Raw genomic sequence first — 144,179 nt, 5'->3', positions numbered from 1 at the left:
TTTGAAGGACCACAACCAGAGTTTTTCGCACAAGACTCCTATAAAAAACGTAAACTGATGTTAAATAACAACGTTTATGACGTCATACAGAAGCAAAGTGCGATGCACGCTGACGTAACTTGTAGAAATGAAAATAAATTTATTTTCAAAATGAATGAATGAAAACGTCCCATTTCAATTATGTTATTTTAAAGTATTTGAGTTTAAATTTATTGCGGTGACGACATTTACTCACCAATTCAGAACGACTGTTCAAAGACAAGGGTGTGGATCATAAAATATCATGGTCCTATCAATATCATATCATGGTCCACAGTTATTCTCGTCCTAATAGTGGGGGTGGTCGTACAATTGTGGTCTTTGTTTTGCTGAGGAGCTTGCATTTCTGAAGGCCGATTGTAACTACCTTCGGAACAATCGTTCTGAATTGGTGAGTAAATGTCGTCACCGCAATAAATTTAAACTCAAATACTTTAAAATAACATAATTGAAATGGGACGTTTTCATTCATTCATTTTGAACATACTTTAAATTTATTTATATGTTTGTTTATCACTGCCTTTGACTGCCGTGTTCCGCATATAGGCTACTTTATTTTCTTTGCCGTAATTTGTCACAACGCTACATTTGCAGGCTTTGCTCATCGCTCTTTCATCAATTCTAGTTTATATTTTATATTTGATGCGTAATTTACTTTACTGCCGGCTTGGTTTAGTTTTCATTCGGCATTTTTTCAATATTTACGCTTATGCTTTTTCAATTTTTTACGCTCATGTTTTGACATTATTGCGTCACTGTAATGTTGTTTAAAGCATTACTTGTAGGTTTTAACTGCCCTTTATCAGAACTGACGATGCACTGAATAAGTGCGAAATATATTTTCTGTAACATCTACTGACAACTGATCCCTGTTACCTTAGCAATTGAGGTTTTAGCTTACTGTAAATTTATTTTCATTTCTACAAGTTACGTCAGCGTGCATCGCATTTTGCTTATGTATGACGTCATAAACGTTGTTATCAGTTCACGTTTTTTTATAGGAGTCATGTGCGAAAACGCTGGTTGTGGACTTGTGGTCCTTCAACAACTCTGAGTTTTTTTGCATACAGTTTTAAGGTTATAATGTTAAATACCTTTTCAAGTAGACTACCGTATATTACCGATTTATTATTTTTGCAAATTTTTCATGATCTTCTGATGATCCTAAATAAGGGTAAAGCAGTTTGTCTATTGTTCAATAGATAAGATGGGCTATTCAACCACCGGGCTGACTAGTTTTGCACAGGCGTTTAACAGTTTGTTCGCACTTCTTTCGCCATTTTCATACTGACGCCAATAACGAAATGCCCTCTAATGGAGTGCAACATATTTCTTTCTTTGGCGACGCTTCAAGCATCCCATATCAAGGAGCTGGACATTTATTGGAATGTCGCCAGCTTCTTCACGAAGTAGAGTTACTAACAAATAAAATGGAGTGTTTGGACGGGCCTTCTTGTTTATTTTGTGATGCCATCCTTCAACGTCGTTGTTTGTACGAAAAGGAAGGCCGTAGACGCTCCAATTTTCTTTTTTCCTCACACAATTTTCCATCCAAGTTGATTGCATATAGTTTGTCAGCTCATACAGAGAAGCGGAGGCATATGCTTCTTGCTCCAAAGCTTCGAACATTTGTCCAATATGAAGGGAAGGAAGATAGCATAACGCCATTAGCTTTTTGATAAAATTTCTTATGTCGACATTATTGTGATAGGATGTCGATAATTCCAAAGATTGCACGTGTCTGTAAATGGCTTGGGTAAAATGAAACGAACAACCTCTAATTTCAACAGCAGGGAAAACGTTTGTGATCGCCTTCCACACAGCCGCTTCGAAATTCAAGATCACGCGTGTAACTGGAGGCGGTGTGACGAAGCCGGTCTCAAGCACGGTCTAGCACAGTTATTGAGTTGAAAGAAATTTGGCACGGTTGCAACACCTTCAGAAAAATTTAAGATATAAAGGGAAAATAAAAAAAGAAAATGTTACAAAACAAAAAACAACATGTATTTAGGCTATAGCTTTATTAGCCCACATAGCTTTAGCTGATATATTTAAGATTTGTATGGACAGTTGCTATGAAGATCGGCCATGGTGCGTTATCAAGAGTGCTGATGGTCGTGAGGGGAACACGCCTTGATGCGTTTAGCTTAGCTCATAGCAAAGAAGAGCAAGGCAGGCAAAGAAAACCCCACAAAGAAATCCTATCACGGGCAAAGCCATTTCAAGCGCAACGCACCATAGGCCTTGCACGACTCACAAAATAGATAGGCTATAACTTGACGACATGAAAACAATGACAAAAACAAATAAAACAAACTAGCAAAAACAACATCATCATCTTGCGGAAATTCAATTATTCCCAGGGAAGTTATGTCTTGAAGATATCAAGCGTGCTTTGATGAAAGGTGCGTTGATAAAGCGATAATTTTAGACCCCAGTCAGCTAAACTCGTCACCTCCACACTGATCCAACGTTAGCAAACGTTGAATTACTGCAAAAACGACAGGCATCGCCAGCTGGGATGTAGTAGTGGCATGTCACAGTAATATGATAAATTTAGGTTACCGTATGTTTTACACGTTAAACCATAACAAAAGTGAAAAAAAAAATTCAATTTGGCATGTTAGAAAAATAGATAAACAATCAGACAATAGCATGACGATCCAGTCCAAGATATTGATATAAAACAACTGGTTGTACCAAATTAGTAGCTAACTTATAGCCTATGTCTAGCCCTCAGCTCATCCACCCGTCTATGAAGCTACATTCAAAAACTTTTTTTTTTCTTCAAGTAATCCTCCCCATTATAATCTGGCCTACTTGTTCCTCGACTGCTTAGAAAATAAGAGGCGAGAGTCGAAAAGCCCATCTTGATTAATAATTAACTCAGACTCATAACTTAGCTTGTAAATGGCTTGTCACACATTTAAGAAAACTAAACATGCACATGATCGAATAGATATATTAGCCTATGTTTTGCATTTATTCATTTTCAAAACTTACGTTTAACTTATTTGTTGTGAGTGACCTCATAAAGAAATCTACGTCCATGTAGCCTAGTAATTTTGGGTGTTCGAATTCTTGTTTTGATGATAGGAAAAAAATTGTAAAATAAATATTTTGAAATACCGCAACAATTGTTTTTTTCCTAAACACACCATTGGCACATTTATTCTATACAAAGTCGTTTTGAAAAAAATTACACAGTAGGTTACCGCGGTACCTACAAATGATTGCACTATCCAGCTTCTCCACGGGGAGCGATCGTCGCTGCTTGATTGTTCTGGCCAACTTCAGGATCAATGGAAAGACGAATAGACATGATGTAGCCTACTGTGGCTGTTTTAGCCTACTTTTTCAAACAATGTTCTATAGGCTACAATACGTTTGTGAATAACCAAAAAAAAAACGACATGCGTTTCTTTTTCTAGTCTAAATCAAAGAATATATGACATGATAATTAGGCTAGCCTATAGCTTTTTTAATCACAATTGTATTCGGATAGGCCTACTATTAGTTCGTTTCCACTATCTGACAGTTGAAATTAAAGGTCATGTCTTCATCTACCTTCTGCAGTGACTGTATTGTAGGCATAGAAGGCAATAGTTATTGATTTTCTTCATCGTGTGTCACACGGCCGTAGCCCAAAGGTTGTTAAATTGAAAGCTTAAGAGATGTTTCGGCCTCTTGTCGACTTCGAATTAAACTTTTTTTCACCCGCGGAATTAAACGTTTTTTCGGCCGCGGTGTTTGCCAGCTCAAGAGATGTTTCGGCCCCTTGCCGACTTCGAATAAAAAATTTTTTCGGCCGCGGTGTTTTGCCGCTGTTAATCTCGCACTTTCCACCAAAGTAGTCGATGTCTTGTAGGGCCGAAACGTCGGGACGAAAGATCTCAGGGACGAAACATCTGGCACCCGGGCCCGTGTACCAAAATATCTCAAAAATCACCATATTATCTTGAATCAAAGTTAAAATAGGCTGCGACAACATTAGTAAAATCATTTGTATTTGAAACAAAACAGGTTGGTTGCAATTGAATACTTGAAATCAAGAAGGGCCCAATTCCCACAAAGGTGTGTTTAAAATAAATGTGATTGTAGTTATTTTGTGATGGAATTTCAAGGGCCCACAGGTAATAGACTTTTGCGTTTCAGTAACAATGTGTTTTTTAGTTAAAGTTTACTGCGTGTAGCCTACCCAGATTGGAAAGTTTGAACATTGCGCGGGGGAGAAGAGTTTCAGGTGTTGCATTTGCGCGGCTGTCAACATCAAACGCTGGAAATTGCGCGGTTGTCAATATCAAACGCTGGAAATTGCGCGTTTGAAAATTATTTACAAAAACGTAAGGAAAATGCTTACTGAAACCTTAACTTTGCAATTGCAATGCTGTTCTGCCTCGTTGAGCTTCTTTTGGAAATAGCATAACAGCAGCAGCTTAATAACTGCGCTAAGCGTGCTCCTATAGAATCAAGGCGATCTTTATCGTCTTATAGGTATCGTCTTGTATATAATCCGCCTTCCTGGTTATTATGACGTCACAAAACGGACGCAACTATTATTGGGAGGGTGAAAAAAAGAAAGGTAAAAAGCGGCGGAATGGAGATGATAAGGCGGAATGGATATGGATTTTTTGACAATTTTACGATGTTTTTACAATAAAAACATTACACCAACGTCGAGTGTTCGATATAAGGCCCTAGGATGACTTAAAACTTTTCAATTTGCATCAATTCAACTAAAAAATTGTCTAATTAAAGTTTAACATCAAAGATATGAAACCTTTGCCACTATAGTCAGTAAAGATCAGTTGACTGGTAAAACGGGTCGTACCAGGGCAATTGATAGCACTTTAATTCAAGGACCTTTAGCGAGAATGCATATCAATACTCCTTACCTTACCGGAACTGTGGAAGACTTGTGCTTGGAAAGGTGTTTGTTTGACATTGATTTAGTAATTGGTAATGTGGATGAAGCAAGGGCACCTAGTGAACCTGATCCGGAGTGGGGTGTGTGCTGCCGCTGTTACGAGGGCACAGGCAAGGAAAATGGAAGATAATGTAAAGCCTCTAAGGATAGCTGAGGTACAGTCTAAATTAACCGTTACGAGGAATAAATTGGCTGAGATTCAAGAAAACGACCTGACAGTACAGTGGCGCCGCCAGACCTTCAACATTGGGAGGGGGGAGGGGCAAAATACTGACAGTGCAAGACAGTAGCATAATCAAAAATTTTGAAAGGGGGGTTGTTGACAGCCGGCGGGCGAAACCCGATGGCGTGTTTGCCGAAGGCGACACTTAGCGGCGGGGGGTCTGGGGGTCCTTCCCCAGAAAATTTTGTAAAATTACTTTCAGTTTGGTGCATTCTAAGAGCATTTTCAACAAAATTGTGGGTATGAATATTTCTGTAAAATGGTGCTGTCCGGTGGCATAGCAAAAGGATAAGATCATGTTTTCTTCGGCATTTTTCGGAAATAAAGCTAAAGTCTCTATGTTTTCTTGTTGCTAATTCCAGACTGAGATATTTGAATGTTTGGTATTGGCAAAACTCGCTCTTTTAATGCAGTTTGGTTTAAAATTAGGCAAACTTTGTTTTAGAGACATAGGTTGATTGCTTTTTTTTGCGAGATTATTGCAGTTTTATTATTTATTAATTTTCTCCTTGGTTGATTTCATTTCATCCTTGGTTGAATGAACAAAAGAATAAATTTAAAGTTCATTTTGAATTGAAAAGACATGCGTAATGTCTTCCAACCTTAGTTATATATTTTTTCATTATGTAACGTCTTGTAGGAATAAATTAAAAATCAGTAAGCCTATAATCACTCAAAATGAAAGTAATGGGACTACGAATCCTCATTAAACCAATCAATCAATCAATAATCTTGTTGCACTGAAGATGACAACCTTATATTTTACTGATCTCCGGAGCTGACGTAAACCTTAAGGCATAGATCTGTTAACTCAATTCAAAGCCTTTGAAAGTTGGGAGGGGGGCTGTCAATTCAACTTTTTTGTATCAACAGTTGTATTTCTAAAACCACTGAGGCTGCGACTACGAGATTGCTTGACTTTTCCTAACTTTTATTCACCTTTATTGAGCTTAAATATTGAGCGAATAAAGATTATAAATTGAAAGATATAAGGCATTTCTCAGCACATCCTCTGAAATATTTTCCCACCAGCTGGATGAAAGTAATTAATTTGGCCCATGTCTCGTTAATCCTAACTGTTTCACAGCGTGAAGGGCATTGGCTGTATGTAAAATAATGTAAAAAAAAATTAATCACAACATTACTATGCACGTTCTTCATTACTCTACCAAAAAATAATGTGTAAACTCATGCTACAAATTACACTCATAAGTGACCTCAACATTTCAACGTATAGGCCTATGACCAGTTCTAAAATTCACATAGTTTTAATTTTCGGATATGCTCAGCGTGAATAATTTTACAAAGTGAATCCAAAATTTTGAAACCGTGTGCAAGACTCCAGGAGCCCAACCTTCTGAGGGTTAAAAGTCATGTCGACTTATTCTTCATGCCCCCCTTATCGAAAATTGTTCTTTGTAGTACCGCTTTGAAGGTGGATTACGACTATGAACAAAAGAATAAATTTTAAACTTCATAGCCTATTTGTAATGAAAATAGGCCTACATCACGTAATGTCTTCCAACCTTATCACATTTTTTTCATTACGTAATATTTACCACCACCAAACCACTTTTGACGGTCGAATTTGTTAATTTATTATTCGGTAAAATGTTTAGATGATGTCACGTCATTACGCCGATTTGTAATTTCATTCATGACGTCGTATGGATGAAAAACTTTTACAAGTTTTATACTCTGCTGAGATTAAAGAAGAAACATAAATGATAAATATTGGAGAAGTTGAGTCTCCTTTACAACTTAAGAATCGAACAACTTAAAACTGCTGAAACAAAACGTTTTGTTTAAGTGAAAGAATCACTGCAAGCAACCAATGCCAAAATGCGCGCGGAAGAAGTCATGGGAGTGTGAGGTATCAAAAATTTAACAGGTTGTTATTTTTCTACATCAATATGTGACGTTAGTTAAAACTTTAAAAATTCTATATCTTTGCTTCTGTAGAAAATCTTTTTATCTACTGTAACTGTACAATTTAGTCATCAAGGTTTTCCATACTTTTTTTTAAAGAGAGAGCTTTTACCCTCCCCCCCTTTGCAACTTGAGTTGACTTACTTGAGGTTGGGATCCAAATATTAAAAAAATAATATTAGTATGTATTAATAAAAAAAAAATTAGAAAGATGATGCCCAAAACATTGGGGGGGGGAAGCTGCCCCGCCTGCCCCCCCTGCCGGCGCCACTGCCTGACACTGAAGAAATTTGTTAATATGAAAGACTCAATTAAAAGAGGAAGCAGGCGACGGCCATTTGGAGTTTGTTACAGATGCGGTAGACACGGACACTTCGCCAGGGAATGCGTTGCTGACGGCGGACATTCGGAAAACAGACGTTGCCGTGACAACCATTGCTACCGATGTGGGGAGATTGGACACATAGTTTGGAGCTGCCCTTTTGATGAAAAGGCTTGCTACAATTGTCACAAAGAAGGTCATCTCGCCAAGGACTGTCCGGAGAGAAAGTGTTTCCGATTTAAGAAGATGGGTCATCTCGCTCGCCGGTGCACTGAAGACATTGAGGACGTTTGAAACTTTCGCAGAAAACGTAATTATTGTTTTGAAAACCGCCGTCCTTGGTAATTCATGCAACGATGGACTAATGAGTCGTTGAAGATGATGAGAATAACTGATGAGAATTCTCATAAGTTATCTTATGAAAACTAGCGAAAGTTTTCTACAGAAGTTTCCTTATTTTCTACAGAAGCAAAGATATAGAATTTTTAAAGTTTTAACTAACGTCACATATTGATGTAGAAAAATAACAACCTGTTAAATTTTTGATACCTCACACTCCCATGACTTCTTCCGCGCGCATTTTGGCATTGGTTGCTTGCAGTGATTCTTTCACTTAAACAAAACGTTTTGTTTCAAGAAAGATAAACAAACACTGACTGGATAAATTCGAGTATACGCCCCATTCATCGGAATGGATTTCGGTGCCGGGAGCAATGTGGCGTATAATTTCAGCCAAGAGAGTAGCTCGGTCCCGGCGCGGCACCAGTGTGATGAAACAACAAAACACTGGAATTAAAACTCCTTTTAAACAGGGTGTTTATTGACATATCATAGTCCATTGTCTACAAATAACAAGTAGCCTAATAAGGACAACAAGATATTGACCAATTGTTATAGCTACTAACTGCGTTCGCTGGACTTAACCGCTATGCAATTACCGAGTAGGATTTTTACCTGAAAGAATTCGACCCAAAACTGTTGTCATAACTTAGAGTTTAGCAGGCTGAGTAACCTTTCTTTTCTTTCCGATCAAAGCCAGGCAATGTATAGTCTTGTTACTGAATCAAACAGGGGTGGCTTAGAGGCTACTGATGAATGATCGATTCGCCTTTACAATGCATTGTAAAAAAGCTTTTCCAGGCGATTAAGTTTGAACGACGATTGCCCGTTTTGTAGATGAGACATAAACTTGAAACTTTTCAGGTGCATAAAGCAAGACATATTGTTTTAGCTTGGAAAGAAATAGTAGTTTTATTGTAAAAATTAAATTGCTGAGAATTGGTACAAGTTGGTGAAGTTTAAGTTATCACAAAATAAAGATAGTAGCCTACTTGTTTTGGGTTTGTAACCAATTGATTCAGGTAGATGTAGGCCTACGATCGTGCTTTCCAACGATGGCAAAATTTCTAAAATCCGAGCAGTATGAGAAAGCTACAGCACATAGTGGCAAAGGTTTCATATTTTTGATGTTAAACTTTAATTAGATAATTTTTTAGTTGAGTTGATGCAAATTGATAAGCTTTAAGTTATCCTAGGGCCTTATATCGAACACTCGACGTTGGTGTAATGTTTTAATTGTAAAAAATTAGTCACTCGACGTTGGTGTAATGTTTTTATTGTGAAAAAATAGTAAAATTGTCAAAAAATCCATATTCATTCCGCCTTATCACCTCCATTCCGCCGCTTTTTACATTCCTTTTTTTCACCCTCCCAATAATAGTTGCGTCCGTTTTGTGATGTCATATTGACATAGAGAGCGGATTCTTTACGAGCAATGGAGCACCATTGTTGCCATTATTTAGTTGCAGTCTCGCGGCTGGCCGGAGCGATTTTGCGCGGTTGAGGTTGTGATTTTTAGTGAATTGCGCGGCTGAAACCGCGGCTGGAATTTGAAGTGCGCGGGGGATTTATCCCCCGCGCAGGCCAAACTTTCCAATGTGGTAGCCTACTTGTCCATTAAGAAGATAATTTAGGCCCGGTACCAATGAGATGCTGGGCCCTTATACCAAAACATCTCTAAAAACACCACATTATCTTAAAGAAAAGTTAAAATATGACAACATTAGTAAAATTACCTGTATTTGAAATAAAACAGGTTGGTTGCAATTGAATTACCGGTACTTGAAGTCAAGACGGGCCCAATTCCCACAAAGGTGTGTTTAAGATAAATGTGTTTTAATTATTTTGGTTGTTTATTTTTTCGTATTTTGTGGTAAAACTTTGGAATTGGCAAAGTTCTGTTGAAGTGAAACCACTTTATACACTGGTAGGATCACCATACTTTGTAAGCTACTGTTAAACCACGAAGTAGACAGCTCATTTTAAATTGATTGTCATAAATGGGAAAATTATGTAAGACATTTGCATAACTTTATTGCAATGCCTTGTCTAAATTTTGCAAAAGCATAGATTGAAACCTTTCTTTAGCATACCGGGTAAGGTGAAAGCGTTCATGTTTTGTAGGTTAGCTTCTCTTTAGCATAAACTTTAAGAGTGAGGTACGATTGATTTTGAAGTCTGCCAATAACTAAACAAGACACATAAAATACTTTTTGTAATACTGGACTAGCTGAAAGTTTGGTTGGTCTATTGATATCCCTTTTAACAATAAAGTATTTTTCTACATCTACTGGTATAACTTGCAAGGTAAAAGTCTTTTTTGAAGTGTCATAAGCTGCATTAAGGCTGTTGCATTTTTAGCTTAACGTTTTGGTTTTACAGGGTGTTTTGTTTTCTTAAGCTTAACTTCAAAGTGAATGTTACTGGTTTACATTTGGTAGTCTAGTTCTAGAATGGTGTAACATTGCTATGTACCAAGATTTCATTCAGCATTTCATAAAGAAGATGTCTTGTTTGAACTAGCGACATTCTTGCTTTGAACATTTCAGATTTATAAACAAAACTCTCAAAGAGGAATTCTTTGAAATGGCTGACCATGGAGGTTTGTCAGAACCAAGCAAACTTTGCTTTGCCATTATTGCCATTGAAGTACATTCGTTTACTATGATTACCAATGGTGCACCCGTGCTGCAAAAGTTTTGCAGATGTTCCAAACAAGGGAATGTTTTTCTCAAGCTCTTTGCATAGTTTTTTTTTAAAAGTTATGTTGAGCCAAATGTTAAACCTTGAATGTACCAGAAACCATGAAGCATTTAATGCAATCTTTACCCATGTCTTTAATTGCTGTGGTAAGAACCAGATAAAGTGACCAGCAGGCCACAAGCTGAAGAACAACCACCAAAAGTAAGGCAAACAATTCAAAAACTGACCTCAAAGGTCAGCAAGTAATAAGCGGACAGCGGACATTGAGTATATATAGTGTAATAATCAATTCACCTGCCTTTAGATGTAGGCCATAAAAATGTTTGTCTTATTTGTAGCCTATTCCATTTCTGCAGTCATATTTTGTTTACTGCTAAAAAATTGTAAACAGTAAACAAAATAGCATTTCTCATAGATTAATTAGCATTTCATTTTTAGCATTTACAATCCCGTAATTATAAATATCCCTGACTTTACAGAGGTAGCTATCGGCAAGTGTAACCAGCATACGTTTAGATACCAGTATAATAAGTATTTTATGACAGTTGCCAGGATTTTGTTTGTGATTTCAAATCGTTGCTGCTTTATATTTCATTTCTTTCATTCCAAGCAAAGATGAAGGTATAACCTGATAGACCTGTGTTTACTATAAATTATATTTCTGCTGTGTTCTGTACACTGCTGGGTTGATGGTTGTTTATGAAGTTATAAAAGTTTAACTAGGTAGTAGTTATTGTGCAGTAAGCATTACAACATTTCATTAAGCACCAGTAACCTATGAAGGCTTTCTAAGTACTGCAAAGTTGTCAGTGAGTAATGAAGCTGTTAGACCTTACCTAGAAACCTCTTAACTAGTGTTGCACTGTAAATATTGCTCCGTTTTGTTAAAGTTCATAGTAATTTTCTTATGTATGCTGTGATTCCTGTGAAGTAGTTGCAACATGTGATAAAGTTATTAAACTTCATCTACATAAGTCAGCATTCATTCCCATGCACCATTCCAATAACAGCTGTTTTTAGCATGACCAATGGTGTTTGCATATGAAAAAAATAATTACATGTAGTAAAGTTAATTCAACAGTTAGATTACAGCAACTGCTGCTCATAATAATTGTGCTTCTTAAATTCAACAACCACAATGTTCCAAAAATAAAGCAATTAATAAAAAAAATGTTTTAGTGAAATATAGCATGATCAACAACAGGTTTCTAATAATAGTGTATCTTGTGTGAGTAGTAGTGATGCAAGCCGCGCCGCGCCGCGTACGCGGCCGCTTTTGACTTTTTCGCCGCGTGCCGCGCCGCGCCGCGTGGAAGGTTGAAATGACAAAGCCGCGCCGCGCCGCTTGCCGCGTAAACTTTCAAGAAATTAATTTTTCGTAAACGTAAACTTTCAAGAAATTAAACTTTCGTAAACGTAAACTTTCAACTTAATCAGCTATGAAACTTCAAATTTAAATTGGAAACACGGATCAGTTATTTTTCCCTTCGGAAACCCTAAGATGGAAAGCTATGCAAATGCAAATTGCAAATGGCTTGCAGTTGACAGGGTTTTAGGGCTTGCTTGTCAGGGAAGCTGTACGAATGTTTTTGGTTAGTAGCCTAGCTGATAAGCTCAGTTACCAGGCTATAGGCCTAGCGCAACTACCGCATTATTTACTATATCAGTTAGCCCAGTGAGTTCAGGCTATAAGTTTTACTCTTGTGTGTGTAGTTCATATAGCCACTGGCATTATAATTGCATTATTGCTTACAAAAAGTGTTCAAAAGTCCTGATACTGGATCCAGGAACATTCTATTTGTCTTAGTTTGTATTATGTCTTAGAACTTAGATGCATTGCTGATAAGAGAATATGATCTGGTTAGCCTGGCCAATTAGTGCACAACTGTATTGGTACTAGGTTACCAGTTATATGCCATGGATGCTTTTTCCTACAATTGACTTTCTAAACAATAACTCGTTAAAATATTTTTTTTTAATTTTGTAATTTGCGGTGTGCGGTGCGGTGCAGTGTCAAAGTTCCAGATAAATTGCGGTGTGCGGTGCGGTGCGCGGATAGATGAGTCAGTTGCGGTGCGGTGTGCGGATAAAAATTTTGGGTTCGCTGCATCTCTAGTGAGTAGGCCTAGTTAATAAACCATGTACGCCATTCTGTGCTGTTATAAATTACCACTGTTCTGTTGTAAATTGAAAGTATATCACTAGATTGGTAACTACTGTTTTTATCATACTAAAGTTCCTGATTATGCACATTTGAGTTTTGAGTACACTTGAGTTTTCATGTTAGCATTTTGAATGGGTACTTGGGTAGCTTTTTGAAAGTATTGTAATGGTGAGTGGTTTAATCAATCAATCACTGGTTTATGTTTTTTCACAAAATATTACACCAAATGCAATGGTACATTACATAAAAGTGAGAGAGGAAGGAAGCGAAAGACCTTATGAGGTCACCAAGTCAGCCTCCACCCCAGTGATCCTATAAGGCAAAACATAATTACCACTTGGTGAAAGTGTTAAAATGTTGTTTGTTAAAAAGCATTTGTGAATTCACTTTATTTTTTGCACTTCTAAACTGTTTTGCTATGTTATGGCTATACATTTAAAAGTAATAGGTTAGTGAAATTTCAGATGCCAATTGTAATTTTTGGAAAAAATTGCTTTCAAATGTAACTAACCAATTTAAAATTCTCATAATTTTGTCAATTCTTGTCCGATATAAAAAATTGTATGAACTCAATGCGATAAGCATGTCAAATTTTTATGCTAACTTCTACTGTGTGATATATACTGATATAAGATCTGGGTTGAATGACCCCTACGCTTCATGACCGTTGCCAGTATGTTTAGAAATCGTTAACACTTTTGGATTTCATTGCAAGCAAAGGTGTAGCTATGACTTGATGGACCTGTGTTTGCTCTTATTTACATTTGTTTTGTTTTCTCAACTGGTGAGAAAGTCTAGTGAAGTGAACCACCTTTCCATATCAGTGCAGTTAACATACACACTATATTATCATTAAGTCTGCTTGCCGATAAGGGGCCCAAAATTATTTTGGCCCCTGGGCCCACCAAGGGCTTAACACAGCACTGTTCCAAGCGTATTGTGAATGTGATGGCTTACAGGCTTAGCATATACGGTATAAATCTTATTTTAACGAGGTCCACTGCACCAAAATCGCTCTTTTCAGAGGCATAGAGCTTTTGAAATAAAGTTTCTTCATCATCCGCGATGACATTCATTGATTTTTTGCTTTCTCTCTCTGTTCCCTCGTTTTCGATACTGCTCACGATATGAGTGATCACCATTTGGCGAACTTCTTCCGCTTGTATTTCAGGAAACCATTCCAACCAACGCGAAAGCGGGTAATTCGAATGAGTCGTGCTGGCCAGAATACATTGTGATACGAGATTTTCCATAAAAACAAAAAATGACGCATAGCGCTTGACGCTCAAAATCGGCAAAATAGTTGACGACGCTATCACTTTCGTCAACTAAAAAATAAACTGACGGCGCTAGCCTCAGCGTCAACAAAAAGTTGACGCCGTCGAATTGACGGCGTTAACGTATAACACTGGCTATAAGAGTTCTGAACATAAGTGGTAAGTTTCAAAATCTTAATTTAATAGGTCAATAAAAAGTCAACTTTTCCTTGTTCGTTCAATAAGGGAACGTTCAAATATTACGTAACGCTTTTTTTCCGAATTTTTGACCCCCCCCTCCCCCATGTAACGCCAACGTAACGCTTTTTTCAATCCCCCTCCCCCATGTAACGCTTTTTCACTACAAATTCAGCACAAAAAACTACCATTCCGTACTCGAAAGCGTTACGTAACGTTTTGCTTGAACCCCCTCCCCCCCGATGTGACGCTAACGTAACGCTTTGCATAAACCCCCCCTCCCCCTCGAAGGCGTTACGTAATATTTGAACGTTCCCTAAAGTCAATTTTATATAGCCTAATTGGCACAGCAGTGTTGAACAGAGTGTCATTTTTGAGACGCCGATTTCACTCCTACTCCATGAAACTAGACTCCAATCAGACTCCGAAGGCTTCATCAGTTTAAACTCCTAATTCACTTCCACGTCAAAAATCAAATGTTGAGTTAACCTGACAGGCCTAGGCCTACTAGCCAATACGTAGGCCTACATGCTAACACGAAATAGCTCAAGCAGGGGTGTTGACAGGATTTCTCAGGCCAGGTACCAATTTATTTTAGGGTCCCTTCATCGGCAATGTTGTGAGTATAAACGTTGTGTAGGCTACAAACTTTTATTGATGTGCTGTTAAAATGAGGATTACACATGCCGTTCAAAATAGAAAATTAAGAGGAATATCATTTAGGCCTATATAAGTTAAGTAGGCCTAAAGGACCTTCTGATGATTTCGGGCTTTGCCCGTCGGCCGTAAAAAAAAAACCTTTCAAAATTCCTGGCTACGCCACTGCTGCTGATCAGTGCCGGTCTTTGGGGTGTGCAAACCGTGCGATCGCACAGGGCCCGCAAATTACTCAGAAAATGCAGTAATTTTTGTCATTTCCAATGGAAAAAATTCGATTCACAAGCAACTTCATCAGCTTTATTTCCGAAAAATGTCAAAGAAAACATTATCTTATCCTTTTGCTATGCCACCGGACGGTAGCCACTTTAACAAGTCGAAATTGTGCCACTGCGAATGACTACAATGTAACCGCCAACCAATCAGAACATGCTATAAGAGGCCAGTGACGTTCGGTGGCTTAAACCGTTGGAAAAGCAACTTGGAAATATGCTGCAGCAAGGTAGTAGGCACGAAGGGCGTGTTGCCAAAGACAACATTTCCAGCGGGGGGTCTGGGGGGCCTCCCCCAGAAATTTTTGAAAAACACTTCCAATTTGGTGCGCTCTGAGAGCATTTCCAAGACAAATCAAAAATAAAAATCTGTCAAATTGTGCTTCGCCTATGTCGTGATCATACATCCATTTAATGTTTAGAAGTCATGAACAATCTTAATTTTAACGTTGCAGGACCAAAATCCTGTGTTAGACATGGAATAATAGTTGTCTAAATATTTAATTCGTCATGAATGTTCATTCTCAGATATTCAGTTAGGCCTACACTACAAAAACTAACACTTAGACCTAAACATTACAACCGCAAGCAATTTGTACAAAAAGCTGGATAAGTTTGCCTCCTGTGTATAGAAGCTTAGCGAACTAAATATTGCATTCGCACCTGAACGTTCATTGGCGAAGTAACGTTATATCAGGGATATCTACAACTACGGGATTGCTAACTCACGTTTAATGACTCAGCAATTTTGTCATAAGCGGGCCGACGGTATTTTTGAACTTTGAAGTGTTTCCACAATTCCTTTGCAAGTTTGCAGTGTGCTGACCAGAGAATTTATAACTCTGTGCTTATTAGATTGTCACTGCAGAATTAGTTTTGTTTTTTGGTTATGATTTAAGTAAAGGGAGTAAATGTAAAGCTTTGTAGTGTTTCTTTGCTTAGATTGGCTGGCTACTAAAATGGTGTGCTAGGCTAGGGGTTCAGCAGAAGCAATATATGCAAGTTAGGATATAAACTTTCCTGCTAACTAGTCAAAAATTTTAAAAACTTGAGTTTAGGCTATTTATAACTATATAGAAACATCTATTTTTGTAATCTGACAATGCAAATGGACTTTCCCCCTTGTCTTTTATGCGGCATTAAATGCCATTAACTTTTTGTATGGTACCGTACCGTAGCCTACTACTACAACAATCCTATGCCTGCCCTGCATGTACTAGTCGTAGGCTACTCTGCTAAGTTGATGGCAGGTTGCATCAGTACATGCTCATGCTATGGGGTTATTAGGCTTACCAGTACCAACATTGTTGCTGATTCTCACCAGCTACGGTACGTTGATAATCAAGTGGCTAGGCAAGTTTCACTGAAGGTGCTGACCTGATCACAAGTTTGATTCATGGCAGTAGGTATCACTTGTTTTTATGAATGAGCAGACAGGAAAGGCCAGTTCAGCTTCTGGATTAGGCCTAGTTAAACTAGACATCAAGAATTTTGTTTGGCAGTCACCAGTAAAGTGAAACTGTCACTTTACTAAAATTACCGGTAGCCAGTAAAAATATTTCATGACAGCCTACCTTAAAAATATTTACACTGCTTGTACCATTATCGATCCATGTATATTGCTTTCAGCTAAATTGCAGTGTTAAGTTTCTATCTGTATTTAATGTAAACTGAAAGATGGTGTATAAATGTTGTGTACCAGGTTGTAAAACTGGTTATAAAACGAATGACAGTAAAGAGAAAATTGCTTTATATAAGTTTCCTAAAGAACATGAGCTAAAACAGAAATGGATAAAAGTAATTCTGAGGAAAGATTGGATTGTCACAGAGTCATCCAGAGTATGTTCCCTGCATTTTCATGAGAATGACTTTGTAACGGATTCTTGTGATACAAGAATTGATCGAATGGAAGTACGGGGTTCAAGTACATTGCAAAGAAAGCGATTAAAATCTGTTGCAGTTCCTCATATTTTTTTGGCTTTACCCCAGTATCTGACAAAGGCAAGTTCTGTGCCTCGCAAAACTGCATCATCTGCATCTGCCAGGTTGAAAAAATAAAATTCTGTCATTGAACAACAAAATCAAAATCTGTTCCAACAAGAGGTGATCAAAAATTTTGCTTCATTTAAGACAAATATTCAGAATGAAGTATTACCAAGTGGTTATGTCGTTATTTTCAAAGAATCAAATATCCAGTTTCATTAAATTGCCATTTCTGAAGACTTCACATTTGCACCCAAACTTCTATCCTCTGTTGTTGTTACTGATGCTTTGGAAGTTCAAGCATATGTGTGTTCTGCAGTACTGCCTCGCATAGTTTATAAACATCTCTTCGCTTCTCAATGTTTAACAACCATTTCTGAGCTTACAAATTTACTGGCATTATGTAAATCACTATGCAGCAAGTCATTTGATAGTATAAGTCATACTCAGTTGTTGGAGTTAGCTGCATCATGTCTAGAGCAATGTGCATCCATAGATTTGACCATTTGCAATGAAAACACATGTGTGCCTTTATTAAAATTTATTGTAGAACAAATATCTTTACTCCAAGTACCAAAAAATGCTCGTCGCTATTCCACCAATACTATCACTACTGCATTTTTATGGCAACTGACCAGTTCATCCCTTTACAAAAACTACAAAATTTTTTTGTATTGCCTTGTCGAAGCCGTCTTCGTCAGCTTTCTACTGGAATGACTGTTGACTTTGCAAAACTGGATTTGGAATATTTAAGATTACGAACATCTGAATTATCTCAACGGGAACAAATTGTCGTTTTAATGATGGACGAAGTGTATACTGCTCAGCGTGTTGAATATACTAGTGGCTCTTTCATTGGTTTAACTGAAGAAGGTCAGCCTGCAAAAACTGTATTGACATTTATGGTCCAATCAATAAGTGGAAAGTACAAAGATGTTGTTTGTCTCATTCCTGTAGAAAAACTTGACACTAATTTGTTGAAGAGTTGGCTTGAACGTGTGATGCTTGCACTCAATGATATCTTTTTTGTAGTTGCTGTATCTGCAGACAATCATGTCTGTAACAGGTAAGATAACATTTTTCTAATTACATCATAGTACCGGTAGTTTGTTTGGATACTTACTGCGTAAGCTGTTCATATAATTGTTTAAATAAAATATTTTATTATGCTTTCATTCTCATATGCTCAATAGTCTCTTAGATCTCAATGAAATAAAAACTCAAATTTTTGCCTGTTGCTTTTGCAACTTTTTATAAACATTGTTTAAAAACAAAGTGACATCTATTGCTGTATATACCATTTTCACCACTTTAAGCTGTACTTTTTGTTTTATAGGAAATTGTTTGTTGATCTGTGTGGTGGAAAGCTTTCGCACAGCATGGAGCATCCATTGAGAAAAGAGGAAAAACTGTTTTTATTTTTTTATTTTACTCATAACCTGAAGAATATTTACAACAATTTTGTAAAAAGGAAAAGGATGCATCTCCCTTGTACTGGCCATGAGCACCTGCTTGGTCAGTCATGCATTGCAGAATTTCATCATTTGTCTCGCCTTTATGCTATGGAAGAAGACAAGGCGTTAAAGGTTGCTCACAAACTGAAGAAATCTTCATTTAATCCAAGCAGCATTTCACGGACATCTCCACTACATGCTCTCAGTGGGTGTTTGGTTAGTGTTCTTATAAATGCATTATTGTACAAATGTACAACTTGGTAGAAAATGCATTCAATGTAACTTCTTCAAAAACTTGAAGAACATGTAATCAAGTGCAAATTGTATAATAGGGTTGACCAGATATAGCATTTTAAGATCCTGAGACGTATTGGTAATTTTAAACGTTGATTGGTTAAAATATTTTTTCTTTTTTCCAAATGTAGTTCTTGCAATTTCTATCCGTCTCAAAATTCCATGGTCACACCTCCCATCTTCAGTTATTAAATGTCCAAGATAGGAAAAAGATTTTACTTTTTGTATAATTTCATTGTCAATTATAATTTGGAGTACTGGAGTGTCTGATGATTTTGAGATTATCATTGATTTGGTCTTTTTAGCGTTAATTTTCATATTAAATTCTTTACCAATTGGCAATTGAGTTAACATTGTCCACTATTTCTTGAAGATCTTCTTGTGATTCAGCCAACAGAACAGTATCATCAGCATAGCGTAAATTTGTTATGTTCAAGCTATAGCTATATAGCTGGTAATAAATTTTATGTATTCATGTGCAAGGTGTGTGTTTGTGTTCATGCCAATGCTTTACTAGTATTTTTGTGTGACTATTGACTAGTTATTTTTTGGCATGCAGGTGTTTTCAATGAATCAACTGTTCGTGGCTTGGAACATTACAGCACAGCTTGTTCAGCATTTTCAGAAACTGCTCGATATATCAATTTTGTCACCAACATTTGGAAAGTAATGTCTGTTAAAACTTGTTTTAAAGGTATGTACAGTCTATGGAGGTCAAAGAAACAAGCACTATAGTGCAGATAAGCTGAGCCTATGTATAACCCTACAAAATTTTGGTACTTTGTTCAGGAGAGAAGAAAAGAGATCCTATGTTCATTCCATTAAGCATCAGCCATGAGACAAATCATGTTGGGTTGCTTTTTTTGAAAGAAGCAACAAAAATTTTTGAAGAATGGCGTGTTTGTGGAACGGCTGGGCTTTCCAACGAGACATTCACAGCTTGCATTCAGTCCATGGGAGCAGTAGTTGAACTTGCCACCTACCTTCAAATCAATCATGGTTTTGATTATCTGCTTTCAGGCAAGGTTATGTCGGATCCTATTGAAGGCCGCTTTGGCTGGTATAGGCAGGTCAGTTTATATTATTCTGTACTAGTATTATTAGAGATCACTGTATGGTTTGCTAAGGATTCGCTGGTGTTGCTTTTAATGCGTTACATATATTGAGTTTCATTTTTTGTATACAGGTCAATGGCGGCAATTTCTTTATTTCCGTCAAGCAGCTGCTTTTGGCTGAAAAGAAAATACGTTGCTTAAGTTTGCTACAGCAGCAAACTCTGTTGGCAGCCTCAAGAATTTCTGACATTTTTTCTAATGATGACGATGGTAATGAAGTTAATGAAGAGCAAGTTTGGCTTCCAGACTTTTTTCTTGGTTTTTTTAGAGGATATGTCAGAATCGGATGCTGCTATTGCCTACTATGTCAGCGGATACAGTGCACGCAGCATTGTACGCCGCACAAAGTGCTGTGCTTGCAAGGAGTTGCTAATAAAGGGAGATGATGAGCCTGATTTGAAGAGCTCCATCCCAAATGAGCATAAGCATCTGTTTGAAATGGCTAACCGAGGAGGTTTATGTGAACCGTCTGAATTTTGCTTTGGAACAACTGTACTGGCTGCTCAGTGTTATCAGGCCATCATTAATGATCCTTCTATGATGAGAAAGTTTTTATCTTTAAACAGTCATCAGCGTGCCCTTGTTGATGCAATCAAAAAGATGCTATGCTCATCAAAGATTTTTGTTAGTTTACTAAATACAAAATGTTCTACTGGGCATTGTAATTTTGACTTAATTGTGCAATGTGCTTTTAATTGTTTTTCAAAAAATCAGCTTAAACGTTTTAACAGTCAACCAACTGTTGATACACCACAACCTAAACTGCTTCGAAAAATCAGAAAACTAACATCAAAAGCTTCTAGTAACAGCTAATTTTAAGTTGTAGGAAATATGCTTACCTATCTTCACATGTCATTTGTATTGAACTTGTATTTTTCATTTTTTTCACACTATATGTATAATGCGTATGATTGTCACCAGACTTCTATCCAGTATTATTTGTGCATAATGTTATAATTCATTGCGATTAAAGGTGGGAAGTACTTTTCCGATACCGCTACTGGTACCAACAATACATTTTGAGCCAAGTATGGAGTACTGAAGTACTTTTCAAAGCTGATTTCAGTCGATGCCGGTACTTTTTCGGCTCTTGCTTAGCTAGCATTATATCCACATTAGCGAGAATGCTTTCAGGTGCTTGGCTCATGAAAGTTGGAATTTACGCAATATTATCACACCTTTCAGGCTCCTCGGTTATCAGTAGTCTGCAGACGAGCTAGTCACTGTCAACGCTTATTTTGGCACTAATGTCTGTGTGTGCTTGGTTATTATACGTCTTTACTGTATTCGCTATTCCAACCACGCCACTGCTCTATTGTGTTTTAGGGTAGTAGTTTTATGCTTTATTTTGTGTAACTAAAAGAAAACTATCTGTTTTATTGCTTCATATCTACTGCACACGTTTTAATTTGAATTTATGACTCCTGTTACGATGCATACCTATTTTGTTTTCTCTTATTGCTTACCGTATTCATAATTAACGTTTGTGGTAGAGCTTTCTTTAGCCTGATGGCTACATGCCGACGCAAGTTGAATATTCCATAAATATACGGTTAGTTACATGGTACACTTTTGTACTTGTACATAGATGACTGAGTGCAGTGGCGTTGCCAAAGGGGGTTTAGGGGGTTACAACCCCCCCCCCTTTGGCACGCGTGTGACGTCACAAGAGCGAGTTTTGCCAATACCAAACATTCAAATATCTCAGCCAGGAATTAACAAGGAAAAACATAGAGACTTAGCTTTATTACCGAAAAATGCCCAAGAAAGCATGATCTTATCCTTTTGCTATGCCACTGGACAGCACCATTTTACAGGAATATTTATACCAACATTTTTGTTGAAAATGCTCTCAGAACGCACCAAATTCAAAGTAATTTTTCAAATTTTTCTGGGTGAGTTCCCCCAGACCCCCCGCCGCTGGGTGTCGCCTTTCGCGAAGACAACGTCGGGCTTCGCCCGCCGGCCGTCAACCCCCCCCCTTTCAAAATTCCTGGCTACGCCACTGACTGAGTGCCTCCTGATATCGTATCTTCACAATGTGGTGATTTTGACGTCGGCCCGCTCCTGTCATAGATATTTTCTAGTTAGCAATCCCGTAGTTGTAGATATCCCTGCGTTATATCAACGTTATGACTATGAAAGCTAGTAGGCTAAAGTACATGGCGAGGAGACATAAAAAAACAGCAGCAATCTTTTCGGCATTATGATGCTGTGCTGTGTAGCGTGACGAGAGACCATTCTGACGAGTTAGTCTAGCCGCTCTAGCGAATGTACGCATTGACGTCACTGGGAAAGCAACTTTAACCATAACACATCTGATTGGCTAAGCAGCTGGTGACGTTTTGCAAAACGGGTGAGGATTGGATAAAACGAAGGCGTTTTTAGACATTTTTGAACCTGGGGAAAGCAACTTTGATAGTTGCTTCCCTGAAGCCTCAGCAGTGGTTGTTTCTGACAGGAGTATTTGCGTTAATTGGCATTTATAGGCAAGACATGCAGTTTGGTGAGGACTTAGACTACTGACAAGCGTTACGAGTAATTCTAGTCACGAATACAGTAATTTTCAAGTTAAAATAAACGTGAAAAAAATAATAAGAAGTTAAACCTAGAATTCAGTCATTATATTTTGCATAGTTTTCGCTCAGGTAAGCACTGCTTTCCCTCACCGATCGTCACTGTAAGAGGCTACCGTCCAATTGTGACACTTCTAGCACTCATCCAGAGAGTTAATGCTTGTTTTGAACTTTATTTGGTAATTACAGAAGAAAAAGAGCAATAGCAGTGGTGGGAATCGAACCCGCGTCAAGGAAATGACTACTTTGTAACCCTAAGCCAACCAGCTGACAAAATATTCATCACTTAATTTGCTTTCTATCATCTTCTTTTCGCCATTTTTTCCGTCACTTAAACCGTAGCTTATGATTGGTTGGCGGTTTCATTCTAGTCAAGTTTAGTGGCAGAATTTCGACTTGTTAAAGTGGCTACCCCACCGGACAGCATCATTTTACAGTAGGCTAATATTCATGCCCAAATTTTTGTTGAACATGCTCTCAGAATGCATCAAATTCAAAGTAATTTTTCAAAATTTTCTGGGGGAGGTGTGCGCTCTCTTAGCTTCATGTGAAGGGGCAAAATCTTGTTGGAATGACAATTACGTTTTTTGAAGTGTTTCTTTGCCCAAGGCAACAATGAACCCTCAAGAATATCATTTCGGTAGTTTTCGTGGTTCAATTTCACTCCTTGGTCCACAAAAATCAATGGACTCATCCTTCCTGATTCGTTGACTGCGGCCCACACAATCACTGATGCCGCCCCTTGCCTCCGAGTGACCACCCGGGGTTCCAAGTCACCATCTTTTGACCAAACACGATCATTCTGACTGTTAAAATGATGCTGGACATCAAATTTCTTCTCATCGCTGAACACAAGGTTTGGCAGTGAGAGCGTGCTCGTGCTCCTCCTCCTTAAATGCGTGAGAGCAGAACTCTGGCCCTGGAGAGACGTTTCTCAATGGTATTGGCATTTATCTTCAAATCTTTCTTGAGAACTGTGAACATGGTTAGGCCACGTTCGCCCCCCTTTGCCAATTTTTGAATTGGATCTCTTGTAACGTTAGGGATCGTTCAAATATTACGTAACGCTATCGAGGGGGAGGGGGGTTATGAAAAGCGTTACGTTAGCGTCACATCGGGGAGGAGGGGGTTCAAGCAAAACGTTACGTAACGCTTACGAGTACGGTACGGTATAGTTTATTTGTGCTGGCTGGTATCGTCGTTTAGATACTAAATTAAGCTGAAATCATATCCAACAGCACCAACAAAATCTCTATCAAGTATCAACTACTGTAGGGGAAGGTGGGGATGGTTCGGACACTTTTTTGAAATTTGGCCGTAAAAATTATTTTAAACTTTTTTGAAGCTTAAATTTTATGTCAACTTATAGCTATGTCTTTCTTGAAAAAAGAGTGCACAGCATAGATTTCTCAACATTTGTTTTCTTATTAATTTTCCTAAAATGCTGACATTACTGAATTGTCCGAACCTACCCCAATGAGGGGGTAGGTTCGGACAATGTATGGGGCTATGTCGGACAAACCAAAATATGGTTGAAAATAGTCTTGAATAACATGTATTGTATCAATAATATTTACAAAGAAATCTTGCAATTGTTTCATGTTGAAGGGAATAACAAAATATCAAAAAAAATTACAGAAGGTCTATAGCCTAGGGGATACCCCGGGGCCCGGACACTTAGATATTTATGTCCGCGGTATCTCCATGGTCACGTGTAGCAAACAATGGCGGATTTCTACTAGTACAAAATGCTCTGCTAGAAAACTCTTTTGCTGTAAAGTACCTGCTACCGGTATCTACAACGTATATACTACACTAAAGGCAGGGATATCTATAACTACGGGATTGGAAACTCTTTTCTCTGCTATACATCAGTAAGGTCAACATAGGCCTATTACTATGACTACAGAAGAAGTATTAAAACAAAACACTGTTTGTATCTACTAAAGAATGTATAAAACTCAATTTCGCAATAACAATATAAAATGTACACTCACATCAAACCTTATTTGATGTATATATAAAAGTTTAAAACCACGAATCCAAAAAATAAATGAATGCAAAGAATCCAAATATTCCCTGTTGTTCTTTAGCATTTTGCGTATTGCAAACCGGATCAGAAGTAAAATAGGAGTGTTCAACAATCAGTGAAATGTGTTGTCGTAGACTTTTAGGATAAACTTATTCACACACCAACCCAGTACAAAATCAATAAGTTTAAGATGTCATAAGAACTAAAACTAATACTCGGTTTTGACCAGGGAGTCGAACCGAACCCGAACCGGATTTTTGTAAACCGGTTTTGGTGCGATTTTGTCTGAACCTTAACCGGAACTGAACCGAAAATTTGAGTTAGCTTAAACCCTAACCGAACCCGAACCGGTTGAAAAAGCGGTTCACTCCAACATTACGTCATTGTTCGCATTGTGGTAAGTGAAGTTGTACGTAGCATGTTGTTATCTTGGAGGCCACATTGTACGGATGAATTATAGCCTATTCCGTAACACACGATCCACTATCATCGATGCTTTGGAGAGGAATTTTTTGAGGTAAACAACTTCTGTTCTGTGACATCATAGACAATATAGTTTGATTGTAACTTGTGCAACAAACAACAAAGGCAAGTTAATTAATTGAGCAAAGCAGTGTTGAGATCAGTGTTGCCAACCTTGCGGTTTTCACGCCCAATTGGGCTAGTTAGTAGTTGGGCAATAGTAGGCCTAGGCCTAATTTTATCGGACCCGAACCGGAACTTATAAAACCGGTTTTCAGTTTCTTCGAACCTGAACCGGAACTGAACCAAATTTTGAAACAATCTTTGAACCAGAACCGGACCCGAACCGGACAAATCAAACGGTTCGACTCCCTGGTTTTGACATTATTTAGCAGCAAACGAAATACAACAGGATTGCACAAATGGAATGCAAACACATTAAACAAACAAGGCAAGTGCATACTTTTCAGTTTACGGCAGGTGCATTGATTGTTACACTTTTCCTTGTCTGTTGACTACTTGCTATTTTTAAAGGTCAACTTATGTGAACCTTTATCACAGCGACGCAAAGAACAGTGACCCTACTGGTGTATAAAAGTGTTTTCAGTTACACAGAGTTTCCAATCCCGTAGTTATAGATATCCCTGACTAAAGGTTAAAAGCTTTACTGCACAAACTTTTTTATAAAAGCTTACGACGTTCACTGAAAATATTACGTCTTTGAGAAAAAAATCTAAACTTCTAAATTTGAACAACTGAAGTTCTTAAAGCAGTCCTAACGCAGCTGGCAACTTTCACCAATGGTGAAAGTTGGCGTGCAAACTGCGTGGCGATGTAAAAATTAAACCGGAAGTTGCTTGTCCGGGGTATCCCCTTGTCCGAACCATCCCCACCTTTCCCTACTCTAATTCCCGTAATTCCATACAGGTTCTAAGTGCTTAAAACCTCGCATTGCGAAATTGCAAGGCAGCATTCTTATATCACAAAGCTTGCTTTGATGTCAGTGATAGAGATGCAGCGAACCCAAAATTTTTATCCGCACACCGCACCGCAACTGACTCATCTATCCGCGCACCGCACCGCACACCGCAATTTATCTGGAACTTTGACACTGCACCGCACCGCACACCGCAAATTACAAAATTAAAAAAAAATATTTTAACGAGTTATTGTTTAGAAAGTCAATTGTAGGAAAAAGCATCCATGGCATATAACTGGTAACCTAGTACCAATACAGTTGTGCACTAATTGGCCAGGCTAACCAGATCATATTCTCTTATCAGCAATGCATCTAAGTTCTAAGACATAATACAAACTAAGACAAATAGAATGTTCCTGGATCCAGTATCAGGACTTTTGAACACTTTTTGTAAGCAATAATGCAATTATAATGCCAGTGGCTATATGAACTACACACACAAGAGTAAAACTTATAGCCTGAACTCACTGGGCTAACTGATATAGTAAATAATGCGGTAGTTGCGCTAGGCCTATAGCCTGGTAACTGAGCTTATCAGCTAGGCTACTAACCAAAAACATTCGTACAGCTTCCCTGACAAGCAAGCCCTAAAACCCTGTCAACTGCAAGCCATTTGCAATTTGCATTTGCATAGCTTTCCATCTTAGGGTTTCCGAAGGGAAAAATAACTGATCCGTGTTTCCAATTTAAATTTGAAGTTTCATAGCTGATTCTTGAAAAGTTGAAAGTTTACGTTTACGAAAGTTTAATTTCTTGAAAGTTTACGTTTACGAAAAATTAATTTCTTGAAAGTTTACGCGGCAAGCGGCGCGGCGCGGCTTTGTCATTTCAACCTTCCACGCGGCGCGGCGCGGCACGCGGCGAAAAAGTCAAAAGCGGCCGCGTACGCGGCGCGGCGCGGCGCGGCTTGCATCACTAGTCAGTGAACAACATAAGGGTTGCCAGATGGCCTTTTTTTTAGGCCAAATTCAGAAAAATCTGGCCATAGAGAGTAGAGAATGTGTTAGCTGTGGACAGGGTGGTTCTATTGAGTTGAACTGGAATTCGGGACTATTGCCAAGTAGCCTAATTAGTGAAGTCTCTTAGCTTAGTCAGCAGTCAGTACATAGTACCAACAGCATAGTAAGGTGTAAGCAACTGATTCTTTAAAGTGTAAACCATCTAAAAACTTCATAGACCTGCTGATTATAGGGTATTAGTAATAATAATAGAAATAACCAATTTTAACAGAAACAGTTTTAGTTACATTTTAATCATTTTTTTTGAAAGGTTAAGGTATAGTACAGGGGTCACCAACCTTTTTTGCATGCGGGCCACTTTGGCACTGACTAAGGAGAGCTGTGGCGGGCCGCACTAATAAAATGTTAAGTAGGTTGACTCTTATGCTAGAAAAGAACGCATTTCGTACCCAGTAGCCTATGCAGCGTTACATGTTGTTCATATTTATGTTAGAATACCGCAGCAACAAAATTAATCGAGCAGCGCTACTGCCAGGCCAAGCTCCTTTTACAACACTTTTGACTTTTTTAACAATGCCTAATAAGCGAGGCCACTTGTTTTGCGCACTTATAGCGAGGCGAGCGGTTTCATCAGAATATTCATCGCCAAGCAAGAGTAGTGTTGTCACTTCGCTTCACAAAAGATATCTTGCAATAAACAATTTCAGTAAACAAGGAAATGTTTGACACATCGCAATACAGGCAACAATAGTGACCTGCAAACATATCAGCGAAAAATAGGTTCCCAATAACAAGGAAAAAGAAACCAGGCACCATGAAACAAACGCTTGTGGAAATCACAGAAAAATCCCAATTCTATCGTAATTCATGAACAGTCTTACCTCTAAAAAAGCAATGAGTTAGCTCAGTGCCGGATTAAGGGTCTGCTGGCCTGTAGGCACATTTTATAAGTGGCCCGAAAATCAGGGTTGCCAACTAAAAAATTAGAATTATCAGTGTTGCCAAATCAATGTCACAAAGATCGTTGTTGCAACTATAACACAGGGTATCGTGCAAAACCTTGGTCATATGCCTAACTAAATATGTAACACCTTCGCGCGTTTTTGCGATTGAAAACGCGTTAACTAGTTTTTGAAGGTCAATCTTATGGAGTAGATCGCTTTCAATACACAAAAGTGCCAGTGTACCAAGACGTTGTTGACACATTGTTGATCGTTTAATGTCTTTAATTCGTTTCAGTTGTGAAAACGAGCGTTACCCCCGAGCAATTCGTAACCATTAGAGACAAATACATTCTAAGTGCTACTTCAGTGTTCGGAAATGCATTACAAACACCAGTAGTGTGCAGCATTTTATGCATCTTCTGGGCACTTTCTGTTGCTGTTGTTTCATCGCGTCTTTGTTCTTTATAGTCTTTATACCAGCACATGAACTGACGAAATTCTGATGGGAAGTCGGAAGAAAGGTCCTTTGAATACACACCAACCAGACCAGCAATAGCAACATCGATGTCTTTAACAGACATGGAGTCGTACTCAGTCAAAACCCCAAACCTCTGCAGCACCATGGAATATGCATTAACACAACATAACGCCACGTTTGTTTCGTTGAGTCACCCAACGGAAATGCGAATTTTTAAAAACATCAAAAAGGAAGTGGCAACATGTTTCAATTCGTCTTTTTTAATGGAAGGCACTTTAACATGCAGATATCCAATCCATGGACTTCTGTCCAATCTAACCACGAACCAACGAGATGCTACGTTGTCTGTCCAATTGTGACTATTGGACGATTTTTGCAACCTTTAATTCATCTGGAAAAACAGAGCTATTAAGATAAATACTTATTAATTTAGAAAATAATTATTTTGAAAACATAACTAAATTTTTACTGATTTTAAAGTGGCCTGAATTTTTGACTGGCCTGTAGGCACGTGCCTACTTTGCCTAATGGTTAATCCGGCACTGAGTTGGCTTTTCATCCTTTTTGTGAGAGTCTATAAAACCGTCTTTTTTTTATTATAGACAACTGGCGCTTGCGGTGATCAGCGTGGCAAGAATTTGCTGTTGAAAAGGAGCGATCTTCCTGGCGTCAGCACTACCTGACTACTCACCAGGCCCGTAATTAGGGGGGGCGCAGGGGGGGCGAAGCCCCCCCTGCAAAAATGTTGACACCCCCTGGAAAAAATTATGTTAATTAGCTCTGTTCGCTGACTTTTCAGGTTTATACTCAATTTTCTTGTGTTATTTAATTGTAAACATTGTGTGTTTAAGGGTGTGGTAGAATGTTGTCTCTAAAACAAAGTTTGCCTAATTTTAAACGAAACTGCATTAAAAGAGCGAGTTTTGCCAATACCAAACATTCAAATATCTCGGCCAGGAATTAGCAACAAGAAAACATAGAGACTTAGCTTTATTACCGAAAAATGCCCTAGAAAACATGATCTTATCCTTTTGCTATGCCACCGGACAGCATCATTTTACAGGAATATTTATACCCACATGTTTGTTGAAAATGCTTTCAGAATGCACCAAATTCAAAATATTTTTTCAAAATTTTCTGGGGGAGGCCCCCAAAATTTTCTGGGGGAGGCCCCCCAGACCCCCCGCTGCTGGGTGTCGCCTTTGGCGAAGACGCCGTCGGCCTTTGCCCGTCGGCCGTCAACCCCCACCCCCTTTCAAAATTCCTGGTTACGCCACTGACTGGTTCTATGATAAACTAGTCTAATGTAAACGTTGTATTAGGCCTACGATTAATGTTCTTGCGTAAATATACCCACATTGTGTACAAACGTCGTTTTCGTACATGATACGGAAAGTAAAAGTTGGGCCCCCTCTAGAATACTTTTTGCCCCCCCTGCTGCTCCAAGCTAGTTACGGGCCTGCTACTCACTATAGAACAGCGAGCATTGACTGACAAAAGCAGGTTGCAGTAGGCTACTGCAGCTTGAAAAAAAAAACATTTTGCAGTAGGCTACCGGTAGGCCTACTAAGCTAAATATTTTCATAATACAATCAGAAAAAGTCTGTAAATTTATATGCAATATTTTGCTAATTTATTATAAATTGAGTTGGCACACCGACCTATTTTGCCAGCAAAAACTTGCATAAAGAGAACACTGCTCGTGAAACACAATAACGGTGAAACGCACACTAGTGTTTACATGACATTTGCAAACTTAAAATAAGCAACCCTATGCTCACAGATAATTTCGAAAACAGACGTTTTAATCAACCACCGGGACAGTGTGGCTGGACATCGCATTGGAATAACTTTAAGCACCCCCCACCTAGAACTATAATCTGATTGGTCGGTCGGTAGAATCGTATACAAAGCGAAAATATGCTTCCGGAAAGTATTTTTGCCTTCGTGCTCTTTAACTCCTCAAGAAAAGTATTTTTGGTTATACTTGTACGCTGATACCTTCCGCGGGCCGCAGCGATACAGCGTGACGGGCCGCATGCGGCCCGCCAGTTGGTGATCCCTGGTATAGTATATTCTTCAAGTATTGAAAATGAGTAAGTATACAGTAAGTAAGGCATAGGCCTACTGATAATGATTTAAAGTGATGCAAAGGAATTTATTCTCACACGAGTCAGTTCAATCATAAATAGCTAAAAATCGATTTCGATCAGCTAGTAGCTAGATCATCTTCAGTTAAGCTTATTCAAATAATTTCGTTGATTCTATTTGAATAAGCTTAACTGAAGATGATCTAGCTACTAGCTGATCGAAATCGATTTTTAGCTAGTTATGATTGTACTGACTCGTGTGAGAATAAATTCCTTTGCATTACAAGACATGTAACCGAGTCGTTCATATCAAGCATTGTTGTGGGTTTGACACCTGTCGGAAGATATTTCATTTTTTTGAAATAAAGTGATAATGGTTTCTAGTTTTTCTGCTACTACAATAATTGTTTATTAAACAGATTATGCAAACGAACCGGTCATTATGCTCTGACAGTGTTAAATTATTTTCTGTTATGCTTGATCGTTAAATGGCATTTACAAAAAATTATTTTACACAAGCGAGAGTAGCCTACTGCTCCAATATATTATAGAAACATTTTTGAAACATTGATGACCCCATTCGAAGATGCTTAGCTTTCCTTGCGGTTTCTTTTGCGCTTTTGTGATGTTTCTTTCAATACATAACCAAACAATGAAAGGTTTGGATCTAAACATTTTGGACGGTGGGCTACTAAACGTTTTCAGTAGGTACATAACGTTTTAATTCCAAAAAAAGAATATACGGTAGCTAAAATTTCATGTCTCAAACGTAAGCTTTAGGTGCATACAAACCAAGATATTTTATCAGCACGTGTTTCTACGTCATAACTTTGAAATAAACTGGCAAAACGGGCTTTGTAATGGAAAGGCGTCACGTGGGGGAGGGGGTTGACAAAAACGTTACGTTGGCGTCACATGGGGGAGGGGGGTCAAAAATTCGGAAAAACAGCGTTACGTAATATTTGAACGCTCCCTTAATTGATGACCCTGTATTTCTATTAAAATATAAGTCTCTCATTTTCGAAATCCAAACTTCTTTTCTTTCAGCTTATGCTTCTCTTTTTTCCTTGCCGATTCTAGTGTCTATCACGTGGTTTCTCCAGCGACCTGCAGGTTATAAATACGTTGCCGGCAATTAGGATTGCGAAACATGCTTGTCAAGTTACAAGTTACCTTTGACCAGACAAATCATCTCCGCTGTCACTTCGTAATTGTGTTGTGTGCATAAGCGAATGGATTGCATGTGCTGAACACGCAAATTTGTGATGTCAGATTTAAACAAACCTCTCATGCGCACGTTTTTAACGTCATATGACAGTGAGAAAACATTAATAGTGTGTGGTTTGGTCTTCTTAGAAATTCTTAACTGTGGGAATGCAAAGATAAGCAACCTGTTGGTTTTGCTGACGCTGCAAGACTGCTATTCACCTCATGATTGGTTGAGTAGAGCGACAGTACAAAGTTGCGGAAATCCAACATAAGAGTTTAACGCCTAGGCTATAGGCTATACATTTGAATGTCTTCTAAGATAAAAAGTAAACTAGGGTACTTGTTGAAAGGCTGTTAAATGTGGCGACAACAATAGAAATAAGCTTTGTGCAAAATTTCATTTCCTAATCTAGACAAGAAAAATGGCATGAAATTTTTACTGTCCAGTTCAGCACTTTATGACATCCGCAGTAGAACGTAACAGCATAGGGCTCTCAGTGAGTGTCTTTTGCAAGACTACTCAATGCATCGAGTTCATCATTTTTCAGTTCAAACTGTATTTTGCTACGCCTAGAAAAACTTCAAAAGCTCCCCGAATAACACAATTTATCATTTTTACAAACAACATCTGCAGACGTATGTAAAAAATGACGGATTTTTGTTGTCTGGGTCGCTTTCTCATACATTTATTTGCACCGAATCCTCTTCTTTAACTTACTAAGCAGAGCAGCTTCATCGAGAGATATGCTTTCCTGGCACCGGTAGTTAAACATTAAACTGGCAACGTGTACAGAGCGCTAATCAAAACCAATACATGGTCCCAATTTGTTTCGTATTATTCAGAATTTATGAATGCAAGACACCCCACAATACACCACATTGAAAGCTGGGCCAATATTGAACTTGAAAAAGATAGCTGATTCACGATAGGAAGATACAAGAGTTAAAATGAAAAATGTGGTATACACTAAATCAACACACCACCTCTATGGAATATAATCCCCCCGCTGCATGCTAGCATATTCAGTGGTAGCTTTATGAAAAACAAACAGTAATATTGCATACGGGAAAAATGTTACAATGATTTACTAGCAGCCAATAATAACAAACCGACAAAATTCGAATAAGACAATCACAATGAATTGCATGACAATGATTTGACACTTAGTGAAAAAAAAATAGGATTGAAAGCACTACACCACTGCAACGAATAGCTGCTGTGTGCTGTGTAGCTAGCTGTGTACTTACAATCACTGTTCAAAAAGGTTTGAGAACATAACAAGTTTTAGCAACTAGATGGACGCAAACGAGCGAAAATTGAAACAAACACAAAAGTGATCACAATTTATATTTTACAACCTGTTTCTGCAGAGTTGAAAAAATGCACTGCGCAGCAACCATTCGCAAATTAACTCTGATGCCTTTTCAAGTTGTGTTGAAGCCCATAAGCATCTATCTTTGTTAATCACAGAGGCATGAAAGGAATTTTGTTTAAGTTGAAAAACAATTTGTAATCATCCCTATAAGCAACACCCTAATCAGACTTCAGTCAACAAATCAGTCCTTCTCGACAATGATTCAACATCTGTGAACGTTAAAAAGGGATCGATTTGATGGCTGGGACAAGGAAACAAACCAAGTTAGGCTTGGTGATGTTGCTAGTTTTTACAATACATGGTTTCGTATCTGTGGCGACGTTGAAACAACGTAGGAAGAGCAACTTCACTTTTCACTTCAGTTGTTTTTATTTCTTGATAAGTTTAGTTTGGTAAGTTTTGCTTGGTAAGTTTTGCTTGATAAGATAGCAAAGATAACGAGTTTCCAGCCTGCAGCAGAATTAACGGTGACAAATCACCACAGGAATCTTGGCATGATGGACGACATAGTCACTCACTGATCCCAGTATGGTTCGACGTATAGCTCCCATGCCTCGAGTGCCCATGACTATCATGTCCGCCTTTAATTCGTCAGCCCGCTTAATGATCCCATGACCGGGATTGCTGCAAGCGGTTGTGTCAATGTACACATTGAACTTTTCAAGCTTGAAAAAAACATGTTGAAATTTACAATGGTGAAGGTGCAATTTCCAAATTCATGTGCCAAACTCAATAAAAAATACAAACTGTCTACCAAAGTTAAAACGAAATAAATAATACACTGCAAGATTATAAAATTAATGTGCGTTCTTCTGGTGACTATTTACTAGGTTACCTCGTGATGTTCAAGATGATAACTAGCTTTTGTATTTCCGACGTTTCGTCAGTCAGCACGACTGACTTTATCAAGGTGGCTAAAACAGGTTAACACAACCTGTTCAGTAACGATGGCACAACACAAAAACATACTGATAAAATGAATAGAGTAAAGCAGCAAGAATCAGAATTAAAACACGCCACAAGATACCTAGAGGTTAAACTAAATGCGGTGAATGCCTAAAACCAGTAGGCTACTTTCCAACAGTGTAAATTTATCTATCTATTGGGCCACTGTCAAGAAACGTTGAAAAGACATCAGACAAGACAGAAAACAATGGGATTAGCAATAACAATGGTAGAGAAGACGCACTGAGAATGGAAAAGGGACATCACGAGGTAACCTAGTAAATAGTCACCAGAAGAACGCAAATTAATTTTATTACCAAATGCCTGGTGAACAGTCTCTCTCTGTTTTTACACTGCAAGATTTTTACATAACCATATTTTCACCTAATAATATGCTAAAATGTGTTAATGGCTGGTGAAGTACATAAGGATTTGTTGAAGGGTTCGGATATTCAATGAGATTTAACAGTTTTATAAAAGATAATTTTTTCAAAGCCAAGAGGCAGTTTCAGAAATTGTTAGGCTCGTCATAAAAGTCCCATGTTCTTTGGTTTGTCATAGCATCCGCATATCCTATCGGTTGCTCTATCAGCCAGCTTCAGAGCTGCATAATGTCTACAGTGTCAACAGGCATTAGATGCTCAAACAAGCACTCTAACATGTTAAAGACAACTGTTAGAATGCTCATTGCTTTGGCAAATTGCTGGAGCACTTGGAACAGGTGAGGAAAAGAATAAGATATGAACACTGGAAGTTACTGCACATAGGTCTACCTATTTGTAGATCACACCTGACTATCTTTGCACTTATGAGTATATCGATGCTTCAAAGCTTCGCATTTTTTCTTGTGCTCTTCAACAATTCTATGAACTTCATCCTGCGGAAAAGCTCCAGCTCCTAATAAAGAAAAACAATAATTCACACACAAAATGTAGGGTTGAACTTTTTTGACACATATTTGAAACCAGCATGTTACCATTTGTTCTGTTCATTAAAAACTACTAACCAGCAAACATCATTGATGGAAAATCAGGTTGTTCAGCTTCATGACAAACACATACATCGTTGATTGGGACATGGAGATTATTTATATACCCTGGAAAGTAGAACTAAATTTAGTACTGATATAAAAAATTGATAAGCATTACATTTCATATATTAATCTTCATCATTAGAATTGCATATAAGCTATCAGTGACATCTCAGGAAAATATCAGAAATTATACCAAAGTAGTTCAGCCTATTGACTTTCAATTTACTGACTGTACTGTTAAAACATCGCTGTATTTATATATATATAGCAAGCAAAAAGAAATATTAGTAACTGCTGTGAAGACACTATTCTGGTCTGCCCCAATAGCTCAGTTAATTAAGCGCAAGACTTTACAAATAAAAGCGGTGCTGGTTCGACTCCGGAGTATGCGCTTGTGCAATGCATTTTTAAGGACTACTCTCCATCCATCGCCACCTAGTTGATGGAATAATTCATAGACAACAGCACTTCATCAATGAAAACCTTTATACTGTCAAACTCAGTGACCGGCCCAGTGTCAGTGGTTCAAAGCCTCTGCAAGTATGTGAAACCGCCAGAATTAAGCTCTGCAAGAAGCTTTCCCAGTTCGAAGATAAAGATTCAATCAATCATTCAATAATACTGTTTGCATCCAGAGGTGGGCACCCGCTACTTTTAAAGTAGCGCGCTATCCGCTACTTGGGCCAAAGTAGCGCACGCTACCGCTACCAATTTACAAAAGTAGCGCGCTACCCGCTACTCGGGCCAACGGAGCACGCGCTACCGCTACTTCTTCCGCTACTTTTGTCTAAAATGACACTAGGAAACACTCAAGTCCCTAGTGACGCAAAAATGACCTTGAAAACGATAATGTTATCATTCGTTTACGCTGTCATTTTAATGTCGTTATAGAAAACACATTCTAAGGGAAATTTATTGTTAGCCTACACTTAGCCTACGCATCTTTCAAAAACACGAGCATTTCAAAATGGCAGTCACTAAGTCCTGCCCGCTTTCGCTTAAGCACATCTTTTCCAACAGAGAAAAGTCTCTCCACCGCAGCACTGGAAGGAATGGGGGTGTTGTATTTAATGAACAGATGTTTTAACTCGGTAATATTCGAAAAGCTCAAGGACTTGTTTTTGTCCGAAAAAAAGGCGTCCACAATTGTTGCTTCCTTCTGCACCAACGTTTCATGGGATGGCGCAAACACTCCAAAAAATACATCCTTGGTCGGAGTCATGACTGGTGTTGGTGTCACTCTTCTCGGTATCAACCTGGCTTGATGTCTCCGCAACAGTCGAATTACATCTGTCTTGACTTTTTCTCGCAGTGCGTCAGCATCATCCATGGAAACGTAGTGCAGAAATTGTAGCCACGGGGGGGATGTCTTGAAGGAGGGATGAAGACATGATGCTATAACGCATTTCATGTTGTTGAAGCACTTGTTGAATCGTTTCTTTACCTCTTCAAGGACTTTCACTTTCAACTCCTCACAGATCACAAGATCACTGATCTCGGTCAACTTCTTCGGTCAAATTGTGATGGTTGGAAGCAAGACTCTGTAATATGCCTTGGACTCGCCCTGGAGAATGTTTATAGCCTGGCAGATAGGCTTCATCACACGAAGATATTCGCCGAAGAAGTTGACGTCAGCTAGAAAAGACTGAAACTTTGCAACCAAGCCGATTATATAGCTGCTTGACCACGCCAGTATTGCAAAAAAAAACAAGCATTTTTTTCAATTTAAATTAAAAAGTAACGGGTAGCGGGAGTGCGACTGAAAAAAAGTAGCACCTCTCCCGCTACCGCTACTTTGGAATAAAAATAGCGCCGCTACTGCAGCCGCTACTCCAACTAAAATGTAGCGCTGCTACCGCTACTTTTACCAAAAAAGTAGCGCCGCTACAAAAGTAGCGCGCTACTGCCCACCTCTGTTTGCATCATACATATAACATTGCCATATACAAATATGCCACCATGTCTGGGACAGGTAGCCTATATACGCAAAGCCATGCCACATTTTAAATGTTTACCACAAATTCTTGGTTCATCAGCAGAAAGTAGGCTAGGTATTTTACCATACATAATATCACCATAAAAATCTGACTTCACTTACAATCAAATGTTTTTTCAGAAACATCACTAGAGTCAATAGCAAGTAAAACTTTCATGTTGAGTTTTTGATTTAATTAAATAACACAATAAATTGTTCTTACTGTCTAAGAAACATAAAGTTTGTTCCAGTAAATCTGGTTGTAAAAAAGATTGGTTTTTACTTTTAACCCTTTGCAGTCCATCCCTGGGATGATAATCCCTGGGATCATCCCATCCCTGGGATGATAAACAAAATTATGTAATGCGATCCACCTACATCCCTGGGATGACTTTTGTATACAGCGGTTTTTACGGTGTCCGACGTTTTCTGCGTAAACAGTTCTTCGTAAAGCAATTCTTTGTAAGCAATTTTTCGTAAAACAATTCTTCGTAAAGTTAATTCTTTGTAAATCAATTCTTCCCAAAGCATTTATTTGTGCATGCAAGGGAGATTTGATGTATACGAAGAAATGCTTTACGAAAAATTCTTTTACGGATTTCATTTCACCAACAACTGTTTACGAAAAATTGTTTTACGAAGAATTGCTTACGAAGAATTGCTTTACGAAGAATTGTTTACGAAGAATTCGCCTATAACCAGTTTTTACAGGTCCACCTACATCCTACAAATGTTAAAAAATCTTTTATCGATTTTGGTACATTCATTAGGGTTATTCTCCTAACTTAGGTTAAATTGAAGTTAAGTTTGAACTGGAAATCAGCTAGTAAAACTGTGGTAGCCAGGAGCATTTCCTGCACTCAGCAATAATAAATTTTGCTTGTTATTGCATTTTATTACTACCTTACAGACGACAGTTGTAATTTAGCTGATTGGTTTTCACTGCAGTTTTGTAATACTTTTACAAACAGCTAAAGGATAAGGCAGACTATATTGCCTAGGTCAGGGATGGCGAACCACTGACCCGCGGGTCACGAAGTGACCCATCACAGATTTTCAGTGACCCACTTGTCTTTTTTAAAATAATCAAATTTAAACAAATATTTCAGCAAAGAATGAATGTTTCACTAAATATTTGTAATAAGGCCCCACCGTATTTTAATCTAGTACAGTACCGAATTGCCATATAGCAGTCTGACACAACTTAATTTGTGGTAATGTTTTACAGCGATTTGTTGAATTGTTGGAAGAAGTACAACTTTTTTTAACTGAAAAAAATCAAAAATATCCAGAGTTAAGCGAAAGTACGTGGTTGAATGATTTAGATTTTTTCGCTGATTTTACAATGCATTACAATAAGTTAATACTAAATTGCAAGGCTGCTGAAATATTCTATTATCCATGTTTGGGCACATTAAAGCATTTGAAAAGAAACTCGCTATTTTTTCTGTAGATCTTGAACAAGGTCAGCTGAAATATTTTCTTCAGTTGTTGAAGCACTTTACCAGCACCATTTTAACTTATGAACAAAAGCAAACTGCACTCAACAAGTATGTTTTACTGACGAAAGAGGCCAAAAACGTAATGTCAGAAAGGTTTACCCAGTTCCGAAAGCTAGATACTACATTGCAGTTCATTCTTTTCTCGCATGCAATTCAATTTGAAAATCTTGAATTATCAAACTTCAAATGGCTTCGTCTTTACAACTTGGAAATGGAAATGATAGAATTTTCAGAAAGTGCAGTTTGGAAAACAAAATTTGTAGACTTAAATCATCTCCTACAAAAAATTGAAATGAAAACGGATATGGATGGTTGTGACTTTCTTGCTGTTGAAAACCATACTGAAAATATAATTCTTACAGAGTGGAACTCCCAGCCAAATTCGTTTGAAGCTATGAAAAGATTTGCGGTAGCTCTCTTAACGTTGTTTGGTTCTTCATATTCGTGCGAATCTTTATTTTCGCACATGAATTTTATACAATCAAGCACACGGAATCGTCTCAGCTCAGATATGAGTGCTGCATGTGTGAAGCTAAAAACTACGGATTACCAACCAAGGATAATAAGACTTGCAGAGAAGATGCAGCAGCAAGTTTCGCATTAACATGTAATTAAATGTATGACCCACTTTTGCTTTTTCAAGGATTAAGGTCTCTTTTGTGACCCAGCACTAAAAAAGGTTCGCCATCCCTGGCCTAGGTAGAGCAACTAGCTCGCAATGGCAACATTATGCTTGTTGAAACCAGAATGCTTGCCTATCACAGATGCTAGCTGTAAGCTTCCTTCATGAAGCATTTTTCTAGTTGAATTATAGCTATGCAAACAGTGTTGAGATTTAGCGGTATACTGTGAGCCCGGTTAGCTTCCGATTTTTTTCTTTCAGCAAAAACAAATGTATCAATAATCTTTCAGAATTGTTTATAGTAAAATGGCTGCCAGAAGGTTTGGTACTAATGATGTGCTTGAAATGCTTGATTCTGAAGATGAAAATCATTCAAACATGGAAGAAGTTGATGAAGAGAGTGATTTTTCTTATTCAGATGTGGAAATGTATGATGATGAGAGCTTTGATCCAGATGAGGACTCAGACAGTGATGGATCTAACTCTGATGACGATGTTGTGGTTGACTGTAATGGATGGAGAGTATGGCATGATAATGATAGTGATTTTCCTCACCACCCATTTACAGCTACTGATGTGGGACCAAACTTATTGGAACAGATCCCAGAAACAGAATTGGAATATTTTCAGAATTTTATGTCTGATGAGATGTTTATGGAAATTTTGGTGGCAACAAACTAAAAGAACAATTTAAAAAAATTTTGACAAAAAAAATTCACAAATGTAATCTACACATATAAAAGTACCCAAAAATGCATTAAAAAAAATCGGACCTGTGGTGACCGAAACGGTGAAAAAAGAGGACCACAAAGGGTAAAAGTTTAAACCAATCTGAACTATTTTTTTTTTATTTGTCCTGGTAAAATTTAAAGAAAAAACATTAAGTTAGCATGCCTAGGCTTATAGACTAGCCTATTCATTTTCAGTCCTATGTCCATGTGCACACTTACGTATAGGGTAGCTTATAACAAAGTATGGACTTAACTTTGCGAATGAACATCTAGTAAATGTCATCAGTGCATAGCAAATTCTTCTGATCGAAATAAATTTAGAACCACTGTGCTAGACTAAAGACCACTTGTGTTTTCTTTCACATTCATCAATAGTTTTATTTTTAAATTTTAATACACAGTACCGTAAGTCGGGAAAAAAGCACTTGCGTTTCTCTACAGGTAGAAAACTAGTTGAAAAAAGAGAAAACTATCACACCGCCAACATCCATTAAATTTGCAACAATCTGCAAGACTGCAATCTGCAATCTGCATTTCTAAAATGTTTCGATTTGCAATTTTTGCACGTAGGAGGGTTGCCAGACTGCAGTTTGCTCACTACATCATTTCAACCGCCAAATTACATCAGTACATTACATCTAAAATTAGTAATTACACCAAACGCCTTAAATTTTCTTCTAAAAATACAGAATTGTTAGAAAATAACATTCAATTGTTCTTTCAATAAAGGCAGTGCAACAGCCAAAAGTTATGTCAAGGAGACTAGGACCTTAACTTTTTGAATTAAAAATTTTACTTATTCGACCCTCATACAAAGAAGAATTAAAGTTCTATAACATGTCATCTGATATGACAAGTCTGTAGCGGAAGTCGAGTAGTCCAAAGCATCCGCTCATACCGAGCTGTAAATTATTGCAGCAATATCCCGAGCACATCGGTGGTGGGGAGGATCCGAGAATAATGTCTGGATATCTACATGTAGCCTATGAGTTTATTGCAGAAAACAAATCTTCAAACCAGCATTAACTCAAAAGGTTGCAACCGAATAATGCTTACCGTAATATATGGGGTAACTTTGGCCTTTTGGGGTAACTTTGGTCCACATTTGAATTTTTTTATTTTTGCACAACTCCAATTTTGTTTTGCGACTTAGGCAATTATAATCTTTTGTTTCTGATTTTACATTACATTATAACGTATTTCTAGCTGTTAACTTTGTTTTTGCGATATCTGCTGCTGAAGAATTCCATCAGAAAATGGTTAGAAATTTGAAGCCAAATTTCTGAGCTTGTTTCCGACAATGGTTCACCAAATCAAACGTCGTATAAAACCGTTCAGGTCTACTGAATCTTAGCGTATTACGTCATGGAATTTTCCTAAATAATGAGCCAAGATTGCACCATCGTTCGTAAGACTTGTATCACACCTGTTGAGAATTGCTTCGCAATGTTTCACTATGACGTCACAGTAACTGCGTACGTGAGTTTGAGATATTGCAATCTATTCTGGTCATTTGTAAAATGGTTGCTTGAAAGTTAGTCGCATATTTAACTGTTTACTTAGCGCTTGCCAGCTGGACGAAAGTTCCGTCTTTATCTAAGTAGTTTGTTGTAGTGACAAGTTTTTAGTGGTGTACGGTGTTGCATCCCAATTTCGACAGCCAGGTGGCTAATTTTACAGAAATACAAATTTGAATAGACGGTTTCAAAAGAGTGTTTCTTTCGGTCATTACATGCAGACGAACGGATCCGGGAATCTTATGTTACAATTTTCCCACGAAGAGATTATGGTTTACCGCTGTGACCAGAGCTGTCTACTTTCACTTCTGCAGTGAAACTGAGTCAGTGTGGTAAGTTATTTTTTGCATTTTTCTCAACCGAAAAGAAGTGTTGTTGATAATATATAAGCAATATATGTTTCCGTTACATTAAAAAGCAATCTATTGGGTGGCCAAAAGTTCCCCCACTAAATCACATCATTTTGTGGTAACGTTGGCCAGTGGCCAAATATATGTTTGATGCAGTATATAGGATGTTTGTGTAAATTTAAAACCTTTTTCAACATATCGGTGTCAGAAGTGCTTCTCTTCTATTTTCAAGAATGGCGGTATATGGAACAAGGTAGGAGACAGCTCCGCAAAGAAGCGTCGGTTGGATGTTGAGCCAGGGACGAGCATTTTTGGGCCTGTTGACGAGCAGGACACAAGTGATTCTGATGCCGAGGAAGGCGGAATGGAGCCTCCAAACACAGATGAACGCCAGGATCTCCAGGACACAAATGGTTCTATTGCCGAAGCAGTAGGGGTGGAGCCTCCAAATGCGGATGAACGGCAGGATTTCGTTTCAGGGCAAGCCGAGGCCGACTACGATGATGAAACCACTGAGGAAGACTTATCCGATTCCGGATCTGACCCTGAGTGGGATCCCAGGAACCAACCCTCTCACTCCTGTAGGCTACCGGTACTAATATTTTCGAAGTGTTTGAGGATTAGAGTGTGTCAACCGGCCAGGCTGGTATCTTAACCTTTTACTGTGTCTTCAAATTGTAGCCTATTGTTTTTAAAAAATAAAAACACTTCCCGCTTCGTTATGTCGCACCGGTGTGATTATCGGAGACCTAGCAGTCTTTAAACACTTTTTTAAAACTTGGATGGTGGCCTTGCAATGTTACCCCGTTAAAGTAGGCTACAGCAGTTTTCTCCGATGTTAATAACAGTTGATGGGCTGATGGGTGATTTCATCAACCACAACTTGCAAAGATTCAAGTTATTGTACGTTTCAACGGTTTCAAGTTATTGTAATGACGGAAAGGCCTAGCAATTATTTAACATCTCCTCAGTTTACCGTAGGCTATTATGGCTAAATCTTAACAATCATTTCATCAAACTATTTTTGCGGATTAGCTTGCGGTATTGTTGAAGCTAATTATTGGGGAAGGTTAAATTTATGTAGCCTATCGCAACCGAGACGAGTTTTCTATAAGCCAGCAGTTGTTTTTTTTTTTTTTTATTATCTTTATCCTGCGTTGCGGGAAAGCGGACTTGAGCGCTATGCATCGGTGTAGGCTACGCCTTCCGACATACACCTGACCCACGCTGCAGCCGACGGCAATGTCTGTTTCCGGTTGTCTACTCTACTTATGACTTAAATTTGGTACTACCCATTACTCGAAATCGATCACTGGGTAGAGGCAATTATCGTAAAGTTTCTTGCCCAGAGAAACAACAGCAAGTGCGGGTGGCTGGAGTCGAACATGCAGGCTCTCGACTGCGAGCCCAACGCGCTAACCACTCGGCCACTGCTGCCGACAAAATTGGCAGTTGAGTGTTGTGAACTGAGCAAATGGCAGTTGAGCAAGTGACAACTGCAACTTGGCATGTCTCAATTCAGCAAATTAAGTTTAGTTTAGCAAGCGATGACCAAGCAAGTCCGAACCTAGTAAGTGAATCTCATTTTTCTGACTTTGACAGTAGGCTAGTTAATGTAGAGTGTAGACTATACTTGCTGAGTTGACGCATGTGGAGTGGTCTGATAGGCTAGCGCCAGTGATTCCCAAACTGTGTGCCGCGGCACACTAGTGTGCCGCCACAGATTCTCGAGTATGCCGCGAATCTTTTTGGAATTTTGGAAAAGAACTGTATAAATATTTAAAATAAGGCATGCAGACATGCTGTTCTTGACAATTTTCACCAAATCAAACGTCATATAAAAACCGTTATGGTCTACTTAACCTAGCTGGCATCTTACGTCATGGAAATTGCTAGAAAATGTCCAAATATTGCACCATCGTTCGTAAGATCTTATGAAATATTGCATCAGCCGCTTTGAACACCTGTTTGAATGACTTTATAATTGTCTTTCATTATTGCGTCACAGTAGCCTACTGCGTACGTGAGTTTGAGATATTGCAAATCATTCTGGTTATTCTTAAAATTGTTTGTTGGAAGTCAGTCGCATCGTTAACTGTTTGCTTGGTGCTTACTAGCTGGACAAATTTTCCGTCTTTTATCCAAGTAATCTGTTCTGAAGTGACAGTTTTTAGAGGCGTACCGTGTTACGTCGCATTTTCGACAGCCAGGTGGCTAATTTTACAGAAATACAATTTTGAATAGACGTTTCAAAGGAGCGTTTCTTTTTCGGTCATTACATGCAGACGAACGGATTCGGGAATCTTATGTTACAATTTTCCCACGAAGAGATTATGGTTTACCGCTGTGACCACATGCATATGCGACTTAACCCTATCTCAGTACGAGCTGTTTTCGTACTCGGAAAGTACGTCAAGGGCTATCTTAGCCCCGTACTAATTAATCGCTAATAACGGGAGCTATGAAAATCACAGAGCCAAAATATTTTACAAGATAGTAGCCATGCGTATTGTGAGCATAGAAATTAAATTTTTTTCAACAAATTTTAATGAAATAAAGTGTTTGAAATGAAAAAACGTCAGGAAGTCGGTTTTCATTCTAATTTCCAGAAAATAGCTTCAAAATTTACGTAAGTGCGCTGCGAGCGTTTTATAATTATTTTAGTGTGCCACAAGCTGAAAAGTTTGGGAACCACTGGAGCCTATGATAAGCCTGATGAAGACTAAATTTTCCTCATTTCGAATCTGACTTATTTTTAAAGTTGAATTAAATAGGCTACCGTAGCCTACGCAATACGCATGTCGCATGTAGCCTAGTGATGGGCCTAGTCAATGAAATATCTACTTTATTCTACGTTTTGCCAAATTGCTTTGCTTTCCTACAACATCTGAAAAGACAAGTTATTGGTGAGCATGCTGAAGTGTTGTGACAGCGCCGACTCCCAGGAAAGTTGAAAGAATAAATTAACACAACAACTTCTAAGTTAACAAACACACTAGGGCAGGGTTAGCCTATTCAACTAATATTAACAAAGGTCCAGTTTGACAAGTTGAATGTTTTTAACGGTCCGGTGAATAAGTTATTTCACACGCAACCACGAAAGTTAATCAGTGCCAGTACCGAACCATTTAAGTAAAATGCAACTTGATGTGGATTGTTGACAAAGTGGTGGGGGGTCTGGGAGACGAAGCCCCCCAGCTGCTAAGATAATCACAGAAAAGATTGCTTTCTCCCAATAGAAAACTGCTTAAAGAGGCGCTAAAACGTAGCAATAAGGTTATTCTTCCAGAAGCCGGTCCACCATCAATGCCCAGAAGGTCCGGATTCCGACCGCGGTCCGCTAGTTGAGTAGCCCTGCACTACGGTAATCGAGTTACGGTACCGACTTTCATTAGTTTGTATAGCCTATCTGTGCTATCCAAACTCAATCCACTAGCCAGTAGCGTAGCCAGAAATTTTGAAAGAGGAGAGTTTTGATGACCGGCGGGAGAAGCCCGACGGCGTGTTTGACAAAGGCGACACCTAGCGGTGGGGGATCTGGGGGTCCTCCCCCAGAAAATTTTGAAAAATTACTTTGAATTTGGTGCATTCTGAGAGCATTTTCAACAAAAATGTGGGTACAGTATAAATATTCCTGAAATGGGGCTGTCCGGTGGCATAGCGAAAGGATAAGATCATGTTTTCTTGGGCATTTTTTGGTAATAGAGCTAAGTTTCTATGTTTCTTGTTGCTAATTCCTGGCTGAGATATTTGAATGTTTGGTTCAGTTCAGTTGTTTTTATTTCTGACCATCATATCAAAATCAACACACGTCAACAAAGCAACATTTGCAAAACTCGCTCTTTTAATGCAGTTTCGTTTAATATTAGGCAAACTTTGTTTTAGAGACATAAAGACTGAAAGCATTATTCTCAATATCGTGACGTCACACGCGTGCCAAAGGGGGGTTTTAACCCCCAAACCCCCCCCCCTTTGGCTACGCCACTGCCACTAGCCTATACTCTGTTTCGTTTTTTTGATGTCTAGTTGGAACCCAAAGAGATTTTAAAAGGTTGATATAAAAAGTTGCAGCACTAGTAGTAGTTTCGTTATTGTCGCTGCTGAGTTCGGAGCATAAAATTTGACGATACGCTGTTGTAGGCTACGGCACCGAGAGTCGTTCCTAGTTTCTTGCAACTTAGCCCACTCTGAAACTTATCACAGGTAGGCTAGTTTATCAGTGCACCGGTAGCTTATGAGCCTACAGTTTTGAGATAAAAATTCAGTAGCATGGGAGTCAACTTGCCGCCCTAACAACTCTGTTGGTTATTTTCTCAACTTTAGGAACAAAGAAACGGCCAAACTAAGCGGCGCTGGTTCGACGCTCAGGGTGTGCGTTTGAGCAACGCGTTTTAAGGACAGTTTTCCATTTAGCTGCGCCTAGTGGGTGGAATAATTGGTGGAATAAAACACTTAAACAATCAGAAACTTCATTCTCTCAATCTCGGTGACCGGGCTCTGCGTCGTCAGTAATTCAAAACCTCGTAGGCTATGCAAAACTGCCAGGAATAAGCATGCAAACAAGCTTTCTCAATTCCAAAATAAAGATTCCCGCAGTTAATCAATCAGTTTAAAGGGGACCTGAAATGAAAAATGAAAATTTTTTTGTTAATTCTTTGGTGTTTGAGTATTATCTTTTTCGAAAATTTTTTTTGATAAACGTTTTTGTTTGGCAAATATAACGAAAAGAAAATCAGCCACCGGATGGCGCTATGTGCCGTATGACGTAGTTGGTTGTTCACTCAGTTGGTAGCTTCATACATTAACACTGGAAGCGTTGCACAAGTCGTAATCTTTAAAGATGTCTGAAATCAGAAAAGGATTTTTGTTTGAACCAAAAAGACAGCGCCTTGACAGAGATGACTGTGATTCGGATTCGAGCTCCGACAGTGCCAGCTCCGACAGCAGTCGGATGGAGAATTTGAAATGGTGTAGGTGTGGAAATTGTGCCATCATGCCAACAATGATGGAAAATGAATGTTGCCAGGAGATTGACGCCGTGGTAGCCAAAACGGACATAGCCCGCCAATGCATAAACCAGGTCGGCAGCTTTGAAAAGATGTGCCTGGATACAGAAATCTTAGAAGCAATTATGGCTGCACTAAAGGATGTGGTCGGCCAGGATCTCCGAGATTCAATCTCAAACAGGTCAGTTTAGATAGTTGTAAAATATTATCCAAACTTAGCAGTTTTAGAACCCAAATGGTGAACTTTGTTCTTAACTATGTGTTACACATAGCCTATCGTAATGTAAAAAATCAAGAGATCAGAGTTAGCCTACCACTGTACATGCACCCTTGCCTGGGTCTCAAATCCTAAGGTTTCCATTCTTACCCTATGTTCTAAAGTTCTAGCCTAGGGCTTTTCTACATTGTGATTTACTGATAATGTTGCAATGAAAAAAAAATGATGATTTTACACTTCTCGGTAAATCACATTTTCTTTTACAGGTTGTACAGATATGTTACTTATCGCAGCTTCAACTTCTGGATATATGGAAAATTGGGTTGAAAGAGACGTAAAGTAATTCCTGCCTGTGCAGTCCTTGCAATCCGCAACAGATTTCCTGAAGAAGATGGCCATTGGCCAGTACGAAGGATACAAAGAAGCCATTGATGACCACTTGCCTGATGATTTTTAATGAAAATGAAAGTTATCTTGCTGGTTATTGTATTATTAATAAAAATTCTTTTGTAAATACAGTTTCCACCTCTCCAGTGTTTTGCTTGGGACAGTATTTATATTCAAATTGTTAAAAGAAACTTCCAGCAACCTTTCGATATTCATCACAACTTTGCTATTCCACGGCTAACTTTGTTATTAATTGTGCTCAATTTAAGTCAATGGAGATTCTAAATAATTGTAGCCTATATCTCTTAAAAATTTGCATCCGGCCCTCAGAGAAAAAAGTTTGGTGACCCCTGTCTTAACCCTTCCTAACTTTAGATGTGGTGCCCTGTAGCTCTGCCCGTAGATCACGCTGGTAATCGCTGGCCAGAAAATGGTCGCTGCACACACGGCAGTGCTTGTTGACTGGTGGGTTTTTGAGTTTCATCGCAGAGATCCATTTCTTAAGCTTGTCTTGATTATTCAGAGGTGAACGATGAAAGTGTACCCCTTTCACGTTTCTTCCGTTACTACAACCGGGAGCCATACAAAAACCATCTCAACGGGTAAAACTCAAGTATAAAATTGTTCTTTGTATTAAGTAGCCCACTTGTTTATAGTTTATTTGTATACAAACTAGTGGTTCTGAATTCTGCCTGAACAACCAAGTACGTCATCAAAGATTTTGACCAATCAGAATCCTTTAAATCAATATCCCTTTTATTAGATTTTTGGGCTAATGACAAACCCCAAAAAAATTTTATTGTTACAAATCGCTTTTTCTCATAAAGCTCTATGAATACAAAAGCTATATATTTTCGTTGCAGTGCCCCTTTAACCTTTATTTCAGGAAACATCAAATACACAATATAAAAATATATTCAATGCATGCATCGTCGCTAAAGCTTTTCGAGACAACTGCTAAGCAGAATTAAAAATAAAAACTTTACTTACCCTACAACTAAATAAATTTTTGTCATCCTATTGAGTAATATGAATATCAGCAAATTTAATTGGAAAATATTTTCACAACATCAACACAGAACAACAGCTTAAGCTCATAATTCTGCAACATTAATACCAGTACAACACATTTTGAATTAGTCAACTATTTTCTTGGTCAAGCTTTTTGGCCGTGACAAATCACAACAGGAATCTTTGAGTGATGGACTACGTAATCACTGACAGAACCTAGAATAGTTCGACGAATGGCTCCCATGCCTCGCGTGCCAATCACGATCATGTCTGCTTCTATTTCTTCCGCTCTCTTGACGATACTGTGGCCTGGGTCGTTTCGAGTTAATTCGATAAGAATTTTGAAATTTTGAACCTTATAAAAATATAAATATTATTAAAAACTTAGGTAGCCTACATGTCGTTTAAACTTTTGATTTCGCACCAGTGTCGATCAACATAGCAATTTTTATGGTTTGTTTATTTTTTAGGCCAATTTTTATTTTTTTTATAATTTCTATAAATTTTAAATTTCTCAAAATGTTGCAACCGCGCCAAATCCTTGTATTGAGTTTATCTTTCTTTCTCGAGCACACTTTAACGTTTGCGTCACATTTCGCTTTTACCTTTTTCCAGACGACTGCTCTTGTATGTTGTGGCAAGTGGTATCGTTTTTTTTTGCTTTGATGATCGGAATTAAAAAAAGAGAGCAAATTAATAAAATTTTTTCAGAGCTTTTTCCGGCGAGATTAAACTTTTTGGTTTGCGGAAAGGTCCGGATTTAAAATAATGTGTGGCCGCTTTTCATTTAGGTGCCAAGTTTGCAACGTTTACTAAACATAATTTTTTGCTTGGCAACAGATCAAGTTTAACCAGTGTGAAATAAAGCATACAAATCTTTGCCTACATCTCTAGTAACTTAGATGCATATTTTAATTACAGTAATATTTTATCTGTAGTAGCATAATTTGTTCGCTCGCACGCAGCGCAAAATTTTAAGTCGTCCGCATGCAAAAAAAAACAGACAAAAATCCGTTGCTGTTTTGCTGTTAAATAGCCTACTCGCGTGCTGCGTCTGAATAAGGAGTGAACATCCACCTCTAAGAAGTCCGCTGCGGTTCTCCCTTTGTCTGAAGACGTCTTTAGGTTGGATAAGAGTGAAAGAGCTGCGTGGTCATTTCATGCGTGCACATTCGTCATAATGTAGTAAAAAAAGATATAGGCCTACCATATTTTCATCGCCTAAAAAAAGGACACATTTTGCAGCAAGTAGAAGTTAACGCTTGAAGAATCTTTTATGTGTTTTTAGATCATTACAGTCCTACGCAGCATGGCCTACGATCACAGGCCTACGATCACATGGCCTACGATCACAGGCCTACGCAGCAAAAGTTACAAAAAAAAGCAAGAAAACAGATTGACTGAACGTTTAACTTATTTTTTCTCATTTCTAGTGTAAGGCAACAAATGATTTAAAATTTTTAAGAGTCAGCAAAAAATAAAAAATAAAATAATTTTTAGACAGTTTCAGTCAGACAGCAATGATCGCAAAAATCTGCAAAATGTGACAAATCAGGCACGACCTCCAGGTCAAGTCTTAACTTTTTTCAACTAAGAACTGGTCAGCCTTAACGAAATTGTTAAATTATTTGCAAGAAATATGATTAAAACAGTAGGCTGCAGCACATAACCGTTAAGATGCTAAAAACGATGTGAACTAAAAAGCTGTCCCTTTCCTTGCAAAGCTGTAGGCCTATCCATGCCACGATTTCTTTTGCTGTAGGTTAGGTGTTATACACATTGTACTGTTAGACATTCGTTTCGATTTGTTTCAAGTAACAAACGAACCAAATTGAGTTGGCAATCAACAACGTCTACAAGCGTTGTATCAATATAAAACATATGAAAGTAAATGAATAATTTATTGTAAAAGTGTGAGCATGGCCTTTAAAATGTCGTTTAATATCTTACAGTGAACCAGGCAATGAACGTTCAACAACAGTTCCATAAAATGCGCCAATTTGTTGTAGAATTTATAAATCAGCATGTTACATTGGTACGGTAGCCTATACAAAATGTTTAGAAAACAAATAACCTACAAGCCGTCGTTGAAACGTCATCAAGCAATATAATCCCGTTGAAAATATAAGCATGAAAACCCAAACTGTCAAAAAAGAGGACATTTGAGCATTTTTTAGTGTCCTCGGAGGACAATTCATTTTTCTTGAAAAAAGAAGACAAATCCTCTTAAAAGAAGACGTATGGTAGCCCTAAAAACAGATATTTTTCAGTTGTGGCCCACGGATCAAGCTGGTTATGTATATTTGGCCTGCAGTGCTGAAAGTTTGTACACCCCTGCTTTAACCAATCGAGGTAAAACGGATCAAACAAAATTTTGCATAGCAAATTATAATGATAAAAATGTAAGCTGAGGCCCGATAAAAGTTGGAACAGCACTTTGCAGTAGCCTAGGGCAGACCTACTTGGTTTGGTTTTTGAATCTTTATCCTCGGACTGACAAAGCCTTGATTGGTTGTTTCTGGTAGTTTCGCATACTTGCACAGGCTCTTGACGCATGGCCGGTTGCCGAGATTGACAGAGTGAAGTTTCCGATTGTTAAAGTGTTGTTGTCGGGGAATTATTCCATTCACTAGGTGCCGCTGAAAGGAGAGCAGTCCTGAAATGCGTTGCTCAAGCGCACACTCCGAGAGCCGAACCAGCGCCGCATGATGTAAACATGAGCCAGGCGCATAACCACTGAGCTAACGGGGCGGTTTGAGGGCCTAAGGGCCCTACTTATAGCCTAAATTAGTTTATCTTCAAAACATGAGTCACAAAATCAAAGTTTTAAAAAGTACTGCAGCTTTGCAACTTACTCAACTAGGCGCTGTGAAAACCAACCTATGCTATTGTGCATACACACAGTCAGGGCCGTTGAGAAGATAATTTGGGGCCGGTCCGAATGAGATCCTTGGCCCCTAAATCAAGACACTTTTTAGAAAAACGCACTGTGCCCAAAGAATATGCCGTAGTTTCTTCAAACTACCAGCAGGCCCCTTAGAAAAGTTGGGGCCTATAAATTCATCTCAGGCCCGGTCCAAAAGTACCCCTAGGACCCCCTTGTCAACGCTACTGCCTACAGTAACAGGTTCTAGGGCTGTGAAGCTATCGCTTAGATCTGTAGCCTACATCTATAGCCTACTTGATCAATGATATCATTAGATTAATCATCACGCTTCAAGCACTTAAACCACCGCAGTGTAGGCTACGCACCTGATGCTTCTTAGCTTTGCTGTTGTATAGCTCTTCCACTTCTTGCCGTTTCCTCCTGTACTCTTGAGTTACTTTGTCTACCTCATACTGCGGGAAAGCACTCGTACCTAGAAATAGACAGGTAAATTATTTTGTGGTATTTTTATGTTAATTTATATGCAGAAGAAAATATAGGTTAACTTCCATGGCAAGCAGGTGTCAAATTGGTGTAGGCTCAATAAAGTGGTGTACCAAAACACGCCGTTAGCGGCTCGTTAAACTCAAACACTGAAGATTCTTAAAAGAGTGAGTTACCACAGAGTGGTGTATCAGTAACTAAAATTTTATCTCAGTTTTGAATCAGTAAGAATCATGTCCATGTTTTTGAGGCAAATTTTGCATTTTTTGACGAAATAAGAAAAAGGACCCACTGCATAGGCTATATCTCACCAAGAGAGTGCTTCATCCTTACTTCCTGTCAGGCACTACAAAACCAATAAGATTGTAGGCCTAACACTCCTTTTGTTGTCTTTGTGACCAAACAAATTTTTAAATCATCAAAACACAATATAGCCTGGTGGCGGGGTGTTAAGAAAGAGAAAAAATACTCTAACTTATAATAAAAATTTAAGAATCACGCTCTGTGTCAGTGTCTCTTAGCCTAACCAGCTATCGATGTCGTAGCAGTTGCAAAGTAGGTCTATACTAAAAGCTTGATGTCTGTGGTCAAGTTTAGTTTGATCAACACTAATCTTACATGCTTAGTATTGATTTTTTGCTGTAACTCTTAAATATTTAATTTTTTGGCTGAATTATCAGTCAATGACATTTTGCTAGCCACGTAGTGACGTATTGAAAGAAAAAATAAAATAGTCACAGAAAGCGTACCAGCTATCAAGAGAGTTGAAAAGTCAGGCTGTTCTGCTTGGTGGCACACGAAGACTTCATTGTCCACACGGTGAAGATTCTTAACGTACCCTGAAAATAAAACACAAAATAGCCTACTTTCCATGGAATAACAACTCACTTTGGTTGGTGGGTTTTGAATCTTTATCCTCGTACTGACAAAGCCTTGATTGGTTATTCCTGGTAGTTTCGCATAGGCTACTTGTAGATGTAGAGGCTTTTGACGCAGAGCCGGTTACCGAGATTAGCAGTGGAGTTTTCCAATTGTTGAAGCGTTGTTGCCGGGGAATTATTCCACCCATTAGATGCCGCTGAATGGAGAGCAGTCCTGAAATTCGTTGCTCAAGCGCACAGCCCTAGAGTCGAACTTGCGCCCCGTGATCTTGAGCCAGGCGCGTAACCGCTGAGCTAACGAGGCGGACATTTGAACATAATTTGCGTCAAGGCCTAAAGACAAAAAGGTAATGCAAAGAGCTCAAAATAATATAAGTACGAACTATCAATGCCGTCAACAGAATACTTTTTTCTTAATCGATAGACGTTCGATACTCATGCTAGGTGTTTCACAGACTACTAATATCGTAATTAAATTGTGTTTCTATTTGGTACGCTACAATGGGTTGAAGAAGATAATAGTGCACTCAGTTGCGCCTATAAATGGCTGCCCTGAAACTATGTGCCTTGAAAAACGCTGAAAGCAGCATCTACTATGCAAGACACACAGGGCTATACACTATAAACACACACATTCATATTATTTTGTAGTTTATCTGAAATTCCGATAAACTACTACAGTACGGTATTGCAATCTTTTGAACAAAACTTTGGAGAAGGTGGAAAAACATTTGGGCGGCAAAACAATAAATTTGAGAGGTAATTAAAAGATCGCCTTTTCAACAATTGCCTTGCAGTCGCTTTTGAGGCCGACTTAATGTAGCCCGTCATGTTGACATTTTTTGGGATGGCGCAGCGGATAAGGCGTTGGCTTTCAAATTATGCAAACCTGGTTCGACTCCCTGCTTCAGCTGGTTGTTGAAAACACCGCTCACCTCTACCTAGGGTGTAATAAATTGGGTGGGCATAGTTACTGCAGAAAAGGCGGCCTAGAGAAAGGAACTGGCCTACTCTCATTAGTGCCTAAGGTTTAGTAGGCCTACAATGAGAACCTTAAATATCTTCTTATACCCAACTCTTGAATCAAGTATGGGACCATCTATATCTTTTTTTTCTGGTCTATACTTACAGTCAAACGTTTGTTTAGCGACTTCGCTCAAGTCAACAGCAATAATAACTTTCATGATATATTACTGTGCAAGCCTAGACAAAACTTTGTAACAATTTTTTTCGATAGATTTCTGAAAAAACAAACTTTAATTAATCCCGGGTAGTTTATCTTTTGCAGTGCACTCAAAAATTTACATGTCAGTTTCATTGCTGTTTGTCAGCCTGTCAATACAATAACGCAATCAACAAAAACATTAAGTTAACATGATCAAGGGCATATCGGGTACAGAATTTAAGAAAAAACCACCAAATTTAATGTAATTTTTTGGTGCTTCTGTCATATCTTTTTGCCACACACGGTATGCCACAATATCCCCTTTATATAGATTTTGACCTCTTGCCTCTTTCAACAAACCTTGCGTTACTTTGATACAATACAAAATCGCCATGCTGTTTATTAAAAATTTATCCTATCCTGTTATTCGTTTCTATGTCTTGCAATTCTGTCTTAGCCCTGAGGCTACAGTTAGATTGTTAACCTTTGCCTACAAACGCATTGCGTAATAATTTCATAATAGCTATAATATTTTGTAACAAAAAAGAAGCAACTTTTTGAAAAATTTGCATGTGATATAAAAAGAAGTATCAGAAAGGTTTTGATCCCTTTCACTTTAGATAACCCTTGCAGACGGCCATTACGTCGACAGCTTATTTCGAAACACAATTTGTGGAATACTATTTAGTTTATTTTTTCTGTTTTAGTAAATTTGCTCTTTATTTGTTTCAAGTTACCATCAGGACTTCAACCCAAGGCTGAGAAGCCCTGGTCTGACGACATCTGATTGCTACGAGATGCTTACATACTCTGCGCTGGATCATCAACACCTTTAGGAGACCGACTCGGCAAGCCGCAAAATTGATGGAGGAATCTCACATTACAGCAAAACATTTGCATTGATTTTATAAAGGATAACATCAGATTAATGTAAAATGGCAAAATGATTGTTAAAATGTCCTTTCGACTGAAGAGTACTTTGAAATTAAGAGGAAATGCACACGAGCCAGACATTCTTTTGACTTCCTACGTTTTATAGCGACATTTGATCTTTGCATTTGTCAAGCTTTAAGACAACTGATAACAATACGCAGACGTCAAATTAACGCTAAAAAGGAGTAATTTGTCAGGTGAGTCTGTAACAGCAGCGCGAGGGACTACAAAAACATCCCGTACAGATGCCAACAATAACACAGAACTTCGCTTCATTTAGATTATTTTTTATAAAACGTTGCCTTTGCTGCGACATTTTTAAAACACATTTTTTGTCTTTGGAGGCTTTAAAAACATATTTGGCGGGCTTTAACAATGACGCGTAAAAATATTTCTCATCTGATTCTACCGAGCTAAAATTTATCTCTGACTACTGCGCTCAATTTTTCGCTGATTTTACTGTGCTAAATCTTCCCATGGCTTTAATGTGCTAAACAACGCCTATAGGTATCACAAAATATTACCCTCAGACATAACTAATAAATGATTTTTGTTCAGTCTGTTGTATTATTAAATGAGGTATTTAAAAGAATGAACATCCTTCGATAAACTATAGTCTATAGGCCCTATCTAAGACAAAGAAAATTGCAGCAGCATCATAATTTATTCATTTGAAGTTTGTTATACCAACTACTAAATGGGTTGCAAAAAACAGCATTAGGCTATATTGAAGGATTCATCTTTTATGGATTAGGTTTAAGTTTGTATAACAACAAGTCAGGGTGTCGGTAATCATTTTGACGTTTTTGAGGTCAAAGCCCTGATCTAGGCTGCATGCACTGAAACACCTTGCTGTAGTGTCGGTCAAGAGCCAATTTAAACGCCTTCGTAACATTAGCAATGTCATGGCTTAAATTGTCAAAATCAACACCTTTTCGATGATGTAGCTACCGTTTTTGAATTGCTATCATGTTTGTGATAAAAAAAATATACAACTCCGACTCTTCGGTTTATAACTGGCCGACACTGGACACGTCAAAGTCCCTCCAACTCCACAACCATGACGGGGCTGTAGCCTACAATCGGGCGAAAAATATACGAATCCAACTCCTCCATTACTGGCCGACTCCAACTCCGGACATGCGCCAAAACCCCTCCGCTTCCACAGCTCTGGTAGCAGTACTGCTTATTTCAACTTGCATTTTACAATGTGCAAAGCTTCAATTTCTTAGTTTTACAAACGATTTTGAAAATGAATTTTTGAAAAAACAGTTCTATTGTGTTATCGTTTTTACATGGGATCTGAATAGCCTACATTATGGTAATTTAAAGTTTTTTTTTTTGGAGAAAAAAAAGGGAAATGTAGCTCTATCTCCCTACCTACGCTTTTGTGCTTTCGGCGGCTTTACTGTATAACTAAACGATTCGAAAATTCATCAAAAATTCTTAAATTGCCTTTCTTGCTCACGTTCGTGAACGTGAGAGTGATAGCAAGTACCAAAAAGCATTGTCATAACTAAGTCCAATTGATTTCCTTTCTATAGCATCCATTTTATTTTTTTCAGTAATGGTCATCCTCATCAACTCAGTATACCTAGCTGAAAAGTTTTCGTTTTTTTTTAACACAAGTTTGTAGGCTACATAACGCATACTAGCTTTCTTTTGCATGTGTCTTTGAATACCTGTTCTTATGCACCGGGTATAGATTTTTTTACTTAAAAAAATCGATACTGTTATGAAACTGCAGATTTTACGCTTTTTGTCTGAGCCCAAGCGGCATTAAGTAGCTAAACACTTGCTGATGATAAATGTAGTTACGACAGACTTAGACCAAAGTTACATAGGACTAAACAACCCACAGTGAAGAGCCTATTGAGCTACGTAAGTTAACTCAAGAAAGAAACTCAATGTTTAGAAAATGCCTGAAAGTTTTGATTGAAACTCGGAAGTTCTGTTTGTTCATTAAATTTTCTTCAAAAATATCAAGGTGATGTAAAAATTGAAATATTTTGTTATTATTGCAATGCAACAATAAAGTTAATTTAGATAGTTTTGAAAGCTCGAAGTAAAAAGCAAGGATGGTAATGGAAATGGCAGCTACAGAAAATACATTTTTTTTATAATATTGATTTTTGACGAATGGGCTAAATTTATAAAAACACAGCCTACCTACTTTCCTAGTAATTTAATACTAAATTTCGATATTTTGTTTAGCATTGATTTTTTTATAAAAAGATCTAATCACTTTTAACTCCTGCAAAAGACATGTGACTACAATATACTGGATTACTCGGTTCACAACAAAGACAATGTAAAAATAGCACTGCGATTTATTCCTACTCAGTAATGTAACGAATTTCGAACTTGAAGATAATAACGTTTTGTGTTCCATTGAAAGTAGTGGCCTACTTTGCAAAGGACGTTTTTGATACAGCGTTATCAAGGCAGCAAATCAATTGTTGTCAACATTCTGCTGTTGCAACGTCTGCGGACGATGAATTAATGTAAAAAACAACTGATTTGCTTATAAAATACAGAATATTCAGTTATGCAAAATCGTTTTCACAAGTTCACCCAGACAGTGAATCAGTTGGCTACTTATTACATTGGTTCAACGTTTGCAGACGTTAAATCAATGAAAAATAGAACTTAATATTCCGATTGGGCATAATCATATAAAGAAGAAGCTGACACTTAATGAGTGTTGAAAATTCCAGTTTCTTTGAAACGAGATAAATAACAATTCATGGTAGAATTTTATTCTAAGTATTTTGATTAACAGCGATTAAGATCTTCGACTGCTGATGATGGCGAATCGTTCATCTTCATGAAGTCAAGTCATTCATCAAGATATTCAAAAGCAAACTTCCATGATTGACAACAATGAGACATCAGAATGTTGCATTGTCATGATGCGGTCAAACGTTGAATCAACATAACTGAGTGGAAAAAAGCAACATCACATAAACTACTGTATAATTAACTGTTGTTTATGATGTTCGAGACGGACAAAATCAGTTGCTTTTATATTGTTTGACGTTCGTTCGATGCAAAGTTACTGACATCACCAGCTAGGAAGACCATCAAATGTTTTCAATTAAAAGACGTCAAAAATTCTCCTCATCAAGAATGCACTTAAAAAACAATTTTCTTTTGAGACTAAATTGTCCTACACTTAAAAGCAAGAACTGCCAAATTATGCAGAATATATAAGTTACAATAAGAATGCTTCACATCAATAGACTTTTCCAACATCGTTGACTTTTTAATGTGAAAAGTCGATTTCAAGCAACATGCAGAGGGCAACTACTATTGTGCAGAGACCCCATTTCATTAGGAATTAGTGAAATTTGTTCAAAACCAATAAACAGGAAGCAAATGAATCAGTACACCCCTTGCATTATTTCCGCTTCTACTTCCCAGACAACAAAATCCGTCATTTCTACGTTAAATCAATGTTAGACGTGGTAAGACTGAACGCAGACGTTGTATCAATGTAAACATGACAGATTTTACTGTCTAGGTTGTCGCATATTTCGATTCGCTCTCCAGACAGCAAATCAACCGTTTTTTACATTGATTTAACGGCCTCGTTGAATCAATGTAAAAAACGGTTGATTTGCTGTCTGGGTCTATTGCAAAACTTAATTGCCATAATTACGAAAAGTTATTAACAATGCAGATCTACTGTACTTCTCTTTTGCTATCACTTGAAAAACTCAATTTTAAACCTCAGATGATATCAATTTGGATGAAGATCAGTTTAGTTTTCCCATTTTGCACTTTACATTTTATGGTCAGACTGACCAAGGTTATTTTTCTTTTACAAAAAATCCTATTTGTACCATAAACAGTAAACACACAAAGCCGAATAACATAACCAGATTTTAACATATTTACTTTTATTTTTAACACTCACAGAAAAAGTAGCCTACGTTAAAACAAATTGTATCGAACGTTTGCGACATCTCATAGCGTCCTGGTCAAGAATAACAATAATTAATTTGCATCTCATAAATAAAATACAGCAGATAAAGATTAAATTTACGAAAAAGAAAACTGCTGTATTTGATATAATTGTTATTCGTAATGAGGACACCGAGGTGTCGAAAACGTTCGATATACAATTTGTTGAAATCTATCTTTTCGGTGATTGAAGAAAAACTTTCTAGCCAAGCTCTTAACCTATTTGTGGCAAATCATGACAGGAATCTTGGAGTGATGGAGCACGCAATCGCTCACAGACCCAAGTATTTTCCGTTTCAACGCTCCGCGGCCGCATGTACCGACCACAATCATATCCACACCCAAATTTTGGGCTCTCTCCACTAGACCATGGCCTGGTTTGTGGTTTGTAGCTTCCACAAACACCTTGTATTTCAGCTGAAAAATATAATCAATGTATTTTTCATATTCTACATCAGTGGTGGATCCAGGGAGGGGACGATAGCCCCTCCCCCCTTAAAACACAGAGTAATTGTATTCACGGTGTTTTTGCAAGATCGAGTTTATGTAGACCTACACATCATTGTGTTTTATTGAAATTGCTCCCCCCTTCTAAAACTACTTGCTGGATCCTTCCACTGTGCTACATTAATAGCATACATCAACAGTCCTCATACGTATTTCAAGGGTGGTTGACTACTCAGCAAATAAAAGGGTGTAACTGTAACCTGTTGGACAAGGGTAGCATATGCAGCAAATTAGTTCCATATTATATTGCACTGCAACTGTGCAACGTCTACACATGTTGAATCAATATAAAAAGGACTGATTCAATTTCTGAAATCAATGTTAATGCAAATGTCGCCAATTCGATTACTTGCACAACACAATTTGGTTTTCAGATGAGTTCCTCGCTTGCACTATGCAAGTGATTTATGACTTACAGTTTTCCGGCTGAACAGAACTTGCTGTAAAATGGAAGCCCTGTTATACACATCGTGACAATGTGAGGGAATGAAATTTAGATGTCAGCGTGTTTTACAACAGGCTGGTGTACAACTGTGCACACTTCAGTCTAATTTTCCTTAACATTTTATTTTCATTGCTTTAACAATTCGGGACGTTGAATAGACTCACACGAGATGCGTTTGCTGGGTTCACGATAATGGACAGCTAAGCAAAAGGCAAAGGTCGGTTGACATGCTACCAGGGAATGCTTTCTAAGATAAATATCTCCCCATTAAGTTGTCTACAGACATTAAGTATGTCGAACATGCTGTTACCGCTCGTTCAAGATGCTGCTGTTGTATTACTATTTTCCCAATGACGCAAACGGGTTACAGTTGTGATAATTAGCCTTCATTGGCCCAGTTAGCTAAATCTGGTCTTTTAAAATTAATTACGATACAAAAGTGGTAGAATTTTGTAACTGAACTAGCTTTGATCAGTGATAAATATTTCACACTTCTCAATAAAAATAAAGTTACAAGTAGCTCGTAAAGGCTTACGTCTTTTATGTCGGAACATTTTTCAATGAATTTTTTCTTCAGTTCATTGCACTTCTGCTTGTGATCCGAGATAGCGTATTTTACCTCTGCCTCTGGGAAGAATCCTCCTCCTGTTCAATATAAGTGTAAGCAAACAGGTTGTGTGGTAATCCACAAGGCCGCCAGCAAACCACTCCGCAAATCGTTTGGAGTTGAAGGAGGGTGAGCAATTTAGTGTAAACTGTAAGTCCACAGCCACTAGCGTTGATAGGGGGACCCAGGGGGTACTTTTGGACCAGGGCTTGAGATTAATTTTAGGGGTCCGAAAGTTTTCCGGGGCCCAAAACATGAAGAAACCACAGCGTATTCTTTGGATTTAGTGCGATTTTCTTATAAATGTCTTGATTTGTGGCCAAAGAATCTCATTGCTACCGAGCCCAAAATATTCTCTCAACGGCCCTTTCCACAGCCATCCAAGTCCATATTTTTGTATTTATCACCACAGAAACCGCACTACTGACAACGTAACTCAGTTAATCAGCATTACCTCAAAAAATATTCCATGGGGGAGACGAAAGTTCAAAAATCGTTCTGGATCATGTCATAGAAAAACAAATGTCACCAGTTCTTACTTGGTGATATGATATTAGCCTATGAACAAGTTAGAGTGATTAATTATTATTGCTGTAATAGACTGCATAGTAGCCTACATTAAGGGGTCCTCCAACACAAAAAGGCTGAGAACCGCTGCTCTTAGCTTAAGCATAGTCTACAAATCAGGCAGTGGAGCATTTAAACGTTTCTGTGTACGGTATCGGTAACTAAAACTCAAAGACTCAGTTGATACTGCACGGTCATTTTGACTCAAAACATGGAGAGTTTGACACCCTAGTGACAACGTTTTTGCTTCTCCGAGTGACGGTTAGTTGTCACCTTACAGTTATGCCTTTATCTACCGGTAACTTCTGGGGAGTAAACTTTCACGGTTGACTTATTTTGGTGCTCGATTTTCTTTTGTACAAACTAAAAAATTTATCAAACAAGATACCTATATTGTCTGCAATCTATACTATATTGCTTCGATAGCTCAGTCGGGCAAGCACCTCACATTGTAAACGAATAAACGGCAAGATCAAGCTACGTATCATGGAATCTAGGGGTAGGCCTACAGTGACGGATTCAGAGGAGCGATCGCGCCCTCTAAAACACAGAAAAGTAACTTTAATTACAGAATATTTACAAGGTCGGATTGGCGTAGACTTACACAACATTATTTTGTTGAAATTGCACCCCCCCCCCCCAAAGGCTACTTGCTGAATCTGCCCCTGTCGGGATAGGCCTACGCATTTTCAAGGACAGCTATGGGTAAACAAACAACCTACCACCCAAATTGTAGCTAGATGTTGGAAGCTTCGGTTGTTCAACTTCGTGCACAACATAGATCTCGTTGTCACTTTTGTGGCAATTAGAAAAATAAACTGAAATACAAGATTTGTATTTAAAGCTACTCGATTATTTTTTTAAATGTCAACAAGTTTTCAGCAAACTCAAATCAATATTTGCTGGCCAATGGAATCATATGCGCATCGAAGGCAAAATATACGAAGTTGTAAAGCTGGTTGGTCAGTCCAACCAATCAAAAACGACGTATTATACGCTTTGCTATAAGCCTATGACCTTAAAAGACAAGAAAACTGCATATTTTTTCCTAATTTTTTTTATATTCACCTAGAATTTGTGCAATTTTTTTGCAATTATTATGAAAACTTGGCTACTACACTAGTTAGGGAGTTATAAGTTCCACCCAAATTTTTATAAATGTGATGTTTCTTTCAAATCTGTATAAACAATTAAGCCTTAGGTTTGATAACATTATAGCCTTTTCTCATTTAATCTCTTTGCTTGTTAATCAAAATGTAACTGCAAGTTTTGCATTACATTTGCTATAGTAGGGTATAGTTATTACCAGTGACGTAAGCAGGGTTTTGTAAAAGTGGGGAGGCATTCAATCAAGTTTAACATTTTTTGACAAAAAGTAGCACTTTAATATTTTATAGCTTGTTAAATCATTAAAAAAAATTTGGAAGGGAAAGGTTGCGGCCCAAGCAGGCCGGATTTAGTTGATGGGGGGCCCGGGGCACTTTTAGATCGGGGCCCCCCGTGCAAAAAAACACCTCTACGTCTACAGTAGCATTAATCCAGCACTGCACAGCATTTTGCAGAAACTTTAAAGGCTGAAAGAAAAAAAATAGCACAAAATCACATTTTTTCCACGTAGGGGGGCCCTTAAAAATTCGGGGGGCCCGGGGCATCTGCACCCTCTTCCCTCTCTAAATCCGGGCCTGGGCCCAAGGCCATCCTTTGTGTAGCCTACGTACTGCCGATTATACTTGTTGTAAAGCGCAAACAATCATGGAAACGAATTTCTAATTTTAAATTTGATTATATCCGCTAGACTGGATTCTGGAGGTACTTATGCTTACAAACCCTATATAGTGCTATTACATCGGGTAAAAACATAACGGCTGTCAAAAGCTGGTAAGAACAACCATTTCTGGCCCAAATAATTACGAAACCAAGACAGAGTTCTGCATTGAAAAGTAAATCATTCTGATCCTGATAAAAATTCAAACTTTTCAGTACCGTACCGTATGCAAAAGTTTGATCTAGTCCGGTTTAGTTTTAAGTTTGACAGTATAAGCGATACCGAGGATATAAAAAACTATGGTACTTACAGTTGAACGCTGCTTCGGCACATTCACTGGTATCGACAGCAATTAACACTTTCATCTTGGTAGCCTTGAATTGTACGAACACCAGCTATCAAACAACCGGTTGCTGTCGTGTGAAAGCAAAATTCTGCAAACAGTCTGGACACGCTTGAAAGGTAATGCTGCAAACCGTTAAGAATACAAACAGCAAACAAATAAATCGGTTGCCTGCTGGCGTTTGTTGCCGGTCGCGTATTTCCAAAAAGCTTTGGTCTTTGACTTTTTCTTAAAATACGGAATGTTTTGACAACGATTGCAATCGATTTTGATGCATTTTGCAACAAAAAGTGTTCATAATCTCGCACTTCACAAGCCAAACAAGTTACTGCATCAATTTAAAATGGCAGTTTCAGTGGGTAAACAAAAAGCTTTTGGTTATTTTCCAACTTGGCGTTTGAATTCTTATGGATGCTGCTTTTTCGTCAATGATTCATTTGACCGCCTGGCGCCTTTACACCTTGCCTAGCATTTATATCGAAAAGTGTTTTTTGAAATCGTTTCAAATGAGCGTAATTGTAATATATTCTGTTCCTGTTGACGATGGTCACGAGCTATTTCGAAATAGGGAAATACGTCGGCCTTTCTCCCTAAAACACAGAAAAATAATTTTATTCAAGGTGTATTTGCAAGATAGCCGTAGGAGATGAGTGGACCGTAGGAGATAATGCAAACCAAACCAATACTTTTACAACTTATCCCTTATTGCCACTATTATGCCAGTTGTATAAAGAATTAAAGCATTACATCCCATCTAACCAATTAACTATCAATGTTGAATGGGATGGTGCAAGGCAAACGAACAAAAGGACGACAAAAAATGAAATATTTTGACAAAATATCAACTAAATTACGAGAAACAAAAACAAAAGAATAAATAAAAACAAAAGACAGAACAGAATGGAGGCAGTTCATATGATAGATCACAGCTGATCAAACATGATCAATCTGTTGAAGAAGAAGATAAAGAGTTAAAGCATTATGTGGTTCTTACGGAAATGCATTTCCAAATGAACCTTTCATGGCTCTCTTACCTAAAAAGGTTCCAGACCCTGTATTAGCCTATAGGCCTACACCACCTCAGAGATTGTGAGTAGCCTAATGTTGCATTTTGAAAGTATAGACTATTCGTAAAGACAAAATTTGGAAAAATTTTGTTTGCTTTCCCAAAATGTTTTAGCCTGCTCTTTTACGGCTTTGATTTGCTAGGTCGAATTAATGGACAGCAACACATCATTGCATTTTGATAAAATCGCCCCCCCCCCCCCCCTAAATTTACTTAGGCTACTTTATCCGCCCCTAGATAAAAACAAGTGGTACAATTGTCTGACAATCAAAACAAGCTACGGACCACCATTTCTATTAGCAGAGACGTATAGACAACACAATATTTCGGCAGGAGCAAGTGAGTACAAACGCAGAGGAGAGTCTGGGGAGATTTATCAGAAAATTGCGAAAAAATACCTTGAAATTGACCCCGCATGCCTCCAATTTTGTTTTTGTATTAGAAGGCCTTTTAAGTAGGCTATTATTCTTACTAAATTAAAGAGAAAGAGTTAATTTGATGCACTCCATTGTAGCCACATGCTTCTAAATGCGTGCACCACTCAGCGCTAGCTCAAGCGGCGCTGGCTCGACTTTAGGAGTGCGCCGTTTAGCAACGCATTTCAATGACAGCTCTCGATTTAGCGGCACCTAGTGGATGGAATAATACACAGACATCGACAGTCAGAAACTTTACTCTGCCAATCTCTGTAACCGGGCCTGCGTCAGTGGCTCAAGCAGTCCGCAAAACTATCAAGAATAAGCCACCAGAGGATTTTTCAGTCCGAGGATAAAAATTCAAACAACCCACCGACCAAGCATATTTTTCTCGAGCATTTTGCTTATGAAGTTCACTTGACAACGATCATTGTAACGTGGGCTAATTGATTGTTTGTTTGTTTTTCATATCTTTATCCTGCATTGTGGGAAAGCGGACTTGAGCCCTATGCATCGGTGTACGCCTTCCGACGTACACCTGACCCACGCTGCAGCCGACGGCAATGACTGTTTCCGGTTGTCTACTCTACTTATGACTTAAAGTGCAACTGCACGATCAAATTAACATTGGCTAGAATCCATTGCCAAGACGTCTGGTACGGGATGAAAAACTTACTTCCTTACAATTGAGGCCCACAGCCAAGAAACCGACCTTTTTCCCACGCTCTCTAGCGCTTCTCTCTCACGCTACCTAGCTAAAGTCGTCTACGCCACCTAGCGATATGACGTCACTTGTAGTCAGTGATGGGCATTATCGGCGATAATTTATCGGCGATAATTATCAGCGATAAATTTTTATCGCTTATCGTTATCGCTTAATTATTTTTTCAGTTATCGTTTATCGTTATCGCCAAAGGCAATATTTGATTATCGCCGATAATTAATCGCCGATAAATTTTAAGTGGAAAAGTGGAAAGAACATGAAAAGTAATATTTTTACTAGCCACCTAGTTAATGAAACTAAAATTAAAACCATTTCTTCTTCAGTGCCTGAAGTGTGTGTGCAAAGGTCGTTGTCATGGGAGGGGCACGCCCCCTGCAACGACGGCCCTGACAACACAACAATTTTTAGAGTTGCAAATTGCAATGCAATGAAATGCATGCAACAAGTCTCTTGTTGTTTTGCTGCAATCGGCAATCGCGAGTAAATTTTACAATTAAAATGTAAGCGCACAGGCGGTACAGATTCCTTTGAAGCGAAGCGACAGAAATTGGCAAGTGGTTTATGAAAGTGTCGCAATACGAGGCCGCATTTACATCGGAAACATGGTCTTTCGCGCCACCATCACTGAAACAAGTCATTGTAGAATATGATATTGCTTGAAGCATTTGACATGCAGACCGACATCACACTTTTTGCATCTTGTAGTAGTTTTTGCATGACAATAGGCGCATCGAGTTGCATGGTAAAATTATGCTAAATACAGTATAACCTTTCTCATTTACCTATGCTGCATAGCCGAGTGGTGAGAGCGCTGGAACGGCAATCCAAAGGGCAGGACACTGTCTTTCGCATGACACTTAAAGGCATGCCTGAAAGTGGACATGAAGACTGGCTTCCTTGCCTTCTCGTCCACTTAATCTAAATCTTCAACCACCGGGCGTAAGCCTGGATACGACGACGATTTACCTATTTTTATTCCCACTAATAATACAGTGCCTATATTGTAATTCTTATCTCAACGACATAGCCAACGCTCAATCAAATATTTTTATTTCCACTAATAATACAGTGTCTTCTGTGTCTATACCTGTATTGTAATTCATATCTCAACAACTCAGCGTTCTGTTATTGCTTTAATGATGGTGATCACAAAGAAAACAGAAAATTTATCTGAAATTATCAGTAAATTACGATAATTATGTTATTGTTTTTGAACAAACACGAATAATTTGACAAGCTTGATGGATTTCACAGTATGCACATTTTTACTACCAATAACGCTTAAGATTACTGATCAGTTTTCAAGCATTTTGCGTTTTTGAAACTTTTTCAATTATTGCTGACTTTGCTGTAAACAGCCCGTAGAAAGCAAAATACAAAGTTTGGAGTTTTTTATGGTATTTTCATTTGATTTAATTATTTTTCCTACTGCACGTAAGCGGCAGTGTAACTCAATTGATAAAAGCATCCAACTGGTATCTGAAGGTATAATTATAAGCACGGCGGTTACCTCAGTGGTTTGATTCTGGATCAAGAAGTTGAAGATTCGATACCTATTGCCGCTGTTGCGATTTTATTTATGCATAACTTACAAAAAGTTTTGTCCCTTTACAGTAGCCTATATTATATTCAATTTTTCGTCATGTTGATGAAAACAGTTCGTGCTGCATGGGATGGGGCAGCGCTAATAAAGAAAAAAAAATTATCGTTATCGGACATTATCGGCGATAATTTATCGTTTATCGTTATCGCTTAACTTTTTTTTGATTTATCGTTTATCGTTATCGCTTTAGGCATTTTTCGTTTATCGATTATCGTTATCGCTTAACTGAAAAATGAGTTATCGCGCCCAACACTGCTTGTAGTCGAACTTTGTGGAGACCAAACTAGACGCGATAGGTAAATGCGCTAATTTATAAGGTATCTATAATGAAGACGCATCTTTCAGCCAGCATATTATACAAATTTAGTTGTTGATGCCTGTGTGCCAGGAGTGGTTTGCGATACCCATCGCCGAAGGCTAGTTTCGTAGATTTGAACCGGCAAACTTGGTTACAGTAGCCTATATCGAAAAGATTTTGTATTGTACAATAACGCTTCAACAATCAGTTCAGTTTGTTTTTATTTCTGACCATCACAACAAAAAAACGATATATGGCAAACATAGCAGAGGTCTAGAAAAAGGTAGAAGCGACAAAACGCGGATGTTATAACGTGCATGATAGCCTACCAAAGCAGGACAATCAGTTTAAAATATGGCACGGTCGCAACATCATTGTGGCTGTTTTCTGAATCCAGCATAATCCCCATCGTCGCTAGGGTATTTTCTACGAATAAAAGAGACAATGCAGGATGGCAGCACCACTCTGTTCGACTTGCCCAAAACTTCTCCATCCAACAGCCTCTCCAGCACGTGCCTATAAGCGACCAGCCTGAGAGGCATAACAGCTTCGTTAAGTACGAATGGAACAATTACGCAACTAGCTTTTGAAAGGCTGTTGAACAGTAAACAACATTACTCACTCATTTGACAACTTTCCATTGCGTAGTCTGGGCTTGTCATCTTTTTCCCAATTTTCAAAATCATGCTCAAGAAAGTGATTTGAGCAGATAACACTGCTAGGGAAGGGTCCATTCCACATACGGACTTGATGAGCAAACCTGCACCACTTAATTTGCAAATGTTGATCGTTTGGGAAGGCAAAAAATGTCACCTTGCAACAGGAACAGATTTTGTGTGACAGATAGAGAAAATTTTCACCATTTTAAATGTTTAGTTCAGAACTACAATAATCTAAGAAACGAAATTGCTAGAAAAATGTTTTCTTTTAAAAGTTCATTTTTCCAAGAGATACATTTGAACGAAAGACTTGAAACTTACAAGAATGTTACATGACATTGGTTAAGACGTATGCTTTCCTTATGGGCCTATGACAGCTTTGGTCAGTCTCTTAAACCAACAATCTCAATGAACAAGACAACAGACCTGGCTTATTTTTTCAAACTAGAGGTTGCAAAGAGCCTATACTACTTGCTTTCACATAAAAAGCACGTGCCACGAGATCGAAGCAACGAAAAAAAACCTCTTCCCTCTAAGACTAAGCCAACCAAAGCAGTGTTGCCAGAAATTTTTTTAAAAAAAGAGCCCAAAAATGCGCCAAAGCAATCTAAAAGTAGCCCAATTTGACGTCGCGACGTCGACAGCCGAAGGCGTGAGTTTTCTAGGGGCGTCTGCGGGCATGCCCCCCAAGGAGCATGGGAAAAGAAACATCTTTGTTCACTGTAGCGGACGTCGAATTATCTGAACTTCTTCTGAAGTATCTAGCTGTAACTGTTAAAGCAACATCCCGAGTACAAGCATAGTAGGCTAGTGGGGATGATCTGAAAATGATACCTTAGTTTTCTGCTAGTATGAGTTTATTGCAAAGTAAAAACAAACTTCCTGATCGAAAACTTTGCAGCCAAATAATGCTTTGATAACAAACAGAATACAATGAACTGAATTGAAATCACTAAACTACATCCATAACTGAACTGACACTGTGACTTTCAAGAAAAGACTGAAATTAACACACCACCCTATGACTGAGCAAAACCCAGACTGATTTTAGTTTAATGCTGTCACCAAACTTTTTTTTCTGAGGGCCGGATTGCTGCGAGATTAACAGCTGCGGCCGGATGTAAATTGCGAAAAGATATAGACCTACGACTATTTAAAATCTCCATTGACTTGAATTGAGCACAATAAATAACAAAGTCAGCGGTGGAATAGCAAAGTTGTTATGAAAATTGAAAGGTTGCTGGAAAAGTTATCCCCTGCTGTGATACACTAGAGGGCATCGTTCTCTTGAAAAAACATTACATTTTTCCAAATTTGGCCTAGGCTGTTCCCATTTATGGTGGCCTAACGATAAAAACAGAACACGTCACTCCTTTACAAAAAGATTAGTAACTTTTTTCCTTAACATTTGTAGTGCAGCTGTAATTTCCTCAGCACGTGGCGGGCCAGATGAAATGAGTTCGCGGCCGGTTCTGGCCCGCGGGCCGTAGCTTGGTGACCCCTGTGCTAGACGGTTGATTTAAACAAAGGAAAGTCAGTGTGATTAGAATGCTTCAAACAATGCAGCATGCAGCAGATGTAGGCTACAGCGCTAAAAAAATGTAAAACTACGTAGATGTGGATCAAACTACCGATTGCAAGAGAAGGCACAATTACTGTTAGTGTTTCAAATTACTAACAAACGCAGATTTCACAACGGCAATATGACGCAAGGACACTCAAGAAAAGCAGCAGGCGTAAGGTTACTTTTGGTCAGCACGTTACAGCAATGATAGCGTAACAAATGCATCAATTGTTGCGATTTGTTATAATTTATCGTTCCACACTTCACACCGATACCGACGAATAAATGCAAATAGAAAGCCAAAAAGCGCGGTCTCGCGCCAAATTAAAGTCTGAAAGTAGCCCAAAAAAGCGCAAGTCGCAAACCAACATTTTTTAGCGCCAAGCCCAACTAAAAGTAGCCCAATTGCAGATAAATCGCCCAATCTGACAACACTGAACCAAAGCACTTGCAAAACCGATAGTCGCTCCGAGGTCTGACTACAAGTGACGTCATAATCCGTGTGTTGCGCAATGCAATCCGCCATTACAGGAACGTGGCCAAAAATACAAGCGCGTGGAAAACCATGGTTTTGATAATTTTTACTGAGATAAATATAGCCTTAAAATGTAAGGGCGAGGTTGGTATTTATAGATTGAAACATGCTCTTTCAGATAAAGTGAGGTCAAAGTCATCGTGCAGTTGCACTTTAAATTTGGTACTACCCATTACTCGAAATCGATCACTGGGTAGAGGCAATAAATAAAGCTAAACTGAGCTTTCTCAGTTTGGACACTGTAAGTGTAAAAGGATGGCCTGCAGTTCAAGAGGCAATATTCGAAGAAACACAATTTCAAAAAAAAATAACAAAACTGCAAGATAAGTTTTGCACCCCCTTAAAAGCTGCGCCTTAATTCGTCTAATGAACGCGACGCCCTAGAATGGCGTTACGATAGATTCCATTTTGTCCAACTTCTCTTTGGCAGTCTTGTTTCAAGCAAGAAATTAAAAACAAATTTAATTTTAATGAAATTTGTAAAACATGCAGAAATTTCGGACTGAAATTTTCATCGAACTTGCTCAAGTTTTCGACAATTTGAAAAGTTTGCGGGTACGATCGCATCTCCTACTCTGACACGTATGGTAATGCGCAACGATGCTCTGAAGTCGTCAAAGTAGGAGTAGAGAACGCTGCTGGCCTTAGCAAGACGCTTAATACATTGTAGGCAACTCTTTGTTGCCACAATGGACACAGAAAGATTGGAAAGTGGCCTAAATTTTCTTTTTTGATTGGATAAACAACGCCATTCAAGAAAACAATGCACACAAAACTTTATTGCCATCGATAATTTATTTAAAAGTGTCTAAACTTCCTTAAAGTTAACGCTGAAAGAGTATATCAAATAGAAAGCCAATTAATATTTCTCTTAATTAAAAATGATTATTAAAACCGGCATGTAATAGAAGATTCAAAACTGCTGAATAATTCATGACTTATCATTTGAAAAACCACAAATATTAAATTCTCGACTGAAGCAGTGAAACACAATAGCATCGCGGCCGCGGGATCAACAATTAATTGTGAATTAATGACGCTAAATAATTTATTGTTGATGGGAAACGTTAAGGATAGGCTACCTAAATATCATAGCCTACAAGATGGTAATGGTAAAGATCAGAAACGTTCATAAAGCAAGCTTTGCAATAATAGGTGCAGTTTACTTAGCGGCTTGTCGATCTAGGTCTATGATGCATCTCCGGTAATATGTTTTTCAATCATAGCAGATAGTTTGTCTTTGTTTGCCCCAGCAAAGTCGTCAACTCTCTTTCCAGCTTTGTAAAAAACAAATGTCGGCATACATTGCACGTCACACTGCTCCGCGATGTCGGCAAACTCATCTACATCCACTTTTATGATGACAATTTTTTCTTCGTATTTTTCAGCAAGTTCCTCGAGTTTAGGAGTAATCATTTTGCAGGGACCACACCAACTGGCAAAAAAATCTACCAATACCAAAGCATCGTCATTTTTTATCAGATCATCATAATTGTCTTCAGTGGAGAATACAAGAATGCGAGACATTCTGTTTTTGTAGACGTTTTATAATATGAAATGTTAAATCTTTTAAGCAAAATCTTCATGGAAAGCCAGTGAAATTCTTAAAGAACAATCTTTTTAAGCAGGCCTAACCTGTAATTCAAAGAAAATGAAGGAGTGTACCAGCAAACATCTATAGGATTGGATCATGATACTAGAGAAGGATCCACAGAGAATACAAACTGATATGAATGAATTAACAAGTAAATAAAAAAAAAAAGTCTGAAATTAAAATTAGTCATAAAAATGAGTCCGAAATTAAAAATTAAATCCAGTCTCATTGTCTCACAACAATCACTCAAGTTTCAAATCATCATCTCAACCAACACTTCAAGACAACTTTCCACTTTCACTTTACTACGCTGAAGAGATCGGAAGATCGAAACACTGGCCTTTGTCCGTAGTTACTTTTCATAATGTCTTTTTGGACATTCGTTTTGGGTCAATACTTTTAAAGAAATAAAAGAGTCAAAATGCATGTAAATTTCACTCTGTGTGGAGCTACATGTACTTGAGAGTCTAACCTGTAATGTTTGATTTGTCGGTATTGGGTTTGTTAGCCTATAATCGAAACAACATCAATGTATATAACCTAGTGTATCTTGAAAGTAAATCAATAGGTTTACCGTAACTGACAAGTCATATGAAAAGGGCCAGTATGTATCCAAAGCGTTCTATTGCTGTTCCGACGAATAGCATTTTAGATGTTCTGGAAGAGTTAAAGCTGCACGACTTTGGGCAACAACTCTCTACAGCCAGGGTCGTTAAAAGAGCAATTTATCCCCTGCACTTATCAAATCCTTGTCCTTCAAAACGAAAATATCTCTTTAAAAAGAAAAATCTAAAAGTAAATACCAGACCATTAAGAAAATAGATGTTTTTTTTTCGTTTAAAAACAGGAGTTGTGTATGGGTTGGATAGTATAAATACATCTACACTATTGACAAATACAAGGTAGTTTCAAGCTCCTGAGTCTGTAAAATCATACCGGGCCGGAGTCCAAAGGTACCACCCCGTAAACGCCACTTGGATACGACTGACCCTAAATGCTTACTTGCGGTGAAAGTTGGTAGCACAGCCAACAAAATCGATGCTAGCTTTTGTTGTATTAACTAAGACAGAAGACGTAGTGAGAAGTTTTCCATTTGGCGTTTTGTAAAAACAATGAAATCCAGGTGAGTATGGTCATGGGACGAAAAGGAGCACCAGCACCATGCATTCCTTCATCTTGTGAGAATTGTCACATTTTTGGAAAACATTATCTAAAATCAGTTAGAAGCTGAGTTTACTGTACTGAGTCTTTAGCACGTTTTGTATCGTACACATACGCTATGAAATTGATTAAACTTCAAAATTAAATTCTTCACCGAGAATTTTTTTAAATTCAAATTCTACGCCGTAGACTTGCGGCGTAAACTTTTTGTTTACGCTAACGCTTACGGCCACATTTTTTTGGATAGTTGTCGCTTGAGGCTACGCCGTAAAGTTTTCGCGTTTTTTTAGCGTATAGCTTTAACGTATACTTTTTAATGTCTTTTTTTTTCGCTACAACACGCCAATATCTTCCAGCGCTGCAGCTGAAAGAATGTTTTTAATGGGCAAAGACATATTGAAACCAAAACGCGGCAAAATGTCAACTGAACACTTTCAGATGCTTGTGTTTCTTCGTGGAAATTCAAAATAAAACTTGTTTGTTTTCGAGTGGTTTATACCGTGTGAATGTTTGGCACCTAGCAAACAAGATGAGTTTACGCTAGTGTAAGCTATGCGCTGACGCCGCCAACTTTTTTTTACAAGTTACGTTGACGCATACGGCGTATGGTTTTTCGAACGTTTGCGTTTACGCTGACGGCGTCAATATTTTTTGTATACGCGTACATCACTGCATTTAGTGGATGGAATAATTTACAGAATACATTTACATAATTTACAATAATTTACAGCCTACAACTTCTACATATAGGCCTAGATAAAATTGCGTTGACTTTTCAGAGCGAGGATAAAGAAACATGCAAATTTCTGAATCCATTTAAGCTACACAGATATGTCACATAAAAAATTATCTGTTTGAAAACAAATAAGATAAAAATCTGCTTTGCGTTTAGGATCAAAACAAATGCTAAAAGAAAATGGACTGGCCTACACGGTGCTCGACTGCTCGTGCTAGACGAGAGATGATTAAAGCTTAGGCTACGACAAACTTACTTTCAGTCCACAGACCAGAGTCAGAAAAAATCTACGGCAATACGCAGTAAAAACTAACAGTCTACCATTTTCAATGTAATGTATCCTCGTCCAAAATTAACCACCAAATAAGTAGGCCTTTACTTGTCAATCTGAGCCTTTGGTAGCCATGCAAATTGGTGGGTTTTCTGGAAATTAGGGAATAAATCTACTGGAGAGTCCCCTAATTTTTGGACTTTCATAACTTTTGTAAAAGCAGAGCTGTAAAGTATACGACCGGACTACAACTTATTTTTTTAATTCAGTTTCACTAAAGTTGTGATTGAAATCGAAACGGCAACTTTCAAAAAAAGTTTTAGAGCGCAATACGGAGAACAAGGAACAATACTTTTAAAAAAAAGATTACAAACAAAATTTTATTGTTTATCGTTTTGTAAACGCGGAGGCGTTAAAAAAGGCCGACCTTAACAACTCCGACTTCGGACACGCCAGAATCCCTTCGATTCCATAGCCCTGAGAAAAAATAAATTTGTCACGCTTTTGTTGCAATGTAGGCCTATTGCGTTTTCGGTCTTGTTTGAAACAACTATTTCCTCTTCACAACTTTCAAATTATGGGTTTCCCGTAACCGAGAAAGGAATGCCGTCTTCAAACCTTTATTTGTTGGTTGTTAAAGTTATCAATTTTGCCAAATTAGCTTAAAAAGTGGTAAAAAACTGATCCTTGCTCCTCAGATTTGAAGTTTCTAAGCACATTCAATCTAAGCACATAAATATAAGCAACTGCTACGGTACCGTAAGCAAACCTACAGTAGAACTCGTGACTATTGTGACACTTGAAGGAAATTTCAAAAAAGTGTCACTATAGCCCAATCCCATCTGTAGTTCAAAAACGAGACTTCGGTACATATGCCACTGTAGCCGAATTCTACTGCACTTCCTAAATCGTTATCGAGCAGCGAGATTCATTCGCTTTGCCTCGACTGACTTTTAACTATATATTTTAACTCGACTGAAAATTTAACTACCGCAAACTTTTCTCGTTTATTGGAGGTTCAGTTCCCTAAGCCTAGCCCACGTCAAAAATCAAAATTAATGCTTGCAGTATGATGCATTTGTCTGTTAACTTGCTGCACCAGTTTTAAACTCGAAGAACCAGTGTTTCCAGATGTTGCTAAATGAATTTTCTCACCACAGCTTCACAAATTTCCCAATGAAAACTTCCTTCAACTACTTTATGTATCATCTCTGAACATAAGAAAAAAGTGTTTTCATCCTCCCACCTACAAGTTTTATAAGTGTACCAGTGCAAGCTTTACGTTCCAATTTTTCTTTCCAGATCCTTAAAATTTCACCAAATTTCAAATTTTGTCCCCAACAATCTTGAAATGTGGCAACATTGGGATAAGCAACAAAAGTTTCGTAGGTTGCTTGTATGACGCAACAATGAATTTAGGATGATTGACGAGGTAGGCTAAGTTTTCTCACGCCTGATCTGATTAAAAATATTTAATTAATTCTTTTATCCAGGGTAAACCAACTGAAACCAATAAAACCCTTACTCAATAACACTGCCGTATACTTAAGGTATTCGCAAGGTGTTCACTGAGAACTCAAACAAATCGAGGAAGTGTATTTCGCATATAGGCAATATTCGCATCTCTATCCAACTTTTACTTCATAAGTGTTTGAACTCTTTTTATTTGCTTATTTTCTTGCCTTTCAAAATCTTTATGAACTTGTTGTTTATGGTTGACTAACTTTGGGAATTTTCTTTTAGCTTTCAGGGTAAAATTTTCCTCTCTCTCAACTCTAAATATTTTCACCTTTTTTTCTTTATGAAAGTGGTTGTAAAGTCAACACCTTCGAGATTATAAAGAAGCTTTTCAAGTAAAATGAATCACTATTCTCAAAATGACCTTTAGGCCTACAGCCTGTTTCACCCCTTGCGGGATTGCCAAAAAGTGCTTATTAAGTAAAGTAAAGCAACCCTAACCCCATCAGTGCGTACTTTTGCACGATGTTGGGTGTTGGACCCCAGACTCGCTCGCTGCCAAGTATTTGCTACGAAGGACCCGACTTTTAAAAGATCGTTTTCGTTTTAATCTTTCTTTTTTTGATAAACCTCTGATGAATCTAAAATTTGTTTCTAAAAGTACCATTGGATATTAACAAGTTCGTTAGGCTACGTCGCATTGTTAGTTTAGGCTATGATTACGCTTTACATTTTTTGTCTTGGTGCTTGAACATGTCTTGGTCGGTATGGGAACTTGTGTAACTTTTGCATTAGGTTGTAGGAATGTAGGCTATATTACTTGCATATTTCAAACATGTAGCCTAAAAGCCTAACTATGTTTTTTGTTCCTGTTACTGACAAATAAACAATTGATTGATTGATTGGTGCAACTTGTGTGGCCGGCTGCAATGTTGTAATCAGTGATGTAGCCTACGCACATACAAAAAACATTGACGCTGTCAGCGTAAACGCAAACGTTCGAAAAAACAGACGCCGTTTGCGTCAACGCAACTTGTAAAAAAAGTTGGCGGCGTCAACATCAGCGCTTGTTTGCTAGGTGCCAAACATTCACACGGTATAAACCACTTGAAACAAACAAGTTTTATTTTGAATTTCCACGAAGAAACACATCATCTGAAAGTGTTCATCTGACATTTTGCTGTGTTTTAGTTCCAATATGTCTTTGCCCATTGAAAACATTCTTTCAACTGCAGCGCTGGAAGGTATTGGCGTGTTGTAGAGAAAAAAATACATTAAAAAAGTATGCGTTGACGCTATGCGCTAAAAAACTGCGAAAACTTTACGGCATAGCCTCAAGCGCAAACTATCCAAAAAAATGTGGCGCAACCGTTAGCGCAACCAAAAGTCTACGCCGCAAGTATGCGGCGTAGAATTTGCGGCGTATACGTACATCTCTGGTTGTAATGCAGGGCTACTCAACTGGCGGACCACGGTCCGAATCCGGACCTTCTGGGTGTTGGAGGTGGACCTGGAGGTGGACCTTGAGTGTTGGAGGTGGACCTTGAGTGGACCTTGAAACTAATGAACAAGTCATAAAAAAAGCCGGTCACATAATAAACGCCATAAGTTTTCGTGGGGCAACAATATTATGAATGCGGAATGGTAATTTTGCAAATCAAAGTTAACAAATAACTAATCAACATAATAAGAAATCGGTTTATAAGGAGAGGCCACAGAGACAAAAAACGTAGCAAATAATAGCCTTGTGAATTTGAATGAAAAATCATTTAAAATTCAGCCAGAGAACTGGGGAAGCGCTGCAAACTCACTCAGTGAAATCCGAGGATCGGAAGCTCAGGGAGTTTATCAGAGTGTTTTTGGCATTAAATGGCTAATTTTAACATTGAAAATTCCGATATTGTTGTTCCGATATAAATTTCGTTTGATTTTGCGTTGTTTGGAATTTTTTCAATTATTGCTGACTTTGCTGTAAACAGCCTTTGAAGCAGAAAGCAAAATACAAAGTTTGGAATTTTTTATGGTATTTTCATTTGATTTAATTATCTTGCCTACTGCACGTAAGCGGCAGTGTAACTCAATTGATAAAAGCATCCAACTGGTATCTGAAGGTGTAATTATAAGCACGGCGGTTACCTCAGTTGTTTGATTCTGAATCAAGAAGTTGAAGATTCGATACCCACTGCCGCTGTTGCGATTCTCTTCATGCATAACTTACAAAATGTTTTGTCCCTTTACAGTAGCCTATGTTATGTTCGATTTTTTGTCATGTTAATGAAAACAGTTCGTGCTGCATGGGATGGGGCAGCGCTAATCAAGAAAAAAAAATTATCGTTATCGGACATTATCGGCGATAATTTATCGTTTATCGTTATCGCTTAACTTTTTTTTGATTTATCGTTTATCGTTATCGCTTAGCTGAAAAATGAGTTATCGCGCCCAACATTGCCTATAGTATACCCTCTGGTTTTTAAAAGAGAGTGCCTATGCTATCCTGACTGATTCTTGACAACTAGCCTACTAACTAACTACTTAACCATTCGAGGACCAATTGTACACGGGTGTACCATGAACTTAATTCCGTTCTGCGAGTTTTATGCCTGAATGTTTTCATTTGAACTGCCCCTTATCTTTTATTGAAGGCTTACTCGTTAAAATAAAAAGTTGCCAAATTTGTAAAGAGGATAAAGATGTAGATTGCTCTCGGCAGGCTGTTTGGAATGTATTCATAAAAAAATAAACAATTTTGTAGATACCTCTCGTCCAATTTTGATCTTGATAATTCATGTTATGGTGAAATAAAGACTAAGTAGTATGTTGCAAGTTGTGTATTATTTATCATTTTGGTAAATCTGACAGTGTATAGCCTACCAGTGATTCCCAAACTGTGTGCCGCGGCACACTAGTGTGCCGCCACAGATTCTCGAGTATGCCGCGAATCTTTTTTGAATTTTGGAAAAGAACTGTATAAATATTTAAAATAAGGCATGCAGACATGCATATGCGACTTAACCCTATCTCAGTACGAGCTGTTTTCGTACTCGGAAAGTACGTCAAGGGCTATCTTAGCCCCGTACTAATTAATCGCTAATAACGGGAGCTATGAAAATCACAGAGCCAAAATATTTTACAAGATAGTAGCCATGTGTATTGTGCGCATAGAAATTAAATTTTTTCCAACAAATTTTAATGAAATAAAGTGTTTGAGATGAAAAAACGTCAGGAAGTCGGTTTTCATTCTAATTTCCAGAAAATAGCTTCAAAATTTACGTAAGTGCGCTGCGAGCGTTTTATAATTATTTTAGTGTGCCACAAGCTGAAAAAGTTTGGGAACCACTGGTATATACCCTGTGCTTTTAGGATGGAAGACAATCTTCCATCATTCCACGCCAATTCCATCGCTTTATCAAGACACAAGACAGACTTTATCATCGCTTTACCAAGACAAATTATTTCTAACGATTTATCAAGACATGCAAAATATCACGTTGCTTGATGAAATGATTTGAACGATACGAAAAATCTCACAACAGAGAAACTTGGCGTCTCATTGCCTCCAATACTCGACGAGAGGAAGGAACTTAGTGATGATGACGTGACCACTGACCAAGTGGCACCTTCTTACATCTGTCACTGCTTTGATACATGTAAGCCTAATTAGTCCATTGCTGTGATCATTTTCACTGTAGTGAATTTATTTTATGGCTGACATACTTTCAACCAACTCGCAGTTTTTACGGCCATTTTGGTCGTGTGTTCTTGCGACCCTGTAGCAACCTTTTCGCGCCCGGTAGTTGGGGACCCCTGCATTAGGCTACAACAAAAAACTACATGTTTTCATGTTCATTGCTTCATTGGCTGGACTAAACATAAGCTGTGTACAAAAATGTGTCACAATGCAGCATTAATGATGTTTGTTACATCATCATCAACATCGGTACTTTTTGGTTTTTTGAATTGAGAAGATGGGTCATGTCAAAATTTTCTTGGCAAAAGAAGATGTATTTTAGCAACTACATTGGTACGGTATTTGATAAAATATTAGTGTTTGTAGAATATGGAATAGACGTAATAAAGACGATCGCTGGCTACAGGCAGATTCATTACAACTTCGGTAGGTTTTGTTGAGTCGAGGAAGTCAAAGATCCGGTACCGGTAGCCTACTGTGTCAGTACTTTTTCATTTTTTTTTGCTTTGGGAAAAAGTAAGGGAATGGCAATGAAACTATGTTCTACCAAAGGTAATATTAGAAATGTACCATATCTCGACTGTGCTCATTAGAACCTTTTTGGTTTTTAACCTAAATTTTTGATAAAACCTAAATTTTAGTGTTTGTTAAATTTGATTTTGTATTGATAACTATGTCTTAGTGCAGCTCTGAGAAACGGGCAGTAGATTATATCATCAACAAATGCACCCAGGGACGTAATTTTTTGTCCACTAAATGGAGGAAAGAGTTCGCTTACAAGTATCAGATCATGAGACAAAAGATTGATTGCGTATTAATAGCTTCTCAGTATAAACATGAGCATCCTGAAATGGTACAAGGACCCCAGTGGTTCAAATGAAGAAGATTGAATGTCTTATCAATTCTGTGGATACGCAAGAATAAATTGATCGTTCAATGTCATAGTATAAAAATCATCTTGAAATTTTTAATCATGTTTCACTTTTTTTGGACCAGCTAGTTGAGGCTATTAATTATTATTATCATCACTCATCAGTGATTTGGCTGCTTGAAACAGAAATACCGTAACCCATCTGGTTATAGCCTATTTCGATACTTAGTTTTGCCTTGACTTTTCCAGCGATCAAGTTGAGATAAACTTGAGAAAACCTAGAAACGTTGCTCTGAGTACAAAGTGCATTAGTTAGTTCATAAAAATTATTGAGTTCACATAGAGGTAGCCGACTAAGGTGTTTTAGTCTGTTTTTTTTTGTGGCCGCACAATTATTACAGCACTAGTAATTTAATTTCGCAGATCAGTTAGTTTAGCCCAGTGGTTCTCAACTTTTTAACATTGGGGGACCGGCAAAATTTTTAAAAAATTTTCGGGGACCAGCAACCAAAGATCGTAGTGAATAAAGTAAATATTTGTATCGTTTTGTTAACCAAAGTTGTCGTTGCGCACCATAATGCAAGGTTTTAGCATATGATTTGTATTCAGAACAAAAATTGGAATAAAACGGCAATCAAATCAACTCAAACAGAAAAATGTCAATCCATTTGCATACAAAATCAATGTCAGTGGGAAATTTGCTACTGTTACGCTGCCAGTAGCCTATGTGGGGAAAACGAGATATCAAAGAAGTTTCTAAAACACCTTGCTCTGTTTTGGCATCCAAGCGATTTCTTTGCGTCGTTTTAATTAAAGGTAGGGATGAAAAAGAATTGTTGTTTCTAAATAGCTAGTTGAAACAATTACAATCAAATCGATTGTTTTGAAAGTTAGGCACGAATTCGTTTGCAAGAGATAACTCGAAGTGTGACAATAATGATTTTCGAATCTGGACTGCAAAGTAAAAGCACAACATATTGTAATTCAATCAGACTATCTTTTTCATGAAGATTAAGGTCGCATGTGTTGACATCATCGATGCATGGATTGTTTATCCAAAAGTTTCCATGTCGAGGATCTTCATGTTAAGCAAAATGATCGTCAAAAATGTTAGTCAACTCTTTCAAGGGTTGACTCACAATGCTTAGCACCTCTTTTTACTTTTTTCACCACTCATTTCACCAGCATTTTCCACAGCAAATCGGCTTGTCTTCATTCCATTCCGAAGCGCTATTTTCCGCATAGTCTTTGAAAAACGAGATCTTTGCTTTCTCTAACTCCGGTTCTGGCAAATTTCTATTGCAGGCCTGACTTTATCCCGGAACTTGAAATTTATCTAATTCCAATTTTCGTCTCCAACGACTTTGAAATTTTTCAAAGTCAAAGACAAAATTCCCTATTTGGTTATGTGTTTCTGTGTTTCAAAACTTTTGAAAACTACACGCAATTTGTCACAAAAACATTATCAACAGCACAGAATTAGGTTATCAAAAAGTTCAACTTTATTATCAAACAATTTTACGTGGAGATATGTCAGTTTTACAGCTGTGCATGTTTCACAGTGCGATCACAATTTTACAATATGATAATGACTTCACATTGAAATAAGCTTTGCAGAAAGTAAGATGTTCTGCGCACCGGCAAAAAAATTACACGGACCGGCACCGGTCCGTGGACCAGCGGTTGAGAACCACTGGTTTAGCCTACAAAGAATTTTAACTGAATGTACGTTTTTTTTTATAGTTTGTCAATTTGCCGAAATTTTATGACGTACTAATTTAAGGCAATTTTAAAGATACTATATTCACCAACTTACCTAAGTGCTTTGAAGAGTTATGGCAAACATCCATACAGTGCACGAAGTCGTAGATGAAGAAGACTATCAGCAACGTCTTGTAGATGCAGGGAATAATTTAGTGATGGTGGACTTCTATGCACAATGGTGTGGACCATGCAGGACAATAGATCCACTTCTGAAGGACGTCGTTGCCAAATACAATGGAAAACTGGTCATTTTAAAAGTTGATGTAGACAAGCAAACGGAGCTGGTCATGAATGCTGAGATTAACTGCATGCCGACCTTTTATTTCTACAAAAATGGGCAAAAAATCCAAGAATTTTCCGGGGCAAAAAAAGAAAAACTGTTTGAATTGGTTGAAGAACTTATCTCAGGAAACGAGTCTGCCTAAAGCAGCTCGTAACGTTTTACAAAGAGTATAATTTACCCTCCACTATAATTCTACTGTTTATTGCAGTTTTGTGTCATCCAGATTTTTTTTTCAGTTCTCAGCCATCTACAATACATGCATCAGTTATAGCTTATGCCTCGCAATTTAAAGTTGTGTGTGTGTGCGTGTAGGCCTATGCGTGTGTGTGTATCGTATCCAGACTTACGCCCAGTGGTTGAAGAATTAGATTAATTAGACTGGAAGGCAAGGAAGACAATCTTCGAGTCCACCTTTAGGCATGTCTTAAAGTGTCTGGTGTGAAAGACACAGCCGCATGCTCTTGAGCGGTGTCAGACCGGCGCCCTTTCGATTGCCGTTCCAGGGCTCTTACCACTCGGCTATGCAGCCGACGATTCAAAATTGATGCTATAGAACAGGGGTGGAAAACAGATTACGAAATATAATTGGTGACGCAAAAGCTTCGATTTCAATGCAATACAAAAAAACGTGGTAAAATATTGCCTATGCAAGTTAGGTTTACACAATTTTTTTTGGAGAAGACGCATTTACATATATTTTGCATCTAGTTTGTCTGCCTTTGAAATAGCCAAAATATCATTTTGTGCTGGTGCTGGAAACTTGAGAAACATCTGTTAACTCTTATTATGTAACTACTCTGCTCAGAGAAGCTATTTTTGCATCTTACGCCACTAAAAATGTTTGGTTTTTTGCCTTTTCAAAGAGCACTCATCTTCATCGCAACTACCCTGCTAGTATTTTCAGCCAGGGCTGTGGAGTCGGAGAGATTTTGACGTGTTAGGCGTCGACCAGTTATAAACCGATGAGTGGAAGTCATATATTAGTTCGTCCGGTATTTTCGTTATGCATTTTCAGTAAGCGCAGTCGCTACGTTACTCCTGGTATAACTTTTGAGCGTGTGATAAAGTTTAAGAACATTTATTGACAACAAGAAATTGCATGAACACGAAGTCACTTGAACGTTCGATGGCTTTACTTTTAACATCTGGATTGTGTAAATTCAAAAACAGTTTTGAATGACCTCGAAGTTTCTCACTCCAGCGGATTTCCCACTTCTGCTATAGAAATATGTAGTTTTGACGTATTGAAGGCTCAATGGCATAACCAATAAGCAAGTAAAAGCTTGCAATAGCATATCAGTTCTATTTTCATAGCGCCCGCTTTTTAACGTATAGTAGAAATTTGATGATATTTTTCACTTTATTCAATACTGTGTTGGCGAAATGTTGTATTTTGGCATCTGTTACTGCACCGTTCTTCTATTATCATCATTAGTTTTTTTTTAATTCTATGCTTTATTTTATAGTATTGACAGTGTAGCTGAGGGTACATCATTGAAGCAGTTCAACTGCTTTTTTTATTTCAAAACTATTCCTCCAATTTCTTTCCATTATTGTTGAATTTTTTGCTTGATTTGCGCAGCAAAAGATTTATTTGAAAAGAATCGAAATTTTAAGCTGACCTACATTATTATAACTTGATGCAGTGTTATGAAGCTAACAGCGTAGTGATATGTGGAGTTTTTCTGCTTGAAGATTGCGTGAAATGTATTCTTGTGCATATGCAAACTATGTGAAAACTAGTCAACGTTTATCTTTTTGCCGAGGCTAAAGTTCACTGCCTAGATATTCTGACAAAGAAAATTTTTTTATTATTATTATTTTATTTTATGACGAGGAAACTGAGAACATTAATATCGTTGCTTTTTAGTGATGTAACGTATTTCGAACACTTACACCGTGTTAGCAAATTTTATTAATTATAGTTTTTGTTTAATATATTTTTAAACCATGGCTGCTTGGGGATATGGTCTGATGTGATTTGTCACATTTTGCTTTCTTTTGTAAGTTCTGCTGACCAATAGCAATAGTCTTAATTGTTAACAGGGGATCGAGTGGTAGGGGAAGGGCGGGACTTACGAGCCGATTTTTACAAAATCTCATATATTTTTCGTTTTGTGTCTAAGATTCGTCTCAAAGTTTACATATATATTCCTACCTACAGCCTCCATACTTTTATGGATTTTAAGCATGTTCTGGTGGAAGCGGAAGTTCCTAGAGCGAAAGATGTAGCGTCCTCCAAAGTGGTTCACACGACCTGCAAGTGAGGGTCCTACGACCATATGTGGAGGGTCCTCTAAGCCGCTTGAAAAACACATGCAGTATTTTCGATTTTCCATTTATTTAACAGTTTTATGTTGTGCTGTTGTCATGCTACTGCATTGCAAGAAATGTCAAATTGGAAACACTAAATGTATGCGCTCATCGGAAAATCTCTCTGTTAAGAACACAGATGATTTTACTATCAGCACAAAACAGTCCGTGTACAAAGTTTAATTCGCAATCAGCAACTTGGACAACCATGACTGTACTTCATCACCACAAACTTGTTTATTCAAAATTGGACATAGACATGTCAACAGGCATAGGCGTCGATTTTTTCTTAGAAGAAAGGAATTCTGGGTGGGCGAGAGTTGTCAAACAGATTTCATTGAATGTGTAAAAATATTCTGTGTTGTCTGGGAAAGGTATGAGAAAATGTGGTATCGAGATTTTTTTCAAATACGATTTTCTTACATTTTACTTCGTGGTGATGCTTTAGCGCGTATACCCCTGGGGATCCACAGAATGAATCAGATTTGTGAAAGCAGAAGTCGGTTAAATTGATAAACTCTTCAAAATGTGACACATCCGACCTATTTCAAGGTGGCCGAACATAAACTTAAAAAAATGTTTCGTGTTTAGTATCACTTTTAACCGAAATTGACATGTTTATTTGTAGCTTATTTAGCTGAAGTATTTGTTGCAACAACTTTTTGTTGTAGATTTGGTTTCTAAAATTGAATTTTCGAAATAAGCTTTCTGGTGCATTGGATCGTATCGCTGTTATGAACTCCGAAGTAGCTGCTGACAAAGACAATGGACTTCAAAATGTGCTGTCAGATAATAGCCGACCTGGTATTGACAATAACGGCATCCAAACGTTTTATGACGACAGATTTTCCAGTGAGAATTTTGACAAAAGCGATATTTTGAATGACCGTTCGGTTATTCGAACGGGGTCTGCAAAGACTTCGGGCCTTGAGCAGGCTGTCGAGAAGATCGTCAGCGCTTTACTCTTCGGAGGACAACCAGAAAAAGACTCCGATTCGATTTCGATTGACAGCGACGTGACGGTGACCGACCTAGAAATCTTCCAATCCATGCATTCTCAAACCAAAAACACTCTTGGACAAACCAGTTCAAGAGCGGATAATTTGAAATCCAAATCAGCAGTAAAAAGTAGAAGCAAAACAATGTATGAAGATGCGTCTCCAATACTTTCACAGATGATTGACAATACAGCATCAAAAAAAGCATCCTCAAGCTACAAAGATGTTGTATCTGGTATAAACGAAAACAAAAAATTAAAGTCTGAAAAACATAAAGGCACCACTGGAGACAGAACTGATCTTGTCTACGATTCTTTGGAAGGCGCTGTGGCAGATATCGTTAAAGGTATTGTATCTAGTGAATCTGCATTAAGTTTTGAATCAACAGATAGCTACGTACACACTCGTGAAAGTATTCTAAGGCGTAGTGGTAGCGTTTATGAAGAGCCAATGCATGAAAGCCTAGTTAGACCGCTTAATGTGGGCATCATTATCGAGGAAGAGTCTGTATATGCAAACTCGCCATCTAATAATGAAGTTAACAATGCAGAGTTTCAGAAAAATTCACTTTTGTTGGAGAAAAAAAACAAGCCTAGAAGATCTGTCAGTCAAAAAATTCCTTCTGATAGCGAAAGACTGGAGAGTGAAGACGTGATATACAGAAAAAATCAGGAAACGCGTCGAGACTCTGCGGGGGAAAATCCTCCAACTTTTCAAGATCCTTCTCTGGATAAGTACAAGGATGAGAACAACTCCTCGGGTCCAAAAAACAACGCTTTAACGGAACAAATGGCCAATCCTTCTTTAATGCAACCCATGATATATTTACCATATTACGAGCTTGAAAATATGATTGTCAAAGTCTTAGGTAACATCGTGTATGGGAATAATCCACCCACGTTTGTTCATTCAGAAAATCTTGGCGTACCCAGCAGCAATATAGCAAGAGGTAAACAAAAATATTTGCCTAACGTTCACACTGGACAAGGTAAAATCTTGCCACAAATTGGCTCAACTCAAAGCAGATTGAATTACCAACCACAAGTATTGAAAAGTTCAGAAGGAAGTATTGAAGATAAAACGAAAAGAAGGGCAAGCGTTGGAACGACATCTCATTCATTACTTAGTCAAAGCACCTTTCACAAAACGATTTCAAACAATAACATCAGCTCAGATTTGAACTCATCCTTCTCAGTACAGCAAAGCCGGACAGCCACTGTAAATATGCCAAGTGCAACAGGGTACACGATTAAGGATAGCCTTCCTAAACTCACTCACCCAGTCAAGATATCAAGCATAAAAAGCTCAAAAAGAGATGAACGAAAAACTCTCAATTCGGAAGGCGTTCATAGTACAGTAAACGTCGGTCATGTCATTCAACAAGCAAATCTCAAAACTAACACCTCAAACCTCGATACTCCACCACCTCAAGGAAGACTACCAACATCAATGGTATCAAGAAAAGTCCAGACAGATGCATTTGATAATCCGCTGCCGCCTGAGTTAAGAAATATATCTTCAACATCTTACACCGGCAATAAGCAGTCTGTGAGAAAACGCAGTGTCAGCACCGCAATGGAAGATTACACCACGCAAAGCGACCAGCAAATTTCCCCAAGTTGGTATCGAGGTTTAGTGCACGAAAACTCCCCTTTGATGTCCGAAGCAGAAATATCTGAGGCGAAGTTAAGTGTGGACGCAGCTTCAAATCAAGGCAAATCTGCTGATAAAAACATAATTGACAGTTTACTTGTTCGTGTGAAAGTGAATTGTCCTACCGAGCCTGTTCGTATTGCAGCAGCTGATATTTCACCATGTCTGAGCGATGTGAATGTAACACCTCCAACTCCGTATTCTTCAGCTGTCGTGCAAAACCTTTACTCTTCCAAAGAAGATTATAATACCTTTATAGAAGAAACAATGCCTGATCTCACTCCTGAAAATTCTAACCTTTCTCTAGAAAACGAGATTGAGGTTCACGTTGAAGGCCAGCCGGATACCCTTATAGAAGAAACAATGCCTGATCTCACTCCTGAAAGTTCTAACCTTTCTCTAGAAAACGAGATTGAGGTTCACGTTGAAGGCCAGCCGGATAGATTCGGCGAAAGCGAGTTCTGTTCTTTTGCTTTAATCCAGAGTCCCCCACCGCAAAGTGATCACGATTTGCATGCCCATCCATCAACTTCTTCCATCAAACAAGCAGTTTTAACATCATCGGAAGAGCAATCAGTTGCCAGTGAACCGGATCTTTTCAATCTCTTCGTTAATGCTCTTTCTTGTGAGGAAAAAACTGAGGAGAATGAAGAAAAAAGTGAAGAAAAGTATGAAACGACCCTATAAAAGCACGATATACAACTTATTATAATAGTGAGTCACACAAAATGTTATTTTAATCAAATTTAACTTTAGCCTATCTTATAAAGACAAGAAATTTGATTCTTCTGAACAGAGGTGGATTTGTAAAAACTTCATATTTTTAACGTTTTCAGTTAAAACTAAAGAGCGAAATAATTCAGATCTGCCCAAAAGAAATAAAGTAATAAAATATTTACAATCTTGGTCTACAATAAGCCTACTCATCCGGAGAGAGATAATTGTGGCAATATGCTGCCTTCATGGTAGGGGATGACTAACTTCATGGATACGGCCTGATTTGTCACATTCTGCAGATTTTTCCAGGTTTTGGAAACTGTCTGAATGAAATGTTTTAAAGATAATATTTAACGTATTTTGTACTGTCTTCCCCAGATCACAAATTGGGTTTTAACACCACCAGACTTTGAAAAACGACTGTTAGCCGCTTGGTAACCTGATTGAACGTTCTTTAACTTAGCCAACTTTTTCTCCTTTTTTACTGCTGTACCAAGGCAACAAAAAGCTTTAATATCATCAGGAGTCAGCAAAGAAATCTTTAAGAGAATTTCAGTTAGACAGTCCGCTCAGTGCTTACGCACCCGGCTCAAGATCATGCGACGCTGGTTCGACTCTCGGGGTGTGCGCTTGAGCAACACATTGCAGGACTGTTCTCCATTCAGCGGCAACTAGTAAATGGGATAATTCTCCAGCAAGAACACTTTAACAATCGAAAACTTCACTCTGCCAATCTCGGTAACCGGCCTTGCGTCAAGAGCCTCTACAGTCTACAAGCATGCGAAACTACCAGGAATAAGCTATCAAGGCTTCGTCAGTCCGAGGATAAAAATTCAAAACCAACCAACAGTAGATCTAGTCAAAATGTGACAAATCAGGCCGCACCTCCAGGTAGTAATGCCAGCTTTGCTCGAATAGATTTGATTTTCACTGAACAGATTCGCCTATCTTGATATAGATTATATTTGCGTTTTTAGTTGAACGTTTTTGATGTCTACGATTCAAGAGGATTCAAAAGAAGTGGAAGGAAATAAGCAATCTTCTAGTTAGGTTATGTATCTGGTTCTTGTGAGCTTCAAGAAACTCCATGAAAGTATTGAGACTTTGTTTTCGTGAGCCACAGAAAAGTTTAACTTTTAGATCTATTTATTTTAAACTCTAGCCTATATTCCGAGTGACATTTCTTAGCTCTCGTTTATTGAAAATTTCAAGACAGTCTCTTGCCAGGACCATTTTCGTTCCATTGACCACTGCCACATTTTGGAAGTCGTCAATTTCCACACATCTTCAACTGCAAACGACACTGTATGTTTTAAGATATTTCAATTTTTGATCAATGTTTTTTGAATAAAATTATATTTGTTTATTTTTGATACGTTCTGTGCAGAGTGAATCTCATATCAAAGCTCTCAACTTCTCGGATAGAAAATAGGAATAGCGTAATATAGGCGGCAGTCTTTCGTGGATTGCAAAGCAGCCGTAAAACATTAGCAAAATAACAACAGTCAATTGTACCAACAATGTCCAACTTACGTTCTTGTTAAGCCTTACCTCTTTTATCTACAGTAGTAGCATCCAACATGTCGGCTAGAGCAGGCCATGTTATATTCGCCACTTTATAACCTATAAATGTCCTCCTTATTTAGTCTGGAAGAATTTAGGTTAAAACCAACTGCTTCGACTATTACAGAATTTCCAGATATGCGGTACGAAAACTACGATATGGCAACCGTCTTTTGATGAAAATTCTAAACTTGTGTTGACAAATATTTTCTTTTGCTTCCACTTAAACGTATTCGCGAAATACACTACAGGTGTCCATATCCAGTACTTTCACAATGCAAAGTCACAAAAACAAATGCATTTTTATTCATGAACGATTCAAACAGTTATTGGAAGCAACGGTCCAAATGCAGCTACTACCAAACACAAAAAGCAAAAACTGAGGTACAAGTCAACAATAAGCTGACAACGTATGATGCGAAGAGGTATACGTGGTTGTCACACTTAGTCGGAGTCCACAACAACGCAACAAAAACCATTTATTGAAAGAAACAGCGATTGTTGTACATCATTTTCATGCAAGGGCTGAAAACGCTATACTTTGGGGTGTTTCTGTGTCAAGTATAAGCTTTTGTTGCAATGAGATGGACTTCGTCTAAGTTACAGAAAGTGGTTTGGTAAATGCCAATTCGCATTTCCAGACTTTTGACACTTTCTGATGACGAAAAAATTTCGAAAATAACATTGGCTAATAACAGTTTGACAAACCCAATGAAAACACTTTATTTACATAATATTTTGAAATTGACCTCGTCACACTGGAGATATAATACATAGGGTATTGGATTATTGTTTAGACTTTGTTGTATCAAACTTTTAATAACAAACCAAAAGAACAGCAGCTAATCATAGGAATAACTTATAGACGAGTACTCAGCCAGAAAATTTGTCCAAAAAAAAAAAAAATACTGAATTGCAGGCCGGGTACACATACTGGCTAAAATATCATTAATAGTGGGAATCAAGAATAAAAATGAAATAACCAATGGATCAGTGATGACAGCGGCAAAAAGGCAGTATGGGTTACAGCTTTACATAAAATGAAGTGAATTTGCAACTTTTCAAATGAAATTTTGTTTCTATATACAAACAAACTTGAGGTCTATCTAATAACAAACTGACTTACAATTTAAGTTTGATATGTCTTACATCCGCATCATCTCCAGCGACTATACCAAGGCAATACCACACGCAAAGCTGAGAACAAATAGACTACACAAGTGCTTCCCAACCGGTGGGTCGCGAAGCATTTCTAAATGTTACTGAATGTTGAAATTTTCTAAATAATACCGACATTACTATGGATCTCACAAGCCGCAGTTTGGTCTTTAACAGTCCTGTGCCTTCGCCATCCCTACTCTTATCTTCACTTCATTTGTTGACTTTCCCTTTTCATGAATTGTGCACCCTGTTTTCTATTAGACTAGAAAATTATTGCATTATAATTACGTAACAATTATGCAACAATTAGATGTGTTGTGTCGCATTAACTATTTCAGTGCGTACGCCAGAAGTAAAGATGTCATAATAAAGATGTCATATCTCATTGTGGGTCGCACAATAAAACTTGCATTAAAAGTGGGTCGCGAACTGAAAAAGGTTGGGAAGCACTGGACTACACCAAAGCTAATTGTTGACCAACACAACGGGAAAAGCAGAGTTCAAGCATTAGGCTGCATTTGAAGCAACGAAGTGGGCCATTTTGCCTTAAAAGGACCATTTTGTTTAACCACACACAACTGGGTCAGATAATAAACAGAAGCTTTTCGAGAATATGACGTGTGCTGTGAAACACACTTGTTTCCATGGCGCTTGATCAAAGCAAGGCTATCTAATCCTTGAAGTGCAAACTCTAATGCAGTGGTTCCCAACTTAAGGACTATTTACCAAATGTTGCATGCCAGCGGGTCCCTAGAAGCTTAAGTGTGACCTTGCATGAAAATTTCGGTACTTTTTCCTAAAATTATCGAATTTAAAGACCCCCTTAAAACTTTCCAAGGAATCCCTGGAGGTACGTGGCAGTGGCGGATCTAGGAGGGCGATTGCCTTCCTAAGACAAAGAAAAATAACTTTATTCATGGTGTATTTTCAGTTAGATTAATATTTACAAAGTCTAAAATCGTCCCCTCCCCCTGGGGCAACTTGCTGGATCCACCCCCGGTACGTAGACCCCACGTTGGGAACCACCGCTTTAATAAATGGGTAAATAAGTCGTAAAGGAACTACGAAAGCAGGATTAATAAATTTAAATGCGGATTGTAATAGCTGAAGGGGATACAAAGTAAGATTGACAACAATAACATTAAATTTACATTGGCATTAAAACTACCTATTGACCCAACCATGAATTCCAGACTTACCAGTCTCAAGTTATAGATAATTAGATATCGCTGAGACAAAACATTCATTTTCCTTCGTATCTAGCTTTTCTCCAGCCAAAAAAACAACGTTTTGATGTGATCCGTCAAATTACAAACTTCGTGTTCTACACCATAACATCATACGTACGCAACAACTTAAAGCACCGATGTGTCCAACCAAGATACCGACACCTTCCAAGATATACATGAAATGAGCGACGCAATTGCAAACAAGTACGTAGGAATATCGTGATAACGGAAAGTGATCACTAATCATCATCCATACAACGTCAGTTAACGTTAAAAATAACACGAGCAAACTTGCAGCTTCAAAAACTTTATGAAAAAGTTAATGGAGATGCAAATAGATCCATAGCATAAAGACTTTACTCACAGAATAAACAAACGAATGCGATGCGATAGGTCCCACATTAGCAGTGGTAGGGTTAATTTCATTGAAAAGCATTGTTACAAAAAAGAACAAGATATATAACAAAAAAGTTACTTGATATTGCGCATGCTCTTGATATGTACAACTTGAAGTATGATATGTACAACGGTACCTGAAAATGGGGGTGGGACGGAATTGCAATAATATTGTTGCCGGCCTTATGGAGACCAATGCTGCTAAGTATATTTGATGGATTATTTTTTTTATTTTTTCATGCCTAAGACCCCACGACACCTAAGTGTCTGGGTTTCAACGATAATTTTGTTGTAAAAAAGGGAATGATTCCAGGCTAACTAAAGGTGGTAGATGATTTCGTAATCTTGAGCAGCTTAAAACAGTAATGCCACTAAACACGTGGGTAAGAGCTACGGATTGGACTAGGAACACAGCATCTAGCGTTAAGACAGAAGCGGAAATCACACACAAACTGCAGACGACTTCGCAAGCTCATATACGCATTGTCACATACAAGGAGTTTAAAACCTTTGCAGCATAATAGGCCAGCCAGCAAATCAGTCCGTTTTTACATTGATTTAACGTCTGCAGACGTTGAGACAATGTAAAAACGGACTGATTTGCTGACTGGGAGCGGCCAATGAGGCCGCAGTTCTAGTGAGTTGTCAAACAGAAGTTTGATCAAATAGACCTTTATAAAAACACGAAAAAGCTTTGGCTTTGAAACAACAACACAACTAAGCGCGCAAAAGCATTTTTGCGTTGACGTAACATCTCCCAACGCTTGTTAAATGCAAGTTCCGGTTAGTAGCTGATTGCTTGTGGTTTCCTAAATCTTGGTCTACAAAAGATCGTCATTAAAGGACACAATGGAACTCTATGGTGTTATCCATTAAGCACCGTCGCATTAAGGCAAGAAGCAGCGAGCAGAAGGATTTGACAACGAATGTTTACGCAGAACTTGCAATTTCTAATGGTACTCAACAACGGACGAAACGTATGTTCAGATTTTAGGTATACAGTAAAAATCAGGCCAATACTGTAGAACAATTATCTATCAACTATTTTACGTGCCAACTGTTTCCACGCACTGCCATTTACTTCAAAGTTCACTAACAGAATGGTCGTGCTTTTCTGTTGCACATAAATTGGCACTAGTGATACATGTTGGTGGCCAAAATTAAATAATAAAATGAATGTTTTTTTTTGTATAATTTCGAAGGCATGTTTACAGGCGTGAGAATACATTCACTTTATACTTATTTATTAATGAGCTATCGGCGTCTGCTGCAACTTAAGACGTAAGGTTTCTGCTGATTTAGTTCAGCAACTCTTGACAAGGCAAAGCAGCAGTGTCTTGTACAGTGAAGATGTAAAACATCTTAACATAACGATCGGTAGTTACGGACATCCCTTAACGAACATTACCTGGTTGCACAATTGAAAGACAATTCTATGAAAAAAATTGTAAAACGCAATCATGAAAAGAAACAAGGACATCAGGCATTCACATTTTGATAACCAGCGGTGCAGCCTCCAAGCATGCGTATGCCAACGGCAGTAGACTGTGGAAGGATTAGTAGCGTTAGATGGATGCTAAGCGCTCCTGCTGCAGTTGAACACACAAAAGGCACGCTGGAAGGCAACAGAAGTTGAAATTCACCTAATTAAAATACAATTTACCTAACTATAGTTTGAGACACGAGTACGGTACTTTAAATAAAGGAACCGAACCTTGGATCAATAACATTCTAACAAAATGTACATTTGATCAGGCAGGCTTGGCAAACAGTCACCACTTCCCTTTGCCACAGAGGTGTTAGATCACAGTTACAATATCTAGCCAGAAGAATCCTGTCATTAAAGTAGACCTATTGTATGACGTATCCTTGTATCCAAGGTTTCTTTGTATCCAAAGGTATCCTTGTATTCAAGGTTTCTTTGTATCCAAGGTTTCCTTGCATCCATGTATCCAAGGTTTCTTAGTATTTGTATCCAAAGCCATCCAAAGCTATCCTTGTATCCAAGGTTTCTTTGTATCCAAAGGTATCCTTGTATCCAAGGTTTCTTCAAAACTTCATCATTTGAGTTGCGCATGTAGGTAAATGCCTTAAATCACCGACGCAGCCCAGGTTATTCCACTCACCATATGTCGCTTTACAGAGCTGCCTCTAAAGCGTGCTGTTCAACCAATTACATCTTGTTATTCCTTTCCATAATGCAGTGTGAGTGCTCATTGTGGCATTTTGATTTCTTCCCGACCTATCCGCTTGTGATCTACTGCGCAAGCAACCACGGTAGTGACATGCGGAATCAACAGCATTCCCATGTGACGCCCGACTGAAGGTCATAGGTAGAAAGTGAAAATGCTTTCACCGGATGCATTTTTTCGAGCAAATCAGTTCAACAAGGCTTCAGTGTCAGTAAACATCGCAGAGAACGGCGATATGACAGTCGGTATTATTGTCTTGAACTGACTGGCGAGAAAAACACCTTTACTGGTAAAGTTGTTCAGTTAAAAAAAATGTGCTTTTTCCATACGATCCTATGCCATCCTTATTTACATACTCTTTAAAAGGCGACAAACCGTTACAAAAATGAAGAAGCAGCATATATGTACAAAAGACGAAATCCTTAAAAGTAAGTAAATCCAAGGGGACTTGTTGGGCTTTGGGGGGTCACTTGTAGGTACGAGAAACTGGTCGGCGGGACCTCCACGGGAGGAGTTGGTAACAGATCAGCTACATCACCCAAGTCGGGAAGATACGGGTCATGGTATCCGATAGAAAAGGAGGATAACTGGTCGTTGAGAGCTGTATCTTGGCACGGGGAAGTTGGACGAGAGATGCGGGAGCTGTGTACGCGGTTATTTGAGTCATCAAATGATGGGGAGGAAATAGGTCCGCTGGAGGATGTTGAAGTAAAGCTGGATGGACTCAATCTGCTCTCGTTTTGATGGCAGAAGACTTCATTCTCGTTGCAAATTGAAACAAATCCTCCACGGGTGTTCGGGATCACTGGACTGATTGGTGATGGCGTCATCTCGTCAACTGCATCCAGTTCCTCAATAATGTCTTCCAGAAGCGTTTCTTTGTACAGTGGGTCCACCTTCACGCCAATCCATTGTCTCTCGGCGGCTTCCACAAACTCCACGTGTCTCTGATGAAGACATCGGATGGACTCAATTTGACAGAAAATCTGAAATAAAATAGGATAGATGAGCTATCACAAGGTGATTTTGGGAAAGAAATAGTAGGCTACCGTTTTGAAGATATGTTTTCAAGATTTAAGGAGTTGAAATTTCTTTTATTAATACAGTTTTTAATCAATCACGGCTTAGTGTGGTTGGTTTCAACTTCTTTTCACCAGTATTTAGAGTAAAGCATGTTGCAATAACTAAAGGCGGTGTTCAAATATCGCATAATGCGTTTAGCATTTCAGGAAAGGGGATTGCCAATCAGTCATATTGCAATATACAGACAATTGTCGGCAAAGTCATCATATTTGCAGTCATAGAAGAATCAGGGAGGGTTAAGAAAAGTGATATTTGGAAAGTAACTAACTACAGCAGAAAATCCTTCAGACATCACTGAAAATATGGGGAGATTTTTTATAAATCTTCAAAAGATATGTAATAACTTAGAACTAACATTTTCGAGCAGGACCGTTGAGTTTTCGGGATGAGAGTTGTTTAAATGGCGTTCCAGTGCTTTCAAGACGGACTCACGAAACGCCGTCAGACGCGGTTCTAGCTGACGATAACCGTGATCTGCAAAAGGTTTGTTTTATTCAAAGGGAAAGTTAATCGCATTTGCAAGAGCTTTTCTAGCAATAATACATCAACAAGTCGGCGCTTTGGCAGAGTGGTTACAAAGTATGACTGGAGTTCGAAAAAGCTTCAGTTCGACGCCTATACAGAGCACGCAGTCGTATCTTGAAAAGAGATTTGAAAAGATACTTTATGATTTTTGTCATACCAGTCTTAAAACCGAATTGACATGAAGAAATATCGAATACCAATCTGCCACACAGAAGTTTTGACCCGACAATGAAATTTAATTGTTTGTCTTGATAATTTAATTAAAACTCTCATGGTACAAGCAGAAAGGTTAGGTTACATGAACTACAAGACGAAGAAGCTTTGACATCGAAATTAGGTTCTGAAAATTTATGCACGTACCATTGATAAGCAGTACGCAGCTGAGAAGTGCAAGCTCCTCTTCCGTGAGTCGTACTGAGGCGAGGAAGTAGGCCACTTTGAAAACTTTCTCCAGCAAGAATCTGCAGCCTGAGGATCATGTTTATAACTCAAGAACAAAATCTACGGGCAATTTTTCCGAACCATAAACAAATGATCGACAAGCAACATATGTTTCTCAGCAGTCGATCAGTGTAGCAAGAGTTGACAGCGATAGACATGTGTCTCGTCCATGTGATTGGACTCATCAGTATCGCACCACTGAATTCATGCCACAGAGCTGTCGACCGCTGCTGCTAAGAAATATTGTTTGAAAAAGTCTTGATGGCTAGCGTGGAGGCTACACCGGTATGTTAGCGAAACGCAATGCTCGCTGTTCTACAGTGAGTAGCCAGCCTTGTGTTGACGCCAGTCAGATCGCTCCTATACAAATAACGCATCGGCATTTTGATTGCGGATTGTTTGTTTATGGTTCCAAAACTACTTTCTTCGAAAGCTATACCTCTTCTATACACCAGCATGATTAAAACGCATCGAATGCTACACTGGTGAACACATGGACGCGTATCCGGGACCAGAACAATTGCATGAAGTTAAAAGCATTTCGTATCAAGTTCAATGTAAAGTCAGAATCTATTTCTACTTCTCACACCAATTTTCTTTTAATATAATTTTAGTAAAGAAGTGACTTTCTTCAACCATAGACAGAAAAAACAAGCAACCACAATGGGCTAACATGTGTGTGTATGGCCGAAAACGTTCGTAGTTTATAGTTTATGTTCATTGTTCACTATGTATTATGTTAAATGCCGTGTTGTTGCTTGGTTTTATCTGTCAATTTTCTTTTAGTGGTACAACTCTCAAACGCTACATTTTATGGAAAAAAACATGTTTTTGTATGCGCTCTAAACTGATCACACAATGAAGTCCAGAAAATAACAGTCATTCTCTATTTAGTTCCATACCTAGTTTTGTGAATATGCTGATAGGAAGGAATCGATCTCCAAACAGGACTGTGTTGTTGCGAAGGTCAAGCACACGCGACAGGCGGACCACTAGAATCTCCAGGGTCGCTGCAGAAAATAAGAAATCAACAATCGTCGCGGTTGATTGCATCCGGTTGTTGCCAAGACAACGATGGATAGTGACGTGAAACAAAAACATTCAAACGCAAACTAGCTAGCAAGCAAAATCCGCTCTTTTAGAAATTAGCTTTCAACGTCTGCTCTAAATCAATTTGAAAAGGGCGAATCTTGCTTGCTGGGTAGATGCAAATTTAAATAAAATTACTTGGAAGTTAACATTACTTCGATCCTGCTTTCATAAAACAAGTGTCAGTAAAAGAACTTTTAAAGTTAAAGATAATCGGACATAAAGCAAAGTTACCGCTCTTTAAGAATATGATCTGGCGGCTTTTAGCCTCAGCAAAGGCGCGGATATCTTTGGCGAATTCAATGATATGTTTGATGACAACTCCAATTTTCCTAGTACTCGAGTTGAACAGCGACACCTTATCCTGAAATGTGCAAACAAAGTTTAACAAGCGGTCACGCAGCTACGGACGAGGCCGATCAACCAAGTGGACACCTTGAAGCCGAACCCTGTCCGCATCGCAACACCCATGATTTTACATTAATTCAACTTTTGCAATTTACTTTTGAATCAATGTTTGATCAAAAACAGACAATCCAAAATCTTCATAAGAAAATGATGAAGTTGAAGACATACAACAATTTTTCTCAAGCAGTTTCTGATCAAGTTCCTGGAGTTTTAGCGTTTCTTTTTGGGTCATGTACTCATGTCCACTTATTTATGGCATTTTCCCGATGTGGAAGTAGGCCAGATGCATTGACACTAGTTACGCATTATGCGATAGATACTCACAGAATCCGAGTGGTTTAATTTGGAATACTTTGGGTCATGGTCGACAATCATTGCACTTATTTCTTCAGCAGTGTAGTTGCATGTCTTCATGTGAGCAGAAATGACGTTTTGCTCTATCTCGTCTGTAACAAGAATTGTATAATATCGATCATCAATAAAACGAAAGAAACTAAATTAATCCAATGGAAACTTCATGCCAATTCACGCACCAGTGGTGTAGATAGCTGCATGATCTTGAGAAAATACTTGTGCTACAACAACTTGCAACTGAAGGAACGGGGAAGAGAGTCGGACAATGACGGTTGCCAATTTAGTTTCGTATCTGCAGCGGATGCTATTGCTTGGCTCAACCGCTTTTGGATAAACGACAATCATGTAATTTCTCTTACCTTCATTAAGATACGACAACCCCTCAATGAACACCTTGTTTGCAGGCGAAACAGGAGTGGTCAGGTCCAATGACGTCGTAGGAGAGGATGGCATCTCGACGCCACTGCACTCTCCCAGGACTGCGTCTACCTCTCGTGACATGCTCTCTTGGGCTACCTTCGTCATTCGGCCAAGTTTTACACCTAATGATTGGCAAAAAAGACTTACAAATTCTTGCCATTCCGAAATTAATGGACAAAACCAAGAGCTATAGACAAACAGTTCAACAGGCAAACTCTTTAAGTGAAAGCGTTCAACAAAGCGAACTCTCTACCAAAGCTTTGTCAAAACCAAGAAGAGCATAGACAATAGTGATAAGGGCAATCAAACAGTATAAGCAAGAGGAAAAACACAGACCCGCCAACATAAGGCTTCGAAACGGAGATAATAATTGAATCAAAAGAGTATATATATATATAGTTTCCTTTCGAATGTCAGCTTTGGTGATGACAGCAACGTACAGTATGTCCAGATACTTTTGCCATTCAAACACAAAGATACAAGAAACAACATGACAAACTTATCAATATTCTACGTGGCGCATTTATGTCATATTAAACGCAAGAGCTTTGGACCAACTTGAATTCAACATGTGTTATACAATCCTTTGTCTGTGTTCATTCGACCATGCCAAATGCATTGGCTTGAAAGCCTGGTATGAATCATCGCAAGATGCGACGAAAAATGCAGCAGAATACAGAAGACAAACGTTAAAGGGAAGATAGCTACGGTGTCTTATGCTTGGTTTCTCTTCTGTTTCTAAAATCATAGTTTGAAAAAGCTTCTGTTCTTTGCAATGAACAAAATGTTCATTTGAATGTTGTATAAACAAAAAACATCTTTGTCACTATCACAAGAGCGGTAAAAGTCTAGTTGGCATATCAATCGACTTTTACATTGATTCAACGTCTGGGGCAAATATCCTCGATTTTTAAAATGCATAGCAAGATAAGATTTTATATGACGATAATGACGACCGTATTCGTGTTGTGTTAGTAATGGGCATGACAGTGCTTGGTAATGTATTGCCACATACCTTCTCTTCCCATGCCAGCTTCCAAGCATTTTTGAAACCGACAGGCCTGACATTTGTTTCTTGTTGCTCTGGTGATTTTGTTGCGGCAAAAGTTCTTATGCTGGCATTCGTATTGGACATTCTTCAGTAGGCTTCGGCGGAAAAAGCTCTGAAAAGCGATTAATAATAGTAATAAAAGAACAACATCGGAACGTAAATCATAGGAAACTTTTTCCGAATGACTTTTTATCTTGTCAATTCACAAACGCGGCCCCAACGTTTGCATTCAGAAATTTTTTTTTGAATAATTGTTAAGTCTACAAACCTCTACATTTCTTACAGTAATTCTGAATAAAAACTTTGTAAAATCACTACTTATATTTAAATGTTAGCATTTATCCTAAATTCGAGTCTCCTACAAGTCAGCAGTTGTGAACTGAGCAAGCGACAACTAAGCAAGTGACAACTGAGCTAGCAACATTTCAGCAAGTGGCTGAAGTTAGTAAATGATAAAACTGAGTAAGTAACAACTGAGTAAGCCATAACTTGGCATATCACAAGGCAGCAAATTCAGTTTAGCAAGCGATGATCAAGCAAGTCCGACGTGAGCACGCAAATCTGATTCACTGACTTGGCAGCAGCTGAAATGTAATTGCTAAGTAGAGGCACTTGCTGAGTTGTCGCATGCCGAGTCGTCCGACGACCTTAAATTCAACACATTCGCAAACACCTCGGTCGTCGTAGACCTCAGATCGGCAACCACTGCTGTACAAGAAAAACATTTAAATGCAATGGCTTAACTACTAGGCACAAAATTTCATGATTTCATTCTTCGGCGTCATGGTGCTGGTATGTGGGATTAAAATGGTCCAGCTACACAATGCGATGTACGGTGTTGTATACGCATGCCAATGACTGGGAAAAAATGAATAAATTTAGTGAAGCTTTGAAACGTGATTATTTTTTTGGGTAGTATTGTTAAGGTAGATGTCTGTAACCTAAGCTGTCTCAGAGATCTTCGCATTAAAGTGAGATCTAAGTAAAAACTGAAAAAAAAACGACAAACACAGCGTGTTCTCTACCAAAGTGCACGTTTAGACAATTATATTTAGAATAACTATGTGTTTTCGTGTGGGCTCACTGCTCCCACCAAATCGAAGAAAAATCTACTCCAACATATCGAATTAATTTGTAATGCAATGAGCTAACGAGCAAGTCAAAACTGGAACGACGACGTAAAGCAAACAAGCCAAAACACAGTGAAGATTGTTTAAGATTGCGACAGCAAAATCAACACAAAAGCAGTTCAAGCTTCGTATTCGCTATCTGTCGTCCGACAATTCATGGGCAAAAGATAAGCCAGATTACAAAAGGATTTGCACGGTATGCAAATAGCGGCACACCGAGCGTGCTGGATTTTTTTAAACTTGATCATCATGAACGTCAACTTAGGTCAAAGCAACGAAAATCAATACGCTTATTTTTAAGCTATTGAATTTCAACGCTACTTGAATTTACAGCGTGTTCCGTAGCATGAGCGCTTATTAAACTGCCTTTGTTTGCGCCATGCAAACTTTATCTGGCGTTGAGTGAAAACCTATGTATCTAACAATCGACAATGAGCTTACAAGGATATAATTGATCCAGAACTTATAGATGCACGTCATTCAAAGAGAATTATGCCAATGATGTTAAAAACCGAAGGCTGTTGTTCTCGCTTAGAAATAAAAATAACCACAGTGCTTATAAACAACCACGACCTAAAGCTGTGGCTACACCAGTGAAACACTAAGCATAACAAGTTTTGGAAAACTATTTGAGAAAAAAAACCTTCAAGTTGAAATTTATTGCATTTTTACAAATATGTTTAGATTCTTGGCGAAGGCTTAAGTTAAGCCGAAAACGTTTGACTGTTGAACTATGCAAAAAACTATGTTAAACTATTTGTAAAATATATTGTTATAATGCTCAACCCTGTTGTATTGTTGTATCTTGCCTGTCTTTGGTACAAGAAAGCAAACTCTCTCCCGAAACTACATTTGAGAAAAAGCTTTGAAGGCTTTTAATATTTTGATATATTGTGGTAACATTTGTTTGTGCTTTTAAAAGCATTTCTGACATTTGTGACTCCTCCAACGTGAGTATGGAATAAGAAAACCGTCTTTTTTAGCATCATCAAGAATATTCGGCATTGTTCCCACTCGTGGGGGTGGCCAATTCTTTCGTCGCAGCGATTGCCTTTACTCCATTTCTTATGATTTTCATTGTTAATCAACCGAGAACAGTTTTTGTAGCAATACTTCAACTTCATAAGCGAGCTATGTCAATGGTTTGAAAGAGTGGCCAGTCATTCATTATTTCAACAACATGTTACGTTTTCCTATTGTAAAATAAGCCCAACTAATACACTAGAAGAGCGTACACTATCATGTTATTGAATTAAATGCCTGGCTAACAGTCTCATTCAAATTAAAGTTATGGACCATGATAATTGCTTACCCAGTGTGTTTATTGATCATGTCACTATGACTAAGTCGTGGTGTTAGGAGTTAGCTAGGATTATCTCATGCATGCTCATTAGAAACTCAAGTTAAACTATCAGGACTTCCAGCGTGATATAAAATAAGGTGGATAAGAACACCTGTTTATTGCTGTATACACTCGATTGTTAAGTGCATGAACCGGACTTTACTATGAAGCTTGTGGATTCTGCATACGTTAAGAAGTCATGAAACTGTTACTACTCAATCATCAGTACACAACCGAACAGTAATGTCATGACATTCTACAAATGAGCACTTTGTGTACCATGTCAGCAAAAGTTGCCGTTTTTATACTGTCTCAGCACAGTTAGGTAACAGTGTCAAAATAGCAACTCTTCCAGCAGAGTGCTAAGTAAATCATAAAAACTTCACCTACCTTGCAACCTTCACAGCTGCACACACCATAGTGTTTTCCTGAGCATTTATCCCCACATATTTTGCAGGGGATAAGCGAAATCAGCTCTGGAACACAAAAACATGTGAATAATATCTTGATTGTGGTGCATACTATAGACAATATATACCGATACACAGCGCAGAGGTAGAAAAATAAGGGCAACACCTTACAAATTAAAAGTTGAAAAAAAGTGTTAAAATGTCTTAAAATACCAAAACTTAGGCTCTGTCTTAGTACCCTGATATTACAAAAAGAAGCACATACGGTAATTCATATATACAAAAACAATATATATATATTAGACATTCAATAAATTTGAATAAAAAAGCACAGAAATCAAATGCGAAAACTACCTGAACTAATAGCTTTCAGCTTTAGTATTAAAATTGAAACAAAAACTACCATCCACTTTAACATCAATCGAAGATGAGAATAGTTTAGTTTACTAAATATGCAATCATACATATAGGCCACTGTAATCAGATTCCTTGCTTCAGACTGAAAAGAGAGTTGATGAAGTTACTGTGATATATCGTACGCAACAGATATACATACACAACAACATATAATATGTTCTTTATGAGAAGATACTTGTTTCAAATATCACCACAAAACACATGTACCAGTAAATCAAAAGTGCACAACACTCATTGCATTTCTAGATTGGGCTATTGAAAGCACAAGGAAAGTAGTGCCGCTTTCTTCTGTAAACACAGCACTGACAAACTTTTGTATGAATGGTTTTGAGTTTGCACTTCATTGTGGCTGTCAATATTTGCACAATGGCCTTTGTTAAACACAAGTGTTTGCTAAATGAATCATTACACAAAGAATATGGAAAGCATGTCTTTAACTAGAATATTGTAGTATCGAGTGCACATCACACTGCTGTTGCCATTGTAAAGTCCAAAACTGTACGGTACAATAAGCCTTAATAAAAATTATCTCTTGTCAAAGTTGCTTTAACTTTTTCATTTTGATGTTTCGTTTTGTCATCACTAAACAAAAAAAGCCATTGGCATTACCTGGAATAATGTAAAATGTTACAAGTCTTTTTTGAAGGCTTAAAGCACAGTGAAACTATAATTTAAAATAAACAAAACAAAGAGCTGTACCTTTACAGCTTTGTTTTAAAACCTTTTAGTCAAAGGCTCCAGGCCTACCTAAGAGTCTGTCATCACCAGCAACACAATGTCCCAAGCTAACTATCAAGGCAGATTTGAAGCAGCAGTTACTGGTAGGCCTACTTGATAAATGGGGTCTGCTACTAAAATTCGGTGAGTCCGATTCGGTGAGTTCCTAACCTCTAACCCCTAAACCTAACCCCAAACCCAAAAACGGCAATGATAATTAGGCTACGGTACCCGATAATTAAAAAAAAAATGAAAAAATTCCACATTAAGGGATCGGACTCACCGAAACGGGCCGTTCCGTGATAAATGGATCGTGCTTTCTAGGTACAAATGTTTGCAAAATTTACTGTAGTTGTAATGTATGCAGTCTTTAAAATACGACAATTACTAATTACTTAAAAACATAAAAGATAAAATTACTTTTAGCTTTTTCCATGTTCCACTTTCAACCATCAATGCATATAGACAAAATATCACACCTATGTAAAGTCTGAAAAATTAAATAAAGCCTTGTTACTAAGCAACTCTCAGTTGTATAGCTAATATGTCGGTGATCAACATGTATCATCCTATCAATAGTTTAAATAATTTCTCACACTTCCACAAACAATTTCATTAAAAATCAAAATCAGAAGGCAAGAAAGGAAAGAAAAATTCCTTGTTAGATCACTAAAACTGTTTTTACTTCATCCAATCTTTATCCAGAAAATGTGCATTGTGCAATGTGCAGGCATTAAATCAATGTAAAACAAGTTTCTTGCTGGTGGTTGCAAGATAGATAGTATAAACATGTGGATATAAAAACTACCCAGTTTCGTGGTTAAGATGACGACTGTGGAGTCGGTGGAATTTTGGCATGTCCAAAGACAAAGTCGTTAAAAAAACGGTCGACTCCGGATTGATAAAAAACGATAAACATATCATACTTTTTCAAAATATACTTTCTTATTCTATCTAATGGGTTCCAAACCTTTAGCAAAATGTAAAAGTTTCAGTTTTTGTCAGTTTTGTGAAAGCCGCCATTTTAACTTTGATTACAAATTCCGGGGCTTTGAGCTGAGTTACATCTTAGGCACTATAGGCAGGTATGGACAAACCACAGCCCTTTGAATGCTCTACGATGTGAGCAGACCAGTCAAAGGGGATCAGACAGCTAAACATTTTTTTACTGAAATCAACCGCAGTACGGTTCACCCAAAATGAAAAACCACATAGGCTAAATCTTGATACAAAAAATGTATAGAATTGGCTGTATAACAGTTGAGTTGTTTTTATTTCTGACCATCACAGCAAAAACAATAGAGAAAAAAGTAGAAGCGACAAAACGTAAAAATATTAAAACGTGCTGGAGATCGAAACAAACTTAAAAACAAAATTAAGAACTTGAAAGAAATGTGGCACGATCGCAATCACTCGTATTGCTCTCATGTATACAACGACTACAGTATTCCATTTTAAAGTTGAGACCCAAAGTGAGTGGATGACTACCTTGCAAAGTATTTGTGAGTTTTAGTAAAGAAGCACGTAATTGTGAAAAAGGTGTTTTTCATTGTTTTCACCTGTATTTTTCCGGGCTATCAGCTCAAGGCTGAGTACTCACTACTCACTCGAACAGAATGTGACGTTGCTTCAACGATTGATGACATTGAATCAGCATAACAAAGGTGAACTCTTCGCTAAGAATCGATGAGAGTACAGTACAGGTACTTTTACACTAGTCACGTGCAACTTAGTTCAAGTCTTACGTCACAATATCTGGGTTTGATCTCTGAGTAATATTGATAAGGCACGGTTGGTTACAAAATTTGTTAAGTTTTGGTATACAGTAAGAAAGAAAATGCCGAGGAAAAATTCACTGTCGCTCACAAGTCACGCAAAAAGAAACCTAAAGAAAAACGCCTAGTGAAACTTTACACAGCAGAAAATACTAGCGTTAGTGTAGGAGTTTTCCGACTTGTGTCCAGAGCATTGTGACGCAAGTAGCCACAAGACCTCATTCGGAGGAAGTTGTGCGGCGTATTAAACAGCTACACGGCGCTTTGACTTTTCAAGCACACGTTGTTGGTCTGATGACAGCCTTTCAGAGTGGCTTCGCTGAAATTTTAAGAAGCCTTCTAAACCATCGCTCTATCTTTCTCAAATGGTGAAAAATTATCAAGATAGAGTGGTTAAGCATGACGATCAACACTACAACAAGTGTGTCCGCCGTGAGACTTAATTTGTCTGCCGTTATAGCTGCTCAGACCGGACACGTTTGTCCGCCATCAACAAAAACGAATTTAGAGGCCTGTATTATATTAGTTTTTGAAACAATCTGCCGGACTTGGGTAGTTTTTTTTTGTCTACAGTTATCCGACAAAAATACCTGTATCTATAGGTCAGTCACCGCCGGTTGCATCAACACAGCACTCTATTCACAAAAAAAAACTTGCACAACAAAACAATCTCACATGACTGCCTTTGAAAATAATAAAACGGCAATAACACATTTTTTTTCTTCGTGACTTGTTCATAAAAGACCTGTATGCAATATTTAACTTACATTGTTAAAAAGGACGTACATTTAAAGTTTGTCTGGGCGTCATGTTAAAAAGGTATGCCACTAATCTTAGTCACTATTCTGTCACCTTGAGAGGTATCTGATAATTACAAATGTATTACAAAGCAACAGCACATATTTTTATTTCAACTATATACATTTTAAAGTAAAAAATCGCAAAGCCTTCATTGCATAGTTTTGTTGCCTGCTATATTTCAACCAAAAAAAAATTCTGTCTAAGTGTCCATTAATTAATTAGTTCAAAAAACATCCAAATCATAATTTACTGCTGTAAAAAACTGGGAAATATGCTGTTGTTGTAAAGCAGACTTAAACAGATAATTTTTTAATTCAAAGTGAAACACTATCACCAATGTTCGATAAGGCACATGATTATATAAAGCAATGTAAACATTTTGCATAGCCCAGCCAAATATAAAGTGTTCCAGATCTACCGTAGCTACTTCCGAATGTTTAATAATGGAGCAATAGCTTCAGAAAACTATTTCACACAACAATGTATAATTGTATATGCATAATAGTTTCATAAATATAAGAAAAGTGACTACATTTATAGCGCCATAAATATATAGGTAATCATTCCCCAAATATTTTTTTCATTTTATGTAGCCTAGCCAAGATGCTAATTGTTAACCCAGCTAGGTCTACAGCAACCACCCAAGAGAATACCATACATCATTCTTTCATGACACAATAATAATAATCGTGTTTTTATTTGCGCCCATTGCGATAACATACAGTACACTGCAATCACAGATGCAATACAACAGATAACAGGAAGCAGCGAAGGGACATATAGTCTTTGAGTCAGCTGCTTCCTTTATTTTGGCTTACCATTAAGTGTCTTTGCCGAGACACAGCCGCGTGCTCTGGAGCGGTATTGAACCCACGTCCTTTCGAACGTCGTGCAGATGTTCTCACCACTCGGCTACGCAGCCACAACTGCACCTTACTGTGATGATTAAGGCTACAATCAGATAATTAAGTAACCTAACTTTGCTACGTAATACTTCAAAATATAGTGCCCACTGCCCACGTATGGGGAAACTTTTCAAACTCATTAGTATGCACAAAAGTTGCTTTAAAAGCATGGTTTGGGAAAATATTGCTGTGAAGAACTAGACTATCTTAAGTGGATTTTTTTAACAATAAACTATTAAAAATCAGGTTTGAACTTTTATGGTTCTACAGGTTAGCTAGATTTACAATGTGAAAGCAAAGGAGTACGTACCAGTACGGTACCGTATATTTCAGCAAGTCTTTTGTTTAAACAGGTGTTGCATTTCTACCTGTTCGTATAGTATAGATTAAGAATAAATTTTGTGTCAACCACATCATTGCTTTTATAAGAACTTGTTCAATGAAGTGTCACAACAAAAAACTAAAAATAAAACCGCCAGTTCAGCACTTGCAGAATGCACTAATGCAGCCATGTCTTGCAGCTGCATCAATTGTTCAAAACTTTCAGAGTTGCCAATTCCTAGTTTTAGTTTGTGTCATTTTCCTCTCAGGCGTTTGAATAGAATATATTTTTCGTACTCAAATTAGTAATTCATAAAAATTTTGGGTGCAAAAACCAGCAATTGAAAGTTTATGAAATATTTCAAAACAAAAAATACAAACTCTAAAAATAGCATCAACCTGCCAATAAATGAAATAAAAAAAAGCCTACTGTTAATTTGTTTGTAACCTTTTTCAACGGACGCTGTGCGCTTCCTCTTTTTTAACCAAGAAAACTTTACCTTGGTTGGAAAAGATTTCGACAGTAGACATTATTTCTCCGCGAGAAATGAAAAATGAAGAAGGTCTTAACATAGAGAAAACAAGAAGTGAATTTCACTTTACCTTAGGTTAAGAGCCCGACTTTTTGAACGACAAAACACCAAGATCAAGAAGAAAATATTTCATTTGAAAATTTTTTTATAGAACTTTACTTTTTGCAGTTTCACATAGACTTCTTGAAAAGGCTTTAAATTAATAGGCTGAAGTGGTTTTCAACTTTTTTGCTTTGGCAGACCCCTTTTAGTGCCCTCGAAGCGTTCGCAGACCCATAAAAAATTAGTAGGTTATCTGAAATTGTAGTAGGCCACCGACTACCGTAGCCTATATCGCGTCTCCTCAAGGAAACAAATATTTCATAAGTTTCGAAGCAATACGCTTAAAACCAGTGGCGTAGCCAAGGGGGTGGTTTGGGGGGTTACAACCCCCCTTTGGCACGCGTGTGACGTCACGATATTGAGAATGATGCTTTCAATCTCTTTATGCTTGATAATGACGCTTCCAGTCTAAAAAAAAAATTGCTTAATTTTAAACAAAACTGCATTAAAAGAGAAAGTTTTGCCAATACCAAACACTTCTAGCAGGAATTAGCAACAAGAAAACATAGGGTAGACACTTTTACGTATTGCACTGCCCGAAAAGGTAACCGCAACCATGCGTGACATACGACATCGCTGACGTTGGTAGCGCTATCATGCGTGACATGACTCAACACGTGATTAACTGGTCGTCTTTATCGAAAGATGTTGATACAAAGAAATTTAACTGCATGCATCGCCACAACCAACGTTGCCTAATGGTTAGGGCAGAGGAGTAATAATTTCGATTGCATGGGTTCGATTCCCACCCTCTGCCAATACTATTTTTTCTTCTTCAACTGAACTGAGTGCAAGAAGAATCGTAGTGACTGCAAACAATGGAGTTTATGAGAAAAGTTGTGACTAAAACACCAGTAATGTCATATACGATACGCATGGTTGCGGTTGCCTCTTCGGGCAGTGCAATACGTAAAAGTGCCTATCAAAACATAGAGACTAAAGCTGGGTTTAGACTACGTGCGTTTTCCGTGCGTAAGCACTCCGACAATACGCATCGCTCGATCCATCACACACAAGTGATTGGGACCGTTTACATTGCGTACGTATTTCGTGCGTTAGGTCTCAGACAATCGCAAGCCGTCGCAAGCGATCCGAACTGAGTGGAAGCTGAAGCTGTCGCAACCAAGGATGCCAGACCTTGGTTTTTCCACCTAGATCTGGGTTTTTTTGACCACATCTGGGTTTTAAGTTTTTTTATTTCAAATTTAGGTAAATCTAGGTTTTTTTGGTTTTTAACTTTGTACAGAGCTTGCACGGTATTAAGGCACTGGGATCTTCGATAAATGGTCCACACTGCAACACAAAAATGATAAGGTAGCCTACTGGTAATGTTTTTTTGCATCAGCTACTGCAGTCAGTGAGGTAGCCTACAGGATGCTAAAGAAATGATCCAACTTTATGAAAATGTGGATGACTAAAAATTGGAGTAGTACAACTATTTGTGTTACTGAACATTTACTTATTGTGAATTTGAGTTATTCTTTTCAACATTATGTTCAAATGAAAAAGGCTAAGCAGGGTTTATTGCTAAGTAGGCTACCAAGTTATCGTAGTTGTACACCAAGCAGTAAGCAGGCATGATGATTCTCCTCAGCCGCAGTCTACAACTCACACAGCAAAAAGTTTAGTTCAAAAGTCAAAACTAACCTTATTGGTTTTGTCTAGTCAGTTTTAGAAATTTTGGTTAAACACGCACTGAACCTTGCTAGCTAGACGCTTTACCATAAAGGTAATTTTGAACCAAAATCTTTGCTGTGAGCCCATATAGGCCTACCAAGCTCTTGTTTTTGTATATAGTTATATTACATATATATTAACTACCATACCAACATAAGCATGTACCGTATATTGTATAATTAAATCAAATATAGTTATTAATTACTATATTTGATTTAATTTGCTCTGCTTTGCTTTTTTGCTTAGCATTGAGCACTTTTTTGTAGTATTGATAGTTTTCATTGTTTTTTTTGTATAATTATATATATTATATAGGCTACGTGTTACTATTTGTAGCTTTCTGAGGCTTCTGTGTAATGATTTAAAAATGGTGCTGAAAGCGCACGCAGGTTTTTTTAACCGCTTTACTACATATTTTCTGGACCTGGGTTTTTTTTGCCTCATCTGGGTTTTTTTTAGCACACAATCTAAGTTTATTGGAAATTTGTCGCTGGCATCCTTGGTCGCAACGAATCCTAGGTCGCGTATTTGCTAAGTCAGTCTAGGTAGTTTTGCGAAAAAACACCGAGGTAGGTTAGTTTTTTGTGAAGTATTGATAGAAAAATTTCTTTTTACATCAAAAGTGACTTGTTGGGCAGATTTTGCTGAAGTTTAGACTTTTTGAAAGGGTTTTATTGTATATTTAAGCAAGATAGATGCCTCTCAGTAGGCTAGTGTTTTTCTTCGTCAAACTTAATTTATTTTTACATTCTTCAAGGTTTAGGCCACTGTTTTGAACTTTATTTTCGATAGATTGTTACACATAAAAAAATCTAGGCTATGATTATGAAACTTATGTTATGAAAGTTATGAAGTAAATCAACCAGTGATCACCATGCTTATGTCATTATGAGAGCCTACCATAACCAGAAGGTGAGTAAAATGACTAGTTGACTATCAAGTTCCTACTACCTAAATGTTATTTTAAAGTATGAAGCTAATGATCATACCAAATAGCCTACCTATTCTATATTTGGAAGTGCTGATTATTTCACTTAAACCATTATGGTTTTGCCACCTTTTCTTTTTGCTGGCTTTATTGCTGTTTGGTTGTTGAATCTTTATCCTCTGACTGAAAAATCCTTGATAGGTTATTCCTGGTAGTTGCGCATGCCGGTACTTGTAGAGGCTTTTGACACAATATCGCTTGATTTGCGTTTCAACAAAGAAAAATGAATTCAATTGAAGGCATATTTAACATTTAAAAGTCATCGCAAACATGCTAGTTATGTCCAGTGGCAGATCTATAAAAATATTTGGGGGGACACCAAAGTTTAAAACAAATGAAAATTTGTAATACAACATAGACAATACAAAAGTTCTGAGATGCTTGCCCCCCATAAAAGTTTACCTTGCTTTGGTGACGTTTCGTGCACTTTAAGGTCTAATAATGTATATTTTGTATCAAGACACACACTTTATATTTGACCACGTTCATTAAAACGACTTCTATAGAAGTTTGTATCACAAATCTTGATTTTAAATTGAAGCTTTGTTTTAAACATTTTATCTTTTATCATGGCCACAAAGAGTGACTGGTGTTTTGAAGGTTTGTAGGCTATAGTGCTGTGTTGGCTTTCAATAGAATTTTGAAAATTTGCTAATGTGGTCCAAACTTCCCTTATAGTGTAGTAGGCCTACATGGCACATTTCACCTCATACATTGAAATAGGCCAAATTAGTTGTCAACTAGTTGAGTCAGCAATGTGTTTGTAGATTACTGCTATGCCGTTCCTAATTATACAACCTAGTTTATATTGGTTTCGTTGTAGGATGATACTTCGGCCCCAGAACCTCATACAATGATGATCTTATTTCAAATGCATATCTTGAGCATGCTGCATAAAAACAAAGTGTAGCTGATAGTTGATACAATTGCCATTATTACCAAACAATGCGAACACTATTTTGGCTTGTTCATTGTTCTTTGTAGACAAAATAAAGTAATATTCCTTCTCAGATGTTTATAGGCTATTTCTCTCAGTCACATATTGCTATGAACATAAAAACTGCATTTATGTGTATCTTCGTTGATTGTAATTTCATTTGTTTTGCAGATATGTTTGTGGTCTTATTGCACTCATGGTGATTCTTCTGCTGTTGAAACTTGAAGTCTATCCCTTTCTACATCAATATAAAGTCCATGATAAAGAATTTAAACTGCATAATCATTGTACTGTCATAGACATATATGATACTATATCAGAATTAATACATTACACCTACTCTAGTATGATACAATGTTTCAAAAGTATACATGTAGAGTAGACTTGAGGTGTACATTTGCTTATAGCCTATTTCATTTTGTTTTTGTATTTCAGTTTTGAAGTTATGGGTTTTTATGGTTACTTTGACTATGTGTTTAATTACAATCACTTTTAAAATTAATTATTTTGAAGTCATTTGTTCTTATGATTACTTTGGCTGTGCATTTCATTACAATCACCCTTAAAGGAATTTGGTGGTAAGAACACACACATAACATGATATCATGTTATAATATGTGTTCTTAGGCATTACAATTGATTTGACAAAAGTATAATATTAACTGACATTATTCCATACATGTGTGACACAAACATGTCAATATAGAATATTGTAATTGCCATCATTAGGCAGATTAACACAAGAGAATTTGTTTACTGAAAATTATTTGTTGTGATGAATAACTAACTGCCTTTGCTGGCCTATAGATTTGTTGATAAACAGCCAAAAATTGTCAACTATCATGGTGGTTTGTTATTATCAACATTGCTATTACAAAGAATTCTTTGTCCATATTTGTCATTGTTGTGACTTTGCAACCTTTTTAATTCTGTTAGTGCTATTTTATTTGCTTCTACCAAATTTGTAATATCTACTTTTGTCATTATTTGTGCATAGCCTATAAACAAGTATACAGAAAACTGCCAACATGCAAGAATACTATGTAAGTTTTGATTCGCTGGTGACAAGTAAAGTTGAATTGCATTCAGTTTTTTTTGTTTTAGCCTATTAATATTTTATGAAAGCAGAAAATAAACAGATATTAAACTATAGCCTGTCATAATATTAGAAAATTTAGTCCGTCACAAATGGCAGTGATCTGTGAGATCTCATACACCCTTTATTGTATAGTGTATATTTACACAAATATACAATTGCATTGCTCAGTGGTTTACATTGCCGGGATTTTTAGTGCTCTTTATGCTGAGTGCAAAGTAGGAAAGCAATTTTTAGCAGTAGACTTGTGGTATAGTTTTAACATTTAAATAAAGAAACCAATCTACTAAAAAGTCAACAAAGAATTCAATCCTCAAAGGTTGTTGAACAAAGATACCAAGGTCAGTGCTAAAATGGTTGGAATGCAAGGTCAATCTAATCAAAAAATATATAGCCCAGAAATAGACAGTTTAGTTTTCGAAGTGTTTGCTAAACATGAGTTTAGAATCCAAGGTTATTCTAAAAACATAGCCTGTCTAAAAATTCCAGTGGTACACTCTTGGTGTTGGTCCACATGTAACAAAGTTTATTTTAACACAAGAACCCACTCGGTGCAATTAAATGTATCTGGCATTGCTTTAAAAATCTGGATGCCACTCTGCACTCCATATTGATAAGTATTTTTTTTTTGGCTTTTCCATTCGCAATATATGACCCTCAAAAGTGTTCTACTTTGATATCACTGTGTGCTAATAGCTAGTGTAGTCTAGAGTTCAATTACTTGTGTTATGAGCTTGTTTCTTTCTGTGAAAGTCATTCGTGCAGAGGAAGTAATACTCAACATGTATTGCAATTTGCAATGATCGCATTGACAGAACTGAAGTGATGTCAAGTAGATCAGCTGATTGACATCAATGTAGGGGAATAACCTATATTTTCAAAATGACGTAACACTGTACGCATGAAAACCGCAAGTAGTGTAAACGCGAGTTGTTTGAGACAACACGCACGTAAATCGCAACGCAACAAAACCGCACGTAAAACGCACGTAGTCTAAACCCAGCTTTAGATTTATTGCCGAAAAATGCCGAAGAAAACATGATCTTATCCTTTTGCTATGCCACCGGACAGCACCATTTTACAGGAATATTCATACCCACATTTTTGTTGAAAATGCTCTCAGAATGCACCAAATTCAAAGTAATTTTTCAAAATTTTCTGGGGGAGGCCCCCAGACCCCCGCCGCTGGGTCGTCAAAACCTCCCCATTCAACATTCCTGGCTACGCTACTGCTTAAAACAATTTGCTGAACTCCCGACGCATCCACCGTGATAGCTTACTTGGTTAGCGCGTGACTTCATGAGCGAACAACCTTCAAAATCAAACGGCACTGGTTCGACTCTCGGAGCATAGTTAATAAATATACATTTATTATATTTATTAACTATGCTCGGAGTGTGCGCTTGAGCAATGAATATAAGAACTGCTCTCCATTCAGCAGCACCTAATGGATAAAATAATTCCCCCCACAACAATTAACACTTCAACAATACGAAAACTTCACTCTGCCAATTTCGGAAACCGGCCTGCGTAAAAAGCCTGTAACCTACAAGCCTAGTCTTTGCAAAGCCACCCAGTGCTTCCACATCTGAAAATTGATAAATCCTCTTCAAATTCCTTTTTTGTCCTGAAAAATTCCTTTTTTCTCAGTCGGAAATCTTTCAAAATTTCCTTCATAGGTGAGGTTATTTTTGACGTTATTTAGGTTAAAAAAGGTGGTAATACAACTTTAAAGTTATTATAATCTCAGTTAAAGCTATTTTAATCTCGATTTTATTCAGTAGCACCGGTATGTCGAAGCAACGTTGCTTTATTAGAACAGTAGGCTGCACAAAAGCAACCCATATTTTACAATAACATGGTTTACTTCCTTTGTTCACTGTCCAGCCAAAAACTGCTTGTCAGTTGGTCGGTTCTGGGACATTTAGCTCCTGGAGTCCTGGACATCATTTACCAATAACCACTCTCATCTTTCCTACCCGGACCCCTAACCTATCTCAGGGATATCTATAACTACGGGATTGGAAACTCGGTGGAACTGAAAACCATTTTATACACCAGTAGGGTCATTTTTCTTTGTGCGCTGCTGTGGTAAACAATCACATAAATTGACCTCAAAGGGCAGCAAGTAGTTGGCTAAACGAACAATTAAAAGCGTAACAATCAATTCACCTGCTGTAAATTGTAAAGTCTACGCTTGCCTGGTTTGTTTATTTGTTTGTATTCCATTATTGCAGTCATGCTGTATTTTGTTTGCTTCTTAAAAAATTTCCAGAATGACTATTGCTTTTAGCCTGTTAAGTGCGTATAACGACAATTGTCGTCCGAGACAGTCGCTCTTGCTGTGCGTAAGACGACAATTGTCGTTTTCGTGATCGCAGCTATTCATGGCACTTTTAATTTTGCTTTCTTCTATTCGCTTTGTCTGGAAGGAGCAATTATGACGTGTGAAGAAACATAAATGCATTGTTCAAACTACAATAACGATTGCAGCCTGACAGAAATCATCAATCCCTAAATCACTCTATTACAATATTAGGTGCTTCCGCAGTCCGCACTCACCTACAATATAACCACAATTGCAAAAATAAAAAGATTTCATCCTAATTGTTTTTTTTTTCTGAAATAGCTTCCTTTCGGTGTATAAAATTCGAATCACATCATGCGCGTTCAGTCAGTGTGAAGTCATTTTGATGTAGGCTAATGTTGCAAGCAGTTTCAGAAATATTTTGTTGTGTTTGAAAACATATTTTGTAACATATAGTGAACAAAACAATAGGGTTTTGTGTTGCTGCTAATGTTAGAACAAGTGTCAGAAAATGATACAGTTTGAATATTTCCAAACTAAACTTATGTGTACTTTGTTTAGTGTCCTATAAATGTTTAGAAATTATTCTGTTCTGTGAACTGATTTATTTTTTTCTTCATAATAAACAACTAGTTGAATAATTTCACAATGGTGAAAGGTATAATCACTTGAGAGTTATTATACCGATTACTCCAGAAAACAATAGTCCAGCCGGAGACTTCTACGCAATAGTCGAGGAAAAAGTAAAGCAATAGAAACAAAAAGGAAATTGAACAAAAGCGTATTGTGCTGCGTCATGGGGGTTCCCCAATATCCTAGCAAGCAATAATGCGACGAAAAATACTGCGAGTGATCAAATTAAATACGCACAGTAAGGAGACTTTCGAAAATTTAATTACGCACTTAACGGGTTAGTTCTGATGACATCGTAAACGTATTGGTATCGTACTGGATTGGTCTGTGAACAAGTTGATGATACAAAAGCATATTCACTGATTGCTGAACACTTCTCATTTACTTCTAATCCGATTTGCAGAAGGAAAAAGGCTAAAGAACAACAGTAGGCGGTTTTTGGACTCGTTGCATTCATTCATGTTTTAGATTCATCTTTTTTTTTTAAAAAGCGTAAATGTACTTTTATACATCACTTAAATTTTAATATGAGTGTACATTTTGTATTATTATTGTAAAATCGAATTTTGTATATCTTTTGGTCGGTATTTCATTTTGTTAATCTTTCTGTAGTCCTAGTAATGTGATGACCCTACCCCTACTGATGTATAGCACTGAATAGAGTTTCCAATCCCGTAGTTATAGATATCCCTGACCTATTCCTAACAGCAAAAAAGTACAGGTGGTAAATGTCCAGTTTCAACGAATTATCCATCCATTAGGCCTAACAAATTTATTTTTGTGTTTAGTTTACTTTTCCTTGATGCGCTAAGCCGCTAACTTAACACTATTGACTAGGCTATCTCTTTTTTCTCCTTGTCAGTTTAACGTCTTCACAATCATCTGAGACTGACGAAAAACTCTAGGATACTAGGCCTATTCATGATACTGACTGTGTACACTATACATATTGTATACATACTACATAGCCTCTATTATTATGACACCATAATCAGTTAGCATAGGCAAAAACTAACTTTTCTAAACCGGAAGGATATCACTAGCCTAAGCTTAGGCTAATACCTTCATACCTAACTGTACGTTGAACCTCAGTGAACTTTGTCATTGCTACTCAACTTCAACTGTAAATCAACGGATTACCTAATTTTAACTCAAAGAATTGAGAACTAACTCTCTCACTGCAGACTGCAATCACGTCCAATTCCCAAAATGGCGAGAAAAGAAATCAAGCGACAGAAAGGCGAAGATGGGAAAGAGAGTAAGAGGGGTTCCGGATGTCAAGTGACGACGGAAACCAGCTGATCATCGCTATTCCAGTCGTTTTTAGAACTTTTGAAAGGAAATACTAATAGAATTTAGGCTACTTTAAAATTGCTAAAAACAACAATTCCCTTTTTAACACTAGAACGGCCGAAAAAAAAGTATACCTCCAACGGCCGCTGGTGTCGAAATCGACACTTTTCACGAAAACTTTATTTTTTCGCAAAATTAGCAGTAAGATTTCGTTTTATTTTACACTGATCAAATTATCTAAAGCACTTATTACTTTTGTCACCTATTTACGCTGTTCATTTGTTAGTTTTAGACGAAAATTATGACGTAGGCTACCAGGTTTTGATCAGTTCGAAGCTTGACTGTATCTGTATCTTGTACGATGATCTAAAAATTCAACAGAGCGAAGACATAATTATCATAAAAATAGCACAAATTTTTCTTATTCAGGAGAAAAAAAAATCAAACAAGCCAACAAACACTTTACGCAGTGCAGCCTTTGCACTCCGCAACTTTCCAGTCACCATTATCACACTTCCCACTTTTCGACAGTGGCCGTAAATGGTAACTGTATTGTTTTAGCAATAATATCCAGCACATTTTTCCGCGTTTTCTAGATAGTCGTCCCTGCTCTTCTTCTCTCTGCAGGGTCGGCCGGCCCCCGGGCCCACCATCTCAGGAGGCCCACAAATAATAGATTCTTGCGTTTCAGTAAAGGTTTTTTTGAGTTGCTAAAGTTCACTGGGTGTACATGTCCATTAAGAAGATGATTTAGGCCCTTATTAGGCCTATACTAAAACATCTCAAATTTGGGCCTAAACTACACTGAAACATCTCTAAAAACACTATTACTATCTAAAAACAAAGTTAAAATGCGATAACGTTAGTAACACGATCTGCGGAGATGTATTTAACATATATATAACAGGTGGGATGCAATTGAATATGTGAATTCAAGAAGGGCCCAATTGCCACAAAGTGTTTTTGGCACAACTGTTTTAATTGTTTTGGTCATTTACTTTTGTGGTGAAACTTGATACCGTAACGATTATATGCTTAAACATAGGCCTACTGGTAAAAAGCATCATAACTGAAAAGTTCACTCGGTGAAGATTCTGTGACGAAACTATGGAGAAGTTTAAGTGCAATTGCTGTAGTTGGGCCCATTTCAAAATCAATGGAAATATTGATAGGGTATTTTTTATGTGTTTACCGATATGTTTGAAAAATTTGTCTGTTTTTTTTTTCAGTATCATTTAGAAGACATTGAAAGAAATCGGAAAGCACAAATAGTGAAATGAAAAAAAAAACTGGAGGACCCTTTTTTGAATTCACGTATTCAATTTCTTTTCATTGAAAGAAATCGGAAAGCACAAAAAGTGAAATAAAAAAAATGGAGTTGGGCCCTTTATGAATTCACATATTCAATTTATTTTTATCAATAAAAGTGTTTTGCTTTAAAAAATTGTTAGATGTAAGCAAAATAGCATTTCTGATAGTTTAATTAATTATCATTTCATTTTTAACATCTACAATACCGTAATTATAAATATCCTTGACTAGTGATGCCTGGAGCATGAAAAACCTGTACGCTGCCGCCAGGCGCGGATCTAGGAGTTTTTTTTTGGGGGGGGCCAGAAAATTTTAAAATGAATTAAAAAGTAAGAAAAAGATAAAACAGATATGAACAATCAGTGGCGTAGCCAGGAATTTGGGGGGTTTTGACGGCCGGCGGGCAAAGCTCGAAGGCGTGTTCGCCAAAGACGACACCCAGCGGCGGGAGTCTGGGGGGCCTCCCCCAGAAAATTTTGAAAAATTACTTTAAATTTGGTGCATTCTGAGAGCATTTTCAACAAAAATATGGGTATAAATATTCCTGTAAAATGGTGCTGTTCGGTGGCATAGCAAAAGGATAAAATCATGTTTTTTTTGGCATTTTTTCGATAATAAATCTAAGTCTCTATGTTTTCTTGTTGTTAATTCCTGGCTAAGATGTTTGGTATTGGCAAAACTCGCTCTTTTAATGCAGTTTCGCTTAAAATTAGGCAACCTTTGTTTTAGAGACATAACTTAGAGACTGAAAGCATCATTCTCAATATCGTGACGTCACACGCGCGCCAAAGGGGGGGTTGTAAGTCCGTTGTGGGACTAATATCAGTTGTTTAGAAGCATATGAATCCATTCAACAATTTTTCACAAAATTTCGGGGGGGGGGCCCGGGCTCCTTGAGCCCCCCCATAAATCCGCGCCTGGCTGCCGCACTGCACATGTCTTCCCGTACACTGCAATGCAAAACATCTCAAACTGTCACACTGCCCCTACACCACCAAAAATAAGAGTGCACTTGCGCAAGTGCACAGCAAATGCAAGGGAATTTATTAAACAAAAGCAAATGTTAGAAAAAAATTTAGGGCCAATTTAGGCAATTGAGTGCTGGTAACTTACTGCACTTATTATCCACATTTGATACCGTATAGCTCATCTAAGTTGCTTTTTATTAAATGCTGGGAACTTTTAGCAGAAACGTTCTTCTGTATTTACTTGTTTCTGAATATATGCATATGAAATTGCTCTTATCTTCAACTACCTTATAGACCTGGCATATCACATGTTGTACGGTACTGAAATTGTTTTGATCCAAAACAAAAATCACTCTTGTCACAAGTGACCTGTTTATTCTTGCCACTAACCTCAGAGGCTACCATATCCTAAAAACTTTAATTAACTTAAATGCCTGCATAAAATTATGAAAGCTTTGCCTTGGAATGAAATAATGTTGAATAAAAATAATTGGACACCTGACCTCAAAACGCTTTACACTGCTTTAGTTTACAAATCCTTGGTTGACAGAACAAGTAATGTTGCCAGATAAACATAAAAATGGTGAAAAACAATAATGTTGCTGGATGACCAAATCTGAACGGAAATTAATAATTTCTACAGTGTTGGTTTTGTCCTCAGATTTTATCTGCGCGGTACCGCGCGGCAAAGTTCAAACAGTCGAAATTTTGCGCGATACGGTGGTAATACCGCGTCGTGACCATACTCCATTGCCAGTATTTTTTTTATTAGAAATTTTTAACACTTTTGGCTTTCATTCCAAAGGTGTAGCTAAAGACTTGTGTTTGCGGTTACTTACACTTGTGTTGTTTTCTAAACTGTGAGAAAGTCTATTGAAGTGAACCACATTTCCATATCGGTGCAGTAAAAATATACACAATATCATAGGTTTGCTTGACGATTAAGGGCCCAAAATTAATCCGGTCCCGGGGCCCACAAAGGGTCAACACAGCACTGCTTATATAGACTGCCTTATAAAAAGATTTAACTCTTTTATACAGTGGTGGCCTTTGAGGTGGGCAAACTGGGCGACCGCCCAGGGCCCACTCCACTATTCTATATTTTTCATCCCACTATTTTATATTTGTCCTGGTAACATAGCCTAGTCATGTCTGCGCTTCGATCGCTAGTTCCTCCGACCCAGCTGGGCGAATCTGTCCCAACGTTTGGCTAGTGCACACCCGTGCTCGTTCCTTCAACGTTTACACTTTTTCAGTAGGTAAAGTATACAATATACAGTATTCCCACCTACCTTTCTTTTTACACCAATTAATTGGTGTAAAAAGAAACCCTTTTTGCGTTTGCGGAAAGCTTATAAGCCTGTCTCCCAAGCCCGCTCCGCCATTCTAAATTTGCGGACGAGTCGCATAAAATTTTTGATCCATACTTTCCCTCCACAGGTACCTAGACTCTCCAGCCTAGCCCCCGCGACCTAAACTGGTGGACTTCCCTTCCGCGTGCATCACCACCTCAAAATCAAGTTGCTCTTCGCCCCAGATCATCTTGTGGTGATCATTAATGTGGTGGCCTACAAGTAAGTTACAAGTCCACTGTGATGTGGGTTATAAACGTTTGGCTCTTTCTGCGTGTGATATTCTTGTGGCCCATTCTTAATTTTGAATGTTTTAACTTATACTTCGTCTACACTGCAAAATATTTTGAGCTGAGGGTAGCTTATTCTTTGTTTACTTAACACAAAGCTTTTCTCAGCAACTGCACTGCCGTCGGCCTGAAAAACTCTTCGCGGGCTTTTGTTACGCTTTGGAATGATTCGTGTGACGTTGGATCTGGCGCAAAATTTAGTTTAGGCTTTAGGGTAGGCTAATGAACCAAATTGCGAAAGGAAGGTTTTCATTAAAAAGCCATTTCAAAACCCAATTGAGAGTCCAAGGTAAGTAATTTGATTCGAAACAAAATATTTTTTTGTTTTTTACTGGCCTACTACTGGTAAAAGGTAGGCTAAAGGTAAGTCCCATACTTGATCCAAGCACGGAGGAATGAGAAGATAAGGTTCTCATCATAGGCTACTAAGCCTTCGGCACTAATGAGAGTAGGGTGGCCAGTTCCTTGCTGCTACTGCTGGTGCGATAAGCTGCACAGCAATCAGTTGTGTAATTTTGAAGTTATTTTTTTATTGATCACACAAAATGCAATCAAGAAATCCGTTACAAGTAAAACTAGCCAAATTATCACTAAATTTACATTCTGCCGATGCGACAGCTTGTATAATGACTCTTTTGCGCTGCATTAAACAAGATATTGACAATAATGTAACCCGAAGTCACAAGAGAACGTTTGCAATTTCATTTTTGTTTAACGTTATTTCCTATGACAATTATATGGCATGGATTTTATTTTTTGTTTAACCTGATGTGTCACGAAATTAACGTACGGCACCGTATGTAATTTTATGCTTGCTTTGTGTCTAATGTTTTCGCAAGTTATCAAAAGCAGCATTAGGCTCCCTACATCATGTAACAATGACAACAAACAAACACATCCAAGATCAATATCAATCAAAACGCTTGCGTATAAAAACCAGCCAACACTGTCAGTTCAACACCTCAGACTGACCAGTCAAGTGCGTATGAGACTCACTTGTATCAGGGAAATGCATTAAATCAGGTGCGTTTGACAAGAAATTACGTAGTTAACTGGTTAAAGTTAAAGCTTCTAAGATGCTGCATGCAGGGAATGGAATGGAAGACAGATTTTGGGATGGAAGATGGAAAATGTCAAGGATGGAAGATCTTGATGACGGGATGGAAGACAATCTTCCATCATTCCATCCCAATTCCATCATTAACTTTCTAACGCTTTATCAAGACATGCAAAACATTACGTTGCTTGCTGAAATAATTAGATTTTCGGTTCGTATTAAAGCAAGGGGAATATTGCGTGAGGCGCATATTTTGTCAAACCTAGTGTCGTTAGGAGCGGTGGGGTGGCGCAGCGGGTAAGGCATTTGCTTTCCAATCACCAGCGATGTACGCGCATACAAAAAATATTGACGCCGTCAGCGCAAACGCAAACGTTCGAAAAACCATACGCTGTATGCGTCAACGTAACTTGTAAAAAACGTTGGCAGCGTCAGCGCATACTCTAGCGTAAACTCATTTTGCTTGCTTGGTGCCAAACATTCACAAGGTATAAACCACCCGAAACAAACAAGTTTTATTTTGAATTTCCACGAAGAAACACAAGCATCTGAAAGTGTTCCTCTGACATTTTGCTGCGTTTTGGTTTCAATATGTCTTTGCACATTGAAAACATTCTTTCAACTTATTCAAAATTTGGGAAGTTTGATAAAAAAAAATGCAAACAACAAATAAGACATTAAAAAGTATGCATTGACGCTTTGCGCTAAATAACCGCAAAAACTTTACAGCGTAGCCTCAAGCGACAACTATCCAAAAAAAAATGTGACTGCAAGCGTTAGCGCAAACAAAAAGTCTACGCCGCAAGTCTGTGGCGTAGAATTTGCGGCATATACAGACATCTCTGCCAATCACGCAATCCTGGTTCGACTCCCGGTTTATGCTGGTTGTTGACAAAACTTCTTGACGTTTGACAGCATTCCATCATACGACACTTGTGTTCTATGGAGATTCTCGTGGGTGTTGTTTTTCGAGAAGGCAGTTAAACGAAATAGATTTTTGTACATTTCGAAACGAAAAAGTGCAATGGCAAAGTTGATAGAAAACAGAAGGAAACAAAACAAAAATGTCTCAAAAGTAAACGTTTGAAAGTATTTGCAACCTCGTCGTCGTCGTTCGTATGAAATCTGTAACTTGCAATTTTTGCAGTTTCTGCTTCTGATTGTCGTCATTAGCCTGAAAACTTTTCCAGTTACCAGGATTCACCACGCGGAGGTACACGACATAAACAAAAGTAATGTTGCTTCTCAAGTATTTTCGTTACTTTTTTATCTTCTCCAACGTAGATTACTACTGCCGTTGTATACTGCATACCCTGCCTGCATGTCTTCAAAGGTTGTTATTTAACAAGCACGATGCGGTATTTGTATCAGAACTGCACGATCGTGAATAGCCTATAGCCTACTTCAGCAGTAAAGAATGTAGATGGGCATTTGGCCACTACCCTTTCAGAACAATTTGAGATTTAACACAATATTTCGCAACAAAATATCCATAACCGACTTCCAAAAGATGATGCGAAACACAACCCAGACAGCAAATCAACCATTGTTAACATTGCTTCAACGTCTACAGATTTACTATCTGGGAACCCAGCTGGGTAAATTATTTCCTTTTCACATTGAATTAACGTTTGCAGACATTGAATCAATGTGAACAGGACAACTTTTGCTAGCTTCTATCTTGTGAGACATGATTGTTCATATTTTAGGGCAGGTGAGTGCAGCTTCGTCGAGTGCTATTATCGGTGGCTTGTCCATGGGACATTCAAGAACGACATGGTCAGCGCAGTTTGTTCCTCCCCGCCGCATTTGCAGGCCGATGAGAGAGCCAAACTACACTTTTTCATGTTGGAATGGAAGCGGCCGAGTCCTGTTCGAATTCTATTGAGCTTGACCCAAGTCGGCAGGGGCAGGTTTATACTAAGAGGGCGCGTCATGGAGTGGTGTTTCTTTTTGAATCTTGTTGCAAAAACTACCAGCGATTTGTTCTTGTCATGCTTGATGAGTCATATAAACATTAGCGTATGCAGTACAGGAAAGCTGAGAATAAAATAAAATTATTTGAGATACATTGAGTGTGTTAATGAGATTAACAGTAAAAACATCAATACTGTATGTTTTTTCTCGTATTTCGTATGTAATATTTTTCTTTTAAGATTTGATAAGAGCTATATGCATACCGGTAGCCGAAAAAGTTTGCTGTTTGATTTATGATGTTAAATGTTGTATTGTTGCTCAGTTTGGTCTGTTTATGGTTAAAAAGGTAACCTCTATCCAAATTGTGTAATAAGATTAATACCACAATAAAGCAAAAGAACTCCACCAGCAGTAAAGATCGTTAAGCTCAAAGATTAACACGCTAATCAAAAGCCGAAGTGCTACAATGTCACCTTCTAGTTGTGCTCACCAGCTGCCAGTCGTCTATCAGAAATTTACTTGTAAATCTTGTTTTCGATTGGTTTTACACGTAACTTTACGTCGAAAAAACGTGTACGTACAATATATGAATAATCAAATCGCTTTCGTAGTACAACAGAGACAAAATTAAATCTCGCAAAGAAAGTTCTCATCTTTGATAGTGTCACTTGCCAAGGCTATTTGCAGCGGACGCAATAAAGCGCTGATGAATTTTTTTTTGCATATTAAAGAAGCAATCAATAAGTAAAACCAAGTTATGATAAGAAATGAAAGCAGACAGCTAAGTTAGCAAAAAGTCACTGATAGACCAAAAAAATTCTAATTAGCATGAGTTTAACTTTGAACAGAACAAAAGTGGTATGCAGTAGCATTGACAGGGGGTCCAGACGGTACTTCTGGACTTGAGAGCAGAATGATTTTATGTGCCTGTAATCTTTCCAAGGCGGCCGGCAACTTGAAGAAATTGCCGCGAATTCTTTAAATATAGTGAGTGAGTTTTTCGTAGAAGTCCTTTGATTTGAAGCCGAGGGTCTCTTTGGTACCGGACCCAAATTATCCTCTCGACAGCCCTAGTGGTATGACTTGACTTTGAGAAAGAAGTCATTTCGCTTTAGCTATCTATATACAGATTGTAAGTAACAAAGAAATTGAGTTAAATTATTCAAATAGACAATAAAAAATTCAACCAACTCGAGCTTTTTTTGAGACACTTTGCCCACTCCCATAAAGATAACATATTATATTCAACTACACATGATCTTCGTTCTTCATTCCCGTACTCCCGAATTTGCTGCTATTTTATTGTTGTTTTTAATTCAACATTAAGAAGTTCAAAGTAGACATAATTTTATTGCCAAAGAATGATACTGATGATGATGAAATAACTCAATGCTACAACTGCTACGTTGTTCATCATTTACCACCATAGAGATATCCAAATAACAATTAATAAACCTACGTATAAATAGCTCACTGAGATTGAAAGTTGCACTGCCAGGTCAGTCTTTAAATTGAGCGAGAATATAGAAAATGACAGATTACAGATCGAAAGGGTAACCTTGTTCATAAATTATGCATTTTAATTACATAATTATTATCATCAGGGCGATTTTTTTACTCACCCCAAAAACTAAAAAAAAACTTTAATTGTTTTAAAAACCTTAGCTATATTCTACGACTTGAGAAACATCAAAATATAAAATAAAACACACCGAAAAAAATCGAATTGTATCAAAAGTTCGAAAAAATAACTTTATAATTTTCCTATAGAAGTGGCTCTTAACCTTTTCTTGCTTGTGCTCTCTGTACCCAGACAGCAAAAATCGTCATTTGCTGTCAAAACCGTCTGTAGACGTTGAATCAATGTAAAAATGACGAATTTTGTTGTCTGGGAAGAAATAACCTTGTGTTTTACGCCTACACGTTTAATCACACAGAGTACCAAAAAAATTGTGTTTTTTGTCTATCTCTGTTCGTATTAGCTGGATACTTCAAATTGCTTTTTATCAACTGATCAATGCGCGGATGAACTCCACAGACATTTTTTCAACTTTCAGCTTGTTTTCTTGAACTTTACGTTTGAACAAACAACGTTTTTAAGTAGTCTGCCATTCAACAAAAAATGTAAAACAGCAGAGTTATAGCATTGTTTTATTTGAAAAGTAATTAACTTAAAAGGCACTATGCAGTTTTGTATGTTTTGTTTCATTATTTCAAAATCAATGAGGTGATGGATTAATCCAAGAGTTCAAAGTCAGTCGCTTAACAAATGTCGTTACGACTACAATTCAAATAAAAACCTCGCTCATTTTGCTAACAAGGAAGTTGTTTCCTCTTTCTTGCTGTTTTATAAGAATTTGGTTTGAAGCAGCAGTATTTTAGTGTTATACAGTGGTTGTTTGTTGGTCGTACAAAGTAGACAGTCTGTAATCAACATGGCAGCAGGAGATCTTATAACCAGTTTCTTATAAAGTACACGGAATACAATTATTCTGTTGAGAGAAAAAAAAATGAAACTGCCGAGGATGGTGCAACTAGAAATCTGCTTTATCGCACTTCATGTTAAAAAACTTCATATCGCACTTTAAGGTTCAAAAATGCTCCCGCATGTCAAAAAAGAGTTAGCTTGAACATTTTGAGTTTTCAAGCGGTTCAGTCCCATCCAATGCAGTCTTTGAAATTCAGACCACTATGGTTGTGAAATTTTGGGCTGTGAATTCATTATTTTTTTATTTAAATTCACTCAATTTAAAAAAAGTTTTTGGAAAAATTTAAGATTTTAAATTTTATTGTAAAGTTGAATATTTCAAAAAAAATGTTTATTTTGTGAATTATTTGTTGTGTTTGCAAGCAGTGTAATACTTTTTATTGATTCAACATTTACAAACATATTGGCCTAATTGTTGGCTGCTTAGCCGAATGGTCCAAGCTCTGGAAGGTTACTCGAAAAGGAGTCGGTTCGACACCTCTCAAGACCATGCGACTGTGTCGCTAGCAGGACACTTAAAGGCATGCCTGAAGATGCACATTAACATTTGCTTCCTTGTCTTTCTGTCCACTTAATTTAAATCTTCAACAACCGGTCGTAACCCTTGATATGACAAAAAAGAAAAACTGTATAAACCACGTTCTCCGCCCTCCATACAATGTTACTTTTGCCCACGTCTATTTCACCACAAACTAGGCCTCCAAAATCACACACCCGACATCACCATCCAAAGCCACATCCAACAACTTGAAGATAGAACCAATGCTCGGACACGAGCTGGAGCCAACGACGATGCTTTGGATTTACCAAGTGTTCTTGTCGGCTGCGTAGCCGAGTGGTGACGTTCGAAAAGACGTGGGTTCGACACCGCTTCAGAGCACGCGGCTGCGTCTCGGCAAAGACACCTAATGGCAAGCCAAACTAAGGGGAGCAGCTGACTCGAAGGTTATATGTCACTTACTCACTTCGCTGCTTTCTGTCATCTGTTGTATTGCATCTGTGGTCGCAGTTTACTGTATGTTATCGCAATGGGCGCAAATAAAAGCATGATTATTCTGATGATATTTTTCCACAGTTTTAAGTATTGCATCAATCTCAACGAACAGCTTTGTACTTACATTTGTTAACAATAAGTTTTAAAACTATTGAATTTGTTTTGTGTGACATAAAATAACCCTTCAAAACAGGTAGCTGTTGAATTCCTGCGTTTCACTGTTGGGACAAACGCTGCAAGCCCTTGTGAGAACCCAGAAATGACTACATCAAAGCACCACAAGTAAGGTTACGCTATTCTACAAATAAATTCACAAACTTAAAGTCTAAGCAACTCTTTTTTCATTGGGAAATAAAGTAGAAATAATTTAATGTACGTCTAAAAACATTATCTTTTATCATCTTTAACAAAGTATAAAAAAATACAACTGATAACAAATTTAACAATATGTAAAACAGCTCAAAAGTCCGATATGTTGTCAGAAATAAGGCTTAGTCTAATCTATGAAAAAAAGGTTTTCATGTATTTTCCGTTTTTATATATAGCTTAAAGTTTCAAATTTTTTCGTTTGCATTGAATGCAATTCTTTCCTATTTTAAATTCTGAAAGTGGAAAATTACATAAAATCTATTCATTCAAAACCTTCTTTCAAGATATATTATTTTCTTTCAGATTTCTTATATTGCTGATATATTTTTACTTCACAATGAACATGACGACATCTATGGAACAAAGTGAGTGACTTTTTGATGTGGTATTCTAGGTAGCAAAATGCATGGCTACCCGGCGATACACGCAGAATCAACGTAAAAAATAAATTGTTTTAGCTTAGAAATGCTGTAGTAACATGTTTTCCTATTGCAGTAAGTGGAAGTGTCAGTTGCTCTCATAGTAATTTATCATTATTTTCATACCAAGAAAAAAGGAGGAGTTATGCAATTCTAACAGAGTTTTGTTTCTGACACAAAGATGTAGCCCAAGTGTATTTTCAAAAGCTTATGCAACGCTGTCACCATTTGGCTCGATTGGTAACGCACGAAGAAATATGCCAGGTCAACATTTCATTCGTCAGCGTTTTAAGATATTGTTTAGAAATCCTCTTTTGTTTTGGTTCTCTCGATGACAGAAAAGCAGTGCTGCCAAATTTATTTTGGGTTAATATTAAAACAATCCATCAGACACCAAAACTGACAGCACAGCAGGTCATTTTCATGATGACGTCAAGGAACGACAAGTGACTTAATATCACAAGGTATCTTGTGGTTGGCGGTAAAAGTCTAAGTTTCCAACGGTGGTTAAACATGGTGACCCTCAAGATGAGAAACTATTTTAATCATCCATACCTTCATGTTGGTGATTCCCTCTTTATTCGTTCATTTTCAAATATTAGATGAATATGGCGACCACTCCGGTGAAAGCAATGATGGTCATGGAACTGAGGTGACGAGGAACATAGAGAAACTGTTTCGTGTACATAGCTACGAGCTCAGCATAAAACCGTCCAACAACGGTAAAATAAAGTTATTCCTTGCTTAGTTAAAAAGATATTTTACTTAAAAGCGCTTTAAAACGAAATCATGTCAAATGAATAATACTTCTAAATACATGAACGAATTATGCGCTAAAAACAATTTAGCGTTGAAATAAGACAAAGCATGCAAAGTAAGTCGAAGTAAAATATTGTAGTCGTGAAATTCGTCGACTGTGAGTCGATTGCACTGCTACAGTAATATCCTTACCAGTGGCGCCGGAAGGGGGGGCAAGCGGGGCAGCTGCCCCCCCAATGTTTTAGGCATCATCTTTTTAATTTTTTTTTTTATTAACACATATTAATATTCTTTTTTTAATATTTGGATCCCAACCTCAAGTAAGTCAACTCAAGTTGCAAGGGGGGGGGGGGGGGGGGGGGGAGGTAAAAGCTCTCTCTTTAAAAAAAAGTATGGAAAACCTTGATGACTAAATTGTACAGTAGATAAAAAGATTTTCGACAGAAGCAAAGATATAGACTTTTTAAAGTTTTAACTAACGTCACATTGATGTAGAAAAATAACAACCTGTTAAATTTTTGATACCTCACACTCCCATGACTTCTTCCGCGCGCATTTTGGCATTAGTTGCTTGCAGTGATTCTTTCACTTAAACAAAACGTTTTGTTTCAGCAGTTTTGAGTTGTTCGATTCTTAAGTTGTAAAGGAGGCTCAATTTCTCCAATATTTATCATTTATGTTTCTTCTTTAATTTCAGCAGAGTATAAAACTTGTAAAAGTTTTTCATCCATACGACGTCATGAATGAAATTATATCTCAAATCGGCGTAATGACGTGACATCATCTAAACATTTTACCGAATAATAAATTAACAAATTCGATCGTCAAAAGTGGTTTGGTGGTAGTAAATATTATGTAATGAAAAAAATGTGATAAGGTTGGAAGACATTACGTCATGTATTTTCAATACAAATATGAAGTTTAAAATTTATTCTTTTGTTCATAGTCGTAATCCTCCTTCAAAGCGGTATTACAAAGAACAATTTTCGATAAGGGGGGCATCAAGAATAAGTCGACATGACTTTTAAGGTTTACGTCAGCTCCGGAGATTAGTAAAATATAAGGTTCTCATTATCGTGATTGTAAGCCGCGGGAAATTTTTTCTCTAAAAAACAGATTCCCGGGAAGCTAAACATTTTTTCCAGCCCTGGTAGAAAACAAGAGAAATTAAGTAATATACCACTGTCTTGCACCAGTGGCGTAGCCAAGGGAGGGGGGTTCGGGGGTTTCAACCTTTCAAATTGAATTTATGGATGTTAATACATTGTTTACAAAAAAAGTTTTAGCCTATGATGTAATTTCTCGTCAAACTGTGCAGTGTGCAAGGATGCAAGCCATCTGCAACTGCTGAGATCGCTTGTTCGATCTAGATTAACATCTAAACAGCTATTCGTTATACAAAACTTGAATATATCAGAAATAGCCTAAAGTAACTTCATTGTCTCAAAGCTTTTTGTTTGACACTCATCAAGATGTATGACCTCTATGACGTTACATTTTCTAAACTTTGAGTTGACTTCAGAGCATAAAAGTTAGTGACTTACCGGAATAAGATCGTTTTTTGAATCAACCAAGGAGAAAATTGATAAATAATAAAACTGTAATAATCTCGCAAAAAAAAGCAATCAACCTATGTCTTTAAAACAAAGTTTGCCTAATTTTAAACCAAACTGCATTAAAAAAGCGAGTTTTGCCAATACCAAACATTCAAATATCTCAGTCTGGAATTAGCAACAAGAAAACATAGAGACTTAGCTTTATTTCCAAAAAATGCCGAAGAAAACATGATCTTATCCTTTTGCTATGCCACCGGACAGCACCATTTTACAGAAATATTTATACCCACAATTTTGTTGAAAATGCTCTCAGAATGCACCAAACTGAAAAAAATTTTCAAAAATTTCTGGGGGAGGCCCCCCAGACCCCCCGCTGCTAAGTATCGCCTTCGGCGAACACGCCATCGGGCTTCGCCCGCCGGCTGTCAACACCCACCTTTCAAAATTTTTGACTATGCTACTGTCTTGCATTGTCAATATTTTGCCCCCCCAATGTTGAAGGTCTGGCGGCGCCACTGATCCTTACCTAAAGCAGTGTTAATAGCCACGCAATTTACACTGAGAAAACAACACAAGAATGTAACTGAGGTAAAGAGTACAAAGCGTTGATTTGATTGGAACATCATGCAAGTAATCAAATCAGACGTTTGTACTTTGTAGACAAAAATGTTATGTTCAACCGTCCACGGTTTAACTAACGAAAGACCAGAGCGTGTAGAAATATTCTGAAGCCTACCATGAAGGAAATTAGCTTCGGCTTTCCCGATTAACTTCAGATATTTGCCAATTTCTAAGTGCTCGATCGATGTTTGATCAAAGTTCAAACTCCCAAAAATATTTTTTAAGTTTAATTTCTGCGTTTTAGTTTTTTCTCAAGATTGTTGATTTTCCATTGATTTTAAATTTGTGCACATTAAAACTTAAACCTTGAAAAATTTATAGATGCACAAGAAAAAATAAAGATTTTACCAAAGTTAAATTCCGTTTTTCTTGTCAAGTTTTCATTGTTTTGGAAGCTATTTACAGGTTGTTGTCGTATCCAGGCTCGCGCCCAGTGATTAACGATTTAGATTAAGTGGACGGGAAGGCAAGGAAGCCAATCTTCGTGTCCACCTTCAGGCATGCTTTTAAGTGTCCTGCCTAAGACACCGCCGCATGCTCTTGCAGTGGTGTCGAACCGGCGCACTTTAGAGTGCTGTCACAGGTCAGCCGATTCGTTCCATCGCTCGGATGGTTTTATGAAACGAAAAAACCTGAAGGCTACGACAAAAACAATCAGAACAGTAGTAAAATCTATAGCAGACTAGGTAGAAAAAGTGCTTTATGCGGTGCAGGTTTCTCAAGCTAGATCCAGACCCCAGTGAATGCAATATGAATATATTGTATTTTAATAGCAATAATAACAACTATGTTTGTTTTTATATAGCGCTGTAATATGAATTTTGAAAGTTCGTCACAAAAAGCTTATGATCGTGAACAATAGCACATTGTCTTCATTCCAATCCTCCATAAGAGGAAGGAACATGAGGATGGTGGTCCATCGCAGATATGTTTTTTTTGTTTTTTTTGTTTTATTATCTTTATCCTGCATTGCGGGAAAGCGGACTTGAGCGCTATGCATCGGTGTACGCCTTTCGACGTACACCTGACCCACGCTGCAGCCGACTGCAAGGTCTGTTTCCGGTTGTCTACTCTACTTATGACTTAAATTTGGTACTACCCATTACTCGAAATCGATCACTGGGTAGAGGCAATTATCGTAAAGTTTCTTGCCCAGAGAAACAACAGCAAGTGCGGGTGGCTGGAGTCGAACATGCAGGCTCTCGACTGCAAAGCAGACAGTGCCGAGTCATCTCAGATTTTACCAACTATACTATAAGCAAATGACTGACAGTAACTTAATGGGATTGAATAGCATTATTCAAAACAAATGCAATACACTAATAAAATAACAACACGATAAACTCGAATGTTTTCTGCAAGAACTCTTTGCCCTCTTCAGTAAATACCGAATGCATCTAAACAAACAAACAAATAACTGTAAATAATTAACCAACTATTATTTGGCACAAACTTATATCGAATATCTACAAAGCAAAAATGCAAGCGTCTAACTCTAAACTAATAGACTACTGTTGCATTGTCGCTTAAATTAATTCTCAAGTTAATTCTCAAAAACCTTCACCCCATCGTAAACGCAATAATGACAAAGTTAATTTGCATTGATTGCGGAGGATTGTCGACCGGGAAGGGTTTGTGGCCTCGAAGGCAATCACTAACTCGATTTCATTTACTTTTCTTCAGTCGGTCAAAAGAAACCCAAATAAGTCTTCAATTGTATTAAAGTTATCTTTAAGAAGTTTTATTAAATCACAAGGTGAAATCCACTTGACGTAATGAAGTAACGCTACGTGAAATCGAATTTTCTGTTTATTTAAATTCATTATCCATTTGTGACGTTTCTTGTAATAATCAAAAGTATTTTATCCAACCTTGAAAGTCAATAATTACAAGATTGAGGTAATTGAGCCATTGGCGCAGATACGGTTACCGAGATTGACAAGCAAATTTTACACTTGTTGGTAAAGTTGCTAAAAGTAAATTATTTCGTTCACTTGGTGACATGAACAAAAGCTGTCAAACCATTGTTTCTTTAATCTTATTATTTCTTTGTTCACAAAGTTGGTCGCTCAACCGATTGCACCATTGAGGCTGGCACGTAGCCACGAGGAGGGAACCTATATCTCCCAAACACGCCCATCAAAAATCAGCTGAAATTAAGATATTTAAGAGTCAGCCTACCTTTTTCTTTGTATCCAATTTTTGTATTTCCAATGGTCAGTATCAATTTTTAAAACGTATTGTGAGTTGTGACCCTCTCCCGCAGTATCTCTCATAAATTTAAGAGTTAAAACAAATGCATAGCATCGCCCTAGTACGGAAAACATTAACTTTTTCGTAATATCTATCAATCTAAAAACGTGAAACCACCAACAAGGATTGTGTTGCATTATACTCGTTCATTTCAGGCTTTCCTACGCGAGTAGGAGTATATCTTATGATAGAAAGCATTACAGATATTTCAGAAAAGAACATGGTGAGTATTTTATTTTTTGACAGTATTTAGAAGTTTGTTTTTATAATGTAGAAATTCTGGTCATGGAGACAATTTGCCTTTTTTGGCAAGCTCACCTTAAAATTTTAAGCCCATTTTGGTTTATAAGCCATAGTGAGTTAAAAATAGGCTACAACATTTCTATAAAAATGGGACCATTGGGCCAATTTTATAGGTGACCTCTTGACACAAACTTGTGTGTCATACTTACACTTTTGCTAATAGGTGTAAATTGTAGATAGCCAGAACACAACGTTCGTATCAGGGTGTAGCTAATAGGTCTATTTTATGCTTACCCTCCATCAGTTAACACAAACCTGCAGGAAAAAATGCTTACATTTTTGTAGGGGGCTATTAACACAACCTTCAGAAAGGCAATGCATGCTGTCATCGGTAATCTCGTGGAGGATCAATGTAGGTGTCTTCCTTCGGAAAAAAAAACAAAAAACAAGCGAAGATGGACAAAAACTATAACGAACTTTTCAATGCAGAACTGAATGCGCTAAGCTGTGGCAGTAGCTTATTGTGTGTGTGAAATAATCGTTTTTAAAAGTGTAACCTGGATGATTATTATAATTTTCAGGATCTCACTTTTACTCTGTTTCTTCATCAACATTGGACCGACAAACGTCTCAAATTCACTTCTAACGAGACAAATAGTATTGTCTTACCTAGCCGTCTCTTGCAAAAGATTTGGGTACCTGGTAAGCTATCTCATTCCTACTGTAAAATATTCATTTTTTCAAACAATTATTAGCATGTAGCATGGGAGATATACAGCTGTGAACCAACATACAAAGCTAAACTGTGAGTAGGTTGAACTTGAGATGACTGGGAACTACACAAACTTGTAGATGTAGTAACTTGAACCACGCTAACGCAATTGCGAGTATGTGTGAAGAGGACTCCAAAGGATGTGACGTTTAAGTAACTGTGTCACGTTAGTTGAACGTCGTATTTCCGTTGCAAAATCGTATTGTTACAACGTAGTCGCAAGAACAACATCATCATATCATTTCATTTTTTCTCAAATAATTTTCGTGTCGGAGACGAAAAAGATACTACTAGCTTTTATGATCATCATACCAGCATGTCAATGAACGGGAAAAGGTGGCAAAACTTTTAAATGCATAAAACGTGTCTGAATAGTTGTTCATGTAGCGAGAGTATAATGTCTGTAACTAGCACGGCTACAAAACCCGTCCAAAAACAGCAAAAATAAAACAATAACAAAGAGAAGCACATATGCAATATTAAACAATTTAACACTTGTATTAAATTCAGTAATATTTCTAAATATTAGTACTGTTTCTATATCTATCAATCATAGGAGCCGATAGAAACCAACAGGCAACAGCTATTCACCACTGCGAGGTCGTTTTTAACTACGACTACCGGACACAAACAAATTGTACACTTATCTTGCATGTTAAGTCTTATTGCCCACCTTTTTAACGCATGCAAGGTTGGTGTAATTGTAAACACAACACAAATTTAGAGATGATTTTTATTCTTAGTGATTTGTTTTATCATGATTCAGCCTACAACAGTGCATTTAAAGCCATTTGCTTGAAAATTTAAACTAAAACTTCCAAGCAAAAACAGAATCTCATGAGTGATATGTTTTTTAGATCTGTATATTGTTGGCTCGAAGAACTCTTTCATTCACACTACTACAGTAGAGAACAAAATAATGCGACTTTTTGCAGATGGTAACGTCGTATACAGTATCAAGTGAGTCTGGCTGAGTTGTGTAAATGTGTAGGTCTATTTTATTCTGTCAGTTACATGCCAGTTCTTAGCTTTAGATCGTTAGAAACGTTTTCGATAAAAATGATGCTTGTGAAATTCATAACATTGCTATGAACTGTCCTTCTTAATTTCTTGATTGTATATGAATTTAACAACGTGGCTGCATGCAGTTACGTGCTTTCATGAACTGGTTAGATATTCTTATTTCCTGCTACAAATACGAATTGCAATTTATTTTATGAAATACTGAAAAGCTTAAGTGTTTATTAGGATTGGTATTTGTTCTAGCAATAGTTATTTTCAGATTCATCAGATAAACGTTCTTCTTCTTCGTCGTATGAGCTGTTCTTCCGGACTATATGTTTGGGCATGATGTCATCAGCCACTCGACAGTCTCGTTATCCAGGGCCTTCAGTCCAAGCGTTCCATGTGGTGGTTGATGGATTGGGCAGTCATGGACGACATGATCTACTGTTTGGTCTGTGGCGCCACACTCGCATCCCGGTGAGGGAGCCAGACCCCATCTGCACATGTCTGAACGAAAGCGACCGACGCCGGTTCGTAGGCGGTTAAGCCGGACCCACGCAAGTCTTGCGAGGGACATTCCCGGAGGGTGGGGATCGACGTCGGGTAGGAAATCACGGAGTCGGGAGGTGTTGTTTTGCCACTCCATGTTCCATGTGTAGTTCGTCCAGTGTGCCGCACTTATTCCAAGATCTTCAACGTTGTTCAGAAGCTGTCGTGCGGCGGGCACAAATGGGCGTCTTGATTTCAGTCGCTGCTGTCCTCCAGGTAGGCGCTGGAGTGTACTGTGGAGGAGGTGGTCGGTGTCCAGTGCGCGACGAGCAAGGGAAATCATGGCTCCTTTACGGCGAAGCTCAGCAGGTTGGATGCCTGCAAGGATGGGAAGGCAGTCCGTTGGAGTGGGACGCAGGCATCCAGTCACAGTGCGTAGTGCGTCATTGATGGCGGTGTCAATGTGGCGGGTGTGAGAGCTGCGGCACCACACTGGTGCGCAGTACTCAGCGGTAGAATGGACGAGGGCCAAGGTAGCTGTGCGAAGGGTTTTCGCATCAGCTCCCCAGCCGGAACCCGCCAGCCGCCTCAAAAGTGCAACGCGCGCAGATAGTTTTTTGCGCAGTGACTCCAGGTGTCGTCGGTACGTGAGTGACCTGTCCAGGGTTACGCCGAGGTAGGTAGGTTCGGCGCAGTAGGGGAGGTGTTCGTCATCGGTGGTAACGTTGATCTCACGTTTTGCTTCCTTGTTGTTTAAATGGAAGGCCGCCGACACTGTCTTTGCCTTGCTGAGCTGTAGCTTCCATTTCTGGAGGTATGTTGATATAGTTGACATGTCCTGGCTTAGGTTCCTCTCCATTGACTGCCAATCTCCGGCTGGATGCAGGAGAGCCAGATCGTCTGCATAAGCATACTTCCTGGAGATGGTGTCAGGCAGGTCGTAGATGTAAGTGTTAAAGAGGAGGGGAGCCAGGACAGAGCCCTGTGGGACGCCGTTCCTGAGTCGACGAAGTCTACTTCGTCGGCCGCTACCGGTGGAAAGGGTAAAACTGCGGTTTTGCACAAGTTCCATAATCATATGGACCATGTGCCTGTCAGGAAGGAGACGGAGTAGTTTGCAGGTAAGGCCGCTGTGCCATACAGTGTCGTAGGCAGCCGTGAGGTCGACAAACACGGCGCCAGCCTTCTTTTTTGCCGAGAAGCTGTCCTCGATGTCTTGGGTCATCAAAGTGACCTGGTCTACGGTTGATCTTCCGTGGCGAAAGCCGGCTTGTTCCCGAGGGAGCTGAGGGTCTATTATCGGTTCGACACGGGCGTAGATAAGTCTCTCGAGTATCTTGATAAGTCTCTCGAGATAGATAAGTCTCTCGAGATAAACGTTACAACTATTGTTTGAAAAAATCCATATTATTATTATTGTTTGTCTTGTTACGCGAAGAAGAAAAAGAAAAAACAAAAAGAGAAAAAAGAAAAAAAGAGAAGAAAGCAAAGATGTTTGTTCCATATTATATTACTTGAAATTAATGATTCAGATTCAGTGGATTGGACAGAAGCTAATTCCTATGTTCACCTTGAGCATGTCACAAACTGTCTTTCTAGAGTACACCTACGGAGTCTTGAAAGAGATTTGAATCAACGCCCCTGATTATTAGCTTCGTTTTCATATAATTGCATTTTTGTAAATCAAAATATGAGCGGAAAATAGCCAGTTTTAAAATTTATGTTGCCACTGCCCACAACACTGAACTAGTCCATATTACTGTACAGTCAAAGATGAAAGTAATCTTGATCTTCAAGACCACAATTGATCTTGAAGATCGGGATCTGACCTTAACCTGCAAGATTACTTTTATTTCGGTGACCTTCGCATATTCTTGATGATTTTGATCTTCAAGATCACTACAACACACTAAAACCTATTTGTTTCAAATTAAGTTTTTACAATGCATGATTACCATCAACATTGTAGATAAATGTTTTGGTTATGCTAAAGAAAGAGGTTGCGCGTTTCATGCAACTACAATACAACTTCATTGGCTTGTATTGATTTATTTATAGATTTTCTTTGCACCCTAACGTTGGATTGCCAATAACAACATAGCATAAAATATTGCTCTTAACAATATTTAGCAGATTGCTGATATCGTTATATGCCTTAGTAGCTGCTTTGTTATTAAAGCAGCGAGTTTCAAAAGCATCTGATTTGCATATTAAATCAGCTGATATGAAATAAACAAAGGTTGTTTTGGCAAAGGAATTTACATTTAATCTGATTAAGAATATTTTATGCGTACCGGTCTGCTTTGCCGTTAATTTTCCGTCGTGGAGTGTAAGATATATGTCAAGCTAACATGGTTGTGAGGTTTAGGCACTACTACCAGTAAAGAAACAAGATATAAGTTGCCTATCACCGTTCATACCAATAGGAAAGAAAGACCCTTGCAACAACTTTGATACAAATGCAATATTTTAAATGAAACATGTATCTAGCTACTATGGAAAGTCGGAAACATTGCATCCCTCTTTGCCTTGTGTTAGCTACGCCCATAAAATGTAACGTCGTAGTTGAAATCCAATTAATTTTTATAAGTCGCTCGATAAATATTGACACATCGGTTGATGCAAATTTTAACGATTCAACCTAAACAATATTAAAAAGTTAAACTTTACACTTTTGCTTTGAAGATTTTTCTTAAAAATTAATTATTTACAGTATATAGGCCTAATGAGAATCTTATCTTTTCATCTCTCGATGCTTGGATCAAATATAAGACTCACCTTCACCTATCTTCATAACTGTTACCTACTAGCTGCTTGTCAACACTGCTATACACTCATGATGGCCATTGTAACATTCCATTTAGACTGCCAGGGTTTCCATTTTACTTTGATTTTGCTTTAAATCATTCCTTGGTTATTCTTTTTATTATAAAATTAAATTGACTAGGGCAGTTGATTCGACGACCGTTAAAGTTTTTCGTTGCTTTCCTTTTTGTTGTAATGCCAGTGACCTTCTTAAATTATTATAAAATTATAAATATTCCTCGCCGAGACCGCAAATCAATCGTTTTTTACATTGATTTAACGTCTTGTTTAATTTTCTGTCTGGGTAGTATTTTTTTCAAATCTTGCGGTACACAACAAATAAAACATCATAATTTTCTCACTAGCTGTCTCACTCATCATGAATTTAAATTTAAAGGGAATGCACTGACAAGTAACATTGTGTTTCAGGATAACTACAACCGTGGCTTGTCAAATGAGCTTACACATGTTTCCATTCGACACGGAGAATTGTACCTTGACATTACAAAGCTGTAAGTTTTTTGAGTAGGACTATGTCAATGTTCAGAATCATTTTAGTAAAGTGCCATCAATCGGAAAACTTCACTCTGCCAATCTCGGTAACCGCCCTGCGTCAAGAGCCTCTACAAGTCTACAAGTATGCGAAACTACCAGGAATAACCAATCAAGGCTTTGTCAGTCCGAGGATAAAGATTTAAAACCAACCAACCAATGCAGATTTAAATGTCCTTGGGAACATCATCTTGGATTTAGGTGACTTGGGTTATGTGGCCGCACAAGTTACCGATATACTGTAGGTTTACCCTGAAAGAAATTTTTGTGCCTTTAATTGGACTGTCTGTCCACGTTGTCTGCCTCAACAGATCGGTTGGTTAAGCGCCCAATTATATGCACAAAGAAACCTTAAAATCAAGCGCAGCGCTGGTGGTTCGACTCGACGTGTGCGCTTGACCAACGCATTGGACTGCTCTCCATTCAGCGTCACCTAGTGGATAGAATACTTGACAACTTGACATTTTAGTTTGTAAATGACATTTTACTTGACATTTTAGAATACTTGACAACAATAACAGACTACAATACTTTAATAATGATCGAAAACTTTCCTTTGTCAATTGACAACAATAACTTTCCTTTGTCAATTTCACTTACTGGTCTTGTGTCGGCAGTTCGAATCCTCTGCAAGTATTCAGAGGCTTTCTTAATCCGAAGGTAGAAATGCAAACCAATCAATGTGGTAAATCTACCCAGTCACCAAAATTCGTCACTTTTACATTGATTCAACATCTGCAGGCGTTCAACCAATGTAAACATAACGCTTTTTGCTGTCTGGGTAAACGCGTTTATCCATCTTTTCTCGTTCATTGCTATACTGGATTACAAGTCTCCTCTGAGCTTTACAACCGTGGGCTGAGCGTCACGCTTACACAGAAGTTGTTTTTTGAAGTGGGTTACAACACCGATGAGATTCTGCTCAACTGGAGACTATGCAAAGGTGACGTCATCTTTTTGAAGCCGGAGCTTCTCGAACAAATGCCCAAGTTCCGGCTCACCAACCATGAATTTCAAAACAATAATGTCTCTATCAACATAGCTGAAGGCCTGTCCTCAGGTACCAAGGGCCTTACATTCTCTTTAGCTGCACTCTTGCATGGATGTGGGTGTTTGTGGTATTGCATTGTGGCTATGAGATGCAATCTATCGCTCTCTTATACGCTTTTCCAGCTCGCAAAATTCCCAGTCAAAACAATGCTGTTTTTACATTTGAAGTCGTTGAATCAATGTAAAAACGGCAGGATTGAATAGTTTTGTTACGGTAAATTTTTTGTTACATTGTGAATAGTTTTTGTTACATTGAAAACGACTTTCAGAATTCCTATATTATATTTAGAAGATACTAGCGTGTCTCCAGGCATTGTGTCACATCATGTTGCCTCACCTGCATCTTTTTTGATAGAGGTGTCAAGCTCTCGCTCTTCTCAGCTCCATGTTTGTTTCATCTTCAAACGGTACCTCATGTCTGTCTTCTTCCAGTCTTACTTCCTACCTCTGGCCATGGTCATTTTAGCGGGATTAGGAATGTGGCTGGATCCATCATCGGTGCCCGCAAGAGTCGCAATAAGTAAGAAAATTTTTAAGTTGTAAACTTGCAAAAACTTAATATGATTTAAGTTTAGCGGTCAAAATCCAAGCTAGAAGGTTAAGACAATTTTGTCAGGTCAAAAGTATAAGTCTATTAGCTCATATCTCTTCCCAAAATGCAATGATTTTGCAGATTACATTGATTTTATTTTTATTACTTATTAAACTTTACTTTACTGCTTTAAATTGTAAATGAATTTTATTGAAATCAGAATTTTTTATACGTTTTATCAAAATGGATGAAACGTACAGAAGCTTTTTTGGCTTTGATTTATTAATCTGTAGTCGACCAACTTTTCATAAAAAAAGACGTACAAGTTCTGCTAATTTACAGTAAAGATAGGTTACATTGTTTTGACATACTACTTATTATGGGCTATTTTGTTAGGTGTGACTGCTGTGCTTACTTTATCAACGATAATTACCGGCATAAAGACGTCATTGCCAAAGGTTTGTTATTTTCATTTCTACGTTTGTACGGTAGGCTATAGCCTAAATTCGATTGCGGAGTGGCGCCCTTTCGACTATACCCTTGATTTTTCTCATGACCATGAATAGTATGCTCCTCTAGAGAGAAATGCCTGCGGCCCTCCTGAGGGCTATGACGTACTGAACTGATATGACGTACTGAACTGATAGCTTACTCCGTAGGCTTATGGCTATAATTGGAAGTTGGTTCGTTTCACTGCTTCAGAAATACTGCATGCAAATTCATGAATGACTGTGACATTCTATTGGTTGTCCAACTTCGTGCTAAAAGTTATGTAGATTTAGGCTAATTATAATTAATATTTCTTTACTTTTTTTGTTTTTAGGCCAATTTCCAAAGTAGCCTACAGCAATTTAAACTCATTGCGAAAAATGTCTGGCAAAACATCAATGTTTTAAGTAACAAGTTGAATTCCTGGTGATGCGTAATAGAATATCGAAGTATTCCGTTCTTTCTACAATCGTGTCCTTCATATTTCAGGTTTCATATCTCACTGCCATCGACCTTTACCTTTGCATTTGCTTCGTGTACATCTTTTCAACCGTCTTGGAGTTTTGCATTTTAAATTATTTGATGACAGAAAGGAAGCGCTCGAAAATCCATCGCATTTACAATCCAATGACGCATTTTGAGCTGAAAGTAAGTAGACATCTGTAAGACATGAAAGTAAGACAAATTCTGATTGACGAAACGTCAGAATAAAAGCAGATTGTCGCTTTATACATCTTGACCTCATTCAATTTTCAGCAAACATTTTTGCGAGCCGAACTCAACTCATCTATGATAAATTAAAATGCTAAATATAGCCCTACGATGGGCTATACATACAAACATGATTGTCAATCTTTTGGTACATAGCCTGCAAAACCTGCATTTTATATGGATTTGATGTCTGCAAACGTCGAATCAATGCAAAATTGACGGATTTTGATGTCTGAGTAATTTCTAATGACTCATTTCTTGTTAAGCGCCATAGAAGTAGATCGGACGTCCTTTTGTTTGATACCCAGACTTACCGGTATTTTACCGGTATACCCAGACCATGGCGATCTGTGACCCAGACTTACCGGTTTGATACCCAGACTTACCAACGTCTATCACTGAGTATCACGTTTAGCATGAACACGTTATTCCCTAATTTTACTGCTCTGTGCAAAAAAGAGCAGAATCAGTACAGATTTTAAAGTCTTTGGTAAGACCTGGCCTGGAATCGAACAGAAGATCTACCGGCACTAGACTCCAAGAAACTAACCACTCTACCACTGAGCTGGCAAAAGGGATGAAAAAGTAAGGAAGCCCAACATCACGTTCATCTGCATAAAATTAGGCTATTTCATCAGCTTTACCTGATTCAATTGGTTTGTACCGGTTCTGGCAAACCGAGTTTTAACATTAACAAGGCAATGCAGCTGATCAGACAACAAAGCTCATGTAAACAGCTTCTTGTTTACATTAGGCTAATTCAACGTTTGCAGACGTTTAATCAATGCAAAAAGAACAAAGATTGCTGTGCGGGTGTTTGATGAATCAGAACAGTTTGTTGCTACAGGCTTCAGCAGAGTAGGTAGTCTACTCAGTAAGTTTATTTTTTATGTTATAGGTTTGAGGAAATTTAGGATCCCACAGCTGTTTGAAACGCTTCCATGATAATAATAATAATGTTATGGTTTTATTTATTGTCGCTTTACAACAGCTAAGGTCTTTTAGCGACATGGCTCATTATTAATTTGTATCAGGTTTACGATGTTATCACATTATTACCCGATTCATTCTCACTGCGCGATGCAGGATAGAACACAATCGGTACCGTTTTTAAAGTCTTCGGTTTGACCCGACCTGGAATCGATCTCAGATCTACCAGCACCAGAGCCGAAGGCGAAACTACTCGGCCACTGAGCTGGTTGGTTGATCTGGTTGATCGATTGAATCTTTATCCTCGGACTGAGAAAGCTTTTTTGAGAAATTAGTCATAGCAGTTTCGCATACTTGTAGAGGTAGAAGCTTTGAAATACTGACGCAGGATCGGTCACCGAGATTGACAAAATAAAGTTTCCGATTGTTGAAGTGTAGTTAGCGGGGAATTATTCCATTCATTAGGTGCCGCCGAATGAAGAGCAGTCCTTTATAATATGCTTTGTTCAAGCGCACACCCCTAGAGTCGAACCAGCGCCGTTTGATCTGGAAGATTCTTCGTTCAGAGCTACCAGGATTAAGCTCTCAAAGGAGCTTTTACAGTTCGAAAGTAAAGATTCGATTGATAGTTCCTATAAATCATGTGGTAGCCTAACATTTTAGTTAGGGATAACTATTTTAATTGATGTTTTTAATACTACAGAATTTGGAGCAACGTATAGAAAAGAATAATGCTTCGTTAGCAAGGGAAAGTAAAGAAACACCGAACTCACGAGAGTAAGTTATCCACGTAGATTAGAGCTTCTCTGAGCCATTATCTCAATTCTTACACTGTAATATGATTGTTCAGGAATTATCTTTTGAGGTTGGGGAACGGTTCTTTGAATGTTCAACTTTTCAACGAAAGACAGCCCTTGAATCCAGACTCTAAAGATAGACTCGATCGCGGAAATGGACATGCTAAAATATATAAAGTCAGTTTGCTTTTTCACAAAGAAGGTTGTAATTTATATCCTTGGTCTGAGGAGTAGAGCAAAAATGATTAATTTTGGGAATGCGACGAATTTAAACCATTGACGCAGGCCTTGGTATCAGGGTGAAGTTATGTTAATGCTAGTTGTAGTATTCATGTTTACGAATTATTCTATCTGCTACGTGTCGCTTTTTGTCCTAACCGAATCATTTGTGTTGGTTGTAAGGGTAAAATAGATTTTCTCACTTTCAGGCTGACTTCATTTCAATGATTAATGAATCGATTCTTTTTAGGAGTATTATGCTTCTCGTGATGAAACAATGAAGGATGACAAACAAAATTGCTGCATACCAAGATGCTGTCTGTTCGAATTGGATGACATTGATGTTTACTTTCGAAGGGCATATTTTTTGTCGTTTGCTATTTTCAACGTTGCTTATTGGTTATACTTCGCTGGGATGATTTGAAATTTATCAGTTTTTATTGAAAGAAATGCTTTTATAAATAAGTCCAGTGAGCCTACTAGTTAACATACGCGATGTTGTCTCTTGACGTGCTGGAAGCTTAGGCCTATATGTGACAATTCTACCTACTATGCTTCTTTGTACAATAAACTGCTCTTTATATTGTAAATATTTTAGCCTACTTTGCTTTACCCCTGGTCAGTAGCGTGGTTTGAAAATGTGAATGGTTTAAAAGTCACTGGCCTTGCAGACATCCAACCGGCCGAGCGTTGTCGCTAAGAAACCATCATGTCGCCCCGATAGCTCAGTTGGTTAT

At 37.9% G+C, this 144,179-nt stretch overlaps 9 protein-coding genes and 1 pseudogene across 13 annotated transcripts; 5 read left to right on the top strand and 5 right to left on the bottom strand.

The window, feature by feature from the left end:
* Positions 1–18,490: 18,490 nt before the first annotated feature.
* Positions 18,491–21,079, top strand: LOC145771837 (uncharacterized). The gene is made up of 6 exons (XM_082583569.1): positions 18,491–18,671; positions 19,320–19,454; positions 19,550–19,830; positions 19,947–20,085; positions 20,144–20,342; positions 21,061–21,079. The coding sequence occupies exons 1-6, from the start codon at positions 18,491–18,493 to the stop codon at positions 21,077–21,079; spliced, it is 954 nt and encodes a 317-aa protein (XP_082439695.1).
* Positions 21,080–32,417: 11,338 nt separating this feature from the next.
* LOC145772026 (universal stress protein YxiE-like) lies at positions 32,418–37,179 on the bottom strand. The gene is made up of 4 exons (XM_082583836.1): positions 37,057–37,179; positions 34,932–35,021; positions 34,716–34,822; positions 32,418–33,645 (listed from the first exon to the last, which is right to left on the bottom strand). Exons 1-4 carry the CDS (start codon positions 37,109–37,111, stop codon positions 33,442–33,444), a joined length of 456 nt encoding a protein of 151 aa, XP_082439962.1. The 5' UTR covers positions 37,112–37,179; the 3' UTR covers positions 32,418–33,441.
* A 9,316-nt stretch (positions 37,180–46,495) lies between these two features.
* LOC145771834 (uncharacterized) lies at positions 46,496–47,205 on the top strand. Its single transcript, XM_082583566.1, has 2 exons — positions 46,496–46,842; positions 47,145–47,205. Exons 1-2 carry the CDS (start codon positions 46,496–46,498, stop codon positions 47,203–47,205), a joined length of 408 nt encoding a protein of 135 aa, XP_082439692.1.
* Positions 47,206–47,329: 124 nt separating this feature from the next.
* On the bottom strand, positions 47,330–53,770 carry LOC145772631 (universal stress protein YxiE-like). Its single transcript, XM_082584497.1, has 4 exons — positions 53,657–53,770; positions 52,396–52,485; positions 51,529–51,635; positions 47,330–48,631 (listed from the first exon to the last, which is right to left on the bottom strand). Exons 1-4 carry the CDS (start codon positions 53,709–53,711, stop codon positions 48,422–48,424), a joined length of 462 nt encoding a protein of 153 aa, XP_082440623.1. The 5' UTR covers positions 53,712–53,770; the 3' UTR covers positions 47,330–48,421.
* A 3,162-nt stretch (positions 53,771–56,932) lies between these two features.
* Positions 56,933–63,032, bottom strand: LOC145772632 (universal stress protein YxiE-like). Its single transcript, XM_082584498.1, has 4 exons — positions 62,793–63,032; positions 61,440–61,535; positions 60,079–60,188; positions 56,933–59,008 (listed from the first exon to the last, which is right to left on the bottom strand). Exons 1-4 carry the CDS (start codon positions 62,845–62,847, stop codon positions 58,811–58,813), a joined length of 459 nt encoding a protein of 152 aa, XP_082440624.1. The 5' UTR covers positions 62,848–63,032; the 3' UTR covers positions 56,933–58,810.
* A 7,846-nt stretch (positions 63,033–70,878) lies between these two features.
* Positions 70,879–71,217, bottom strand: LOC145771833 (thioredoxin-2-like). Its single transcript, XM_082583565.1, has one exon. The coding sequence runs from the start codon at positions 71,215–71,217 to the stop codon at positions 70,879–70,881; it is 339 nt and encodes a 112-aa protein (XP_082439691.1).
* Positions 71,218–79,062: 7,845 nt separating this feature from the next.
* On the top strand, positions 79,063–88,563 carry LOC145771783 (uncharacterized). 5 transcript variants are annotated; one of them, XM_082583514.1, is made up of 3 exons: positions 79,063–79,150; positions 84,534–87,194; positions 88,175–88,563. In XM_082583514.1, exon 2 carries the CDS (start codon positions 84,564–84,566, stop codon positions 87,165–87,167), a length of 2,604 nt encoding a protein of 867 aa, XP_082439640.1. In that variant the 5' UTR covers positions 79,063–79,150; positions 84,534–84,563; the 3' UTR covers positions 87,168–87,194; positions 88,175–88,563. The 5 variants fall into 5 exon arrangements, with proteins under 5 accessions (XP_082439640.1, XP_082439639.1, XP_082439642.1 ...); XM_082583513.1 differs by lacking the exon at positions 79,063–79,150 and adding an exon at positions 80,269–80,285 and having other exon boundaries at positions 84,501–87,194; XM_082583516.1 differs by lacking the exon at positions 79,063–79,150 and having other exon boundaries at positions 81,654–86,801; positions 86,898–87,194.
* On the top strand, positions 81,305–81,658 carry LOC145771832 (thioredoxin pseudogene; annotated as a pseudogene).
* A 5,597-nt stretch (positions 88,564–94,160) lies between the features above and the next one.
* On the bottom strand, positions 94,161–103,617 carry LOC145771831 (nuclear receptor ROR-alpha A-like). Its single transcript, XM_082583563.1, has 10 exons — positions 103,546–103,617; positions 101,972–102,057; positions 99,074–99,221; positions 97,998–98,180; positions 97,609–97,730; positions 97,111–97,240; positions 96,690–96,797; positions 95,707–95,814; positions 95,177–95,295; positions 94,161–94,724 (listed from the first exon to the last, which is right to left on the bottom strand). The coding sequence occupies exons 1-10, from the start codon at positions 103,559–103,561 to the stop codon at positions 94,161–94,163; spliced, it is 1,584 nt and encodes a 527-aa protein (XP_082439689.1). The 5' UTR covers positions 103,562–103,617.
* Positions 103,618–116,410: 12,793 nt separating this feature from the next.
* On the top strand, positions 116,411–143,931 carry LOC145771830 (gamma-aminobutyric acid receptor subunit rho-2-like). The gene is made up of 15 exons (XM_082583562.1): positions 116,411–116,482; positions 127,065–127,153; positions 127,544–127,605; positions 128,262–128,381; positions 133,004–133,071; positions 133,673–133,793; positions 134,721–134,823; positions 138,592–138,674; positions 139,610–139,762; positions 140,120–140,284; positions 140,693–140,754; positions 141,275–141,433; positions 143,130–143,203; positions 143,277–143,400; positions 143,693–143,931. Exons 1-15 carry the CDS (start codon positions 116,411–116,413, stop codon positions 143,864–143,866), a joined length of 1,629 nt encoding a protein of 542 aa, XP_082439688.1. The 3' UTR covers positions 143,867–143,931.
* The last annotated feature ends 248 nt before the right edge of the window (positions 143,932–144,179 follow it).

Source organism: Aplidium turbinatum, chromosome 6 (genome assembly GCF_918807975.1).
Source record: "Aplidium turbinatum chromosome 6, kaAplTurb1.1, whole genome shotgun sequence".
In the NCBI taxonomy this organism is placed as follows: Eukaryota; Metazoa; Chordata; class Ascidiacea; order Aplousobranchia; family Polyclinidae; genus Aplidium; species Aplidium turbinatum.
This window is presented reverse-complemented; position numbering and strand designations above follow the sequence as displayed.

Coding starts and splice junctions, on each gene's coding strand:
- LOC145771837 (XM_082583569.1), top strand. CDS start 18,491: ATGCATCTCCCTTGTACTGGCCATGAGCACCTGCTTGGTCAGTCATGC. Junction 19,831..19,946: donor GCTTTGGCTGGTATAGGCAG/GTCAGTTTATAT, acceptor TTTTGTATACAG/GTCAATGGCGGCAATTTCTT. Junction 20,086..20,143: donor TTTTTCTAATGATGACGATG/GTAATGAAGTTA, acceptor TGGTTTTTTTAG/AGGATATGTCAGAATCGGAT.
- LOC145772026 (XM_082583836.1), bottom strand. CDS start 37,111: ATGAAAGTTTTACTTGCTATTGACTCTAGTGATGTTTCTGAAAAAACA. Junction 35,022..37,056: donor TTCTGAAAAAACATTTGATT/GTAAGTGAAGTC, acceptor TCTACTTTCCAG/GGTATATAAATAATCTCCAT. Junction 33,646..34,715: donor ATAAGTGCAAAGATAGTCAG/GTGTGATCTACA, acceptor GTTTTTTTCAAG/CTTGAAAAGTTCAATGTGTA.
- LOC145771834 (XM_082583566.1), top strand. CDS start 46,496: ATGTCTGAAATCAGAAAAGGATTTTTGTTTGAACCAAAAAGACAGCGC. Junction 46,843..47,144: donor CGAGATTCAATCTCAAACAG/GTCAGTTTAGAT, acceptor TTTCTTTTACAG/GTTGTACAGATATGTTACTT.
- LOC145772631 (XM_082584497.1), bottom strand. CDS start 53,711: ATGAAAGTTATTATTGCTGTTGACTTGAGCGAAGTCGCTAAACAAACG. Junction 52,486..53,656: donor CGCTAAACAAACGTTTGACT/GTAAGTATAGAC, acceptor TTTTATTTTCAG/GGTACGTTAAGAATCTTCAC. Junction 51,636..52,395: donor TTCAACTCTCTTGATAGCTG/GTACGCTTTCTG, acceptor GTCTATTTCTAG/GTACGAGTGCTTTCCCGCAG.
- LOC145772632 (XM_082584498.1), bottom strand. CDS start 62,847: ATGAAAGTGTTAATTGCTGTCGATACCAGTGAATGTGCCGAAGCAGCG. Junction 61,536..62,792: donor TGCCGAAGCAGCGTTCAACT/GTAAGTACCATA, acceptor CTTGTATTTCAG/TTTATTTTTCTAATTGCCAC. Junction 59,009..60,078: donor AATGTTCCGACATAAAAGAC/GTAAGCCTTTAC, acceptor TATATTTTTCAG/CTGAAATACAAGGTGTTTGT.
- LOC145771833 (XM_082583565.1), bottom strand. CDS start 71,217: ATGTCTCGCATTCTTGTATTCTCCACTGAAGACAATTATGATGATCTG.
- LOC145771783 (XM_082583514.1), top strand. CDS start 84,564: ATGAACTCCGAAGTAGCTGCTGACAAAGACAATGGACTTCAAAATGTG.
- LOC145771831 (XM_082583563.1), bottom strand. Junction 96,798..97,110: donor GATCATATTCTTAAAGAGCG/GTAACTTTGCTT, acceptor TATTTTCTGCAG/CGACCCTGGAGATTCTAGTG. Junction 95,296..95,706: donor CTGCGTACTGCTTATCAATG/GTACGTGCATAA, acceptor AACCTTTTGCAG/ATCACGGTTATCGTCAGCTA.
- LOC145771830 (XM_082583562.1), top strand. CDS start 116,411: ATGGCGAGAAAAGAAATCAAGCGACAGAAAGGCGAAGATGGGAAAGAG. Junction 116,483..127,064: donor AGAGGGGTTCCGGATGTCAA/GTGACGACGGAA, acceptor CCTTCAAAACAG/GTAGCTGTTGAATTCCTGCG. Junction 134,824..138,591: donor AACGTCGTATACAGTATCAA/GTGAGTCTGGCT, acceptor ATTGTGTTTCAG/GATAACTACAACCGTGGCTT.